Source organism: Amphiprion ocellaris, chromosome 13, assembly GCF_022539595.1.
Source record: "Amphiprion ocellaris isolate individual 3 ecotype Okinawa chromosome 13, ASM2253959v1, whole genome shotgun sequence".
NCBI lineage: Eukaryota > Metazoa > Chordata > Actinopteri > Pomacentridae > Amphiprion > Amphiprion ocellaris.
The window spans coordinates 34,092,592-34,205,206 of record NC_072778.1 but is presented as its reverse complement, the minus strand read 5'-3'; the positions used below and the strand labels follow the sequence as shown (position 1 = coordinate 34,205,206).

The following is a 112,615-nucleotide window of genomic DNA, read 5'->3' as shown; positions in this document are numbered from 1 at the left end:
TAATCTATTCAGATGTTTGAAAGGGGACTGAGAGGACAACTGAGGTAGCTGGAGTGTGAAAGGAGAGCAGAGCAGCGACAAGGACGTGTGATGGATTTTATTTTGCAAGACCCAGTTGAACATTCCCTCCCATATTAGCCTGCTGCATCTTTAAAGACAAATTTCTCAGTTGGTTTTGTGTTAAGTTTTTGCTAATTAATACTAATGGATATCTCTGTAGACGGTCCTCAGTGGCCATAAAAAAAATTGAATTTGATTCATTTTAGTGTGAAATGGTTGCTTTGTCTTGTCAGAAGAGCATTTTAAAGTAATTACAGAGTCATAAATGATTCCCATTAAACAAGCAAGCCTTTAAAGACAGATCTTTCAATCAATTTAAGCGTATGCTCATTAGAAATATGAAAAACTATAAATACTCTGAGGGGAAGTGTGTCTCTGCCGTACAAACACACACACACACAGATTTGTCCTCTAAAGTCCGCTTTCTGTGGGTCCCGGACTGTCCTTGCCTCTGTGAAACCTCCTCAAGCGTGCTACGGGAATGGAACAGCAATTAACTTGACTGACATCATTCAGAGTGATGGCCGAGGTGGCGACAAGACAGGGTGTGTGTGCATGTGTGGGTGAAACTGTGTGCAGCGCTACTATCACCTGCTCCAACACCCCAAACCAGAGTCCTTGCAGTGTCAACGGCACTCTATAAAAACGAAGAATTCATTTCCTTTGCCTTGTTTTGCTTTTGCCCACTGGAGCTTGTGAGATTCTCAAACTGATACTGTCTTTTTAGATTGGCACATCAGAAAAGGGATGTTAGACATGGCAACTTCAGATGATGCTAATGACTGGCCCTGGGGAAATGATTTACTCAGACAGGGAGGGAGAGAAAGAAAGGGGCAAGGAGACAGACAGAGTCTTATGTAAGAATCAAGCAATGACAACTTCAAAAAAAAAAAAAACATGCAAAGGATGCTCTGTAAATATCACAACCAACCAGAAAGTGTCATCAAACTCATACTGGTCTCACATCCATAATGAAGTCCCATCTGATCTCAAGCTGTTTATTTACAGGGAGGCACACCTGAGCATGTGACAGTGGTGTTTTTTCATGTACTTAATGATTTCTGTGCCACCCTCTCTCCTCTCTGGGAATCAAAATGCAATTAAACAGTTTGCAGTCATCTGTATTGCTCTCCATTAAATATGTATTATTCAAAACTTGAAGAGCTATCATAATTGCACTCGAGTCTAATGCATTTTTAATATCTCACACAACACCAAGATAAGCATAATTGAGAGCGAGCGTGTCAGTGACTCCAGCCAAAATGCGTCAGCACAATGACGCGACGACAGACATGGAAGCACTTTGCATGTTGAAAAAAGAAGGTTTCTGGTTTCATTGATGAAACAAATTATTGTGTTACATTTCCTTTCAGATGATTTTGATGAGAAAGATGAAGAAGAAGTAAACACACCGCATCAGGAAATGCACACACAAATCTTGAGATTAGGGGGAATTTCTTTATTTAAGGGTTGAAGAGGGCTAACTTTGTCACAGAGCAAATTCAGAAGCATGTAAACACATATCAGATCCCAGCAAAAGGCAGTTTTACCCAGAAATAGATACACAAGCCTTTGCCAGTGATCGCCCTGCAAATCTTTCAACCTTTTTTTTCCTTTCGACCTTTAGTGTCCATCCTCTGCAGTAATCCCCTTCGTTTCTCTTCCTCATTTACTCTTCGTTTTCTTTCTTATCACTGCTCTCTTCCTCCACCCTCACTCTGTTGACTGTTTGTGCTGCAGGCGGCTGGCAGCGCTGTGTTGCCATTCGTCACTCCAACTGGCTCCAGTGGAGAGGACAGGCCCTCTGACCCCACCACTGGGAAAGGGGCAGGAGAACGAGGGGGAAAGCAGAATCACAGAGGGCTCTTCAGCGAGACATCAGAGCAGAGGAAAATAATTACGAGAGGGAGGGGCACGACAATCCGGGACTCCTTTAATCTTAGCAAAGGTGTTTTTTTGCTTTCTTGACAGGAATTAGATGAGAAAATCAATGCAGCTCTTTTCTTGTCCTTGAACAGTACAAACCTAGAGTGTACACATGACACTGCCATTTTACAGAGGGTTTAATTGGCAGATATGAGAGTTGTATTAATCCTTTCATAAAACTTAAACAAGAAATTCAACTATTCCTGTAGCTTGGTGACTATGCACAAATGACTATAACAACATGAAGACCTACAAAGTGCTAAAATTAAAGAACAGAAATGATCCTTTATAACGATTGGAATAAATACTATGAAAAAGACTCAGTAAGACAAACCTTAGACGTCTGTGAAACTAGAGGAATGAAGACTGTTCTCTCAAAGATATTAGGTGTCTTAATGACGGTGGTGGAGTGCACAGTTTCACATGTTGAGCCAAAATCAAGAAGGTCTTAAGTAGTAAGTGATTTAAGAGGGGAAAGGGGAACAAGGGGGACGCCATGCCCTTTGTTAACGTGCTGAAACTCCCACTGTACTAACGTCCCATTACAGAATAACAAATCACCTGCTGGGTGTGATGATTTCATGGCCTGTTGGAAATGAGTGGTTGGGCACTGATCGGGCACAGTAGAGGGCGCCAATTTCTGCCCCAGTGAAACTTTTGATTCCACAATTAACAACCTACATCTGTATTTTTCAGGTCTTCAGACAATCTGGCATGCAACAGGTGGAATCATGAATGTAAATGAGCAAGAAAAGAGGAAAGAAATCATTCTTTAAGGTTATGGAAGAATGGAAAAGGCAGCATGCTCACTAAAGCAGATAGAAAACAGCCATCAAATTATTCAGTGACTCTCTGTGTCATTATGTTGCCTCACTCATTTAACCGCCTTTTTACTTTTAAACATCACCCGCCTGTAAGAGTGAGGATGAGCAACAAATTATCTTGTCATACACAGAAGCAGAGTAGAAGCAACAGGCCTCCTTATGAGAAGAACAGCCAGTGACAATATTTTTATATTTGTGACTTCCTGTTCCCCTACTAAATCTCACTGCATGTATACTGCTGCCTAAATCTAAATATAAGAGATCATAATCCCTCATAAATGGATGCAGCTTAACCTGTCATACTGAGTCATGGAATGACCTCTGCTGGTGATGGGCCAAAACTGAGATAAGATGACCTTTTGCTAAATTTGGTCGGATCAAATCCACCAGAGAAATGGAGACAGATTTGATGTATTGGCTGCGTAATTGCTCATATCACCCTCATCTCTGGCCTGTAACAAACTGTCGTCAAGGCAGAGTGGAAAACATCACTGAAGCATGTTAAATGAGTAATACGCCAAGACAGTGAACGCTGATCCAATTATACAATGAATAATAAGCTGGGCGCAAATGAGGATGGCGGATGAATAGCGTTCTCAACAGGGGTGATGTCCACTCCAGCCACGCTCTGCAGCTTAGCTGGAGAGAGGTGCTGTCTGGCAGAGATGGCTCTGAATGGAGAACATGCTATTAATGATGCCCCTGCTAATGCTCATGCTGGTAGGATGCCCCATAGGTGAATTGTGATGATGCTAATGCTAATCAGCTAGCTTCTGGGGGGGAACAGATGTGTCTTAACCCTTTACGAGCGCAACAAACTGACAGGCAGAGCAACGATGTGATTACTGACAAATATGCAGGAAAACTTGCAGATAATGTCCCCTCTATTTGGGCTTCAAAGTGATGGCTTCCCTGTGTTTGGTCTGAGTGGAACAGCAACAAGGTTTCTGCAGAAATCAGCCAGTCAAATTTAATGCTTTTTAATGCCATTACAGTGCTAGACTGTAAAAATTTTAATGCCACGACCGTGAACTTAACAAATTACACAGGTTTGTTTTTTGTAAAAGATGATTTATATATGAAAAATGTCCCTATATTTCACTATATCTGAATCCAGAATCCACCCCTGACCACCAACAGGCTGCAGTCATTCTCTGAATTCCACGTTTTCTAGCCATTTTTGCTGGAATTTGCATTTCCCCATTACCCAGCTCTCCTCCTCCTGGTCCAGCCTGCCGGCCACTTTCCAAACATGCAGTTTTTGGCAATTGTACCCAACAAGCCGGAGCAATTATCGCAGTGCTTCAGCATGTTTACGCAGATACACATATCTGACGAATCGCAGTCTATAATTAAATATTATTATATCATTATTGTCGAATATTTTTTTGAAAACTGCAGAAATAATTTTTAATGCCACTGAGAATCAAATGCAATGATTTTTAATGCCATTTAAGGCCTTAATTTTCACAAAATCAATTTAATGACTATTAATGCTTTTTAATGCCCTGCAGAAACCCTGAGCAAACAGCAGACTGTGAGAGGATTTGAGCTGATGACCATGTGATCTGAACCATGTCAGTGCAGCGCTCGTGCTCTTTGTAAAATGTTCAAAACCGTTAAATTATAACCCTGTTTCCACTCCTTTTAAATGGCCGCTCAGCCATTTGCTATTATTGAATGAAAAGGACAAAGAAAGCATGTGACGTGCTCCTTTGGCAAGGGCTGTTTGGGAAACACTATGCACCATTAGAGAGATATTTCACACTGTGGCAATGTGCTGTTCTTGCACATGGTTTCATTTCTCGGCAGAACACCCACATGATGTGGTGATTCATGCAATTTTATTTTTTAAAAATGTCAAATTCTTGCTTCTGTCTCTGGCTGGAGTTACTGTAATATCACATGGCCACACCTCCATCTCTGATAGTCAAAAAATACCCAGCTCTTACTTAGGTTTCTGCTTCTCAGTAAAAGACCTAATGAATACATTTTAATGCTGGTGATTAGATGAATCCTCTGAACCCCAAAACTTCACTGGCAGGTTTAAAAGGCATGTTGTCTTTAAATAAATTGCCAAAAAGATACCATTTATCAGATCCAGAAATGATAAAATCAATTTTGTAAATCCTGTTTGACATGCAGTACCATCAGGAATTTATCAAATCTTATCCATAAGCTTGCTTTACTCTACATGTCTTATTTATAAAGCTGACAAAAATGAATCATTGACACTTAGCAGATTCTGTACATACAAAAAAAATTCAGAGTCATTAATGACTCAGCTGTGACAGTCATGTGTAGACATTTCAGGGACTTTTAGACTGAACTGCAGGCTGTGTTTACACTTAACAGAGAGGAGACAAATACTGTAAGTATCTATACTATCTACTGTTATCATCTTTTTTCACTATTTTAACATCTGTGAGAAAAATGTTGTACATGTTGATTTCAGCTTTTTAAATTTCTGTAAAACAAACAATCAAAAATGTAACTTTTATATTGATTTTTTTCCACTGTTTATGGCATTACAGTTGTGTTATATTGCATAGGACACATTTCTCCATTCTCTCTACTTCAAACCATGATTGTTCTGATTTCATAGAGGTGCAGGACTTTATATTGCAGTGGAAAAATGAGCCCAAAGTCAGTAGAAATGTAACAGGAGCAAAAATTGCTCAGAAACTGCTTGGGGTTCAGAGGATTAACGGAGCACTCCACTAGTTTTACATGTTAAATTCAGTTTACTCGTCAAAAAGAGTACTAGGCAGCCTGTGAAAAAAGCTGTGTAATGTCTTTTGAGCTTCAGTCTGTACAACAACAACAACATCAACAAATAACCTGTGTTCACACTCTGGATGTGGAGTTGCAAAGATGTGGGCATTTACCAAGCAGGAAGTCAACTGAGTTACTGAGTAGAAAGGTGGAAAATAAAATGTAAAAAATCAAGTGCATGTCAAGATATCTCATCCTTGGCTCTGATTTGAATTTTGACTTCTTATAAATTTAGTTTCTTGTGAGTTCCCCAACTCAATAAAAGTGGAATGTTAATCCACTGTCGTACAACAGGTCAGTACACTCTGTCAATAGGTGCTTAACATTATTGCTCCATAATGCACTGAGCAATGTGAGTACCTTACTAAACTAAATAAATGTACCCCATGGTCAAAAAAAAAGTGAAATATGAACGATAGCAAGATCATGTGAATAATTCTCAAACTCAGTTTTGTAGTTTGTTAGTTAAAACTGGTAAACCACCATGTGAATTTCTGTAAATATCAAATTAGAGTAAAATCGCAGATGAGAATGTATTTGGCAGGAATAGAGGAACAGATAGGTCATGGAAGATAAACACAGACTACAACCACTGATGGTGACTCCAGGGAGAATATAGATGCCTGGCATATTTTTGAGGTTCTGCTCTGTGCATCTGAAAAGGGGATTAACAGAGCAGGAGGATAGTACAGAAAAGACCACTCAGCAACAGACATCCCACTCGAGCAATGACACAGTGACAAGCTGAACAAACATCCCCAGCAGAGAGACAGAAAGAACAGGAAGGAGGAGAAGGGGGGAGGCAGATAAGGACGGCAGGATGGAAAGAAAAACTGCTTGAGAGTAAAAGAACAAACTGTGAGCAGATTGTGACAAAGTCTGTGATTAAAAAAAAAAAAAAAAGCCTTGGAGCAGCTGCAGTCCACTCTCTTTGAAGGATAATCTCAGAAGACTTTCTTTGTTCACTGGTGTAAATTTCGGTCATTTGCATCCGCATGTTGGTTATTTGGAGTTACAAGGTACAACGCTGCATGATTAATGGTATTTTCTTACGCTGAATGTATGAGAGACGGTAGAGAGATCATTTTCAGAGTTGACTGGAGCATCAGTCAAGCTTAAAACTCACAATGGAATAAAAATAATCATGATAATTAGCTATGAGACTATGGCTTTATGGTGACAGTTTCATATTTGATTTGAGCCATTTTTTTAAAAAATCATTTGACTGGTGTCTGAAAACACAGATTTCATTCATTTGCAATTTTTATTCCTATAATGAGAGAAACAAAACTAATACCATGCTACTTTAAAATCCATCTGAGATTCACAGTAGGAGTTTTACTAACCCATAATTAAATCTTATGCAAGGAATGAATCATTATATTAGTAATAACAATAAACAGAGGACAGAGGAGAGCCAGGGAAACACAGCCTCACTCAGGTGAACCAGGAATAGAAACACCTCAAACATTTATTGTTGCTGTGCATTCGTGGTGGTGTTTGAGTTCCATAGGAGGGAAGCAGACGGCAGACACAATTTGGTCTATTTCGGGAAGGGACTTGTCAAACAGGAGCACAGCAGGAGCCTCTTTTACCCTCTGGAAAGTTCAGATGGGACCACACGAGCCGACACAAACGTGCTCACAGGCACACAGAGGAGATATACTGAGACGCAGCTGGAGAGGGGTTTTGGGATCCTTCATTTGGTCACAAAACCAAAGACTATTTCACCCCTTTCTCATCACACTCCAACCATCTGAAAAATCAGGCCTTCTCAATAACCTCAGTGAGATTATTGAGAAAGACACTCAGATGCCACAGCCAAATGACAGGTTAATTCTGTTAAAAAGAGGAATTATCAATAACAAATGAGAAGGAGGGACCGCCACTGGAGAAATAAAGCAGATTTGAAAAAGAAAAGCATTAACAATTCACCAGCTGACCAAACGTAGCTGTAACCCGTGCACCCTGCCGTAAGCCAAGTCAGGATTTACTCTGCATGTAACAATATAACAAGACTCCCACAGGGGGGAAAAATGTCCCTCGTGCTCCCTCCTTCAAAGAAGGCAAAGGTTCGGGGTCGACCGCTGAGCAGCCACCAGCAGCTGGTAGGGATTCAACGTGTTGCTCAAGGACACCACAGCAGCATGGAGCTCAGGGGTTTGAACCCAGGTCTCTCTGCTCATTACGCTACCCTGCTGCCATTTATCCTTGACAGCTCAGTGTAAACTTTCAAGGAAAGCTCAGCAGTGTCTGCTTATCTCTTGTAAACTCAAACTCATCCGTGTCTACGCGGAAAATGTTTTCACAAGCATCATCTCAGCTTCTTTTGTTGGGATCCTTTGGTTACGCATGATGGTTATGAACTGCCTGGAATCAGTGACGAGATTTACAAGGGTCAAGCACTTACCTTGTCTATATATATATATATATATATATATATATATATATATATATATATATATATATAGAGAGAGAGAGAGAGAGAGAGAGAGAGAGAGAGAGAGAGAGAGAGAGAGAGAAATAGAACTGTTACTGCATAAAGGTTTGCTGGTAGAAAATTGCCAGGGGTCTAAGTTTATATTTATTTTTCTACTTTCAGTACAGCCGTTTGTGTCTAATGTGACAGCTCACCATTAGAGCTGTTAAACTTTAAACTTCATGCATTAAAACATGACACTCAGTAAGTGCATTTGGCTCAGACACATTTAGCTCCCATAATTTAGGATGCATGAAAACTGCTTTAGTTTTGGGCCACATCAAAGTGAAATTAATGTTATTGGTTGAATATTCTCTGTGATAAACAACAACAGACTAATCAGTTCTGCAGTCTGTGTTCTATTAGCTGTAGTACCAGTGGTGTAAAACCAGGATCGAGCATATGAACCTATTCATGCATTTTCTGCATCACCAATTGAATATATGTGGAATGACACATACATTTTGTGCTACTGCAACTGCACAGCTTCGTTTAATGGCATTACTAAGAAACAGCACAACAGAATATCATCATTAAAAGAATTGGTAAAATGTTGACGCTTGTCACAGCTGATATAAATCCAAAACTCTGAACAGAACCTTCTCCAGAGCAGGTTAGCGGTGCAGCATCAGTTACCAGGTTGATCTAACAGGTTAAAAGAGACACTGAGACTCAACACACCTCACTAATCCATTAATCCTGCCTCATACTACATCCCTCAGGTCTGAAACTATAAGGGAATAAGCCCATGGAAAAACATACAAGCTGAAAGAAATGACTGACATGAGCAAGCAATCATGACATTTGTATTAAAAGGATTGATGTGAACACTGGGGAGAGAGTACTGGAGAGGAAGTGGAGATGGACGGTTTTTCGGAGGACTATGTTAATCCTTTTTAATTGCTGCAACTGGAAGTATGCTCTCCTGCTTACACCACCCACTGTTCATCAATAATTCAATAAGCGACCCTTCAGGGCACCAAGCCTGCTTTGCTGCTTTATATATTTTACAAGACTGAGCAGATTTACCAGTGTTAAATCTGGCAAATATGTACATGCTAAACGAGAGTGGAAAACAAAACAAAGCACATACTGTCAACAGTTCTTTCATGATGTTTTACAGTAAGCAAATCACGGACCAAATTAAGTCTTAACTTCTAGTAAAACCATCAATTCATAAGTAAAACCAGGAGGCTTATCTTTAAATTTTGTGTTTGACAATATGAAACTTATGGAATCAGTGACATATCTTAAATCACATTTTATGTCATAATGTCATTATTTTTTCCTTTGGTTTCAATATCTATTATATTCTCTTCCTATATTTTTTCCCGCTTAATTATATTGTTTTGTTGTAGGGTAATTTGTTTATTAACTGTATGTTTAGAGGCATAATTCTATTTAATTTGATTGTGCCTTAAAAATGATGTCAAATTCTTCTCATTATTATATTTCTTTTATCAGAAAGAATGAATATCTTCACTTCAGATTCCAGCTGCAAATCAGAGACAAAAAGACACTATCCAATTTCCTCAATACCCTCAAACCAAAGTGGAAACTCACATCAAAACAAAGCAAAGAGATGCGACACATCCTCCATATTTACATTGGATATTACATTTCCTTGGATCTGAGCGAGCCGGTTGGCATTTCTATGCATCTGTGTGCATATTTCATGTCAGCTATCGTGTGATTAAGTTACCAGAAAGAGTTGGACGACGAGGCCTCCTTCAGTACAATAGAAGCCGTGGGGGAGATTGATGAGTCATAGCATCTCAGGAGACAGAGCAGACACACAGATCTGTGAGAAGACACGGACAATAGTGAAGGCTACAGATGGCACTGCTTCTGAAGAGGCTCGGACAGGGGGTACAAACCTCCCACAGGGCAATGTATGGATGTCACTGCAAGAAGCTAATTTAGCTGACATTGGTGCGTCCTATCTGGAAGAGTCACTTCAAAGCATATAAAAATGTTGAAGGTAGGGTATTGTGTAGGCTTAGAGACAGTGTACTCTGTGCTGAAGGTACAGCACTATAAACAGCAACAAACTTCACGCTGTTCTTTTGTCTCAGGGGTCAACAGCAATATTAAGCCCAGATGTGTTCGACTCAGTCCTTCAAAAGAGCATCGAGGCTCCACACGGTCACGTCAGGGCACAAGGATGTCGCTTTGTAGGGGATTAGGACAGTTTTCCTACAATAACACCCTGGGAAATATTAATAAAATACACTGTGGATGAGAGAAAGAAGGAGAGTGAGAGAGCAGTAGGGGTTGCATGTGTTTAATACCTTCAACATTGCAACTAATAAAAAACATCCTGGAGTGTGCTGTTTTCATTTCTGTGATGACCTCTTCAGGTTACTACGCTCAAGTGCCCCAGATCTTCACAAATAATCACTCACAACCCAAGAGGAGTTTTGTGTCTCCCAACCTCAAAGCCAAAGCTTTTAGGTGTGTCTTTATGTTTAAATAGGTCACGCTGTTTGGCCAACCTGCTGGAGGGAAATGTCTCTTGAAAACCAGCTGAAAGAACGAAACAAAAGACAGAAACTGCTCGAGGTGGGATTACTCTCAGGACAGGACAAGGTCTGCCTGTGTGTGTGTGTGAGTCTGAGCATGCGTGTTCTAGTGAAGATCAGGTTGCTTTGGTGAGGAATTTGTCAACTTGTGACTGTATCTAAGCCATAGTTTGTGCAGAGCATTCTTTTGCCATTATAATGAGCACACACACTGACTTCACAGCACAGTGATGGCTGACAGTGTGTCTAATTACGGAATGATTGCTGATAGCCTCTTGTCCATTCAGGGGTTTCCCTGGCTCAGAATAGGCCTGCAGTGAGTGACTGCATGACAGTCAGCATGATTGGACTGTGTGGAGTAATGGCAATGAGTCCATGTTATCTGATGTGACAGAAATCTTGACATTTTCTGCTATTTCTGACAGTTTGATAGGAAAAAATCTACTACGCTTGAGTAAACGAAACTCCAATTGATAAAACAGTTTTTCTCTCAATTCTTAGAAGTAGTTTCTGGTGATTTTCCTTTGGCATCGACTTAAACCTCTTTAGGGGGACCCTGAAACCTCTTGTGGAGGACACCAAAGATTCCTCTATATGCAGGAAAGCCCCTGATCTTTCATGCAAAGAAGTGAAATATAAGGACTCGGGATGAAATAGAGACACACGGGCAGAGAATAAAAAGGTATGAAGAGATGTAGAACCTGAAAAATCCAGAGCAAAGATGGAGGACGGATCAGGGGTTGTTTGGGGAAACACACCTGCTCCACAGCTTTGAAGATGAGATGAAAGCAGGGCCTCTACCTTATTATCGCACTTTGAACAAAACACGTCAATGCACGGCCACTATGACGACTAAACATGCAGAAAATTAAGAAAACACATGCAAATAAACAACAATAAAACAATTTGAATAAATATTTCACACAGTTGTAGTATTTAGAAAAAAATGCTGCAAAATTCAGTCAAATGCATGACAAAACACCACATCACCATGACAACAACAAAACTATGTCAGTCATGTTCATCACTTTAAAGGGTCTACTGCATATTTTGTCTTGGCAGCATTTTTTACAAATGACCTTGTGTTGTGCAATGGGTAAAGACATTTTCTAAGGCTGCTTGTTTTTATCTGTTTGCCCTTAAGTGGAAGGGCAAACACTGACCACTTTTCAGACTACTGAGCAGTCTTGGTGGAGTACTGCACCCTCTGAGTGCTATTCTTGTTTTTTCCTATGGCATGACTCTGACCACTTTGTTTTGCCTTAAGCAGATTTAAATAGAATCAAATGAATTCATAAACAATATGTACTCAAATCATGTTCAATGAAATACCAGTCTGACAGGAGTAATTAGACAACTTTATTTGCTTGGCAAATTACTGTGAATATCTTTATCTACCAGAATTAAAGCAAGGACCAGAGAGCTACTTGCTTTCAATCAGGTTATATCACATTCTCAGCATATTTGATGCGACATTGCTTTACAATAATGCATGCACAAAGATTTAAAGGCTTCTTTCCCTGCAGTCCTGAACTGTAGAAATCCCAAATCCCAAAACTCGTGCCATTCACCATCAGCACAATGGAACGACACCTCAGAGTTTCATCTTTTATTCAGCACGTTACTCATGATGAATTAAACAGACATTATCTAAGAGCCCGTGAATTGCAGATTAGATAACATGTAAATCTCTATCTAAGATGATATGTTGTTAACTAAAGTGTTCTGAAATGTCGTTTAAATGCCAAGAATAAGTCTATTAATATGTGAGTAGAGGGGACTGTATGGCCTTGATAATATCAGATCGCAGCAATAGATGGGAAGCTGCTACACCCAGTGGATTTCTGGCTGAACTGCAACACCTCTAGGAACAAGGCGTGTCAGTGATACTACTACTAAAATACCTTTAAAGGATAAGTTTTCAGTTTTTAAAGTCTAAATAAAAATCTGTGATGATGCTACTGTTCAACCACACTGGCCCTGAAGAGATTCCCTCCTAAAACACCTACAATTTAGGAATGCTATTATGCTTTGCAAAAATTGGAAATGGTAGATTCTGTCATTCTGAATAAAATATCTTCCTTAACTTTAATGTTAAGAATCTCTTTATGGCCAGTATGAACATAATGAATGATTACTGCAACCAAAAGCCGTTTTAATGCATATATGCCCATGTGAGAATTGTATTAAGATAGTTGAAAAAAAGGTGACCTTATCCTTTAAGCCTCTATGAGCTCTGTATGACCTCTTGCACTTTTGGCTGAGGATATTATGAAGGTTGCATGAAGTGACCCTCACTGACTGTTCTTCCAGAGAAACCTAGATTAGCTTGATTGGTATTTAAAAAAAATTTCAAGGCACATTTCTACAAACATAGTCTTATTTTGTCAAATCTGAGAATTGATTTTGCCGTGATTTTGACTAATTTTACTTGTTTATTATTACACACTTATATCTAATATAGTATACCTACAAGAGAAGTCCAGTTGATTTTTACTGAAGCTCCTACTATGACCACGACATGGATGACTGAGAGTCTTCACAGACATATTGACTATATTTAATAATTACGAAACATAAATATATTTTCTTTATCAGATGTCAGCTGGGCTGTAGTCACTTCCTCTGCTTAAGTTTCACACAGAAAACATCTGAAACTGGAGGTTGTGGTGGTTATTGAACAATCAAAGCCATTAAGGGCCTCACTATCAGCTTAATGCTGGGTTTAATTTCAAAACGGAGGGGAGCAAATGGACCGTGAAATATGTGCTAATGGTAACAAGCTTTCTCCAAGTTCACAGAAGGAGAGAGGGAGAGCGAGGGAGACAGAGAGACCATAGAAATCCCTGTTCTGTTATCAGTGAGCTTGCACGTATAATTTCACAGAGTTTTGGAGTCAGAATTCTGGGACAAGCACAATTAAACCGGGGACTGCAAACTCAGGGACAGTGTCTCATAATGCTGTGCTACAAAGTTCACAAAGAGAGTTCATTTAAAGTATAAAGCTTAAAACTAACACTCAAACTTTCCCAATGTGAGTTTACAATTAAAACTATCTGAGACATGCTATCTGCCAAAAAAACATTCATTTTTGCAAACATAATTTCACATCTTCAGAGTAAATTTGACTATAAGTATTCATTAAAGACTGCAACACCTCTTAACTTGGGCCACCCAGTTGTATATCTACCCATGAAGAGTGGATTCAACTCATTTCCCTTAATGCATGAGAGCAGTTAACAGTCATACAGTATTATATTATGCTTTCATTTTCCAGTGTAAAGCTCTAAAGCAGATTGGCAAACTGAATTGTTGGCTAATATGTTTTGGTTCACCACGCACAGCTTACTTATTTAGTTTTTTTAAAAATAAAAGCAGAAACTTCATTTACGTTTCAAGTTTTAATAGACTGAAACGAAACCAACAGTGTGATAATTTTAAAAGCTGCTTAATTGTTTAATTTCAATTAAGGGACACCAAGAGATCAACTTATTTAATACACATTAGGCGTTTAAGACCACTACACTGTTTACAGGCTAAAGAGATTTACGGTAGAAACTAATCAGCTTATATAACGAAAAATACAAACAGTCTTTTTCTTTCTTAAGGAGGGTGAACTCAAATCTACTTCTTCAGCAGTAAATCTAGGCGAGAGTACAGGAGCAAGAGAAAAAGTGACCTTTAGCCTTTACAGTTAAAATCCCTCTTTTTTAAAGAAAATATATTTTAAAATGCAACAGCAGGAGAAAGAATAACATGACTAATAATAAAATGAGGGTCACACTGTCGTAGCTTACTGGGTACCCTGAATAGATCATTATTACTAATTAGCAACACTACCAGTGGGTTCTCACAGTGCAGTAAGAGGAAGGAAAGGAAGTTTGTTCGCCACAGAAGTTCAGTAAAGAAGCTTTCTTGGAGAAAACATATTTCAGCTTCAAACTGCTCTGAATATTTCTGAGGAAAAACAAAACTTGCAGAAGGGGAAGAGAACCAGAGAAAGAGAGTCTTCCTGGATGTGGAGTAAGCTACAGGAGGCAGATGGATGACAGAAGCAGATGGGCCGTCAGACACGACTGAAGAACTGAAACACCAGGAAACACCCATTAAAGTCTGTGCATTACTACTGCAGCTGAGCAAGACACGAGTTAGCTCACCAGGTAACTGATACTGCTTTGTATTTTACCTACGCCACAAATAAAGAAAGCAAAATGAGAGTTGTTTGAAAGTGTCAGTTTAATATTATACATGTGAAATATTAACCTTTAAAAATGTAGATATGCATCATGAAAAATATGAATCTAAGTGTTATCACAAATAAATATATGTCCTTTGGGATCATGGCAAACTTGGGAAAACTTCTTCATTTGCAGCCTCTTATTATTCTGACTGGATTATGAAATATCCCTGCATAGTCAAGATTAATGGGTGAAAAATACACTTGAATCATTCAGGAACAAAATGAGCAGAAGACAAATCAAAAGGCTGGTATTTAGGACAATATGTTTGCAGACAACAAAGAAGGATCTTCTGGGTCTTGTATTCTTGGTCCTTCCAGAGTCTCCTGCAAAAAATAGGACTATTTTTAAATTGTTCGTGTATCTCAAGACAAGTAAAGAGCATGAAGCTTCCACTCCTCCTCAGGTCCTTTGCCGACAAGTTTTTCATAAGGTACATGATTTAATGATACACTCTTGTCATTCCTTTTTAAACACACTCTGCACGTCTGCTCCGTCTCAGGAGAGGTGGAACATGCTGTAGCCAACATGTGAAGCATACATGGCCAGATGTGCAGCGGGATGAATGGGGGTGCGGCTGTATGAGCTACCCAGTCCATAGAGTGCTGCTGCTGCTGAACCAGCCTGCATGTTACCGCTGAGGGGTAAACCTAAAGACGAGAAGCCCGGGTAGAACACAGCTTTGGACCCAGCTGCAATTTTCAGTTTCTCTACCTCGGCCTCCTGAAGCCTTTTGGCTTTGGCTCTACGGTTTTGGAACCAGATCTTCACCTGTGTCTCAGACAGTGACAGGGAGGAGGAGAACTCGGCCCGCTCTGCAATGGACAGGTACTGCTTCTGACAGAATTTCCTCTCCAGGGCCATGAGCTGCATCGTGGTGAAGGGAGTGCGAGGCTTACGGTTGGTTTTGTGCTTCCTTAAGGAGCAGACTGCTGGACTGACCTGCCCTGAAGGACATGAGAGAAACATGAGAATAAAAAATTGCATCAACAGGTCATTTATTATATATTGTTCAGATGCTGTAATATCAATACGAATAAATAAGAACTGAAATGATCTGATTACCCCATAAGGCAATTGTGAGAAAATGAATCAACAATATGTTAGGCCCTCTCTGTGTACTGATACTTTACATTTATATACTGTAAACTGATTATTTTTAAACAGTCGATGAACACATTATGCTGGGAAAATTGTGATGTGCAGTTATAATTACTTTTTGTTTTAAGATTATGAATGAAATGATTAATCGGTTAATCTAACGATAATCACATTTAAAGGAATTATTGATATGTTAATGTCACTCAAGCAGAGCAGCCCTAAACAAAATACAGTCAAGAACAAAAGTTTTGCATAATAATGTAAAGATCATGTGTATCAGGGCAATCTTGAATTTCTAATGACTTCTATAACTCTGAATTTTCTATACTGGAATCATTAAAATGCATGTAAAAACAATAATGCATTGGTCTTCTGGAAATATAACAACATCGGCAGGGTCAAAAACGTACCTTAGCTGACATATAAAATACATATTGCTCTTCTACCTACAATAAGTGTAGATCTCATCAAAACTGACTGAACCTGCATGTTCACTTATTTATTAAATTTATGCCTCCTTCTCCTAAACTATCAGTTAGTAACTTGCTTCTAGGTTTTTCATATCTCACATATCAGATCGTTCCCTAAAGAGGCCAAGCAATGACATAAAATGATGGTAATATCCCCAAATTAAGGGTAAAATTGAATTTAAAATGTACTTACGGAGTGGTGTGGACATTTTTATGCAGCTGGATATCCAAGACGGACTTCCTCCTTGTTCCGACAGCTCTGATTTAATAGATAGTAACTGTTGGGAAAACTCATCCAACTTGTGCGCCCCGTAGGCATCCAAATCGTAGCTTCCCTCCTGTTCGTGCGTCGCAGCCAGCGGCCTTCTGTCCGACATCAGAGCCTCGACGCTGAAGGGCAGACGGGACACCTGCGCCGTGCGCTTCTTGTGGCGCGTCGGTTCCACATCCTCGTCTGTGGAAAACTCGTCTTTGGAGTCTCCGCGAGCAGACATGCTTTCCTTTACTTTGGCTCCAAAATCTAATCCCAATTCAGAAAGCTCATAACTTTAAGTCACGGAGCGCAAACATGCATCGTCCAGTCGGAGAGAAGTTCCCAAAGTTGGTGGTGGAAAAGTTTGGCAGGCGCACTGCGGACTTAGAGCCAGGAGCGATGCGTCCTGATTCAAGAGTTGGAGGAAGGCTTGTGATTGGTCGGTGTGTTTGGGGAACTCTGCCACACCCAGACCCAGACAGCAGGTCAGCTACACATCAGCCTCATTTAGCAGTAATTACCAAAGAGAAGATTGGTTGTTGAAAATAGCTCGTAATGTTTTATCATAATTACTGACAGCAACAGTTTTTTTTTCACTCTGCAAACCTTTTTCGGACTTTTAAAGCACAGGAACACAGTCTAGATTGATGTCCCGAATTCAACATATAAGCAATCTGGATAAACCTGAGGCCTCCTACAACACTAATACACATAAATCAATCCCCTGTCCTCTAAACTCTGGCCCATCCAGCAATTAGGCCGGTGGATCGGCCTGGCTGCGTCTCCGAGCATCAGCAGCGCCAGGATGAAAACCATCATCCATCTGAAGGACTGTAATTCTACTCAACAAAAGCTGGCAGAGCTCCTCATTCAAGCCCTAACTGGCAGGACCTGACACACCAATTGTGAGAGTAATCACAATAGTAATCAATAGGAATCATGGTACTTTAAAACTTCAGACATCACCATGCAGCGGCTACACAACCTTCAACGTGAAAGAGTCAGTTTGGAGATTGGATTATGGTTTTGGGCAGGCTTTAAATTGACTGTCATTACATTGTTATTATTAACACCTTGTAATTAGGTCTGTGGAATCCGGTCCTTTTAAGCAGGATTTAACGGTAATGATGGAAAATTGCTACCTTCCTGAGGTGTGTGGCGCCTGCTGCGATTAGCTCCAGTCTCTGCTCTGTCGGCAGAGACAGGGGTGTCTCGTGCCTTTTTGAAGCTCATACCTGTAGGGCTCCAACACATTAGGAAACACGATGAGAGGTACAGCAGGGGCTCTTGCTTTCCTAAACATGGCCTCTAACCACTCGTGGTGAAGCAAGGCAGCTTCCTGAAAGCTGGCCAACAAGTGCACGGATGTTAAAACTGACATGAAAGGATGCTTCATGGAACTCAGGGTGGGATTTAGAGTTCACTCATCCAAAAGCGGACATGCAGAGAAACTGATGCAACATTAATGTGTTTACTGCGTGAAATGTCCTTTGCTCAGCTCCTAGTTTGTCCCTCGGATGTCCACATATACAAAGGCATCCTATGAAGTGACTGAAGCTGTGCTGTCCAGAGCTGCGTGATCAGCCCTCAGTGAGAATGTGCGCTCTCTGTAATCAGCAGGATTACAGTGGCATCAGGGTCTCAACTCCCCAGCACCTCAGCGTCATTAGTCTCCATATGAAGCAAAGTGCTCACACAGCATGAGCTCACTCCCTGTAATAAACACATGCAAATCAATTAAGGCGCCTCTGTTATTTCAGCGTGCTCCCTACTGATTCCCTCCCTACAGGTTTATGGTGCGCACAGACATGTGGGCCTGAGTGTGTAGGCTACATGTTTGAAGTTCAGGGGGATCAAGACTCGCTGGAAACACTTAGCTACAGGCTAATAACAACAATTTCTCTAGAATCCAATTAGCTGGAAAAAAAAGTAGTTCAGGTTGAACAAACAGATAGAGGGGGGTGTATTTGGAAAATAATGATCGACTTGATGCCATATCATCATGTTAGACATAATGTTCCCGAAAATATGGCACATTTTAGCCTTAAATCGACAATCAGCAAAAATGCATCTAAAATAGAACATACAGTATGGCTGCATTTTGCTACTCTGTGCCGAGTACAAAAGAACAAAGAAAGAAGCAATGAATGGGTAAAATACAGTCTTGTTAGGCTTGTTAAAGATCTGTAAAAGCTTAATCTGATGGTCAAGTGGTTATAGTGAGTGCCACGTGGGCATTTTCACCACCGCATGGTCAGCAGAGTCCACTGTTTCATGCCCGTCTAACCAGACCTTAGCTGCATATCCTGTCAATTTCTACTCATCACTGATCACTGTAAAATGCCAAAACCAAAATCTTTAGAGTAATAGTTGTAGTAGATGTGGTTTTGGTTAGAAGCAACAACAGTAGCAGACATCCCATCCAGAGGAGTATGAATTTGCAGCACAGATGTAAGTTATAAGAAGTAGCAGTTCATTTTTTTGTTTTTAGTAGCAGCTGAATGGTCACATTTTAAAGCAGAGTGTGAGATTTTCTAGGAATTTCTTCTGTAAACTGCTGTGTAGAAACAAGGCTGAAGCAGTTGAGGTAACTACTATATGTGACATTCCCTCATTAGTACAGATGGGTACTGAGTAACATACACGCCTCAGGAGGAGAGGATCGATAAGCTCTGATGTTAACCGTTCTACTAATAGTACTTTAGAAAGCTAGAAAAATATTGTGTCGAAGCTTTGACAGAGAGCAACTTATGAGTCTTAAGTGGTTCCATTTTCATGCTTCAATGTGTCTCTCTTTGCAAAGGTGTTGCGATCAAACCCTCCAAATGCTGACCTGAACTGAACATGTCACCTACCGCAATGCAGTTATGTTACTGAGGCATTTCTGTATCATTGTGTCTGGGTGTAGGGAAGTAACAGTGAGGCAACACTGTACGTTTAAACAGTGACTTAAACATACACCATTACTAAAAGAAAATACTTAAACATAGACCTGATGTACACCCTATACCAGAGGTGTCAAACTCATGTTAGTCCAGGGGCCGCAGACAGTCCAATTTGATCTCAAGTGAGCCGGGCTAGTAAAATCATAGCATAATAACCTATAAATAACAAAAACTCCAAATTTTTCCCTTTGTTTTTATGCAAAACAGTAAAATTTGAAAATGTTCACACTAAATGAACTATGATTTTACAAAACATTATGAACAACATAAAATTTCTCAAGAAAAATAAGTTCAATTTCAACATTATGCCTCAGTTTATCATTTACACTTTACTACTCAGAGATCACAGTGTAACTACAAAAGAAACAAAACATTTGGTCACAGGTATCTGGAACTGAACAACACAGTATTTTACTTTATGGTCAAAACAACTTGTCAAGATCTAGAATTTATTTTTAATTTACATTCATTTCCACATCGGTTTAGTAATCCTGACCACCACACTACATAAACTAAATGGGAACTATTAAGGAAGAACGTTAAATTATTCCTCTGCCTTGTAAATGTATAAAATTTATATATAAAAAATACATGAAAGTTGTGGCAGTGCAACAACCAAACTCATTTGTACTGAAGCTGCTGACTGACATTATATTGCACAATGTTCAATGTCTTTAAATATGTTCACAGTAAATAATCATTTTGCCATTTCAGGGACCCACACGGACTAGACCCTCTGGCGGGCCGTTTTTGGCCCGCGGGCCTTATGTTTGACTTCCCTGCCCTATACACTGACTCTATACAATCTTGTTAAAGATAAATAGTTTGCGGAAAAACAATTATTTGAGAAAAAAAATGAATTGACTACACAAGGTGATATCTTGCTAACAACTCAAACTATGCCTTTGAGGGGTAGGTAAGTTGGCTCTGTTAATTTTTCATTTTTATTACATTTTATAGCTTGTAAAAATATCTCGTATTAGTTAAATGTTATGTAGGTGTGTGTAAAAAAAAAAGAAAAAGAAATAAAGTAAGGGAAAGGAGAGAAGTTTTCTGTTTGTTTTTGTTGCTGAACTAATAGTTTGGTTTATGGCACATAGGGATTTTTACATGCTCTCAACCACCAGTGTAAATGAGGCATTGAGGCAAAGCAACAGCAGACCATGAAGTCAATGTCGTCAGCTCACACCAACTGCCTGAGACACCAGTGAACACCGTTTTCTCCTTCACTTTGCTTCACCTGCATTAGTTCTTCTGGCAAGAGTGGAGCATTTACTTTAGATACACACATATTCACAAACTGTACACAGGTGCACACATGATCCAATGCATATTTAGCAACGCAAACAAACATTGTAAATTCTAAATCTGGGCAAATATTTTGAGACATTTCGTTTATAATCTTCACTATCTTTACAGGATGCACATAATAACAAATCACAGGTTATGTACTGAGTACTACTTCGTCTAAAATACCAGTGGTTATATTTTGGACTATGGTCATATGACCTTACTAAACATTAAAAAAAAAAACAAATAAGAAAAATGGTGAAACTCCAGAAGCAAAGGTGTCAAAAATACGCTAGAAAACAGTGCAATGTACTATATACTGTAATGTTCAAAAACTGTATAAACAGTGCAGAAATGGAAAAAATGCATTTTTCAATTCTTAATATACATATTTTTTCTTTTTAATAACAGCAAATATTGGTAAAAACAATATTTTTTACAGATTTGAATTCAGCATAAATTAGTGTAATTTTATTGTCAAATTTAGCAAAAGAACAACATACCATTTGTTAAAACAACAGTAAAGTGTCTTTAAAAAATTATATTCAAAACTGTTTTTTTTTAATTTAAAAAAAAAAAAAAGCTTTTGTACAATGTAGGACTGGGACATATATCAAATAAATTAGATTTTTTTTTTTTTTTTCACACAACACGAAAAATGCCTAGATTGAAAAATCGAGATATGTGCTTCTCTAAAACAACACCAGCGCTAGCAGTAAGAAATCGTTCTCTGGAGTCATGACAGTAAAACCCATAGATCCAAGCCTTGCAGCACGCTTGAGTAATGGCAGCAGCAGGTAGTTATCAAATACTGCACAGCTGCATGCAGTACTGGCCTCTGAATTTAGGATGACAATCCCTTTCCATATCGCTGTGCCATAGACAACACGTAGGTTTTAGTGAAGCTTGCATCTACTTCTGCCATGTCGTTGTTTATAGGACATGTGGCATTGGGTTCAAAGGCATCAAACACACTACTATACATAACAACACACTATTTCACTGTTGACATCACAGGCACATCAAGACCAAGTTGAGACTGAATCAATATTTCATCCGGAGACAGTCACAATAAACAAGTTAGAAAATAAGACAGGCACAATCAAGGACAACTTCAAGATAACTGATGCTTAATGTTGTTCTAAGTACAGGGTAAGCTGGATTACAGCAAACAGCAAAATGAGTTCTTAAAATGTTCTCCCCAAATCTAAGGAGAGGAGTTTATTTGGGGTGCATGTTGGCTTGCATGCCTTCAGATTAGTCGTGTGCTATAAAGCTGACACCCACCCATCCCAAAACTGTTTATTTACTTAAGTGTGGTACAAGCGTGGCGCTGCTTGAGAGCAGAATATACCCTGTAAAGCAGCACTGCAGCTTGACAACGTGCTTTCTCAAGCCTGCAGTGTTCTACATGTTAATGTGTATCACATTAACAGTAACTCAATAATTCAGCACCATAACAGTTAAAATCAATGTGAATCAATGTCTCAATTTGAACTCTTCCAATGATCAACAGAGGAGCTCATGAATTTCAATGGAAGACACTGCAATGAAAATGAATGAGCTACAGGCCTTGTAGCACTATCACACTGAAACTGATGTAACAAATGAATGCTAAACAAAAAAAAGGTTGTTTTTCAAAAGTTTTAAGTAATTCTTCGCAACATGGTTAGTCAATGCAAATATTACAAATACAGAAACCACCACCCCAAATTTATTTTAATCCTACCATCCAAGGGCAAAGGGGGAGTCTCATTCAATTTGAGCAAGTCATGACAGTCTTGGATACTGGGAGTGGTCAAATGCGTTTTTTCATTCAGTCAGTGCCTTCACTACGTTGCCACACTTTGTAGCAAGTCTGTTCATGGCACTGAAACCACAAAAATAAATGAAACAAACATCCCGACTGACAACAAAAAACCCCATCTTACCACAACAAATTACAGCCATCTTATATGCAAATGTACATGCGGTACTGAAACTCAGAGTTTGGTTGCACATCAGACATTTGTCTGACGCATATTTACAGCAAAAAGCAAACCACAAAAAACATTCACTGATATGATCTCGCAAATTTATCATTCAAAATGTATTCCTGAAATGAGCTACAGCTTTTTAAGGTCACAGCTGTGAGTCTGCAGAATATAGCAACAATTGGAAAATATCAGTCATCATGTGACTAAGATCAGAAGTGACAGAAATATTAGAAATGGATAAGTGTGCTGCTGTGTGGTTAAGCTCAACACTGCATATGATTAGCAGTAAAGATGCAACAGTAATTTAATGCCACTGATTTCTTGCCCTTTCATGTGTCAGCGAGGGCTATATGCCTTTACTTTCCAGTCAGACTGTTGGCAGGCACAGGTGATCTTTATTGGCTTGCTAATTAAGCTACTTTAACCTCAATAGACAAAGGGTCCCCCTCCTCACACATCCCTATATAACCCCTGTATTCAACTATAAGTGAAACTATATAGTACATAAGATAACAACATCCCCCCCATCCCCTATCTAATAACCCAACAAAACATTTTTTAGTGTCCATGGAACTGTTTGCGATTTTGTAATTTTATTGTCTTATTTTAGCACAACTCACACAGTTAGTAATATTCTCTTGTCCAAACAGCTGTCTTGTCTTTCTGCCTTTTACTGCACATGGGTCATCTTCTGTTATAGTACATTAAAGTGTACCACCACCAGCTGTCTCTCATCTCTCTACATGACTATCGCATCCCTTTTATTCCTACCAAGTTGTGCTGCATGTTGCTATCACAGTAGAACTCTGCTTTAATGCAACAGTTGCTAACAGCTGTACTATTATTTCATCTTTTTGCAATTGTTTTTGGACACATTTTCTAGTCTACTGATTTCTGACAGCAGGTTTTATTCTTTGGTAACATTTAAACCTGAGATCTATATCTTTTACAGAATTGGACACTTTACCTAGCATATCAACCTTTTATCCAATCCACTGTAAACATGGTAAGTATATCGCTGTGGACATGTAGAAGTGCAGTGCTGAATTAGAAGCAAAACGGATGTGGTCTTTATGTGGTGTTTTTGTGGTCCTCAGCCTAGAACGGCCTGTTTGATGTCACTTGATGATGGAAAATAAGATACACGGTGAAGTCAAAGGAATGTGCAAATCTCTCCAGTGTAGAGACAAGCGTAGAAAATAGCAACAAATCCGACCTCTCTGCCTGTAAGTAGAATATCACATCTGTCACAAAGAAATATCTGCCTTCAAAACGGAACTGAAGTGGAGGAAGCTGCCCGCCATCCACAGCAACAGGAGATGACTCAGCCATTCAACCCCTGGACAAGTCCTTCAAACCTCCAGGAGGTGGATGAGTTGAACTCATGCATGTATCTCGACAACTCAGATTTTCCTGCACTTAAGAGGGCAGGTTGATAAAAGCGTTCAGCAAGGACAGAGAACAACAGGTTCCAGAAAACACAACAATGAGGTCATCTCTTGAAATCCCCGTTGGATAGACTGTGATGAACAAATCACAGTCTGTGGTACCTGTTTCAAAAGAATAGACTGCAGCTCCCAAACCATCGTCTGCAGCCCATGAACCACTACACCAAAATCATGCAACAGGTGAAGGAAATCTCCAAGATAAAGATCGCACTGCACAATGTGGAATAACAACTGGAAGAATAAAAATGAAAAACAAATAAGTTGACTGACTGATTTATATGAAGTGATTTAAAACATGACCTAAATTTGAACCGACTGCAGTTTGACACTTGAGAACAAAAATGTAGAGCTGCAGTGTCACATGGCTGTTGTATCCAAATGCATAAACTTATTATTGCACTAAATACATTGTAAAGTACAGTAAGGTTCAAGCTACAATACATAAGTTTGTAGAGTTTTTGACAAAATAATTATGACTAATCACATAAAGACTGCTCTTGATTACAATACCTGTCCAGTAAGCACAAATTAGCTAAAGCAGCTAGTCTCTCTTTATATATATAATCTATAGTAAAATTCAGTACATAAAATAAACGTCTTTATCTTGTTATCCACATGAAACAGGAGCCGAATGGGAATATATTAAATTGCAATTTTTCACAGATTTTGCAATTTGATTTAAACTGCTTGTTAAAAGACGAGCTTAAATTCACTGTGTAATAAAGAACTGTGACATAACACACCATTCAAAGTTTGACTGTCACATGAGGAGGATGGCATGACTTTACAAAACCAGCGACACAAGTTTCAAACATGGTCAGACACACTCCATGACATACATCCAAAATGTCAGCCTTGTGATTTGTTAACTGTTTCAAATCATTTGCTTTAAAATTCCATAGATTTTTCAGCTATACCTGATTTTTCTCCATTCGCCATGGCATAAAGGAAACTACTGACAGCTTATTCAATCCAAGTAAATCTGTGTTGTAACTGTAAAAGATATTTACAATCTACAGACTATATTTCATTCTGGAATAAGGTGGCAAACTGACTGGTAGATTTTTGTCGAGATCACACTGCTAGTGTGACAAAAACAGAGTTGAGTAAGGGCAACTGAAACAGACAATAATATCTCTATCTGAATTAATTATTATAAAGGTGAGATGAGGTCCATTTATATAAAGTGCAATCTTCTACATGTACGCATTTAAAATAAGCCCATCAACCACATATTTAAAGGAATCATCATACACAGACAACAAATGCTAAGACTGAGTGAGAGAAGAAACGTTTAACCTTCCTGTTTATCATTTGTTTTGTATTTTTGCATTTGTATGTTGTAGCTTACATGATCACGTCTGGTAGACAGCCTGGTTGGTAAATATATCTTCTGTTTTGCTGCAGATGCTGCTGGAGCTAAAAGAGGCACATTAGTTTACACTTGAGCAATTTAAACTTGTAAATGGATGCTGCCTAGTGACTCAGTTACGGCTGATGAAATTCTGTGACAGCATTTGTTTTCCTGCAAATTTCAACACTTTGAACTCTGTCTGGCAGTGGATGTAACAAAATGCTGTTAGGGAGTTAGTTTCTATATGAAAGACATGGGACACCATAATCCCACTGGGGCCTAACAGAGTCATCTGTGATAATTCACTCATATATTTCTTTGATTATTTAGGGATAAAAGAAAACTGAATGCTAATATGCTGTCAAATCACATATATACTATAAACATTTCTCACAATGGTTAATATCAACAGGCATCATTACGACAAAAAGATATATATTATGTTGAACATTTCTCAAGAAAGGCGCATTTTTGTTGGATTCAGATTACTTTATTGGCCATGTCCAGACTTTTTTGTCTAACAGGTCTGAGGACTTTGGCAGATTAAATTATAAATTAACTTATTAAACGGCATTTCATTCAGCGTCACCTGTAGTTTATGACAGAGGTAATGAGAAAATGCTAGAATGCACATATAAATGCACTTAATAATACACAACTGAAGAGTAAAATCAGCCACTAACTGGTGAAAACATTGGACAATCTAGGAGTAATTACTGTCTCAAGCATGTGGAGCACAAAATAGCTTAATGGAGAGTAAAACTGGACTTGGTGCACCTTAACAGCTGTGATAGATGATAAAATGTCAACATTGGGATAACAGCTTGTGCTGCCCCAACAGGCCAAAAAACAACCTAAACATATAGTGCTATTTATATGCTGCATGCAGCTTCAGGAGCTGAATAAACAATCAACGCCTTGGATGAGAATTTCTGCCTCACAACGGCAGAGTACTGATGACCTTCTCAAAAACACAGATTCAGACTTCAAGTGTTTCATACATAACAAATCCAAGGAACAAATCCTGTCAGCTTGCAGGGTGGAGCTATCTGAATCACTATTCTTCTTCCAAATCTGTTTACAGTTCAAACAGATACAACTAAAGTTACTCCAACATTTTAGTATTGTAGTACTTTAACAGCATTTGAGTCCAAGGTGAGCTGACGTGGTGAGAGGCCAGAAATTTGTAGACTTGTGCATCCTAAAAGAAATAATAGTACAGTTACATCTAAGTCATTTTAAGACAGGAAGGGATTATTTTCATGGAAAAAAAAAAACTTTTAAATATGGAACTCTGATAGAGAGAGATGACATTTTAGAGTGTTAATTAAGAACTAGAGAGGGATATTTATCATGTAAATGTGAAACATATTTACCTACCAGATAAAATGTACACACGCACAAATGTATCCGTCCGTAATAAGAGATAAGAAAATCCGGGTAGACTACATATGAAGTGTGTGTTTAGTTGAAGGCTGCTGTTATGAAAGATCGATCTGATCATGCTTAAGACAGTGTGACTTCTTATCAGCAGTGTCAGGTCAACTGAGGGAGTCAGCAGTGGAGAAACATAGCTCACACATTTGCTGACATTAGTGGGTGCTGTTCGTGACAGCCGTTTTCAGTAAGGATGTGGCACAAAAGGTGTTTAAAAAAATGAACCATTCGTCATCATTATCAAAAGTAGAATCACCACTATGATATCTAGCTTCTTAGAAAAAAAAAGAAGCACTGCATTTTACGGATGCAAAAACAGAAGATAGCTTTATATAAACATGAGTTCACAGCTAGGCCTGAACAATACTCAACATACTTTATCACTTCACATTATATTTTATAGCCCAGTGTGTTTTATTGCCCTTCTCTACAACACATCTCCTGCTTCTGCTGACTGCACCATTTGCTGAACAGCTCCTGTACAACAACACCAGCTTGCTTTAAACTGGACAACAGCCTGGGACCTCTGACCACGTAAACAATGTAGCAAACCACCGATCAACATGCTTGGCAGCGCGGTCTGGAGGTATAGCTGCCGCCGCCTGCCAGTCTCCTGAGCAGACCACAGCTCTGATGGCCTGAAGGCCTGTTCAGCTGCTTATCACCACACCAACACTCATTCATCCTCAATGCTATAAAAAAACACACTCAGTGACCTGCCTGTTTACTAGCTTAAAACCACCAGCTCTATTTTCTAAAGAGAACATCAGTCTCAGAACTTGAGGGTTCGTTTCTAAAACAGAGAAAAGCATCTTCAGCTTCCTCTGTTTTACATAATCTGTATCTAGTGTGGCTTGACCTCATATCTCAGTTTATCTAACCTGCTTACAGTTGTATTGCATAAATGGAAGTGCTTAATCATGTTTTCAATCAACGTGTTTTGTTTTTTTGTTGTAGGATCTTCTAGAAAGCCATTAATTTCTGAGGGCATGTTGTCATCAAACTTGCTTTAAATGACAGGCTGCTAGTCCAAGTGAAACATGATAGAATGGATTTCATGGTGTGGTCATTTAGAAGTAATGAGGGGAGTAACGACATTGGTGACTTCAGCTTTACAACGACAACACACTAAAAAGCATTATTAATTAGTCCAGTCAATTTACCACCAACTGAAATGTACTGATACTTTAGGTATTTTATGTAATTACTCAAATATACATTCAAAAACCTTTGTGGCATGCTTGCATTTTAAAGTAAACTTGGACCACGCACCACCTCAATAAATCTGTATATTTTAGCACATACTACACTTGCACAGTTAACACTTCACTGAAATTTTACTGTGAACTCTGATGCAGCTTGCTTGTTGCATTCAGGGCAGGAAAGGGTAGAATAAATGGCCTCCAAATACAGAGGAAATGAAGCTCATCAATCAAAACATTAAGAAAATTGCAGAACAATTTAAATTAAATTGTGCATGGTTTAACATCAATTATTTTACAGTTAAAATAATCACAGCCATATGCTGCCCTCAAGTTGATTGACTCATAAATCCTGTTAAAAAAAACAAACGAAACCTTGGGGGAACAAATTCAGGTCTATACAATTATTTCATATTATTGAATTTGAATTGAGTGAACTTATTAAACAATAATGATAATGGCAGGCCACTTTAATGTGCTATGAAAATTTAAATAAACATAAATAAACATCAAATTCTTTGCTTTTAAAATGTCAAGTTGCAGCAGCTGACAAACTGGAAGCTTTAGACACCATATAACCTGGAATATCTGTTATACTCTGATGACACTCAGCTTCTCAGTCTTGGGTAAATAATTCGTTCTCAGAATCACAGCACAAGCCACTATTTAAAAATGTTAACCATAGTAACAGCTCTTACATTTTCACAGTGAAGAATAGAACATCTACACACATCTTAACAGTAAGGGAGTTGCACCTGCCAAATTATAGCAGTGAAGCAGCAGTTTTTATTAGTTTTCTGATTTCACAATAAAATCAGCTGGTGTTGTGTGACTGGTAAGTGAATTTACACAACAAACAGATACTAAAGGTGATGGTGCCCTCTGCTGGATAGAGTTTAATATGAGTTAACTTGTTGGTCATTAGTGCAACATGCTAAACTGTGAACGGACTAGGTGTGATAAGGAACTATAGTGTTATTATACAGTTAATCTGTATGCAAACTGTTTTGCTGATCACTGTAGTGGATTACATTCACATGTAACCCAAACAACCCTGTATTATTAAAATGTAACATATCAAATATGAATAAAAAAAAAACTTTGGCACAAAGTTTTCAAGATAGACTTGTTTGAAAAAAGAACACTCTTTACTGAAAAAAATGTCAAAGTTTTTTGTTTTCAACAAAGCCATTTCCATGCAGACTGCTTTAATAATCACCAACCTTTGCTTTCTTGCATCACTGGTTTGAACACCCAGTGCTTATAGAACAAAACTTGTCTGCAAAGAAGAACCTCGATGTCGAGAAACACTGATAATGAGTACTGGTCTGCAGTCCATTTCTATCCATCAACACTCAGTTGGACAGCTTGAGGGCAGCCAGTCTCTGTCTGATGAGCTGGTTCTCCTCCAGCATCTTGGAGATGGTCCTAAGAACCGAAAGCTTGGCCTATCCAGGACAAGGAAAACATTCCCAGGAAAATAAAGAAGTGGTAATAAAAGAGTTGGGTCGTCTAGATGGTAGTCAGAGGATACATACAGTGTATCTGTGTGTGCACAGGAAAACATGGAGTAAATTCAGTATTTTTTTCTGAAGTACTTGTTTTAGTAGAAAAAGAACAGGTGTTACTGATAACAATTATAATGATTCTGTTCTATTCAAGTGGCTCTACAAACTGCCAGTGTGCCAAATGGAAGGCATCGATCATACATTTTATGATTTATGTCTGTGCATTTCTGTCTACGTAGCTAAATAGCCAAACTCTTCACTGGATTTAAACATACATGTCGTAATATGTTTTATAAGTATAATATTTTTACATGAGTATGAAATGCATTGTACATGCCATCTACGCATTATGATCTCCACTGTCAAAGTAAAATTTCACCGTAAAGTTAAATTAGATGGTCAGATAGATACACAGAGATGACTGAGGCGATTTAATTTACAGTAGGTCTCATAAAACTGTAGAAATTACATGTTATTGTGTATGATTTTTTGTTTGTAGTAAGTTAAACCCTAAATCATATACAGTTCAACACAATATAACTACAAACGTCTACTTTTTCAGTGTCTTCCCCTGTGACTTTTTGTCAGTACAGATAGTGTATGTGCATCCAGCCTACCTTTTCCTTCTCATTTGTTGCTTCGATGTTGGACCTTTGGGAAAAAGAGAAAACATCTCCAACATCACATGGAGGTGCCTGGTCTCTGATGGTACCTGACAAGAGAAACAACAACAAAAATGTGAATGTGAGGTTTCTCCTGTTTATTCTTTAAATATACTGTATTAGTGCAGGTTATTTAAGCTTGTTTTTTCAGTTTTGTGTAAACTAGGTCAACTTTAACGCTTAAGGTGGACTTTAGGGATAGACTCAATACCAGTTCGATGAAAATAAGGAAATGCAATGTTTTGAACACATCAAAAATTAAACCAAAATGCCTCTAACTTAATAAAAACTTCTCATATTCCGTCATGGCCTTTTACACTGCTGTTTTATGAGGGTGATTTATAGAGCCCTATTGTAGAAAATAAACCCCCCCCCCACCAAAAAAAAAAAAAAACAGAAAAAAAAAACAAAAACAAAAGTCTTATGTTTACTTTTTTAAAAAAAGATCCTAATATGCCAGAATTAGCAAAAAGGCAAATTCTCAGCTGCTGTCCTTTGATCAGGCAGCAAACTAGCCGCCAAAAATACAAGAAAAACACACACCTTTCTATTACTTTACTACCACATGACTCTTCACAGTGATCAATAAACCCTACAGATGAGAACCACTATAGTAACAGGATTTCTGCAGAAATCAGCCAGTCAAATTTAATGATTTTTTAATGCCATTTAAGGCCTTAATTTTCACAAAATCAATTAAATGACTATTAATGTTTTTTAATGGCCTGCAGAAAACCTGAGTAAAGTATATTGTGATTCATTAATTTTGTCTGTCCAAGATAATGTTAAGCTAGTGGTAATTTTGCTAATGCTAGCCGGCTAGCTAGCTAAAGCAGCTAACTAACAGAATAGCTGTTAACCTCGGTTTGCTGTTGTCTTCAGTTTACTTGGCTCCAACATCCAACTTGACGGTGTTTCATCGTCCTTAGTCACCTTCCCAGGCAAAGTACCGCGGCTGAGTTTCGTTAATTTCACTTTCAACAGAGTCTTGTCACATTTATCGTTACCCCGCTTGTTCCCGCACTTCTTCGTACGGGACAACCGAGAGGTGGGTTCGTCCTGCTCCACGGTCTGGTCCCGGTCTGGTCCATTTCTTTGACCGGAGCTCTGCTGTGAGCCACACCGGGGGACATGAAGAGTCTTAACTTTCGGCATGATGTCTCCTCACAAGTTCTACACCTGGCGAAGCACCGACACGGGTTGATTCTGCTCTCTCTGCCTGGTCCGAGTGTCTTTTCGTGCGGTTTGTCCCGGGCTGGTTGCACCGCTTTCGGCCTGCAGGTGGCACTACAGGTGACGCTGTTGGTTAGTTACCAACAATGAAACTCCCGGTGGGCTTTGCGTCTGAGCAGGTATAATATTAACTTTAAAAAAAGGAAAATGTGAAAAGACATATCGACAAAGTTAACTCAAAAACTAATGTGAACGTATGCGTGAAGGTGCCCAAAAATATACGCAGTATATTATTTATGATGCATTTGCTAATTTTCTGAATTTTATACATCAATTTATTCTATAAATATTGTATACTGTTCTATGAGTGCACAGTGAGTTTTGTCTGAAACGGAGGACAAACCCACTAATTCATATAATAATTTCGTACACTGTAAATTCAGACAGTCAGTGCAATTTTCGCTATGTGTTACAGCTGAAAAAATTTCACTTGGAAAAACCGTAACTTTTTTTAAGACTGCAAAAGGCTTCTTGGGACAAAAGACAGTAGGTTTAGGTGAGCAAATAACACTCACTAAAGCCTGAAATAACCCTTCATCTATAAATACCTCTGACCCAGTTTTAACCTACCAGATGTGCCAGAAAGTGTGGTCACAACAAAAGCATCAGGTATACGATTCCCATTTACTAGAAAACCTCCGGTAAATTCCTCTCATTAAATAGTGAAATAAAGGAGTAAAATTCTTGGGAAACAACATCAGCCCGATCTTCTTCCTCACAGCTGTTTTATTCGTTCAACATCTCACATTACAAATACTTCAAATGTATGCATACAGTTACAAACAGTTGGCAGCAAATGAATATATGACATTAGATCTTTGTTTTACTTCAATACTACAAACCAACTATAAAAACTGATGTCTGTATTGTAGCGGAAATTAATCAGGAAGAAAATATAAAAATTGGAACTTACATATAAATGTGAAATGACTTAATAAAAATCAAAATGATATCAGGTAAAAAAAAAAAAAACAAAGTTAATAAATATAACCTTCCCAGCATTCAATTAAAAACTATTGAAATTTTGCAATCAAGTAATACTAACAGACATAATCAATATTCTTTTCATGTGAAAATGTGGAGCACAATACAGCAATTAGAAAAACTAGACACATCAACGAGTTTAACACATCACCCCAAAAAATAGAACAAAAATCTCATCAAAATGATAGTTATACATTTCAATTGAAAATATAGCAAATGCTAAATACATTATCGACCTAGTATATACAACGTTTTCAATCACAGTAGCATGGTAGTAGCAAAATAAGTAAATAAGCACAAAACTAATGTTTAAAAATAAATTCAGGTATAAATTATTTTTTTCTTTGCAGACATCAGCATGAACAATAGGAAACAAAAAATGTGTAAATGACTGCATGGTTTATATGGATTGAATGACTTACACTGCGGAGAACTGTTTCTGGAAAGAATAAGTATTGCACATAATGGCTCAAAGTTAACTTGCAACATTAAATCACATTCAGGTTATGTCCCAAAGCATGCCACATCACAAAGGGGGTCAAGTGATCAAGTCTCCTCACCTAAGTCCTACTGAGTGTCCTCTACATAACAAAACGCATCCCAAGTGTTGTCACCGTGTAGATTGCATAAACATCATGTCTGTGTACAGTAAGGAAGGCAGACTCCATCGTGTAAAGAGAGGCTACAAGAGAGGCGATCTCAAAGAGATAAGGAAAAGAAAGTCAAAAAGGAGATCTAGTGCATTACATTAGGTCCTGCATTATCACTAGCCATGTTATCTCTTATGCATGCCAAGAATAAGTAGAACTTACAGGCAGTCCCAGAAAGAGGGTCTAAATATTCAAACAGCTGATATCCACTCCGGTGATAGAAGGGAAGATTTCACATTGACCAAAGCCAAAACATTTACCCTAATAATAATCTTAATGACTACACCTAGGAGCGAAATATCAGATTATATTTTCAAGACTATCAAAATCAGTTTAGAAAGGTCTTGCCATGCCTTAGGATCCTGTAATTATGTTTATTAGGACAGAGGAGAATCCACATATGACTGGCTAACAATAGCCTCATTTTTTTGTTGTTTTTTTATCTACAGAATCACATCAATGCACCAGACAATTTTCAGGTTTACCAGCACTTAAATATATAAAAGCTAATTGAAAATTATATTATCATTCATTTTTTTTAAATTAAGTTTACCATAAATGCAGATCTCTTAGTAACAAAGGTACAAAATTATTTTTCACCAAGTGAAAAAAATGAGGTATTGCAAAAGGAGTTCTCCCATCTGTGAAAAATGTGCCTAAAATGACTATTGAAAAAAATATTTAGAAAAGTAGTGCATAATAAATGTATATATGTTCATGACAAAATAATCAGCTATAAAACACTGTACAAAAATCAGCAGGCCATGTATAAAATAATATCTTTATCTCTGTGACAGCAAATTCTAGCTACTACCATATCCAACCACAACACTTGTGATAGAAGCTCCAGTCATGGTAGAGCGTGCAGTGGTACACCATGAGGACAGCTCAGGGAGACTGGACTGTGCATTCCCATTAGTTTGTACTACATTAGCATGTTAGCTTCCAGTGCTAATATCCCTGACAATATAAAGTGAGTAAATACTACTGCCAATACCTGAGCCCTGAGGGCTGTGTCTTTATTAGCTGAAACCCACCAACTGAAACTCCAGCCTGCCCTCTGCCATGTGACGAGAGGACACAACATTATCCTGAAAACCCTCAGATCAACGACGGTTTTTAATGATGCGTTTAGGCCAATCTTTGGTTTGCCCCCTTCTGGTTACAAAGTCTCGACGTAAACCAAGACCTAAAAACTCATGCCAACAATCTAAACGCATGTGCCAAACTGAGGGGAGATTTTGTTTTGTGACGTGGCCAGATGCTATACACTGAGCTTCTTGAAAAACTCAATCATCCATTCGAAACCGAGTTCCTCCTCTGTTCAACCCAACCATTTGCACTCAACCTTTGGTAAATGGTACAGTTGTTCTCTAATCCTGCAAGCAAAAAGTAAGAAAATGCACCCTTCTTAAACTCAACGTCCATAGTTAGTATACTGATTTAGGTATGATGAACCTCACTTAAATTTTTATGTTACTCTCGACAACAAATGTAAGCAGCTTTGCCAGCTAACATGAAAAGAAAGTACAGTCAAGTCAAAAAACACCTAAATCCAAATCTAATGCATCCATATGCTCATGCACATTTAAAGTCAAAACGTAAATGGGATTTCACTCTTCTTAGCATTTACTTCTTTTAGAAGGCCCAATTTTAAAAAAAAAAGAAAATAAAAAATAAATTAATCCTTTTTAACTTAAAAGAAAAGTGCATTTATTTTTCATCGTAGCCCATACCCCTTCCCTAACTACCCCTTTCTCTCAGTCCCTCCCCAGTCCTGCGACGTCTCCCTCCCTCGCCCTCTCGCCTTAGTTCCAGCGGAAGGAGATGTGTCGTGGTCGGTCCCCTCCCTCCTTCACCAGCGGCTTGTGGAACTCACGACCGGCTCGGGAGTGGATGGCTGCCCAGCAGTACTCGCAGTAGTACTGCAGACAGGTCACGTTGGCGCAGAAGAAAGGGGCAAACTTCCCTCCACAGCGAGTGCCCTGGCACTCATCACACAGCTGGTCATCCAAGACATATGGCTTCACTTCCACCTGAGAGCAGAGATGAAATGGATGATAGGGAGACAGTTAAAATGGAGAGTGAGGAAAAATTTGAATGTGTGCACAGCAGCATACTGGATAGGTGGAAATGAATATTTAATGAAGATCTGCTTTTCATTTTTAGGATCTTTTAGGAGCTGCTGGCGTCAGATCGACTCACCCGTTTATCAATCTCCCCGTGCTGCAGTTGAACAAATCGGGCACTAATGGCTGCAATGTAGCTTTGCTGATTGGAGAAGGCCACTCGCCCTGCCCCTTTCGGATACTTGAGTTCAGGGTCTGTGTCGATCCCAGCGTAGCACACTCCCCCGTACAGACGATCCATGATCATGGCAAGCTCGACTGGAATAGCGATGGACAACGTAAGTTAATGTGAGCTAACATTGTTCAGTCACAGAAATGCAAAGGTTGTCTTACATACGTACCTGCACGTAAGGGACGAGGGACACCTCCTACAAAAATGGTCTTCCTCGGGTCCAGTGGCTGAGAGCCGTCCATAACAAAGTCACTATCATTTAGGTTCCAGGGCCGAATCTGGACCTACAAAAACCAAGATGAAAGACAGAAAAAAAAAAACAAAACATTAATTTCCTCTCAGTCAGGCTCTACTCTCTTATGACCAAGACACATTTTTGATTGGAAATGAAAGGGACTTGCTGCTTATGTAATATGGATTAACACATTTTTGACTGCTACTGCAAGATGCTGTCTGTGGTGGCAGGATTTTTTTTTTTTTTTTTTTTTAAACCAGAAGTCTTCGGTTTCACTGTATTGTACAGCTAAAGTCACCATTTAGCATTCTGCGCTTTGATTAGATTCACAAATCAAGCCCACTTGTGTGAGTCTAATTTTACCACTTAGTTCAGTCTTAATTGTTGGCTCAGACAGACAACAAGCATGCAGGTTAGCAGTAGAACAAACTAATACACTCACAGGCTTGTCTTTGATGGTGGGGCTGGAGACACACAGGTAAAGCTTGCCATCCTCCTGAATGCAGGCATCAATCAGGGCTTGAACAGAACTCTCATCTTGGAACAGCAGGAATGCATATCCTGGAAATATGGGATATTCAGAACAAAGAGTGTGAACAAAAACCCCCAAAAAACATCACGTCGCTGGCACAAATATACCATTAAACTGGTTTCACTCACCTTTTGGTGGAAAATAGGATTTGCTCTCTGCCTTGTGAGGCCAATCCACAAACAAATGGCCAAATCGACGGAAACTGGCAGTGATTTCATCTGAAAAGGGAGCTCAGTTAGTGAATCACCATCAGAACTAACTACGGTTACAGACACTGAAAGCCAAAGCAGTTGCTTTAAAGCTCAATTAAGGCTCAAGAATTAGAAACATGAAATACATCTTGGAAACATGGCACTACTGTCATGAAATCTGTTTTGAAATATGTATCTTTAATAATTATTAATATACATAATTGTAATGTTGCTTTGTTATCGTCTACAAAAACCGGGGTTAATTAAGAATTCTAGCTCCACATGTTGTCTTTACCTTCGTCTATGTCTGGGGGCAGCCCACCAACAAACACCTTGCGAGAATATCGCTCAACGCGTTCGCCATTGAGGTGGGGGAAACAGTGGGCTGAACCGAGGCCTGCAAGCCCCTGGTCTCCCGACTCATCTTCTCCAAAAGAGCGTTCATCCTCCATGGGGAACAGAGACGAATGGCCTAATGGACAGAATGACCTGGTTGACATGCTGGCTCACCACTATAGAGACTCAAGAGTTCTTACTATATTGTAAGAGAGCAGGGATGTTACAAAAAGCAGGGAATTGGATGGAATGCAAAAAAAAAATTTTTTAAAATGGCAAGAAATACAAAAAGCAGCCATGATAGCCATTTTGGATTACACAGTAAAAGCAAGAGTATTATCACTGCTAGTTCTTGGTAGTCGACCCGTAAAGCCTCATATGCACTGCAGAAGAAGGGTCTTAAACGCTCAAGGCAGAATAATCAGTACAGAGAAAAATCAAGCAGACAGACACAGAGGCAAAACAACAAAGTGATCACATCAGGGGAAACTGCTGCTTACTTAGTAAAATTAAAGAAATCAAGACACAGTAACAAGCTTTACCTCGTCTTCTGCCATAACTTCTCGCTGCATGTAAAACAACACAAGACACTCTTGAAAAGGCTTTGTTGAAAAAGGCACATGATAAAAACTAAATGTAAAAATTACACTATCAAGGCTTGAAATTAATTTTCTGGGTCACCAGCTAAAATGTGAGCAATTTTTAAAGTGACAGGCACCCTTAAATTCCATTTTCCAAAATGCTTTTAATCAAAACACAAAATACCAAAATGCATTAATTTGAATGCAACTAAAACAAAATCAGACTGATGCAAAATTGGTATCAAAACGCCATATACTGTATTAGGGAGAGAACTGAACCCATTCACCAAATAATTTGACCCTTACTTAGGCAAGAAAAACTATCTGAAGCCGCCCTACATTTTCTTGAAACATTGTGTGAATGAGGAGGAAAAAACTGTGATCCGTATCATATAACAGATTCTGAACCTGTCTGGCACCAGTACCATTTTCTTACATACAGAAGCCACCATTTTGTTTACCACAAAGACCAGATTTCCAGTGTAGTAAATAACAAGCAATATGCCTCAAGTCATTTACTGTTTTACCCACTTACTTTATGTGTCAGTCTGGTCATGTCACATCCAGACACTTCAGTTTTGCTTCAAATTTATGTGCTCACCAAAGCAAATACCTATCAGCTACACTGAATGAGACAAAGACAATGCAGATACTGGATCCTGACTTCCACTTTTAGAAATAGCTGCAGTTTTTATACACATATGGCAGGCATTAATTTCAAGCCCTGACCTCAGCTGTACTGCATATTTAAATGCATATCATTTACATACCATTCATAGGTAGAGGACCGTCTCCACCCTGGTGAGAGAAGCTGTAGCGTCCTAAATGACAAAAACAGGAGAGGTCTCAGAACACGATGCCATGACAGGGATTCCCAACTGGACTAGTAATTATATTAATTCCTCTTTCTCATGTAATAATAGCTACCTAACCCACTGGTGTTATGTTGGTTTGAGGCAATACATTCCATTTGTGTGTCTACAGGAAAATGAAAATGACAGTGCAGATATGGGGAAAGTGTGGAGAATTTGGCAGACAAATAAAAAAGTAACTCAAATGTAGTCCCGCTTGTCAGTAATTATAAGTTCAACATGTATCTTAGGGTTATGTCTTATGCCTGAAAACACTGAAGTCCAAGAATGTGTGTTTGACAACTTTTTGCTCGATGACTATGCAAATTATCAGGCTATTTTTGATTACTGAGAAAGTTGGCTTCAAAATTAGGAGACGGAAAACACCCTCATGACAAATGGCAGGTCGACTGCATAAATGATTAAAGATATGTTTCAAAAAAAAGAAGGTACATGCATCAGCAGGCCGGGCTGTGATGTAAAATGGTTCCTTTAGGACTGACAGTAAGAAATCTGAACTGAAATGTTTTATTAATGAGAGAGTTCACTTCAAGCTCAAACGGTCTACTCTGAAAAAAATGCTGCAGGTGATTGTTTTCATTAATTATAGAGAATAAGACAAAAATGGACTGTAATGCAAGACGGCTCTGTAACCAATCTGAATGGGTCTCCCACCTGATTTGATTGCAACGTGTAGAGTTTTACCGCCAATGCAGAAACAATACTTTTGATACTCTGAGATATGCAACGGTTTCTACAACGCTCTTTTTCACAAGACAATTGTTAATCACTAAAACAAAAATGACAAAATTGTCAAGTAAAACAGTCTAAAATTAATTTCTCCTATCAAAGAATTTATCAAGACATGAAATCCCAGCATGTTGATTCCGACTGTTGTGGACACGTTTTGATCAATATGATAAAAGTATTAATGTTCAATATCCAAATAGTCTTTGATTTCATTCAAAATCCCATGATGTTAAAATTAAGAGGTGAACTTACACAGAGAGATACATTTCTACTGTCCAATAATCCAAAATACATTATCCTTTTAAATCTTGGGTGATACTCCCCAGCCCTACTATAGCTGATTGATTCTGTATGTGGCCAAAAGGACAGACAAAAGGGCAACAAAAACAATACTGTCAACAAAAAATGTGCCCATAGAATCTTTTTCAGTGCCAGCATCAATCCTTAGGTGTCATATTTGTAGTCAAAAACTTGCAATGATACCCAGCCCTTCATACACCACAATATCACTAAAGTAAATTAAAATGTGGTGAAGCTCATTAATATTTGTTTTGCTGGTGCCATTAGTATAAAAGTGCACTGCTGCAAGACAAACATCCAACATGTGAAAAAACAAACAAACAAACAAAAAAACACATGTAGTGCAAACGTAAACATTCCCTCAATAAGCAGCACGTTTTTCCAAACCGGATTTCTGCTGGCTACAGAATTACCAGCATTGTGATATAATACCCAATTTCTATTTTGTTGTCAAATACATGCAGCAACTGCTGTATTTATCTACAGCCAGCAGTGAGAAAAACCTATCCCTTCCTCACTATTGTTAGTGTGGGAACCAACCTTTTAAGGAATCCTGCTCAGCCCTCATAATGTCAATCAGAGAGTTCTCCAGAGAGTGCATACTGAAACCATCAAAGGACCGTGTTCTCTCCTGCTGAAAGAGAGGAAGACAACAATTAGCCTCCTCACTTCCTACATCACCATCTACAGCAGCACCAGCTACAAGATCCCCGACATATTTTGTTATGATGCTAATAGCAAATTTAAAAAAAAAAAAAAAAAATAGCAAAGACTATCTTTGTAGAGACAAAGCACAGTAAACAGAAAATGGAATCCAAAGGATGTCACATAAAATTATCTGCATACTCTGCCATCAAATCTCATTTTTCCAATCTTTCTGATACGATTAACAAGGAAGATATGCTACTTAAAGAGCTAAGAAAAAAAAACTAAAATAGAGCCTTTAAAGTGGCCAAACTCTTACCAATGCAAATTATAATCAAATAGCCTAAAGTGAAAATAAATATCATCTTTTTAAAAACAATTTTAAAAACACTGAATAGCTGTCAGTAACACATACCACGTGATACGTAATACATAACGAGTGAGGGTGCATCACTGTGTATAACAAAGAGTTGAGAGTATGCAAAGCTGCAGAAGAGCACAAGACATCTCAAATCAGGACAAGAGGAAGCCCATGTGATCACACCAGCTGATAAGACTGTTCTCCTTTAACCAAATGATCTAGATAAAGGCCTCAGACATAAACACACACAATAAGTTTCAATTCATCCGTTCAGCTGGCTGAATGGCCACATATCCTGTTTTGTTCAATGGCTTATTTGTTGCATTTGAAACAGATGAGCATGTTAAATAAGATTAACATCATTTGCCCCTGGAAAATACAGACATATTTACAATCAGATGTGACCACAGCACAATTCCCTTGCTGTTGTCATGAGAATTAACTGAAGTGAACTTAGTCCTTTCAGGCATCTATTCATTTCCTTAACATCAGCCTGAGTGTTCTTCCCACCTGGAAAGGATAGACGCTGTCATTGCGACTCATGCTGTCGTCCACCCAGCCTTTGTGATTGATGCCAGAACTGTTTCTAGGAAACTTCTGCGAGGGAACCTGGGGAACAGACAGGAAATTTGCAAGTCTCCTAATCACATGTAGTATGCACTTTGTTTCTGCTTTGATTAATTACTATCTGAAATGAGACGGGACAACCTCACGTACCTGGTTGTTGGGGAAAGATTTCTTCAGCGGAGAGATGGAGTTGAGCCCTGTCATCCCTCCACCTACACCCCGGCGGTACTCTCGAACCCCCTGTGTGCCTCCCCAGCCACCATACCCACCTGGGCTCCAAGAAGTGGATGTGGGAGTGGAGGGGCTCTGGTAGCTTCCCCAGGGTGAGGGAGGTTTACTCTGGGCAGGAGCAAGGTGGGGCAGCTGGGTGAATGGTCCAGTGCGATGGGGATGCGGAGGGAAGGAGGGCTGGGGTGGATGAGGGCTAGCTGGGGAACGTCGGTGTTGCTGTGGAACCCCCTGACCGTGGGGGTGGTAGTGCTGGGGATGAGGTGTGGGAGGGTGGTGCTGGGAGACTGGGCCAATCTGTGGGGAGAAACTACCTCCTGCTCCAAAGCCAGGGCCGGCGTGGTGGGAGAAGTTCTGGAACAGTAGTGGAGGTCCATTGGCGTTGGAGCCAGCGGGACCAAAGAACCCTCCAACATCTTCTCCGACCACCGGAGATTGGGTGGATGGGACAGCAGGGGACCAGTTGTTGAAGCTGGTTAGCGAAGATGAGGAGGAGGTGGATTGTGCACAGCTTGTAACCATTCCCAGGCTGTCCTGGTAGTCGAAGCTACTCAGCCCTGGGGACTCCATCCTAAGCTTCTCTTTCCCACCGCTGCTCTCCAAAGAACCCTTCTCCAACGAGCCATCTTCAGGAAGAGCTCCCTCGAGCTCCCCTAGGCCGCCTCCAGCCTCCTGCTGGCCTGGAGATAGGGCCTGAGGCTGGGCCTGGACCTGAGTCTTCTCCTGCATGTCCTGGAGGTCCAAAGCCTTGGACTTGTCTGACTCCAGAATCTCATCTTGCATGTTACTGTGCTGGGCTACGGCGGGGAACAGCCAAGCACTGCCCCCATTGGTGGAGCAGGTGTTGTTTACGAAGGAAGGGGGGCTGGGGGGGTTGGAGGGGTGGTGAGGGTGCTGGGGTTGAAGGTGAGGAGGGATCCTTACAGGGAAAGCAGATTTGTTACCACTGCCGTTCTTCACCAGAACTCCAAACCCGTAGTCCCCCATTTAGGACACCCAGAAAATCTTCAGATCAATTTTGGCTTTCTTTATCCTAAAATGTGGGTTGAGGGGGAAGCAGGGAAGAAAGAGAAAGGGGTGACAAAAAAAACAAAAAAAGCTGTTACACCTTAAGTTGATCCTGCCACGCGCGCGCGCGCACACGCACACACACAAAAACGCAGTGAATGTGCTCGGGCTGCACCCTTGCTGGTCTTGTGATGCAATCAATGAGATTAAATCATTTGCTTGGCTATGGGAGGCCTGGGTGAAACACAACCCTACAGCAGGCGGACAACTACGGAAAACACCCAGCTTTAGGCAGCTAGCAGCCTGGGCTGGTGGAGCTGACGTCTCCAGAGGTCGTTAGGCGGCTAGCAGCGAGCTAACAGCTGCTCCGCCACCTTCCATGTGCCCCATTATTAATCACGTAGATCCGAACAGGCAACAGTTTTAAGCACCTTTACGCATTACAGCGCAAATGTGAACGCTCAAGCGCTGCGGAGGGTTACGGCACGCACACCTACCGAATAATCTTCCATTTCCAGCAATGACCTCCTCATACGCAACCATTTAAATACAGGAAAATGTTGATGACGTCTCCTGTCTGTTCTGAATCTGGGCTAGTTCCCTTCACCGAGCCGCTAGTGCTAGCATAATAGCCGACAGCCGCAGAGCAGTTGGAGCATATTCGCAAAGCAGCTCGGAAGCGATAAACCGATTCAGCGGCCTAAATGTAGCTTAAAATGTTCCTACGCAGCACCGTTAGAAATTCCCAAGTTGGAAATGGTGTGTGGCTCTTTAAACGACCTCGTCTGTTTCGTGTCCTGTATGTTCAATGTCACACAGCCTACCAATCCTTGTCATCATTTCTACATGTCGAAATAAGCCAACGCGGACTCGACGGCCACTCCACGGCGTCGACAAACGCGTCTGTTCGGCGGTGCGTCGGGTACAGTTACCTTCAGTTCGGCGTCATGACCTTATCATTTGGATGTTGCCATAATTTTTTCCCTTTTCTGCATTTCCCAGACAGCCGGTGTAAATGGTCTCCTCTCTCTTCTAGATGACAGCTGGGCCAGTCGGGAGACACTTCCGTCTAGAAGCCCCGCCCCGTCACCAGCAGCCAGCCAATAGAAGGCAGGATTTCCCTCCATCGCCCTGCCCACTTAAACTGAAATCTAATTTGTGATTGGATAATTGCTGCAAAGTCACACCCAACGTGCTCATTCTCAATGAATGGCAGATGCAGTCAGGACGTTCTCCTCCCAAATAAGGATGTCTTGAAATCAATGGGAGGAGTTGTAGGGAAAATACTTTAATGATCCAAGGAAATTTCTGTCTAAACCTTTAACCAAGACTAAAAACTTCGATATTTTTGCAAAAATGCTGTCAGCCAATGGATTTCAAGGCTTATAAAGCTAAAGTCTAGTATTTGCAACCATCTGCTTCAAATGCAGATGAGTTCATTTGGCTAAGCAAATATTTTTTTCCTCCACCTCAGCTTCTAGGCATTCAGTACTGGTGTATGACAGGCCCTGAAAAGCAATGCATTTTATCTAGACAGACGGACAGATGAGTGGAGTGATAGGTGGATTTTGTTGAACTGCTATAACCCGGATCCACAGCAAAGTACTGCATAGCAATCTCATTAAAATAAGCTGCTGCTATTTTCAGAACGTAATCGAGCTTGAGAGCTTGATTCATTTTACTTTGGTGAGATCTGTCCTGTGCTTCGATCATACCGTCATATCATACCTTCACTTAGTAAAACGCAGGATGACAGTCAGTCTCCTTCATCTGTTGTCTACCTGCAAACCAAAGTGTCACTATGCAGAGTCATTAACAACTTACAGGTCGTTTATTCACCAGGAGATGAAAGATTATCCTGCTCAGAAGCATTGCTCTTGCTACCCACAGCATACATTACTCAAGTGGGAGTAAAATTACTTGTGTTCAAAGCTACTCAAGCAACAGAGGCTCATTAGGAGCATGCACACAGTACAGCTTAGCAGCCATTTTAACTCAAAGCAAGCTCAAATAGAATATTCTCATGACTGTGCATTAAACACACTCTTGTGGGATGAGCGTGATAAAATAAATAAAAAAGATAAAAGCAGACCTACTGGTTTTAGAACGCACTCAAGCAAGCAGGAGTGGCTGAAAATCTATTCAGTTTCATTCAGTTTCCACCCAAATCTTTAGAGCATTAGTATTATTTACTTGTTGAGTTTGTCTTGTTAACACAGTGTTCCAGTCCCCCATGGCAGACCCACCCTTCATTTGTATCCTGTAGGAACAGCAGCACACATCACCCCACCCCACTCCCATGTGCTGCAGGGCCTGTCGGGGTGGTTTAACAGCACAACCGTGTCTCTTGAACTTCTGGTTTCTTGTAAAAATTAATAGACAGCTGGTCCAGGTGTTACTGCTTTAACATTATGTGCCAACCGAGTGAGGAAGCTGTGGCATACATGGGATTTGTGTGTCTGAATGTGCGTTTTGCTCTCTGTGCTGCTGTCTGCTTTAAGCCTTTTGAGGCTGTCAAGCATAGTTAGTTGTGTCAGCATTTTTTTCCCTCCCTGAGAGCAACACTCTCTATTCCCTGGCGAGTGTCGGCTGTGCTGCAGAGGTTCCACTCATTTTATGCAGCTAAGCAGGTAGACATGATTATGTGATACACACAGCATTTAGAAGTATTATCGTGCCAGCTTTAGGTCAATGTAGGACATTTGTGTTCTTTAGGAGACAAAAGTGAGGTGCATGCTTTCACCCAAAGTATCTTAAATGATTCATCCATGAAACTTAGGCACCCAGTCATTAATTCATGAGGTCACACTGGAGCACAGGACAGACGTTCACAATGCGCCTGGGGCCGACGAGCTCAGGTTTCTCTGCTCGGAGGCACAGAGTGTCTCTGCTGCTGCTGCTCACATGGGATATTGGCCGCCTCCATATTGATAGAGCTCTGTTGCCATATCAGCCATGTAAGCTGGGTGATTTCTAGTCCAGTCAGCAGCCACATTGTTTCATCAGGAGGTTATCCAGCTCAGACTCCAGGTGTTGCTGTATGAACCTGAGTGTGACACAGCAGAATTTCTCCCTGCAAACTGTGTACCATACAGAGAATGTATCACACCACACTGTGGCCTTGCTTGTCAGCTCCCTGATGAACAATGCTTAGCACACTGTTTGGATAAAAATACTTCACATGCCATACAGACATTTAAAGCTGTATATATGAGTGATAACAATGACAATACATTTCAAAATGAGCTCTGAATATCAAGATATATTTATTGTAAATGGAAGAAGATGAATTCATTTAGATGAATCTCTTTTCGTTTGCTATGTATCAAATAGATAACAGAGAATCTGATTAGAGGGGAGGTCCAGTGGCTTCAAGATAGTGAAAATTCAAGAAGCACAGAATGAGTTATCTTGACTTTTAGTCCCTAATGTGGGTCAAACCAAAAAAATCCAACTTTCCCAAAATGCAACTCAAGGGCATCTTTCATTAAATTCTCCCAGCCTCCTAGATACTGACTTCTTTTACATTCCACAACCCAAGTTTGTAAAGCTTCTATTAAAAACTTGAAGTCTCAAGCCCAAACTGATACAACCCTGAGGACATCATCAGGGCTTTTTGTTTAATACTTTGTAAAGCTCTGTCACAGGCCACAGAGGCTTTTTTCTGCTGTAATACAGAGCTTTGTTTTTAAAGGCTTTGCAGCATTCCTTGTGATGAATAAACAGGTTTTGATGTTTGGAGAGATGCTGTTTTTGTGTTCTTCTTGTACGAGAAAAGAGGACACTGTGGAGCTGCTTTACCTTTACTCAAGTCAGGTTTAAAAGATTTTGCAGATTTAATTTAGAAAACTCAATTCACCCCAATTAAAAAAAAATCAAACACCGACACCTGCTTCCACTCTCTGCTTTGTATGTCAATAGGCGAAGAGATGTCGCCACCCAGTGGTGGTCTAGCATCACTACACACTCAGAGATGGTTTGTGACACTGTCACAGACCATGCAAGGCAGAATCACACTGAACTGCAGAGGTGCTGATATAACAGAAGCTCTGCGGTATGTTATGACATGGCATGTAGCCATCCTTCCTCCTTGTCACACTGTAGACAAACTGGGGGAAAAAAAGGAAAAAACGGAGGGCATAATTTGTGTAACAGACTTCCCTGTATATCCTTCAAATGCTCCTCAGGAGACCGAACTTGTCCCGAGAATGACTTTGAACCTGTCAGACAACAGTTGGAAGTCTACCTTTCAAATTATAGCACTGTCTAAATGTTTGGTGAGGCAACGTACACTGTTGGGACAACTCATAAAAACTGACACCCTCAACCCACCCCCAGCATTGCACACAATCCAGAGTTGCTGACGTAAATGTTTAGGCTTTTCAAAAGGGAGGATATTTCCAGTCCTTGAAACTTTAAACACAGCCCGTATTTCACTGTCAGAAAGGAGGCGGCAAGTCAAACGAGAATGGGGTGTCTTTTAACCTGTGTGTACACCTGAGACGTCAAGGACTTTGCTGCTAACCTGCTTAGATGAACGTTGGATGAATGTTTCACCTCCTTTTTACTCAATAAAAAAAAACTATCTTGAAAGACACAAAATGTACAAAATAGAGACAAAAATACTTTAATGATAACAAGATACATCTGACTTCAGGAGTCCAAAGATACTGATGGAGTCAATATGCCTGATGTCTTACAAGTGAGTTACAAACTTCTAGACGATGTTCTGTATTTTTGAAGCAGTGGAGTCCTTGTGCTTAACAGAAGAAAACAAGTAATGTGGTGATGGAGCTCTAACAATACAGGAAACACGGTTAGTTTTATTTTCCTGTGAACACATACAGAAAAGCCATTCAAGCAACTACATTATTACAAAAAGCCATATCAAACCTAATGACAGAGAGCTTAACAGATTGTCACTTTACACACATACAGTACATTCTCAATAGGATTAGCTTATGTCTTGTGCTGGGATGTCACAGGAATCCCAACTTCCACAACAGAATAAAAAATAAAATAAAAGCCTGAAAGTCTCACTTACAATAGTCTCTAAATGACTGGGAGGAACAACTGTACCTTACTGTAAGTATACCAGAAAAAAACATAATAACGTGAAAACCCTTAATTGAGCCACAAAATCTGAGCATGTTTCATATTCATTTTGCACCGAGCACTCCTCAGCTTGTGGTGCTCATAAACTGCACTTCCACAACTGAAGCATGTGACTGGCCTGAAATGGTCAAAAGCCTGTCTGTGAACTGAAGGAGGAAGAGAAGAAGAAGAGAACAGAGAAGTAAAGACAGAGTGAATCATCACATTCAAAAAAAATAAAAGAAGACGTTGAGCACGTCTCTCTTCTTCTTGCTCCACTCCTCTCTGCTAGTTGCTGGCTCTTGGCTGCGGCCCAGAGGAATTCTCTAGTGGCCTCGGTAAATATAACATTTAGAATAACAGCGCCAGAGCCCCCGTGTGTGGACTTAACCCAGTTCCTGGGTCCTCGCTGTGTTGCCTGCGGCTCCAACGGGTAGAATAACAGGCTTCATGTCTGGCCTAGGGAAGGGACCAGAGAGGAATAAGGGCTAATTTAGAGGGGCCAGAGATCTGGAGGGTTTCTGTCAAGCCTCTTTCCTGCCTCCTGGGACAGAGAGGGAGAAAAAGTAGCATGGCTCCCCTAAAGAAGGGGCTCAATCTGGTCCAAAGGAGCATGTGGGGATGCAGGACTTGCCTTTGATAAGGAAAACCAAGTTGTGAAATATGAAGTTGCCTCTAGTTTAAGGGTGACTACTTTGCTAATGTGGTCTTATTTCTCAAGATGCAGCAGTCGAACACAAACTGACAATCATCCAAAGTGCAAAATCTAAGACTTTTGTGGCTCAACACCATCGCAAAATAGGTCAACATCAAATCTCGCCGTGACACAGTATCATCCATTCACTTAAATCACAGAGAAGCGGTCACTGTGAACATTTAACAAGTTTAGGCACCTTGATGTTTGTGATTTTTTACATTTGATATTCAACATCCTCTCTGATTGCTGCACTTCACTGATGGCTAGATGGAAAACAAAGAGAATGCATTACATTTGACAATTCAGTTGCTATCTGTGAACAAGAGCAATGTCTCCTGAAGCTACACACGACATTGGTCTGTAATGTCTCTGAGACACAGTTTCTGAAGCTCTATAAACATTGAGAGTGATGTGATACTTTTTTTTGCATTAAAATAAGACACATGTCTGAGTATAACTAAAACGTATGAAATATATGGAGTCTGTATAACTGTGTCTGCTATGCTCGTTTCCATTCACCGCCGCCCAGACAGCAGTGCTGGATGACATCAAAGATCAGTCTTGGCTCTCCTTTTTCTAGCTTTGCAAGAGACTTATCAATACATACGAGTGTGTGTTCATATTCATAGTATTACATTTGCATCCTCTTTAGAGTGGATTTTCACTTTAAGAATGCACAAGTTTGTTGGCTTTATGGCCATCATGCACTAAAATTCATATGTGCCAGAACTGGACTTAAAACCTGTACAATTTGTATTTAATCATCAAGTATCTATAGTTATAATACATATTCCCACTTTGAAACAGCAAATGGCGTATGTTACATATCTACAGACCAATGTATGATGGGTGCAATACTGTGAAGAGAACAACAAACGGCACACCATATACTATGTCATCTATAGTATACCAGTATTGCATATTGTAACTATATTTATACATGTTTATATAAATATAGATAAGTATATTTCTATGTACACTTTGATATTTCAACATTGCATAAAGAATAAAATAAATAATACAAATATAATCAAATCTTACAGTAAGTATGATTTGAGAAATGCTATATTAGAGCCAAAATTGTCCTAACAGTTGAAATAATCATGATAATAACAATTGTTATTCAATTTAAAAAATAAAAATTGTGGCCTACAGTCTGGCATAACAGTACAAGCTACACCACAATTACCCTGCAAGTTTACCATGTGGGGCTGCTGGAATGACTGGAGAGGGTGGAATAAGGACAGGAAAGGTCGGGGCTTGTTTCCCTCTGTTCGGTCTGTCTGAGAATTTGTGTGGACAAATGTGTGTCTGTGTGTGAGGATGTGTTATCGTGTAGAGGTGTGCATAAGTCTGCAAATGTGGCTTTTAAATGGTGTAAGGGGTCAAAGGTCAGTAGCATCTCCTGAGCTTTCACCTCCGGATGTCGGTGGCCTTAGGGTCTTCCTGCTCGGCCACCACTCCGACTTCTGGACCGTGGCGCCGGGGTCCCTGACTGCGGTTGCGTTGGTGGCCGTTGAAGCCCAGCTTACCAGCTTTGTCTTTGTCGCCTTGCCGTGGAGGGCGAGGGTGTTCCGGCTCAGGATGGGAAGGCAAGGTGTGGCGGTGGTGTTCGACAGCGGAGCTGGCGGGAGACGGGGCGAGCGAAGAGCAGAGGCTCAGGCTGTCGCACAGAGCCCCCCAGTTCTGCTCGCACTGCAGCCGGACGCTCCTGGTCAGGGCCTCCTTCACCTCCTCTCCACAGCTCAGGAGGATATTCACCAGCTCCACGTATGGACTGGGCAGAGAGAGGCAGATTACTCACATGAATCCTGTGATTTAATGTACAATACATCAAGGTCTGGCAAATGACAGGAATAAATGGGGAGAGGCCAGACCAGTCACTTACCCTTTAGGGAACAGGTCTTGGAAGTGGATCATCTCCACCATGACAGCTACGTTCTCTTTAGCAGCAGAGCACAGGTTGTGTTTGATGTAGCATTCTCTCTGGAGCTGGAACACCATCTCCTTAATGGACACACACTTTCTGCTGATGCAGCTGAACTTGTGCCGTAAACCGTGCGCCATACATTTCAAAGCATCCTTGATGAAGGACTTCCCCTGTGTGCACACAAAGACAAAGACTCTTGAAGCGCTTCGGATTAACGCATCTTGTAAAGAACAAGAAGATACTCTGGATCCATGTGGTGTTGATGTATACATGTACGTGATAGTTTTGGAGACGCCATGTTCTGCTTGTGCTACATGAATGTATACTGATCTTACTAAGAAATGGCAGATGAAATTCTGCATGATTAGTCAAATTGTGCCATTCTTCTGGTGAAGTCTTTTAGATTCGTCTGCCAAGGATGTTAAGTTCCTAGTAAGTGACCCTATAGACATATTAACACACCAGTTGAGTCTGGCTTGGCAGGGCTTCAACCTCAGCTATGTATGAAAAGGGAGCAAACTGGGCTTCTGGCCAGCTGGCTCATGACCCTTGGTCCTAACTGTACACACATCAGTCCACCGAGGGGCAAATGAACTTCCCAAGAAAGAAAAAAGAGATTATTAGATAAGTATATGGATTATCGTATTCATAAAAAAAGATATATTTTGATTTATGCAGAAAAATGACAAGCAGTGAACCGATGAAAAGGAGGAGGAGGAATGTTGCCTCTGGTTATACCATTTTTGCAAACAGACAGAATAGTTTAGTACCTGAGAGTCAAATTTGCCAGCGTTGTGCAGGAACGTCATGCAGATTTCCTGTAGCCCTCGTATCTCGCAGGAGTTGTTCTCAAAGCACTCAAACACACCACAGCCGACATCCCCTGCACTCACCAGGCAGTGCTGGATCTCAGCTGGAAATAGAGAACAGGTTAGGGGAGGGACCTTATCATCTGTTCACAGCAGAGACAGCGCACAGATTGTTACAGACATGTTGGCAGTGAAGACCATACAGCTTGGAGGCACAACTCCACTTCAGCACCGACTGCTGCACGAATCACAAAGCTGATGTAGCGTGTAACTATTTCCACAGACGCAGGCGGTCGTTCGTGTGCTCATGACCCGGAGTCTCAGAGAGAAAACGGATGCTGCGGAGTGGGGGGGAGTGGGGAGACGTCTAATTTCCCAAAGCTGAGGGGGTTCCTGCAGAGGAACACTTGGTGACAGATATTACTGTGTCATTCTGCACCACAATCCATCTGCACTGCCTAGCATTGAGATGGGATGGTGCATTGCAGATACAGCCAAACGCAGGAATTTCAGTCAATGTCTGTTAACTAAATGTGCATCAACAAGTCTCTAAATACTGCATTTGTAGACTCACCGAGATTGCATTCTGAAAATGCAATATTACAGCTGTAACATTAGCTTTGTGGGGAGTGCAACAGCAGCAATGCAGCAGTACATGTCATGTGAATATATGATATCTCCTGTCCAATACATGCTGGCCCTCAGGCGCCTTTTTCCTTTTAACATTAAATACAGGGACAAGACATTTTATTGGGGCAGAAATGCCAAGAAAGCAAGTGAAAGTGTCTTTTTTTTTGGATTATTTTATGACAAGCAGACAACCTGTCACTGTTTCCCTGTGTGACATCCTCTGGAGTGCTTTTAATTTTAAACGAATATGGCAAATTGCAGATTAGGCTGGTAGCCAAGACACCATATAGACTTTCAGTTTGGCTATGAAAACCCCAACTGTTGACCTAAGTAAAACACAATTACACGCGTGATTTGTCTTGGAGCTGATAACTGACGGGCGTGAGAACATTGTCGGAATTGCGCACCAGTTGCGTAAAAGGAGAAGTTTTTTCACCCTCCGTCTTGACCACGGCAAATAAAGGATTAAATGTGATTTATTAGAAACCATGCTTGTCAACAAAAGAGCCTCTGTTTGGGGGGCAGTGGGGGGGGGGGGGGGGGGGGGGGGGAGACGAGCTGCTTGCGGGGGTTTGTGGGCACTGAGTTGAACTTTAGTGCGCAGGAAAAGTGAGCCGCTGTCAGCAGTGCTTGTTTTGGCATCACGGGAATGTGCTTGGATCGTACGAGCTTGGCCGCAACGTGCATTGAATTACACAGTGGTGTTAGCAGGGTCTCTGCTGCGAAACCTGTATTGGAGTTGGTCCCCCATTTTTCAACGTGGAACAGAGATATTCTTTAAACGCAGGTTCACTTGGTGGGATGGCCCGGCTGCGCAAATCTGAATAAACCTGAATAAGTCTGGGAGAATATTCCGTAGTGTTTTGCGCAAATTGCGCGAACCGCACTGGTCTTTTATCCCATCTAAGCGCAATTTCCTCACAGGGTCGCCTCTGTAAATTAAACTTGGCTCACCGCTACACTACTCCACTCATCGCTGCTCCACTAACCTGCTTGAACACATCACCCTACGCTCATTTCGAGAATTCACAGCTCATGGAAAACAGATTTCCCCCCTCCAGATAGCCGGTGAAACAGTTACCTATAACCCGCGCACACACGCTCTGCAGCGCGCCCGCACACCTAGACGTGCTGCCGTATACATTACCTATTACCGTGTGCCGTCCTATTAATAGTTTACTAACATATTGGGTTTCTGTCTGAGAGTATTTACAAAATATCGCCTTTCGCAGTGATCGAAGAGCGTGTGAAAACGTTCAAAAACGAGGGGGAATTTCTCAAATCGCCCAACCGTGTCACCTGCATGGTTTCATTTGTAGCCACACAGAAAGCACGTGTCCGGGACAAACCCCATGGAGATTTGCAACCCAGTCTCTCTCTCTATGTATATATATATTCAAAAAAATCTTATCTCTGTGAACATTTCCTACCTGTGTTCTGCAGGGAGAGGCGTCCTTTCTGGCTCGCAGGCTTCTCCGGGGGACTGTCGTGAATATCAATATTATCCGACACCACTACTTGCTCCAGCACTGACAAAACCAGCAGCGCCACGGCCAGTTTGACCAACATTGCGTCTCCCCAACAGCGCGCTTCTCTATTCCCAGCAAAGATCCGGCAGTGTGTGTGCGTGAAGGTTCACCTTGGATCAGTGATCGGCGCAGCTGCGGCTCGGTATCTTACGGGGCAGCTGTGGGACTGAACGCATGAGCTGGAAGGGATGCTGTCTATATTTCTCAGAGCCCCGGGTGTCAATTTGGATGAAGGAGTTAAGCAGGTGTTGTCGGTCGGGGCTTCACAACCAATCAGAGACGCAGAAATCCACGTCCAAGGTTTTAGGGGAGTGTCCAGTGAAAGTCCCCTTTTTGCCATAAAACTGGCCCTGTAAAGCAATATTCATGAGGAAAGTTGACTTTGACATTTCTGGGTGATCAAGCAGGGTTTTAATAACCAAATCTGGAAAAATGTCAGTAATATAATATCTAATATAACTTCCAATAAGTCTGTTAACAATCCTTCACTGGGTTAACTCATTTGCATACATTGCAAGATAACTTCTTGCTTAAATTTGTTGCAGATGCAGCAGTGAAAAGTCAGTTTTTGCCATAAAACTGGAGCCCTCGTTCAGGATACAGGGCTATCTGTGAGAGCAGGAGGAGGATCAAGAAGTCTGGCAGCAAACTAGAGAAAAGTGTATGATGAAGTAGAAAAAAGCTCAGAGTTAGTGGATCTACAACTGACATCTGTAGCACTGCTTTCACAGAAAATAGACAACTGCACAGGATATTCTTGCAATCAGCGTTCTGCTAATAATCACAATCAAACAACAGGACAATAAACTATTAATATTGTATTGATTTTAACATCAAACTGTAAAAAGAACTGCTTACTTACAAGTGAAGCTCCTATAAATAGAACGCCTTTAACTAAGTTTTTATGGGGAAGTAAATACAAAGAGGCCTGTTACACAATGCCCAGCTTAGTCTGTGACAATGAGGTCTGCTAACCACTACTACAGGGAGTGATCTAAGAATAGAGGACAAACATTGGCAGGGCTGCACATTTGGAGACGCCGGAGGAATCTTTTTCAAGAGCAACACTTGAGGATGCCATGTGGAATAACTGCGAGCTGAATGAGCCCGCGAGAAGGAACATAAAGTCTCTGTCTTTCGAAATGTTTCCAATGACCTAATGGTGTTACTACTCCTCAGGTAAAGGCCTCTACGGGAGCCGGCGGTGCCATGCAACCCCGGCATGCCGCTGCGTCACTCATGTTGCAGCTGTGGACAAGGAATGGCATCATGAAGTGACCATGAGGGTGTGCAGGGTGGGGAGCTGCACTTAGGTCTCAAGCCTGTAGGGGGCCCACTGATACTAATTGTTCCCTCCTAATCTTAATTAGAGCAGCCCAACATCCAAAACTCGCAGGATATCAACAGGCCCAACACAGACACACTAATATATTCACATCCGCAGCTACAGGCAGCTTCCTCCTAACCCAACCTGCATGTTCTCGGATTGTGGGAGCACCTCAGGAGAACTTGTTGACATGATATGCAAACTCCCAAAACCACAGCTGGCGGTTTACTGTTAAAACTCTCAAGGAGCGAAACAAACTTCAGCCACATCACACAACAGAGGAGGTGCTTCAGCGTCTGCGTGCGATGAGCCGAAGGGGGTAAAGGGCCTGACTAAAATCCCAGACCCCCCAAGACAAATACATTACGCCACTGCTCCGGCGCCCCATAAACGAACATGGGGAAATGATTGGTGGTTGTGTGTGTGTGTGTGTGTGTGTGTGTGTGTGTGTGTGTGTGTGTGTGTGTGTGTGAAAGAAAAAAACACAGACGGAGGAAGAAACAAACAGGCCTCTGATTGTGGCCGCCCTGAATTTCATAGATCTGTGACTTTTGAAATCTGTTTATCATAACATTTCATTAAAATTTCATAAAATCCTTTTCATGGGAAGCTCTGGCTCTGTCTGCTGGAAAAACTTGCAGGCTATATTTAGACCATCAATGAAAATTAGCCTAAAGCGGGAATTGGACTCCTGCTCTAACCCTAACCAAAATGATGATCACTTACAGCTCTAAATATAGATAATTATTATCTTGAGATGGCAGTATCTATCGTTTTAATTGAGGTTTTTCAGTCAGCAGAATGAGCTTTTGGAGAAGTCACCACAGCTGAGAAATGGGAGGTATTTTGGCCAGGAGATGATGCAGCACAGCAAACCTCAACATTTCAATATTCCCATTATATTCTTATGTGGAATGTGGTAGGCTTTTACTGTCAGGAATTTATGATGATCTTGTCCTATTTTGTCTTCTACCTCACAAAAAGATGAGTTCAGAAGTAAAGGGTTTCAATTTAAGCACATAAATATGACATGGCATCTCTATAGACGTTGTTCCCATCAAAAAAAAAAATAAATTGAAATGTTCCAGACTCTGTGTCACAAATTGGCCTCAGCTTTGATGAACGGAAATTGCAATACAGCAGTATTTTCAGAGTCCACTGGATTTCCATCAGGAGGGTGTAGCGCACCGTGGCACGCGTCTGGAGATGGGCTTGGTGCGTGTCCAGTTGTGCCTACACCACAAACTGGAATCTCCAGCTCAATTCACGTCTGTTAAAAACTGCCCACGCTGTCCACACACCCTCGATTTGGCCCAATCAGTGTGCTGCAGTGGACCACAGGCTTGTAATAGCGTGTGCGTCACCGCTGCCTACTGATGCTGCGTTCAGGACATATGGGAAAACCTTATTAGACATCCTTTAACCAAGACAGACAACCAGGAGGCATCCAATTCGCTGTTAGAAGTTATTTCACGGGGATTCCTCAGTTGTCTCCTTGACAGCAGAGAATCTATTGAGGTAAACGCAGAAGTGGAGACTGAGCTCATTTCTTTTTTTCTTCTTCTTCAAAGTCTAGTTAAAAGTGCCACCGTAAACCCAACACTGCCGAGCAGAACCAGGTTTAAATTATCCTTTTACAATCATTCACCATGATTTTAACTTAAGTGCCTTGTTGAAAGGTGGAGAAAAAAATGGTTTTCTGAAGTGAAATGCATTTATACTACTTTACTTGAATGCAGCACAAAAGGCCAAGCATTGGCACAGAGAGGAAGAACATTCAGCGGTTTGACGGACCAAATGAATGAGCATCCCAATTTAAAACTTTATTCTCAAGAATTAAGATATTCTCTGAGTACATGTTTTCCACTGCAAATGGCCAGTTACTGTATATGTCGAAGCAAATCAGTAAATTAGACGGGAAAATCTCACTTCAACCTTCGTTTCAGTGACTATTCTGACAGATCACATATTTGTGATTAGCTGCACATCATTCTAGATGTTCAGATTTTTCATTTTGTGAGCAATTTCAGGACTTCTCATTCATGTCGACTCATAAATTGAGTTTACTGGCTGATGCACCACTTTATTTGAAGGCCTCCAGCCTCCAAACACTTGTCATTCACAGCTAGGGTTGCCACCCGTCCCTTAAAATACGGAATCGTCCTTTATTTGACAATAAATTGTTGCGTCCCGTATTGAATGATTACGGGACACAAATTGTTCTGTATTTTCATAAATGCCCCGTACACGTCTGTCACACACTCATCAAAACTGCATAATGAATAAAATAAAACACAGGAAATATTAAGGGCAGCCAATTTCATCTTCGTAGGACCTTTGTAGCGAGGACCCGATGCCAGGTCCAGTGGACAGACTTCAGACGTCTCTGTGTGTCCGGTCCTGTCCGGTCCTGTCTCTGGTTGCCAGGTTACAGACGCTGCTGCACCCACACGTTTAAAAATGTCTACACCTGAAACTCCACCACGTCTAAAGAAGCAAAAACGTTTGCAAATGTACAGACTGGAGTGGGAAGAGTGGAACCACTGGCAATGGATACAAGGCAGACTGTGTTTTCTGTTGCTCATGGACTGGCTGAAGTAAGGCAGCATCAGGAGACAAACATGTAAGAAACATGAGAACAGAGAGAACCCAACCAGCAGGTCACAGTTTATCATCCCCCAGTCATCTCCTGAAGTCCATATGGTGAGAGACATCAGTATCTGGTTGTTAATTTACCAGAGGATGCTTATAATCATGCTGATGTGGTCTGTACTCTACAGTATTTTAGTGACTCAATGCCTAAGTTGTTTAGTTTATTATTATTTTAAATGCTTTTTACTTTTTAATAAACATGTATTTAATAGCCTATATGTAATCAATAAATGTCCTTTCCCTATCTAAAGAAAAACTCACTCAGAACTCTGATATGTTAACAGGACTAAACAACTAAATCAATAAATACATGCATAAACACATAAATAAGTTAACACATTAATTGTGTTAAGATTAGATTTAGATGGGAAAAAATGTATGTAGAGAATTTCTTTGTCCAGTATTCTGCATTCAGTAGTTTATGTTTTTGCAGAATCCAGTATTGCTCACTGGTTGGTCATTTTATTTCATTAGTCTGGTTTCACTGTTTAAAATGATGCCACTTCTGTTCAGACAGAACCTGTGATCATAAAACAATACAAAATTCTTAGTTTCATGTTAATAAAGCACTTAAAGCTTTAAGTATGGCTAAATGCTTTTTTCAAAATTAAATATATCACTCCTTAGGTGGTAGTGGCCCCAAGTTCAGTAAAGTTGGAAAGATATTCACAGATTCAGACTTCCAGCATCAATAACTCATTAGATATAGGTTGTCAAAACATAAACGGTGCCTCTTTCCCATTGTTGCAAGGCAGACAATGTGCTACAAGCCCAGTTTTATCAAAAGTAGCTGTCTTTCAAGCTACAGGAATAACATTGGTGTCTATGAGCAGCCGGCTGTGAACACGCACGGTCTGCAAATTGCAAAACTGCTGCAACAGTAAAGAGAGACACAAATATTCAATAGCTTCTCTCTGATACTCTGTAGTGTCACCAGAATCAACTTCAACTGGCTCTTGTTGACACCAGTGTTATTCCTGCAGCTTGAAAGGCAGCTACTGTTGATCAAACTGGGCTTGTAGTATATTGTCTACCTTACAACGATGGGAAAGAGACATCGTTTATGTTTTGACACCGTATATTTAATGAGTTATTGATGCTGGAAGTCTGAATCTGTGAATATCTTTCCAACTTTACTGAACTGTGGCCCCGAGGAGCTGTGGTGGGCGTCCTTTATTTTCATTTCTGAAAGGTGGCAACCCTATTCACAGCTTGACTGCATCTGTTGCAGCCACTTAAATATCTGCAGAGTTATCACCGCCTGTGATGACAAACATGTAAAGTGTGAGCACGGTTGTGGTCTGCTTCCCGCAAGTGGTTGCGTGACAGCTTGAGAGCTGTCGTTTCTTTATTTTTACTCCTCAGATGTGTTCCATTTCAAAGGTATTAAGAGTATATTTCATGTTTACGTTGCATAAAGGCATTGTCTCCTTTTGGTGACACTGTCCAGAAAATAGACAAGTATGCTTTGATAGCCGTAACGTTCATTCACTCTGACTGCTGTACTGTAAACATACAGAAAGCAGACATGTGTTCTGAGTTGGGACCCCTGGGGCCCTGGCAAGTGACCGTCCAATGAAACCACAACAGAGAGGCCAGGCTGTTGTGTGAGTGTGTGTGTGTGTGTGTGTGTGTATTTGTGTGTGAACTGGGGGGATGCTTCACTGCGAGGGAGGCTTCTGTAACAGCAATTAATGTTACTAGTTTACAGACTCTATATAGCAACTTGACGGGAAGCATGTGGGTTTAGTTTGGTTACAGATTCAGGCTTTGTAGTGGAAAAATGCTGGACAGTAACTCTTGAGTGACCTACAGAGGCTTCGTTTAAAACATTGCAGTGTTCTTTCCACACTTGGTTGTTGTTGTCAACAGGCTGACAGTAAAAATATGGCTGCAGATGATATTCTTGCTTCATTTTAATATGACATTTTCAAATATGATCTTGGCCACATTGTGGTCCTTTATCTGATACGCGTATGATGTGATGTGATTCCTTAAATCAACCTTCCTCCCATCACACTTTTACTCACTGTAGGCTAATTTTTCACTCCAATATAAAGTCCTGTACCTCTATGGAAACTGCACAACCATGACTAGAAGTAGAGGGAGCTCAAATTGTCTTTTGTGCAGTCTGACATGGTTATAATACCACAAATCTCAAAAAAAGAAAAAATTAATCTCTAATATTTTTCTTTTACAAAAATATATTATAACAGGAAGAATGTCATTTCTACATGCTACAAATATGCTACATATGCAACTTGCATTTACTTTTTGTTTATATACCTGTTTTGTGAAAACACAGCCTGCAGTTCAGCCGAGTTTAGCACCACGGAGTAAACTATTTGTTGTTTTTCACAGAATCTATTTAGGGCAAACTTCAATTTTGGAAAAGCATAAATAAAGACATTTTGTTGAAATATGAGGATTTTAAGCTTAGATTTGGAGACTTCTAGCAACCAAACAATATGCCACAAATGAGAAGCTAAATGACTGTATCTGTATCTTTGTTTTTACATTGTCTGCCTCTGATAAATGGTGTAATTAAGGCAAAGGATAAAATGCTTTTCAAACCTGTTGTCAGATTTTGCAATTGAGAGGATTAAGACAAATTCAAGTTGAAATAGTTATATATTTATAATGTTAGCTTGGCTATTCTCTGCCTACAAAGCACCTCTACAGTTATTTAATTACAAAGTTAAATCTTATTTGTATAATTTGTACAAAAAAGTGAGGGTAAAACAGAATGAAGTTTACAAAGGATAATATATAACAATGGTCCTGCTGTGCATGAGAAGTATCCAGCATATTTCCAAAAATATTCAGCTATTGCTTTAAAAGCAAAATACATGCAAATAAGATAAGTGTGAGTTTTTACACTGGGCTACAGCGTATATGCAGCCAGCCAAGTCGATGAGCCACTGGAGCTGTGTGCTGACACATGGCCTCCATTTCACTGACATACTTCTACTCAAGCATGCCAGGTGTTTACTCTCTATAATATCATTATTTGCATGAGAGGGACAGTTCAAAAGGGTGAGCAGTTTCAAATGGTGCTGAATAAAGGCACGGAAACAGAATAATATAAACAATCAAGTGCAAAAAAAAAATCGGAGCAGTAAATCAAAGCTGAGTTTTGGGTCTCACTGTGTGAGCATAACTTATAAAATCACACCAAGGAGAAAGAGCAGCAGCGTTGGGCTGTGAGAAGGAGAAGCTGTGGGATATCAAGTACCAAAGTCTTCGAGGAACCTGAAGAGGATATCTTAGTGTCTAAATTTGGCTCAGTTTATGGCTGTGTGCGTGTGTGCATGTGTGCGTGTGTGTGTGTGTGTGTGTGTGTGTTTCTCTGTGTATAATGATATGATGAGGCGAAAACTCAAATGTTGACTTCTTGGAAGCTTCAGTTAGCACAAACTTTCTTGTTATATCGGGGTGACTATGCATTTCTGGCTTTATTTAAGAGACTTTTATGAGTCTAAGAAGTTGAAAAACTATATCAGCTCATTAAGGTGTGACGTGTTTTCCCTGTGAATGCATACTGCAACAGAAAAGCATGCAATTTTGTAGCAGCAAGCTGCAAAGCCACTCGCTGTCTCTACTATTAATGCACTCTTTGGTGTGTTAACTCACCTGACTCGTGAAAAGAGAGGTTTTACTGGCCCAGCTCAGCAGGCCAGCTCTGGGCTCTGACTCCAACTGGTGTGAAAGCGCCACATCTCAGACCCTCACTTAACTCGCCTCAAACAATGTGCTATTATAGGGTTTGCTCTGTATGGGTTATATTGCAACAGTGCTGGCAGATTACAAAGTGCCCCGTCTCATTACTGTCCATATAAGCCCACAGGCCTCGCCAGGACAAAGGAGTTATTGAGTGATAAGGGGAAAGAGATGGGCTGTAGCTGCCCATGAGAGCCCTCACCTTGGCTGCTCCAACCTCGATGAGGGCAGAGGTGATGTCATCATGGCTAGAGACACAGGGGTCGACCTCTCTGATAGGTGGGCATGCTGGGACAAAAGAGAGCAGCTTGGACACAAAGGCCCCATTTAATGAGAGTGAGACATGAGGCCAGAGTGGACTACGTGGGTGGCACATAGTGTCATAGCTGCTCAAAAGACTGGTGAGCAATTAATCATCTGATTCAAGAACTGGGCAAAGTGCTGAGGCTATTATGTAAGGTCAGTTTTGACATCACCAGCAAAGCAAGGGGAGTCTTTCTGGGTTACACTTGTATCTGATCACAGTGATCCCCCCAAAATTTGCCTTGATCCCATAATATTGGATCCAGGGATGCTATATTTATCATGATGGTCAGGTCCAACAATTGTGCAACATAATATGACACACTTACCCCTCATTAGAGATGAAGGGTCCTTTGTGGCAGCCTGACAATCATTAAAACTTCTCCCCTGGCTTGGCTTGTTTACTCTCTGGTAATTACCAGGTGATTGTGTAGCCTGTGACCCATATTCAGAGTCAGGTCAGCCAAGACATGGGGGATAATTGACAATATTCAGAGAAGTGCACGTAGAGAAAGAGTGTTAGAGTGGATAGTCATTTGTTCCTGCCTCATTAGACTGTGTTAGAAGACAAGCTGGCTGGTGATAGAACAATACTTCTTTCCATTTGAAGACCAAAATGCTGGCTCCGGTGTGTAAATGCATTTGAGATGGTATATGGCAGCAGCATATATCAGTTTGTATATTCATTTATTCACTTGCTGGCAATATGGAAAATAAATGAATAAACTGACTGCGTAATGTATATGCCTTCGAGGTGAGCTCACATTGACCTAATACAGTTTCAGAAGCATTTTTTCCCTCCCTTTTCACCTGTCCAAGTGAGTGCAACACTTGTGCTGGCAGCGTTTGTGCCATGACAGAAAGAAGTGACCGACAGCGCCCCTTAAATAAACACAAAAACTCATCCTCGACTTGAATCATTGGTCACAGTGGTCCACTAAGGTTTCTGTCGTCACCATTCAGCACTTACAACCACACTTTGATGATCTTTTTATGCTTTTCAATGTGTTTATGTTGTGACTACCTCCATAAAGTAACACCGTCCTAAACATTGATGTTAGGCCAACCTGTGAAAAACTAATAGTTTGCATGTCTCCTGCATCACCAAGGCTGGCACACTAAAGCGAATTCTCTCAAATTTCTGTCACAAAAAAACACGGTGAGGTCCAGGCTCCCAGATTTAAATCCAGCTCTGTTCAAAGGTGTCTGAACAAGACAGCAAATCAGCTCAGTTCCTCAAAACAAGAAGTAAACAACTTGATGGAGCTTAAAATACAAGGCCCAAATGAGCGGTTGTAAGAGAAGGCAGGCAGTCACATGACATCATTGACCAACTGTAGGTGAAAGCATGTAGTGGGATGGCGAATGAGTAAAGAAATTCAACAAATTTGGGTGATCGCAGCCAAATGCAAGGTATTTGATTGTACCACATTTTTAAAATAGCAATTGAAAAGAGCAAATTTACTAGTTAAGGTAATAAATATTTTTTATTATAATTAACTTGAATAAACATTGTTGCAAATACTCTTAAAACAGAAGAATATAAAGTTAAGATTACGAAGTTCATACATCAGCATGTAAAGTAACGATAAACAAAGAAATTATTACTATTATCATTATGGTTATAACAAGCATAGTTTCCGGCCACTGCACGAAACTACAGCAATCACAAATGGAGTATTTCACCTCAGAATGAAGCAAGAAATTGAGTTAAACTTGTATTAACCGCCAGCATAATTTCAGGCTTTTAACCAAAGAAATTGTGAACCAGCTGCTAAAAATGGCTAGAAGCGCTATCTCACTGCTGTTGTTTGGTGCCAAAACCTCAGAATAACAATATTTAATTTACATTTCACCAACTTCTCAGCTTGGTTTCATGTGGTCGTTTGGAGTCACTGGTATAATGTAGAAGCAGCAGTCAGATTCTGAAAGAGAAATATCCAAACTTTTATGTGGGTCTTTGATTAGCCAATGCTCCTCAGATAGTTCTTGGACCCTGTGAGACAATGCGTTGGTGAACAATAATAGCCTGGTAGGTAGCTCATTAGAAAAGCGTTGTTTGACATGGCTTGATCGGACTGTATTGTTTTTATTCTGGCGCCCGTGTTTGCAGAAAACAGCATTGGACTGTTATGGCGATAATATAACAGGCTTATATAAGACTACCTGTCTGTAAAGAAAGCATTTTATTGTACTGTTGAGGAGTACCATATGCATTTAGCACTTTTTCTTGTTTGCAAAACAAAAACACCAAGGAAGGAAGCGTTGTCTGATGGTGGTATAAATAAAACACATGATATATTTAGAATAGTTGAGGTTAATTAGCCAGCTCATGAATTAGTGGTTGGGTCCAGATCAAACTAACATGTCACAGATGCTTGTGAACCTCAGTGCCATGAGGTTACAATTGTAGGATGTTTGGGGGTATTTGTTGTTTACGATGTGTGTTCTACAGTTAGGGGTAATTGATTGCTGTGATGGTGGTGTGTTGGAACATGTTGTATTTTTCCGTAAGGCCAGCGGCTGGGAGGGGGTTGGGCCGATGCAGCAGATGAAAAGCCTTCTAGGACCGTCTAACCTTCCCAGGAATTCCCAGAATTCCAGTTCCTAATTATGACATCCGCGGAGCAGAGGCCCAACAACCCCACGCCACCACCGCCACCACCACTGCAGCACCCATTACAAACACAGCCTTGCGTGAACACATGCATGCACGCGCAAACATGTGCACACATTCCAATTACCGCTCTACTGGCAGCATCACAGATGAGACAGAAAGTGACTGAGAAATGGAGGCAGAGGATGGAGAACCTCAGAGCAGAGACAAGATAAGCTAAAGAGGGAACAGGACTTAGTCTATATCAGAGAGCAGCTAAAAGTCTCTACTATTTGCCTTGATGTCTCTGCAGGCATTGTGAAGGTATGGTACGGTGAGTTTATGGCAGCTCCTGGAGGTCTGTGCAATAGGTCTTCTTAAGGGTAATGATTTACATTAGCTAATTTGTAGGTTTAATGTTTTGCACACAAAAAAAATGTGTACTCAGCTTTCAATTTGGCAGGAACAGTATACAACAGAGATGAGAAGACCCCTGTTAAATACCACCTAAATGTCAAATGATAAAATTAAATCACCTTACAGAAACTGCATAACTTCTAAGTTGATCAGTAGGATATTTGATCTTTTGAAAAACTAAGAAAACTGTTCAGATTTACTATATTAAAGATACAGGGAGGAGGTCAGTCCAACAAAAGTCCATACGCTTTCCATTAATAAGATTTAAATTCATATGTCCATGTTTATTTTTGATGACAGACTCAATCCTTGTCCGAATAAAGGATACCAAATTTGCGATACAAACCCCAGGTGTTCTATGGGAACTCTTCGGGATATAAGCAACATACTGTAGTTTTTTTTTAATCTGTACAACTGTTGTGTGATTTTGTCAGTTTGTTTTTGGTCATTATTATGTGGAATATTTCTCTTCTGGGGCTGCACAGTGACTTGGTGGTTAGCACTTTCACCTTGCAGCTAGAAGATCCCCAGTTTGCGTCCCAGCCTTCCTGGGATCTTTCTGCATAAAGTTTGTGTGTTCTCCCTGTGCATGCAAAGGTTTTCTCCGGGTACTCCGATTTACTCCCACAGTCAAAAAACATGCTGAGTTTAATTGGTGACTCTAAATTGTCCAGGGTTTCCCCTGTCTTCGCCCTAAGTCAGCTGGGATAGACTCCAACCCCTGCAACCCTAATGAGGATAAAGCGTTGCGTACATAATGGATGGACGGATGGATTTCTCTTCTGCAGACTAGGAGTCTTCCTGTCAGACAGTACTTTTGTACATCCACAGGAATTCGTGAGACCATCAGTTAATCTCATCTAACCAACACCTTCTGTTTTCATGCAGCCCCACATCATCACACTCCCACCTCCATTCTTCACTATCAGGACTATGTGCTCACTGTGGTACTCCTCGTCATGTTCACACCAAAAAGCTGGACCAAATCTGGGCTCAAAAAAGTGCATTAGTCTCATTTGATCAAAGAACATGCTCTCAATATTCATAAGGCTTCTTTCACGTTTATTCATCTTGTCTTTTTGTGTCAAAGAGCAAGCAAGGGTTTCTTTCTTGGATATAAAGGCTGACATTTTGCATCATGCCTTTCACACAGTCTGAGCGGTCAGAAAATCTGACTTTCACTCATAGCCCCTCTGTGCTTTAGAGCTAGATTGTGCAAGTGGTGCACTGTCAGTGGCAATATTTTGAGAGGTAGGCCACTGAGTCTCTGCTTATCCTTACTATGGCTCATTCTAAACCTCCCGATTATTGCTGCAACTGCTGTGTTTTGACAGTTCCCTGTATCATTTTCCATCTTTGTGAAGAATCACAATCAGATTTTTGCTTCAGCTGGCAATTATTTTCCATGAGGCACCACAATGCAGACATGCAGGCAAGTCAAAAACTGAGAACGTTCTGATGATCACAGGCCGTTTTGCAACCATGTTCATGCAGTTAGACTAAATGAGAATCACAGGTGTGCTCAGTCTGGTTTACATGGTTGCAGGTTTTCAAACTTGTGTATCATAGGCGCATTTTGGTGCACTGCCTATATCTTCATCACCTTAACCTCTTTTTCATTTGGAGTGGTCACCCAAAAATAAATAAGTTCCACTTTTCTTTGAGGTCTATTTTCTGTACTCTTGAGGAAAATACTGTATCTTTACTTGTTGAATGTTTTAAGCAGCTAGTCATTACCTATTCCTGTAACAGCAATCTTCTGCAGTCAAAAATGACACTACAAGAGCAGTGATAGTTATTTCAGCAATAATGTAGCAGCTGGAACACCAGAACAATACACCAGAAGATGTTAAAATGCTCCCTGGGGCTGAATGGAGATGCAGATTCAGATAATGATTCTCGCTGGGCTCATTACCAAGAGAAAAATATACATGTGAATGGTTGATAAGAGCCACTTTAAGAGGGTAAAGTGTTATAATTCCCCCCAAAATATATGCTTTTTAAGTAGCATCTTGCTCCAAATTTTCCCATTTACTTCAACTGGTTAACTGTGTTCTAAGACTGGCTCCATGTGCAGTGTCTTCATTTCACGTGCCAAAAATGCTTTAGGACACAAATTTTTGGGTGAGGCTCATGGGAGGTATCAACTGAACATGGGTGTTTCTGTTTGCTCTTTGCATTTTGTTCCTTGGAGAAGTCTCACTGATTAAGTGCTGCTATTTTGACAATATGTCAGCTCACAGGGAATGAAGATGAATTTATGTGCTTGGCAGTTCTGTTAACAGCACTGCTGACCAACATGTTTCCAACCTCATCCCAATGTCGTCTGAAAAAAAAGGGTCAGAGGACTGCCTATTTTAGTGCTTTTGTCAGACTGGAAAGATGTAATGAATCACTTAAATTAAAACCCATGAAGTGCCTCCTTTTTAAAATTTCTCTCATGAAAAAATCTTTGGTGTAACATCAGTGAGTGTGCATGAATTCTCCACGACAAAAATATACCTATTCCTAAAATGCATATGTATATTTCTTTATTTTTAGGAGTAAGGCCCTCGCCAGACCGCTCTGTGAGTTGCCGTGGGAATAAAAAGGGCTCTTTATTAGAGATGGCACACAGGGGTCCTTCATGAGGCCCACGTGGGCACTTTATAACATCTGACATAAGCATTTGTGAGTGTGGTTACCAAGGCTTGTGGTTCCATCACTGACTCTGCATGGCTGATAGAGTCCAGTCTTATGGGGTTGGAAGGCTTACTCACTCTCTCTCCCCTCTCTGCTGCACTTCACCCAAGAGAAACTAAAGCAGGGAGAGAGAAACAGATAGGATAAAGTAAGAACTACAAGTGGGAGAAACAACAGTAAGGCAAACTCTAGAGGTGTTGGACCAAAATCACACAGGAGCAGTTGGATAAATACCATGAACTGCATATAAAAGTTCTGAGGGGGCTTTTGGATGAAACAAGAAGCTATTAATCTCCCTCAGCCAATGCTATATTAGTCTGTATCAGAGGCGTTGGCTGACTTTATTACTTGTTACACAACACACCTCTAAAACGACTAATATAGGTGCTGATCTTGTGCCCTTATCAGTGGGATGGCAGCTTTTTCAATACCGATCAAAGTGAACTGGACCATCACAAGAATTAGTCATTTCATAGTTTTCTGATCTACATATATCACATATCACATATATGCTTAAGGTTTAGTTTATGAAACTACTTTGTCAATTATATTTAATGTTTAGAAAGATCACAGTGTAAATCCAAGGCTAAGAGCCAAGCAGCTCTCAGAGGCTGAACTGTACTGTGAAGCTGTAAGCTAAATACTATTGTCAAAATGAAAAATGGAAAATTTAATATGTTGGTGTTTAGCAGGTGAAATGTTTACTACTTTCACTATAATAGTTCTAAGTGGAAACCTCCAGAGCTAAAAAATTAAGCCAATTTAGAAAGACCAAAACATGCAGTTCCTCAAACATCCACTTGAGGCTGACTCCAAAAGTGCGTCAATCACTGTAGATGTCCATGTTAAAATGGTCAACTTTACTGCAGAAATAGACATGCTTACAGCCTAGGACAAAAACAGTTTTAGACTGTATAGCTGATTTCCTTGTTTAGGAAAACTGTGGAGGGAATGAAATTGCGTCAAGTAATGCACGCATCTTTGATTGACTGGTGCTGCTCCCCCTTTTTACTGATTTTTGAATTAGCCAGAAGTTAGATGAAATCAGTCAATAGCAAGATCACAATGGCCATAGCGACACCAACAGGTGCTGTCATGGAGAGGTCATCCATCTTTATATACAGCAAATGCTTGCCTAAACACAAAATATGCAGTGGATCACCAAAGTAATTATGGTTCACACATGCTGAAATAGCTGAGTTGAGATTTCACCCTAAAACACAAATGCCAACCTCTCATTAAGGCTAGAAGAAAAGTCAGGAGATCACTAATCCATTGGGGACCTTGATTATCTGTACAAAATGTCTTCCTTCTGGACTAAAGTTGAGGACTAAATTGCCAAGAGACTTATATTGCCTTCTCTAGAGTCCCTCAGCTAGCATGGAGTGGTGTCTTAGTAATGGTGAGAAAAAGATTGTGGAATGATGCTTAAAAAAAAAAAGAAAACTACATGGTTAGGTTAAGTGGATGATCATGGTCATGTTTCAACAAAACAATGTTTACAGTTGGTAGTAAACAAGAGGTGAATTACGGCCACTGGTGTCACTCTAACATCCACCCAGACCTCTACCCTAAGTGGATTTGTGGTACATTAACAACATTATGCTGCTTCCACCTTTGCTTTTGACAGACAACAGTCATAATTCACAAGGTCGTACGAGGTCCTGCTCAGAAAATCATAAACATAGGTCATTTAAGGCATTTGAATAAACAACTAGTGCTCAAGTCTTTTTCTGGTGAGGACGAATCTCCAAATTTAGCTAATGTCGTCCAGGTCAGGAATGTTGGACAACCTGCTACCAGTTAGCTGGCCTTGTCTGAGTGTTTGTGTTTGTCACTGTATGTGTGAACATTGCTGGCATGGGCAAGCATCGGAGCTGAGTGCACAGAGGGGGGTCAGGGGCGTACTTGTAGACCAACTCAGTGAACCCTGGAAGGCCAGTTCATCCTTCATTATTACCTTGTGCTGAAAGATCACAGTAAGAGAGAGGGAATAGGCTGCCTTCAGTTGTTTGTGCACATACAGAACACACTTTTATCCAGCTCACAATCCCTTATCTATCCCTTAAACCCTTACTTTTCCATTGCCTGTGAGCACCTTTTACTGAGTCATTTAATAAATCTGTTCTCTGTGGGGTTGGGTGGTTTTCAAAGCAACAAGGCTAACTTATTTCTTATGTCTGGACTGAGGTTTCTGAAACTTTTTGACCCAGATTTCAGATCACCAAATTCTGTATGTTGTAATTCTGTTTTCAAGAGCAAAGACAAAGTGCCAAATAAATCACTTGGGCATTTGGATGTATTTAAAACTCTGACATTTATGCAGGAGTTTGACAAATCTCCCATGACCCTGTTTGCATATTAAGCAACCACAAATAGCATCTCGATCCCAAGGTTGAGGACACTGGTGTAAACATTTTGAAGCTCTGCTGCTCTTGTGCAACAAGTTGAAATAAACTCGATCCATAAGTACTTAATGCAATGTTGATGTCCTCCTCCGGCATGGACCACTTTTTTGGCTCTGAACTGTCTATCAAGGGAGACCACATAGACATTTTTAAGGTCCACGGAGCCTCAGCGAGGTGCAGCTTAGCTTTCATGACTCTGTGATGGTGGGCGCCACTCATCTTCATGGTTGCGGATTCTAACCTCCAATCTGATGATTATGCTGTCTTGGCCATTCCAGCGTGTACAGTCATACCTGTGGGTTGGGTGGGAGATGCAGACAGCTAGTGAATTGAAGTTGAGCTTTTATGGTGTGAGAAGCAGCCCCAGGTCTAAACGTGGTCTCAGTGGAGTCTGTCACGGTAGGTTTGGTGAGAGGGGCAGACAATGCTCCTCTGGTGCTTCTGTGGTTACAGGCTTCTGTGGTCTGAGCAGATCTCAATTGCAGTATGATTCAAATTAGGTTAAAACTACTGTATATGTCTTTGGGCTAATGCCTTTGGTTAATAGCAAGCCAGTCTATATGTGGGTTATGTCCAGCCGATAACCCAACGTCTGGCTTGTTTGTGAGACCTTAGCTGGATAAAGTTGCTATGTGGGCTATTTGCTGGTTGAATATGCGCCGTTGGTTTGGGCTAGAGGGAGTTGGCCTGAGGAGCTGAGGATGTAGCAGACATGCACAGTGGTGGGAAGTATGTGGTAATTATTGTGTTCAGCACTGCCATCTGTCAACTCTCTCCTTCTAGATATTTACTGGACCCACATTCCTCCTGCTGGGTTGGTGGATTGGATGCACTTTGTACTGCATGTGTGTGTGTGAGTGTGTATGTGAGTGAGTGTGTGTGTGTGTGTATGTGTGCGTGCATGCATGTGTGTGTTGCAAATGCATGCATCTAGTACACAAAGTGGTGCATATGGTATGTACACCAGATTCAAAGCCCTGGGCCATCTTCCATTATCATACCTCATTGTCCAATTCTTCTCCTCCCTCCCTTTCTCTCTCACATAGTTATTTTCTCATGGTTTATATCCCCTCTACAGATTCCGTTTGTCTTTTTGAGTTATTTACATTTTTTAGAGACGCAGTTATTCATTGAATATACAAATATAACTCAGTCTGTTTATATGTTGTGTGTATGTTAGATTGCAAACATTCTCCTTGTAATGATGTGCAAAGCATTAGGTGCATTAGTTGTGCCTGTCTGCAGAGTAAGGCGTACAAACGCTTTTCATTAGAAAAACAAAAGTCCTTTTTGCATCTTTGGTTTATATAGTTACCCACAGCCTTTCCAAGAAACACAAATAAGAAAATGTGCTTAGTCGAGTTTATCTTCTGTGTTGGTTTTAAGTGTACCTGCTATGGTATGTGCTGGCTTTGCCCTCCACAGATTCAAAATGAACAGAGCTCTTGGCTGTGTGAGTGGAAATATATTGAGAGCTTATAGACGTTTGACTTTTCTGTTTGTGCTCTAAAGCTGCTAGAAATTTAATTTGACTTTGCGGGGGGTGATGAATAAATGAATACAGATGAATCAAGGCTTGTGCTTTCCTTCCTCTCTGTCCCTGTGCAGCTCTGTCTCTCTGAGTGTCTATGAAGGGAGCAGTGGTCCTGGTCTCTGGAGGGAGTAGCTGTAGTGACACTGCCTGCAGAGTTAGCACTGATTTGGGGGATTATTATAATCCAGTCAGCTACTGATTCGTTAAGCAAGAGTTGAGGAAACTTGTAAAAGTGTTATGATGCAAAAGAACAGAGAAGTCTGTATATAGGACAAAAGACAGATAGGGACATGCAGTTTGTCCCTATCTGTCTTTTGTGAAGGTTGTGCAAGACAGACGTGCTGCAGATTTCCCCAAACTTCCTCTGCTTCTCCAGAAACCAGAGGTATGTACATGAGCATTTGCTACGGTTTGATTATGGCTTCTTTCTGCTTCACACAGCTCTACCTTCTATCCCCACGCAGGCTGAGGCGTGCACTGATGTCAGAGGAACGACTTGTGTCTGAAAGCTGCTGTTGGCAAGCGACCAGACAGGTCGGTCAGTAAACACAGCACAGGTCCCCTGTAGCGTGTTTGATGTTGCCTGCTGTATATACAGCAGACAAGGTCCAAGCAGTGGTCTTGGCTGTCACAGTGGGACCCTCGAAGGAGTCTGTGTTGTTGTAGGAAGGGTCCCAAGCCACGGCATTAGCTCTTATTCCCCACAGCCACTCATGACAAACCAGCAGGCTTCAGATGTGGCTTTTTCACACACACAAGAGCAGAGTGGTTCAGACTAATATTTTATAGACCTGTAAAAACAGCACCATAAACAGAGGCTTCACTGAGTAACACATGGGGGTCTTGTCCTGTAAAACCACAACTCATCAAGGCAATGATTTTAGTGTATGTGTGTGAAGCCATTAAAATTCTGCCATTATGACGCAGGGTGTTCAACCCTCATCTGTAAAATGAGGTGTGTGATTCTACATATGTGAACTCAGCAGTTTATACGACCTGGCAGTAGGTGCTCCACATACATAGAGTTCAGTGTGGATGTAATCTTTTTAGCACAGCCTAAGTGACGACTTTACTGACATCTCAGCTTTTCCTTTAAGGTCTGCATTTCTCATGGTAATAAACTTTATTTGTTGGCTGTATCTCCCACTGGCTTAACTTTCAAAATCACACTTTACTAAATCAAAAATTCCAGTGAAATTTAGTTCTCTGAAATATTGTATGGCAGAGTGTTCCCAGAATAGGTTGTTCCTAGAAAACTGGGTGCTAATTCTCAGGAATGCATCTGAAACCAAAATGTGGGCCAAATGGTTTCTATGAAAGTCAAACTTGGAAAGAGATTGACACCAAGATTTTTTGGACTGTCTCAACAGGGAGCATTATGGTGGGAAACAGGATGGGGAGGTGCAGAAGGGGTAGGCGGGGTGTCTTGAAATGATCATGTTGCTCACGATTCGGAGACGATTGATCCACAGAGTGAACACTCTTCCTTTTCAACCTTAATGGACTAGATGGTGGGCACTGAGGCCGGCATTGTTTTCAGAGCCACACGCATGCACACGTGCACGCACACACACTGCTGCGCCAAGCCTGAGTGCCACCACACATGAATGGAGATAAATGCAGTGAGTGCCTGAGGTTTCCAACGTGGCTCTGTTATATGAGTAAATGATTAATCCACATAGTTGGACTCTGTCTCCTGTCTGCAGCAGCATACTCCAAGGCCACACAGCTGGTACCAATTTGCGTTCCTCCGCCACATTGTGATCCAACTGCATGTGTAGGAATCATGGCTTATCGCGGCAGTAATTCACTCCTTCCTCCCATGCCAATGCTATTCTTGGCCTTTCTGCCTCTTTATTTTTAGTCATGGCCGCTTCTCTGGGTCATTTAAATGGCCTTGATGTGGTGTGATCATTCAAAGCAATGGACCCTGGGTCCTAAACTGTCATGAATCACCTTTGGGATGCATGCTTCAGAGTAGTCACAACACAAAAACAGCTTCATGCTGCTCTTAAAAGCTGCAGATGTTACCGCTCACCTGACTGTGGCAGAACCGAGAACAGATCTGTGTTTATTAGCTCTTTCGTGTGACTAGTACACATGCGTGGGTGTACATTTACATGTGTTTGATTTTACCCCTCGCTGAATCAGGTTTAAATGGTATCATGCACAAAAAAGATCTGGGCCCGATTAAAGCTTTGGAATGAGAACGCAATTAAAAATAGACAGGACAGTCTCTGATAAATCCTTGTTCGAGCATGTCTACTTTAAAGGCATCTAAGTGGTCCCCCATAGGACATGTATTGTATTTCCAGGCTGCATAAGACCCTGAGGTGACCTCACAATAGGACAGATGGCCCCCAGGCACCTCATTTGATGACCTCATTCACCGGTCAGTGGGAAATGAACTCGTCTCCCCATTCTCTGTGTCTTGGCTCATCCCTAGGTTCCTGAGTAGACTGAGAGCCACAGGGAACATGGAGTGCATCCCAGATTAACATAATGGAGTTAATTGATTGACTAAAGTTCAGTCAGGGGACAGTCCTCGAATGCTCTAACTCCTTTTCTGTTTGTTACTCACTGAGATCCAAGATTACCTCATTCCATTCATGGCTTCATACCTGATTCTGAGCTCTCGGTTCACATCAGATAGCAATGACTGCACCTTTTGTCTTTTTGTTAACTTTTCTTTGTTCTGCTCTCTTATTTCTGTTCATGTGGACACTGAAGGCAAATGGACGGTTAGCTCCAATTTGTGAGATGAATGCAGATGAAACATTTGTAAAGATATTAAAGGAATTATTTGCCATTTTGAGAAATAGGATTTTATGTGTTCTTGCCAAGACTTTGATGATAAAATAGACACCACTCTAATGTATGTATGCTAAATGAAAAGCTGCAGCCAGGAGACAATAAGCTTAGCATAATAATGGACTATTCCTTGTCCATGCACAGTTCTGGGAGTCTTGTCATCATGATGAGCCTGCCAGACAATCTGGGGGAGACTCTACACCTGCTTCTTACTTGTCTTTTTCTAAGAATTGTTAATCAGACTACCCAGAAGTGATTTGGTTTTGGAATAACCAGAAACAAGACAAGTGTCTTCTATAAATACTGTTTGGGCTGGCAGCTTGTGTGGCCTGCCATTGAGATGAACTCCAACCAGTCCACTGTAAGCCGGCCTTCACTTCCTTCAGGTGACAGTGTTTGCCTTCACTCACTCTAACTTTATCTAACAAACTGATTAGAGACTGGTTATTGTTATTATAAAATGCAAAAAAAAAAACTTCACTAAAAAGTTCTGCATTAAAAATCCAACTTAAGGAAAAGTGTATTGGTATTAGCAGTTACATTTAGTACTAAAGAAAAAGTATTGGTTTGGTTTGGTTTGCTCTCCTTGCATTTTCATTAATCCATGATTTTTGCTGAGATATTGGTTCATTTATTGAAATGAAACCATGTGAGAAGTTTGGATGGAAAAATCACTATTTGGTGAGCTGTTAACACCTCATTGACATCTGTAATATGACTCAAACTACACGCTGCTTTTTGGAAGATGTCAGAAGGTAAAACGCCTGGTTTAATCCTTAAAAATATGTTGTATTTTAAAAGCATAAATTAAAAGTTATACTATCTACCATGTAAAATCTTCATTTTTAAACTAACTGTAGCTGTCTAAAGGGGCTGCACAGTGGCTTGGTGATTAGCATGGTCACCTTGCAGCTAGAAGATGCCCGGTTGTTCCGGCCTGGGCCTGGGAGCCTGTAGCCCTGAAGATAGAACAGAACCTGTCCAGGGTGTCCCCTGCCTTCGCCTCAAGTCAGCTGGGATAGACTCCAGTCCCCTGCGACCCTAATGAGGATTAAGCGGTGTATAGATGAAATGGATGGATGGATGGAAGCTGCCAAAAGAATGTAGTGGAGTCAGATGTACAGTATGTCTTGTGAAATGCTGTGGAGGGAAGTTATGAAGCAGTAAAGTGCAAGTACCTCAAAACTGTACATGAGCACAGTAAATGAACTCAGTTGTTTTTCATCACTAGTTAATACCAAATTTCCAGCTAACCTCTGATATTATTGCAAAAACAGTGAACAGCAAACAACACTTTTTACGGTGATTAACTGAAGAGAAGCCTGTGCTCAGTTTTATAGAACTACTCTGAAGTGTTAAATTTCTTCTTACCTTCTTCTAACTCCAAAATGATTTTATTATAGCTGTAAAACATACAGCACAGAACAGCACATACAAGAATGGAACCAGTTCATCTTTCCCTAAAGAAAGATTGATCTTTAGATAGTCAGCATTTGCCAGATTTGTTTGTTTTTACAGAGCCACTGTCATGTACAAACACCACATATTTTTTTTGTGCACACACACAATGGGCAGATATTAGGTGACTTTGACAAAAAATTTATTAGATGAGTATTGCTGACTGTACCCCTAAAAGAAAATATACTGAACAAAAATAAGAACACAGCCTGTAATATTTGAAATTCTAACCATTTTTTTAAACACAGGAGAATAAGTATTTGTTGTTCCAGCATGCAGCATCTCTACAACAGAATGGACATCATTAAACAACTAAGTGCGCACGATACTGGAAGTGATAATTAGCAGATGGAGAGTGGGGTCAAGGAGAAAAAAAATCACGTCAGTTACGAGTCACACATCTACAACACATGGAGTCAATGAGGTTGTTGATGCTCTTGTGGAATGTTGTACCACTCTTTCTGAAGGGGTTGGCAAAGTTAGTGGACATTTTGGGAGACAGGATCACGTTGCTGGACATCCAGAGCATCCCACAGATGTTCAAGAGGTGACATTTCTATTATACACAGGACATGGGTGGACTGGGGCACTTTCAGCTGCTAGATATGCAAACATAAGGACATTCGTCGTCTTGTTGAAAAGCCTAGTGATGGCGGCAAATGTACCAGATAACCATGGATGGGATGGTTTCATCTTAATATTGCTAGGCATTGAGATTGATAAAATGCAAAAATCTTCTGTGTCCACTGGCCAGCCTCTGTGCTAGGTTAACATCCGCACAGCGTTCCCGTGTACAAGACCAAATATGCTGTCTGCTCTCTGCTCTGTACAGCTGAAAATGAGGTTCATCAGTGAAAAGAACCATCCTCCAGCATGCTAGTGTCTAACTAACATGAGTGGTTGCCCACTGAAACCGATTATGACACTATTCTGCCGTTAAATCAAGGCTTTGGTGTGGGCGATGAGATCATAAACCAGCTTCCCTCAGGCGATTCCTCACAGTTTGTTTGTCTACAACAACAACTTCATCAGGAGTGTCCGTCGTGGATTGCAAATGATTTTACAGATGGATGAACTGGATGTGATGATCGTGGGCTTGGGTGGTGGTCTGTAGTCATGTGGTAGGTTGTCTCAAACGATTTTTTAGACAATAAATGATGGAGTGGTGGACATTCCTGCTACGGCCCTAACTGACATGCCAGCATCCAACATGTCAACAGCCTGTTCTGGTCCTTCTTCTTGTCATCTGTGGCATTGTGTCATTTGAATAAAGCTGCATTTTAAGGTTTTCCGCGTTTCTGAACTCTACACATGATCTCATCACACTGCAGTAGGGTATGGATTAAATCAATAGTTGAAAATTTTGTCACCAGTTGAACTTCGCAACACGAAAACTTTGCACATACAACTGGCTAGATTGGACCTTTTCCGAACTACAACAAAAGAAATGAGATCTTTCACTTTTGTTGTATGATTCGGTTCTAATTTTGTCAGTGTAGTAAGTTTTCTCAATCCCAGGTGATTTCAATTTCAACTTTCAAGTTTTCATTTTCAGACTCATTCCAACTAAAAACAACAGCTCATGTGGAAAAAGATATTTTTGTCTTGAAATGAGTTTAATGAAAGACTGCTGAGAGTCATTCAACTCATTACATGAAGAGTCTTTTTAGCATAGCAGACTTCCCAAGCATGCACTGTTAAAGTTAAAGCTCTCTAGACACTCTTTTTGTTTTGAGTTCCATCCCTGACCTTGCACATGTTTTAACATTTTGACAGGAACAGACTCTCATGTTGTCTTTGTGCTGACTCTGGCATGAGCAGCAGCAGCTGTAAGTTCTTCATGTTAAATGAGAATGAACTCTTCAAACTGAGACCATGAACTAAGATAAACCCAATACAACAGGCCGTATTAGTTTTGTTGAAATGGATGTCTGAGTTCAAAGAACGAAGGCCAGTAAACGAACAAACAAGACAAAAGTTTACATATTAGGCCATTTTAAATAAGCTGAATTTGATTTGAAAGTTCAAACAACTATCATAGCACTTAGCAAGAGATTAACAGATCCAAATCAACCAAAAACAACAGGGTGTTTAATCAAGATAAGTTGGTGACTGGTTTAGAGCATTTCTGAAATGGCAAGGACAGTCAAGTACTCATGGTCAGCAGTGGAGAGCATCTAGAAATAACTGTCAGAGTGAAGATTATATACAAAAGATAGACAGAGCTTCTGGAAGTGCAGGACGCCCTGTACAGGCTGCTGTACAAGGCGTCACCTTTGGTTGCAAAAAGAAGTCCAACTGTATAGAAGTCAATGAAAAAATGACGCTACCTCTCACTTGATTTGCTATCTCTGTAAACATTTTCTTTATAGTCTCACTTGACAGTTTTAAGACCTTTTAAATGTGGCATGGAGCTTGTTTTGCAAATTGCAGTCCCATTTAGAGTAAAATAGAAGATACGTCAGACCCACTGTTCGCTTGTTACGTCCGGTTTTAAAAGACCAACTTAGCCAAATGCCAAACTTGGTGCTTCCAGTCAGTAGTCCACAAACCAATGGGTGATGTCACAGTTGCTACGCCCATCTTTTATGTACAGTCTATGTTGCCGTGGCTCCAATTTGCATTTTAAGATTGGCTGCTATTGCCTTGGTGCCAGATACCACAGGGCATCTTTTATAGAGTCCATGCCTCGGCAGGTTGGAGCTGTTTCGGCGGTACACGAAGGACCAACGCATGTTATGCAGAAGCAGTCATAATGTTTTGGCTCATCGGTGTATAAAATGCTGAAAAGCCTTCTGTATTCAAGCTTGGAATAGATTCCCACAATTCTGGAAGCTGAAACCGTGTTTAAAAACCTCAAGTGACAACAGACAGTTGCAGAAACCAAGGTCGCGCGGAATCTTCATGTCTGCTGTCAAAACACTTTTGTTTGAATGGCATGCATGTGGTGCCAAGGCCTCTGCACACATATACATGAAGATATGTGCATATAAGGACTCACACACATATATATGGTCCACCATGATAGTGAATCGATACTTTAAAGATTCTCACGCTGAGAGAGTGTTGTATGGTTGGTGGTAAAAATTAGATTTCACTTTGGCAAGTCACAACCCATTAGCTGTAAGACTGATGTTGATGCTTGAGCTGACTCCAGAACTGTCATTAGGGTAGTTTTATATGGTCTGACCAAGCAGAAGTGCCCGCAGGGGGTATTTAGCTGGCTGCCTCTTGAACCAAGATGCTGTTCATCCTTTATTTTTGTCTTTCTACTGCATTAATGCAGCTCTAAGAGATAAAAGATTGACTAGAAGTTGAGGATAGAGAGGAAGTCTGAGGGGCATAATTGGCGAATGGAATCAGAAATAATAACCAATTCCCAAGGCACGGTCAGTGAGATTTGCCAAATATTGTGGGTGAGAAAGTGAGATACATGGCTTGAGAAATTAATGGAAGCATGAGGGATGAACTGAGGTAACGTCTAATGCCCTCCTGCTTACTGGCTTATGTAGATCAGTGTTCCCTCATTAAAATATCTCCACAGGATGAACCTCGTCCTCGGCTGGGGGAGCAACTACAATCTCTTTAAAGCTTCAAATTAGCTTAATAATGTGTGTGCAAGCATGCAGGAGTGAGTGTTTTTGCAGCTGCAGGGATATGCGTATGGAAAAGTGTCTGCATCACAGTGAGACGAGCTGAAAGAGGGGGTTACTCAAGGTAGCTCCTGTTGTGGCAGATAAGCTGCCACCCGCTATTCAGGGGTTACAATTTGTATCATCAACTGTTAATTACTTCCAGGAAGGAAAATGTTGAATGAGTATTGAATTTGGAAGGTTGGTGCTGATGAGATGCATAGTTGTGAACTGAATATAAAGATTTTAAGCCCATAGATCACTATGTGGACATATGCTAACAGTTTCTGTAGATCTGTCCAAGGCATATTCGCCTCTTGTCCAATGTCAGCTGGGATAGACTCCAGCACCCTGTAGTCTCTACAGGATAAATCAGTTACAGCTAATGGATGAATGGAAGTAATGTATTATCAGGGACTTATAGCCATCAGATGTTCATGTGTAAGTCATCAATGAAAGCTAATGAGTTTGTTAGGTAATAATAATTTCAGTATTTACATAGATCATAAGCAAAGGGTTGCAGTTATCAGATCTTGTGTTGTAAATGTTAATAGGATGTGAGTTGATGGATCTGGCTCAGACACACTGCAGACATTTCAGTGAATGAAAGGGATTTATGTTGCTAAAGTATCTTTCTGGATTATGGAGCTACTTAAAAAGATTCAGTCATGCTAGATAAGGATCAATGTCAGCACAATTTTTCACACTATCATTCCAATTAAATTATTTTATCGCAACCAACAAGAGTTGGATGTGCCTGCTTTCAATCAGCTGGAGAAAGAATGTTTTGTTTAAAAAACATGGAAGTGTGAGGAATCCTTATGAGACTTTTTTGGGGCACAATCTTTGATTGTGGTCTTGTTCACCCTAAAGGAAAGTTCTGGTTTATTTTAACCTGGTGTATGTCCTATTAACATTGTTATTCTGGCTCTATGGATCACACTAACTTTGCACTCTTAACTACAAGCGGATAGAAGTTGCACAAATCAGGGTGTGGTCTGTATTAGGGTGAGTGGCTTGACAGGTCATAGAAAATGAGCGCAGATAAAATTATGTTCGACTTGTTGTATTGGCTTTTACTTCCCGGATGAAGAGCTGATCGTTTAGGTCAGGTGATCTTGGTCCTTTCTTCCACAATGACAATCTTTTTCAAGGCAGTATATTCACTGGTTTAGTTCCACAGCTAAGGATGCTCTCCTCCATAGACACATGAAGATTTTTCAAGTCTGGTATCAACAGTTCCCCTTCTTTGTAGCAATAGTTGTCATGCTCAGTGGGCAGCAGAGCAGTGAGCGCAGGAACACCACCAGTCTCCAGACGTCTTTCTGCATCTGCTTTCATCCTTTTGAGTTTGTTCCTTGTCTATGTACGACTGACCATGAAACTGAAATGACCTGCAGTTGCATTATGGTCCATGAAGTAAACCACTAATGCACTTCGCTGTTCAGTTTCCAGAAAGTCATTCATGTAAACGACATGTGTGGATGAAGATGCCAGTAATTAGGTCAATTGGCAAGTTGTCCTAGAAGGACATCCTTAATGCATTCAGCAGAATGTCTGCTCTAGGCAGCTAATTTATGTGTTTACTTTTGGTCAGACCCAAAAACAAACAAGTAAAATGGTTCATTCTGTAGAAAGGTCAAGCCAGGTGCCCCAATAAATACACTGTTCACGGGCAGTTTTGTGCAACTCCTTGTATCACCATGTTTCTAAAACTGAGGTAAGAAGTGCAAAGCTAGCACAACGTAACGATAGCCACATTAATGGGAAATTCACCAGACTGAAATAACCAAAATTCTTCTTTAATGCATCCATATGGAATCCAGTTGGACTTACTGTAGTTGTCACATAAGTGGGTGATAAGATTTTCTTATTTCTTGACAAGAAAGTAAATATTTCCCAAAATTTAAAACTATTTCGTTAGCCTTACAGCAATCTAGATGCCTTTATGTCAACATATTAACTCTCTATAATGTAAATCTTGTTAGAAAGCACTGCCATGAAGGATTTATGAGTGTGTGTGTATGGACATGTGTGTTCGTACTTGCCCAGATCTCGACATGAGCCACCACATCAGTCAGCAAATCATCCATAAATGACCTAAAACAGACAGAAGCCAAATTAAAATCTAATTTGGGTCTTAAATCAGTGCACCTGTGTCTGACAGGCTTGGGCCTCTCGGGGTATTGTCTGTGAGTGTGTGTTTGAAGGTTTTACATGCTGCCAACACCTCAATTCTTACTGCGTCTGGCCAAACACAACACTGGCACAGCAGCAGCAGAATGGCCAAAGCCAGGGCAGGGGCATCCAACAGGAGATTGCCAAGCCGAAGAAGCAGGAATCAAGTCTATGCAGAAAAAGGTCACACCCTCACCTCTGCCCTACAACCAACGCTGCCTCAACACAGGGCTTGAATGAGAGATTCTCTGTGTAGAAGCCATCAAAACAACAATGCATGCATCAACCTCTCTCTAATAACCCTGGATTTGTGCTCATAGTACTTAATGTAGTCTAATCTTTCAAGAATAAAAAAACATGCTGCGATAGGAACCTTTGCTAAAGGCAGTTCAAATGTAAATCGGGAGAAGCAGAGATTTAAAGATTTAGTGTCTGACTGAGCGTTAGTCAAACTGCAGCACTGAAATCCTTCCTGTATGTTATAATAATGCATTTGTAGACGTCTTCTGGTTGCGCTGTAGCTGTTTAATAACTGTTTTGTGGAAAAAAGCAACACTGATAGATATTGTCAAATCCAGTTTTTCCACCATTCATCACAGGGGTATGGGCTAATTGTGGCGGGTACAGCATATGGAACATTCCACTGAGGGAGGAATGAAGGGGGCAGAAAGATTCAGCATCTCTCCTGTGCTGGACAGAGCCTTCAAACTGTCCTCCATTAAAGCATGTGTTCTGATGAGTGATTCAGTGTGTCTATATTGGGCAGGAACTCGAAACAGTGACATGAAAACGCAGTTGGCAGCAGCTTCACAAATCCCACATCAGGACCCAGTGAAAACCATAATCACCACTTTCATTTTTCAGCCTTGTTTATTTCAGAGGCTGGGGTTACAATTAAGACCATTTGCCTTGCAATTACTGTGTTAAAAATAATAAAACAATTTCGGCCTACCTAAAATACCTGCATTTTGTGTAATGATTCAGGGCGTGCAAATTGAAATTGCAATGTTTGGACATTGTCAGGGATCTGTGTGAAGTTGCCAGAGTGATAGAACTATGTTTATCTGGATGTTTGTCTGCTTCTGGATTGCTAGCTCTTTGTCAGATTGCAGCCAAACCCTGGTCACAATTTCTGCCTGACCTTCGCAGGATAATTTTAGCTGTGTGGATGTATAATGTCATGATTTACTGCAAGGATTAGTTTTTCAACAGCCACAACGTAACTGAGGAACGTCTCCCGAGGCCAGTAAGTAAATTCCCCTGTCAGTAACCGACCCCCGCCCACATGCTCCCCACCACACCACTTACCCTAATTTTCCCAATAAAGTCACACAGCTCGGCCAACGTCTGCCCTCAGGCACTCAGAGGTGCAGCGACTTCGGTCGAAACAACAGAAACCAACATGTGCACAAACCTTTCCATTGTGCTGCCTTCACTTTTCATCCTGCAGTTCGAAACTTTTGTCTCCCCCTTATGGGAGTGGGAGTAACTACAGAAACACTGCTGATGCTTTTGACATGTGTCTCACTGTTGATCTTGTTTTTTCTGACCGTAACTCTTCCTCTAAAAGACATGTTTCTTTTTTATCTGGTGTATCAGAGAGATTTATGGGCACTTTCTAAGTTTACCTGAAATGCTCTTAGTTGCTGTAGCCTAATCCATCAAAATGGCAAACCAATCGCTGCTGGTTAATGTGAAATTCATTGCTACAGGTGTTATTATTATAGCACATTTAAAGCTCTTGTATGGGGATGATTTACCCATCCCTGTGAACTCGCTTAGTTTAAGTCTAATGGAAGTGCATATATACGTAAAAGTACCATACTCTAGCTTTAATGAGCGTAACTTTAAACATCTATTACAAAAAAAAAATACATTGGATTCCTTCTCAGCTAAAGAAAACCACATCTTTGTTTCTCATACAATCCTTCACAACATTTGCCTCGTTTCTGTATTTCTGTCCTGCAGACTCATTGATATATCTCCATATTTGCCCCTGACGCATCTTACTTTAATGTAGCATGTGATCTTTTCCTTACAACTTTCTTGTTTTTAAGGCTTAAATCCATCCAGTCTTGTAAGATTTGTAAGATGTTTGGCTCCGGTGAGCGCCACGGTGTGTGTGCGAGGGCGGCACGGATGTGCATGTCCGTGTTTCATGTGTTTGATCCAGTTGTTGTGGAATCTTATTCAGACTGTGACACATGTGCTGTTGATGAGAAATAGCGAGCCCATAAAAGTTGTGCGTCACGTCCCACGCAATGCGAGCCGTATAGGCACGAGGCCTGGTCGTGCCGTGCAGGGGAGAGCTCGCAGTGCACGGAAAGCTCATGTCTCACACCAAGCTCTGTGCTGCAGGCCCACATGCACTAATTAGACCTGATATACAGCCTGATGCGTGCTGATTGAAAGCAGGCTCATCTAACTCAGGACAGGGTCCTGTTGCACTGCTGTGGATCGCCGGAGGGTGTCATTTTGTTTCCAGTCGCTGGTCTAAGGTCAGTCAGGCAGTCTTCAGACAAATCTCTTTGGTAGTGATATAGAGAGGGGTAAACCGATGCAGATCTATTGGGTATTATGCATTATAACTTATTGACGTTGTAAAAGGATGTGGCGGTTTGCGCTCTCGCAGGGCTCTGTAGCTCGCAACCAGCTGTCCATGTGGCGACAGCTTCAGCTACACACAGAAATGAGTGGCATGCACCAGGCAGCACAGGCCACGGCACCACGCCAACCATGCCAGGCACTCCCTCCAAGCCTCTTGCAGCATGCACCCTGTGTTGGATGTGCTAGACTATAGAGCCTTGCTAGAAAAACACCAAGGCCTCTGCTTTTGCTCTCTAACTGTATCTCTCTTTCTTTTCTAATCTGTTCGTACGGTTTTTGCCTTACTTGACTGAGCATTACATGGAGCAAGACGGCCTGATATCTTGTTTTTCTCCCCCCAGGATTCGGTCTACCCACTCTGTCTCTCATAAAATGGATCACTGGGGAGGGACTGAGATGGCAGGACAATTATCCAAAGAGCTGTTTCCACTGGAACTGCAATCAAGCACCTGGAAAACTCAACCATCCACAATCAGGCTCTTAGCCAAAGCTTTATTATTTTTTATTGAGAAAGTTTACATATTCATTGTTGTCAAGCAGATTCTTATTTAAGGTGTGGATTCCATTAGAAATGTTATATAAAGTCAGATGCAAGGCTCTTTTTTCGCTCCATTTTGCCTGTTGAACAGATTTGCGAGGAGAATGCTCCCAGTGACCTCCAGCAGTTTCATGTTAATTATATACATATAAAAAAAGAAACTGCTGGGACAGTTTAGCAGCTCAGACCAACAACGTGTAGAGAAGAGCCACACTTGTGATTTTACAGCTGGTTTGCAATTGCAGAGTAATTATAGATTAAGAAAACATGACTTGTGTCGATGCAATAATGGCAGCCCAATGACAAATATGCCTTTAGCAGCCCAGCACCTGGTGAAAGGTTGTTTCCAATTGTTAGGTTGAACTGCATGCCAGCTTGAAAAGAACACAGCGGGTACACTGGGTTCATTTTTCCAACATTGGTCTTTGTAATGAACCAAGATTTTTCATTGGGACCTGCCATTTGTATGAAGCTTAAATTATGTTCCAGTAACTTTTTCAATGACCCAGAGGTGATTTGACTTCCTTCAACTCGCACATTATTAGTCAAAATATCACATTTCTACTTGCTTGATGAGGACTGTGTGTTCAAAAGTGTCCAGTGGAGACATTGACTTGTTTGGTGGCACCGTCAACTTAATAGTCCATCGCATATGTTTTTTCATTTCTGATCAGGCCCCAATAAATTGCTTAATAGTTTGGGAGTAAATCTTTGTGGCCAGGTGGATGGTAAATCACCACCACAGGGACAGAAGGTAAAGCTAGCGTGGTAGTTGGATATAAATGACCAAATTACAAAAGTTGACACAAGGCTGCTTAAAGCTATCGACGCCAGCTAAATCTCTGTGTTTTTACAATTTGGTTTCTGTGGTCACACTCCCACCAACACGCACCAGTGGTTCGGAGTTTTATGTCAACCAGTGATGACTTGTTTCCCAAAGCTAGAGAAGGGAGCTATCTTAATGATAAAGATGGAGTAGTTTACAGCCACTAAGAGTATGGCGACCCCTATGGTGAAAATCAGGAAGTATCCAAGAAACATTTCTGATGCTCCAGATAAAAAAAGAAATTTGATGCTCAGATAAAGGATTATAGTCTAAAAAAGATAAACAGCGAAGCATGTGTCGACACTGTCTGAGTAATTACTCTTACTGCCAGAAGGGGGAGACAAACGTTTCGCTCTGCAGGTTGAAAGCACTACTTTGACTTTTGGGAAATGCACGAATTTGTTTTCTTGCTTGGAGTTAGGATTTGTTACCGACGTAGGATAAATGCAGGAGAGATGTATGACAGGAGGTGCTGGTTTGTTCTGTGATTTAGCCACCAGTCGGAACTCCCAACAGTGGCAATGATTCACTTATACAAGTCATTTCAGTTGCGCCAGCTGAGGCCAGTGGTAATAATGAGTTTCAGCACAACCACATGGTGGACGCTGCCTCACCAGCAGCCTCCTCAGACTGTCTGTATGAAGATACACCTTGCTGCTGCAGTGTTTATGCTTTCATTAAACATACTTTTATTTTTGTCTGCACATTTATAGGCAACATATAGCTATTCACCCACAATGCATTTATGAGAAGGTGCAGACGTTTGTTAAATTGACCACAGGTGACTCTGTACATGTTGTCTTACTTCTATGTTCTTTCCTTCCTTCTCTTCTTCATGTCCCGCTCCTGTTCTTCCTCCATCCATTTTCTGTCTCCCACTTAAAGCTGCTTCTCTGCCTCTGTTGACAGCTTTGCTTAGCTAAAAAAAAAAAGAAGCAGAATTACTGAGTAAAAGGGAAAAAGAGAGCAAATAACAGCTCTTAGAATGTTTGGATTGTGAAACCAGAACATTAGTACAAACCATAATGGCTGGCCCAGAGAGCCCAGTGCCTCTCCAGAACTTCACTCTCACAGGCAATGATGTAACGCCAGCCATTTCATATGAAGCATTCGCTTGTTGCGCTCCTCTAAGTCTATTTATACCTTCTTCGTCCACTTAAAATAAAGTTAGGCTGATGCCCTTTAAATAGCCTGTTTGTTTAAGCTGAGGGCATCAGGAGACATCTCTATGGCAGTGATAGCTTACCATAATTCTAGAAAACTTAGAATTGCTTAAAGCCTGCAAAGTAGAAAAAGATGTGAGCGATTTATCGGAAAAACGTTGAAAAGAAGAATGTTTTAATGTAGAAGGGCCGTGCCTGTTTGTGATGATGCTCTGTGCACAGATATCCATAAATGACTCAATTAATGGACATAAAATAGAAATGACTCACCCAACTGGCAGGTACAACCTACTGTGCTGTCCAGGATAGATACTTTTACTACTACAAAGCAGTGTGTGTGCGTGTGTGTGTGTGTGTGTGTGTGAGTGTGCGGCACGTGTGTTTGTGGTGCCAACCAGGCCTCAGTGTATACTATGCAGCAGAATAAACAAGTCTGTCTGTGTTCACAGTCTGTAATTAAAGCCGTATAAAAGTGCACACGCATGCAGCAACAGCACACGTCATGGCCCTGAGCGGCTCTGTTTCCCTCAGCATGGGTTTGACAACAGCTGACCTAAACCACCTATGGCTCCCATCTCTGCACAGACATATAGGAAACATAAAGAACATAGCATGAGAAATGTTGCACGGGCATGGGACTGTGTGGCTTGTGTCGATGGAGCCGAATGCGCTGCACATAGTAAATGCTGTGTAATAACATGCTGGTGCTGACAGTCGCCCTTTGCAGTCTTGCTTCATCAAAGTTGGATTCACAGCGCCCTGTATCATCCACCGCAGGCAGCTTTGATTGTATTGGCTTATTTCAAAGGGTAATCAGACCTCCCAATGGCTCCACCACCGCCTCAGCCATAAAAATAACCTAGACATGAGAGAAGACCACATTGCGCTGAATCTTGCCAAAATTTGGCTCCAACGTAGGCCTACAGTGGCCCATAATCTGCCATGAGGTGAGCTCATAGGAGCAGTCAGCCTCGAGACCTCACAGCTGAAAAATGACAGCTACCTGCGTGGGGATGTTGGATTCCTGCTGTGCTGCAAATTGAACTTTGGGGTTCGATAAATCACATTTTCCTCCCTAATCATGTTGTCAAACTCTGACTGAGCTATTTCACGTGATGGTGGTTACAGTTGCTGCGCTCAGCAAGACTGCTACAAAGATCTATGTGGTCCATGGAATACGTAATATTAAAAAGTTAATGCTGTTGACTGAATATGCTATGTGTTACCATGAGTGTAAGAATGGAATGCTAACATATTGAGTGAGGTGTGTATGTGTGTCAGATAGAGGGGAGGGTGCATGTGTGCATGTATGCACATTATCATGGGTTTGTGTGTGTCTTTGTGTGTCTGTGTGTGCACGCACGTGAGCTCCAGAGATTCTCCATTATAGTTTCTGACCAGATTTTGCCCTCTTGTGGTGCAATTTAGGCAACACTGGTTGTGCTTCACCCTCTAGACAAGTAAAAAGCACCAACTGTAGAATGTTTATGAATGATGATTTTAGATTAAATAAAAGAAAATTTGCTCAGACTAAAAAAATTTGCAGAACTTCATAGAATCAGTTTGCTAAAACCAGGTGAGCAGCTAAGATGAACGTCGGCAGCAGCCATGAATTGAGGGAGGTTTGTTGAGCGGACTGGGCAGAAGTGTATAGCTCCATATATACATGTCCTTGAGTTGCTCCTATTGTGGGATCATACATCTGTTTACAGTCACATTGCGAGGACAAAATCCCTATAAGGAAAACTAATAAAAATGTACTAAGACCTCATTTAAGGTTAGAGTAGAAGTTAGGCAAGTAGTGGGTATGGTTACATGGAGGGTAAGCTTTCAGAAAATCAGTGCAAGTCAGTGTAGCATCCTTTAAAGTAGCAGAAAGACAACTGTTCATAGGTGTGTTTGTGTAGCCAGATATATATGTACATCAGTCACCAAACAGATCCTGTTGGAGCCAGTGATGGACCATAAGTCCCACGCATTTCCCATGCTCACTCACACCAAGCAGCGAGTTCCACCACACTCCTCTCTCTCTCTATCACTCCTCTCCCGTTCTTTCTCTCATTTTCACCCTGTCATGTCCTCTTCTATTCTCCTTCTCATTCTCTCGCTTCCGTCGTCACCGCTACCATTATCATCCCACTTTGTTTTCAGCTGATTTTCAGCCTGACCTCATCTCTGGAGGAGGATAATTACCAAATGGGGACACCATGTTTTAACAGTGATTTTGAGGTCAGCGGCTCGCTCACGTTTGTTGGTCTGTTTTGTTCTCGGGCTGTGAAACTTGCCAATGTTCCTGTTCACCACTGCCCCACCTCCACCTCCACCCTTCCTACTCATTCTTTGACCCTCGTGCATACATCAGTCCATACTGAGGCTGCTTTAGGAGAAATCAGCGTAATCTCTCACTGTCGGAGGAGTTGGCTGGGCACTCTCTGCACACTGCGTCTTGGAACATTGTGTCCATGCAGTGCTAAATGTTAAAGAGTGGTGATTGTGGAGAATGTGGCATGCTTTTGCAGAATGCCAGCCTATTAAGTTCAGCCATGCCAAAGCTATATTTGTGTTCCAAATGCTCTGCTAAATTGCAAAGTACAATGTACTGTACATTTTTTCACACTGAACACAAAACATGGCTTGACTTTTAGCAAAAAAAAAAAAAAAAAAGTGAAATCTAAAAACTATATCCTGCTTCTGTAATCACCTGAGGTGTCCTGTGTTTGTATGTGAGATCAGAGGGACTGCTAAGTGGCCACATACAGGTTTTATTAGTGTGACCTGGTTTGGGGACTGTGCTGAACCAGGTGGTCAGTGGTCCACAAGGCAGAGAGGTAGGGACCCTGAGTGAGTAAAGCACTGAGCTAATGGAGCTGCTGGTATTCCACTCACCTTGAGCATGTAAAACACTATCCCTGTGGAAGCAGCATGAGCGTGGGGGGAAGGGGTCGAACTTTTCTTCCCTGCTTGGACATAGATCACATAACTGGGCCAGCATGGGACTAAGCCTGTCTCAACTGTGAAGGTAAACCTCTTGAAAATCCTTCTCTTAAACATGCTGATCGGTGTTGCAAGTGCATCAAACAAGACGGTCTGTGGCTTAAATGATCACAGAAAAATCATCAGAACACAACAAGGAAAAGTGACCTAATGGAGATGGCCCCTTGAAGCTAACATCCAACATTCATAGCATTTTAATAAAAAACAGCCACATGCCTGAATCCACACCCATTACTACCCATTCATTTCCCAGTAACACCCCGTCACTGCCCCTACGTGTCAGTTTGAAGGAGCAGCATTCAGGGAATGTAACTCATGTTGTACGTGCCTCGAGGTTGCCACAGAAATTAAGCACATAGGTGTAAAGAAATGCCAGTCAGCCTCTCCATGGCTTCTTCAGTCCAGCTCCTGGCAGTGTGCTGGCAAGGCCCGGGCCCAGGAATGCTGTGCCCATCTGTCAACACAGAGCTGCCTTCCCTGGCAGATGCCACAGAAAGGATTTTTGTAACCTGGCCCTGGGTGGATTTCATAACCTGGCCTGGCAGGACTAGGGCTGTGAGATTATGTGGTGGGATAATATGGAGCTGCATGAATCTGTGCATCCACATAAGTGTGTATATCCCATCATGATGGCAAGCAAAAGTTTGCTTCTTGAGCTATAATGCAACATCTACCTGCACTCATCTTTACTGTCCTGCGCTCTCCTCCCCCTCTCATGTCTCCTCCACCACTCCTGATCCGCTCTGATATTTATAATGAATGGTGTTCTCTATGTGGGGCCTGAATATGTGTGGTGGACCCAAGGGAGCACCACCTGAGTGATGATTCTGTCTGTCCAAGTCTCTCTCACTACCTCTCTCTCTCTCTCTGTGTATCACACACACACTCACACACACATGCCTGACCTGCTGGGAACACAGGGTCTCGCTGTATCAGGCCTCTGTGGCAGGGGCAATTAGAAAGGTCCAGACGGAGCACAGGCTCTCTTCTCATACTGTCCCCATTAGAGAGTGAGAGACAGGCAGTGAGGACGGACAGGAAGAGGACACACAATAACAGTCTCTCTCCCACACACACACAGACACACACAATGTCCATATAGTAATCTTATGCCTCCGCGAGCTTACTGCGGTGACTTGGTGTCTCAGTGTGCACACTTACAAGCACTTAAAGTGTGTTATAATTAGCCATTTCTTAAAATTCCTCTGCTCTGTTTCAACCTGTTTCTTACTGAGGGCCCAAGATATGGGTCAAGCCATCATGTGGGTGCCCCTGACGCCCCACCGTCAAATGCTGAAAATAATGGGCCAGAGTTGGACCAAGCGCCGTCCAGCAGAACGTCTCCCAGCCAGGATCTGTGTGCCAGGATGACGACACAATGATCGAAGCTCTAAACGCTGCAGAACCTGCCACACAATTAGAGGTGATGAAAATGGACCTAGAGAAAGTGAATGATGTGTTTATGTGCTTTAGCACAGGAAGCAGCCATGAAGATGCCAAGGACTTGGTGGCCTCCGTGGCAATATATTATGTATGTCACTGCTGAGTGTGTGTGTGTGTGTGTGTGTGTGTGTGTGTGTGTGTGTGTGTGTTTAAGTATCTGTCAGGACCTGATGGGTGGCAGAAGGCTCGTACTCCACCACAGACATGCACAGAGACCAGTGCTCTTTTCCCTTTGTCTCCACATGAATTATCCATTGAGCCAAGTGTGGAAATCAAGCTGTGCCAGCAAGCCTTATTACAATGTTGGTCATTTAGCCTATTAGCAATGCTCTTACCTCATTTCTTGGTCAACTCCAGTTGCATGGAAAACAAAGCAGTCAGCATGTTAAATGGGCTCAGGGAGGGCCGGGCGAATTAAGGGCCATAAAGCAATGGCAGCTGATACAGCACAAGCAGCCTTGCAGTGAGATGCTGCAAACCTCAGGGTGTGATCAGTCCTGGGTCACCCCAGGACTCTGGTATGGAGCGCTCACGATGATGAAAACTAATATTTAAAGAGTGGATGAAGCAGTAGACTGAGTTACACTGTGCATTTACAAATACACACAGCATTAGGGAAATTATATAGCTTCTAATAAGACACTTAAGTATAATTTAGGGATGAAAAAGTACAGTGAACAGATAAGAAAAAACACACTAGAGTGGGTGTGTGCACAAACTTGGCTTGAAAATGGAAAAAAATATCTGTTTTCTTCAATCTGAATATAACTTTAGGATATGAGAAAACATCTAATGATGTTTATTTAATCCACAAGTCAGCATGAGTGCATGAGATGAGGGTATTAATCTTGGTGGGAGAGTCAGTGAAGCACAGTGTGATGCTGCCTCCCTGTGGCTGATTTTCATGCAACAGAACTCATGCAGAGTGATAGCAGCAGGTCAGTGTTGTTTCGCTAGATGAGTGAAAAGTGTCACTATACTAGCTAGACAATAGTTAACAACTGGAGATCAAGAGCAGAGATTAAAACAGGACAAAAGAAATAAAACTTCTTTCTTACAATGGCACCAAAGTGATACAACATCACCTACGAAACTACTTCACATAACTGGACTAATTTAAGAAAGATTTTCACAAGTTTTACAAATAAAAGTTTACTTCTAATCTCCAGTGTATCATAGCAAATAATTCACTTGATGTCAGGAGTGTTATCTCAGATTTTAGCTTAAACTAATTTTTAAAAAAGACTTATTTTGGGGATTTTTAGCCTAAGACGAGGGGGAATCACATGCAGCAAATGGTTCATCCAGCCAGGAATCAAACACATTTAGAACTTTTAGCTGACAGTAGTACAGTTTGAAGTTTGTTTGTCACATACACATTCCATGTTTAGTGAAATGCAATAGATGCAATGTGCTCCTGAGGTTGTGTTGAAAGACTACAGGAAAAAAATACATAGATTGGCCAAAAAAAAAAAGGAAAAAAAAGTGCAGCAGATATAAAGAATTTGTTGAAGACAATGTGTTGGAAAGGTCTTGAGTTTGAGGTTTTTCATCTTGAGGGCTGAAGGAAAGAAGCTTTTTCTGAGCATTTCTGTGTTGAACTGTGCAGAGGCATTTGCAGAAAAATGCAATATTCTGTTGCTGGCGTGGTTTGAATCCAGCACTGTCCTGTTTGCTAGGATTCTTGTCTTTCACAAATCTTCCAACGTTCTGAAAGTGCAGTACTAAACGGCTGGACTCTTACTTTGAAATCCCTTTAGTATGTGCTGTCTGCATGTCAACAGAGCACAATCTGTTCCTTAAAATCTATTCATCGGCTACAACACCGTATCCCACTACTGACCTCAAACATCAGCTGTGAAGGGCCGTAGACAAAACTAAATTAAGCGCAGTGTAAGATCCATCCTCTGGTGTCCCCCGAGAGCCCTAACATCACCTTGAACTCCGCAGAAGATTGTGTGAAGCCTTGCCAAGCCTCTGAACATGACCTGGGGAGTGTGTGTGGGCAGGAGGAGGCAGAGGATGGAGGGGAGATGAAGGGGATGCTGCTCCCGACAAGACAAACGATGCACAGACAGAAGCCACTTGACATTGCTGCCATATTCAGCTAGTTTCCAGCTACGACAACCTGACTCCAGATCAGCGGATGCTTGTGGTTATGCCACTTGATAAAGGAGACAGTGCTGACCCCCGAATGAACTTTGCCACAACAGGACACTAGATTATAATTCTCTTATTAAACAACACTTCTTTAGCATAATGAAGAAAGCAAATGGAATCAAATTGGAGCTTGGGTGTTTTCCTCCAGCTGCCACATGGGGGTATTGTAGCTCAAAAGAGACTAGTGACCGAAGCAAAGATGCGACTCTTAGTAAACCACAGTCATATTCAATTCCATTCAGTTCGATATGGTGAGAAACGTCCAGAGACACAGCATGAGAGTGCAGTTGCCAACATCTGACCTTGGACTGGAAGCAAATTGGACTGTATCACCCCATTAACTGATCCATGTGGGGATGAGGAAGGACACTGGGAAATATAATATGTAATGAACTCTTGAAAAGAAAAAGATGGAAAAACAGGTGGTGATTGGAATTTCCACTGCTGGGCCACACAAGAACTGGGAGGACTGAATCAAATAAATGAGATGAAACTCCCCTCATTTAAGTTTAAATCCACTCATCATTTATGTTAACTTTGAATTTGAAAACTTATTTTGTGTGGCTGATTAGGTTGATTTTAAAATTTAGGACAATTTCTGTGCAGAAAAAAAAAGATATTTAAAAATGTGTAGATTCTTCCATCATTTACTGTATACTCAACAGAATAGTATTTGTGTACAGATTTAATAAAAAAATTAAGATTTTCGCATAGAATGCCCTTATTTTAATTTTTATGTATGTTCAGTAATTTTTTTTGTGAAACCTGAGACAGAAAGCAGCATTTCATTGGTCCACACATTTGCCCTCTATATGAAATTAATAGATTTCTGCTGAACAAAATGTCCTCATAATTATATAAATTTGTCTTTGCACATTTGTTGTGGGATTTTAATTTCAGTTTAACAGTTTTATTGTTGCAGGACCAGGATTCTTCCCTTTGTCTTCATTAAAATTTTCCAATTAACGGAAATTTTTATGTCGAGAAAATAAGACAAATTTGAACAGACTGGAGCGAGATGATGGAAAACAATCTTTCAAAACTCCCCAAAGTTATTAGCAGTAAAAATAGAATGGTTAGAACAGTAATATTTTCTGTTATCTAAATTCTTTGTAGTTGCTCTCTTCAGATGGTCGTAGCCCGACTCTCCTCTAACACATCACTGAAGTTTATAGTATTTACAGATTTCAGGGTCTTACTTTTCATAACTCTGTATCTACTGGTGTGTTCTGAGAGCCTTGCTGACTGATCAAGCTTCCAATTTAAAGACATTATGAAACAGGGTTTTCTTTTAATGTCTGTGGAGGAACTCACTTTTTTCCCCTGAATTTGTAGTTATTGATGTTTTTACATGCATGCACATATTCTGTATATTTAAGTATGGTACTGTTCAAAAGTTTCAGGCACTTCAAAAATTATTGCATGGATTGTTTAATATTGTTTATGTCTCACAAAGTGCAGTAAACAGAAAAAAATTAATAAATCAGTATCAGTTACTGATATTTACAATAGCACCAGTTTGTTACACTTGTGGACAGTTTTTTTAATTTTTATTTTTGTTTTTTGCACGTATGTTTTTCTAGACATGTTGAAGAACCTGCTGCTGGGCCTCTGTAGATTTAGGTTGTCTCACATGTTTCTGTCTCTTCATATAATCACAGACAGACTCTACAATGATGAGCTCAGGGCCCTGTAGGGGATATAACCATCTGTTGCAGGACTCTATGCTCTTTATGTCTTTGGTTGTATGTTTGGATTGTTGCAATGCTGCAGGCTGAATTTGGGACCAATCTGATGTCTCCCTACTGGTAACCTGAACGTGTGAAAAGGCCTAAAACTTGCACTGTACTGTATTTTTGTACACTTGGGATTGTATATGTGTCTCTGTGCAAAGACATATACGCAAAAATGTGTCAAAATGCTCTTGTATATGTGAATTTTATGAAAATATTTACATTCATTGGTTATTCTATCACAATTCTTTTCTAATGTTTTGAACATTTTGTTTTTTATTGAATCAATCACTAGCCATGTATGTATGTGTATATATATATATATATATATATATATATATATATATATATATATATATATATATATACATATATATATATATATATATATATATATATATATATATATATATATATATATATACATACATACATACATACATACATACATACATACATACACACATATACATACATACCTAATATATACATACACATATAGGTGTAGGTGTGTGTGTGTGTGTGTGTGTGTGTGTGTGTGTGTGTGTGTGTGTGTGTGTGTGTGTGTGTGTGTGTGTGTGTGTGTGTGTGTGTGTGTGTGTGTATATATATACACACACACAAATTACTTTGGAATTCAACATTGTATAATAAAATATAGTACAGTCCATAAATCAAACAAGCCAGCAGTACATTAAACAGTTCCAATGACCTGCAGCTGAAGGAGCTAACATACAAATAAACATCCATAATTCAACATTCTTGAGAATCATTTCTTTATAGTTGCCCCTGCAAAGTTTAAATGCAGGAACTGTGATGCTGATAGATCTAGTCTCTCCACCTCTGCAACTCTGTCACATTTTTAACAATGAGGCAAACCAGGTTTGAGGAGAAAGTGACATTCCTAACCCGATTATATCTTAATGATATACCTAAATGGGTCTAATTGTCGCGCATTTAGTGGATCTAAATCACTAAGATGCCTCCAGCACAAATAATACCCTTACCCCCTCTCACATACACATTAGGTGAGACTCCTCACTCCAGCACGCAGCCCTTAAAAATATCCACACGTTCGTGCAGCGGAAGTTTTTAAGCAACCTTATCTGAAGCTTTATCTGAGTTGGAGATGTGCTGCAGAAAGACGGGTCAAAGGGGACCGCAGAGACGAAGCATTAGGGATATGAAACACATGCCAGACCTGTCATGTTCAATTTACAGTTGACACAGTACGTTCGTATCCAGTGGAGCTGATGGTTTGGTGCAGTTTGTCAGGATATGACACATTTCTTTAGATTTTCTTTTTGCAATCATTGACAGCCAACTGGAGAAACGCTGCACTCAAGCAGCGCAGGGGCAGCGAAAATCAATCTTGATCAAAACATTTTCCCATGTCTTCTGTTTCCCCACTGTGCGTTTACTTTATTTCTCCAATTATTACAGCAAGAGCAGGGCCAGTGTTGACTTTCACTGCGTCCGAGAAAGATTTTACGGCCATTCATCAGCTCGCGAGGCGCACAAATAGTCTTTAAAACTATAAACACAATCGCTGGGTCGGAGACAGGGGGACCCATTTACCCCGTGGCTGCGCTAAACGCTGAAGATAAAACAAACGATAATACTGTCTGTCTCCTGTGACCGTCTCCACAGGCATTAATAGCAGGTTTAGTGCCAACGGTGAGAGGGGAAACGCACGGAGGTCATGCGTCATTACGCACAGATGTCTCCATTTCAGTGCTGTCAATTAAACACGTGCGCATTACTCTTCATAAATTATCTATTATTATTATTTATTGATTTACGCTACAAGTTAATACACCTGAATTTGATATTAAATAGATTAAATGTGTCGCATAAAGTTGCCTCAGTAGATAAAGGCACACCTTGAATAAAAAAATAACTCCCTTCAATGGCAAAATGAAATCTCAAGCGCAAAAAAAAAAAAAAAAAAAAAAAAATGGCACAGTTGTATTGCCTAAGAAAAAAAGTGTCACAGATGACACTTATTTAGGATAACCTGGCCCGCAGCGTGGGTGGGAGTGTGTGTGCTCAGATTTGTTGTCATCTGTTATCATGCCCTGATAAGGCAGACAGCGGCTCCAGAATCTCTTGGAGGCAGACAGCAGAGTGTGTCACTCCCGGTTTCAGGTTCCGTGTTCAGGGACCCAACCTGTTGTCTGCTGCCCCTCTTTCTTGACGCTTGTCTGCTCCGTTTCCCCTTTGGATGAGGGGCTGGCAGACACCCCAAACATAACGCACACAAGATCAGACTTTTCAACTCCATGTTAATTCCTCCTCTTTCTGACCTAAAAAAAACAAGTTTGGCTTCTTAGTGGCTGTTATATCATTTTGACGTGCACTATGTTAGATAAATTATTTCTCTTGGTACTTGAGGACGTGTATAAACATCCGAGCAAATGCCGGACTGGAACTGGAAAGGCGCCTGTTCTGCGCGTAATGACTGCAAAACTCTAAACTATGCAACAAGTCACTGAATTTTTAAGCTTTATCTAATAATCCCATTATTTCCAGGGCAATTTATTTTCGGAAGAGAATACCAGCGTAAAGGCTGGTTAAAGTTGAATATATTTGCAGAACATTGAGATAAACGAGTAGGCCCATGCGCAACATCAGGCCTAACATGTACCAGGCATATCTGCGCGTCATTAAATGGGAGTACCACTGGCTCAGCGTCCCTCTGGTTCCTCTCTCACCCCCTTTTCTTCCCTCCTCCCCCTGCGTCACCGACAGGAGAGAGAGGCCAAGAAAAAAGTTTGGAGACAGAGTTGACATTCAAAATGCACACTTCACTCAAGATCAGTCTGGTGTACCAAACTAATACTTAAATCCAGTAAATACTACCAGGAAGGGAAGAGGGTTTGTTGACATCTTTTTTGGTGCCTCCATATGACAGATTAATAGGTTTTTTTTTTTCTTACGTTCTTGGCAATGTTCCCCAGCCCCAGCACGTCCACTCCCTTCTCTGTAAAGGATATATTAAACTTGGAGCAGAGTCATGACGTTATGGTGTCTTCTCTGGACGTTTCTTCTCGCATGGACTGCTGCTCGACGTCCTCCTCCTCCTCCTCCTGCATGCTGGCCCGCCTCAAGCAGGAGCCTCTCCGGGACATGTCGACCACCGCCGCCTCGCTGTTTGGAGAGGACGTCCACAGCTCCAAAGCCGGCAGAAGCAATGCACTCAGTTTTGCTTCGACCTTTTACGGCAAATCCCTCATTGAAATGGATATAAACAAGGATGGGAAAACAGACGCGTTTGAGGGGAAACGAAGGAAAGGTGAGTTGATAACAAAGGGAGATTTAATTTTGAAGGCCTTTACAAAATCAGGCCTACAGGTTCATGCTTTTTGAGTTGCGCAAAAAAGCAGCAAAAAGCAGCTCCACCAAAGCTCTAATGTGGACAAAGGCCGTAACACTGGGATTTTTAAATTTAAGCAAACATTACATTTGCGTGTATAGGCCTGCTGATATTTCTGAAAGATTTTTGAAAAAAAGCTCTTCCAAAAAGTTCAAAAGTTGGCATTAAGTTATAAAATATTTCACGTGTATTATATGTGCGTAAATTGTGCCATTTTCCCCAAAGCGCACATTAAAAACATCACTGGAGGCCAAGGGAGCTGCACCACGTTTGGCATTTATAGGATCCTAGTATTAGTCATCATCTCTAAATATATATATATATATATATATATAGAGAGAGAGAGAGAGAGAGAAATATCTTCTTTGGTGTTAGGAAGTCCAATGTACTTTTAAAAAATACATTTCATTCTTTTTTGGTTTATTCAGAGGACTTCAGTGTTCCTGCCGAGGCTGTGGAGGACTTAAAACCCGACGATCCCGACCGACCCAAGCCCCGGAGACGCAGGAAGCCGCGCGTCCTCTTCTCCCAGGCGCAGGTGTACGAGCTGGAGCGCCGCTTCAAGCAGCAGAGGTACCTGTCCGCCCCAGAGAGAGACCACCTGGCCGGGGTGCTCAAACTGACCCCGACCCAGGTGAAGATCTGGTTCCAGAACAGGAGGTACAAGTGCAAGCGGCAGAGGCAGGACCAGAGCCTGGAGATGGTGTCTCTGCCGCCGCCCAGAAGGGTGTCGGTGCCGGTGCTGGTGCGGGACGGGAAGCCCTGTCTCACGGCAGACGCGGCCACCTACAACCCGTCCTACAGCATGGGCCACATCAACCACTTCACCTACAACAACTACCCGGCCTTCAGCAACTACACCAGCCCCGGATGCAACACGAACTACGCATGCAATTACCCCGCAGCCACAATGCAGACTATGCAGGGATCCTCCAGCAGCGGGAATTACGTGAACTTTGGGGTTGGAGACTTGAATAATGTCCAGAACACTTTCTCCTCCAGTAACGGGGTGTCTTCGTTACACGGCATTAGGACGTGGTAAAGAAGGGACGAAACAAAATCCAATTCTATACTATTAGAAATTCCCTTTAACGGGATTATTTTTTGACTGCATGCATTTTCAAAATTTTGCGGAGTTTGTGTAACTTCTTTTACATTGAATATTTTTGGTAATTAGTTTTTTTTTTTGTTTTCAGCACCAGTTTTTGTCTGAATAGACTCCTACATTTGTGTAATTTGAGAGAAAATAAAATAAAACCAAAAACAAGTTGCAACCACAGTTCTTTAAATGTTATTTTAAATTTTCAAATTGTCATTTGGCCTTTTTTTTAAAATCTAATTTTCTTACCTTTATTTGTTTGAAGAGAACTGTCAAACACTTTCATCTTTAAATTTTTTTTTCCACTGAATGACAATAAGAAAAAAATACAAGTTAAATCTATATATTTAGAATATTATTATTAAAGTTAATTCTAGACAGGCTATTGTTGTTTTTTGCTTTAATGTTTCCTACATGCAACTGACCTCACTGTGTCTGGTTTAGCTCTAGCCTAAATCTTTAAAATACATGAAATAATATTAAAAATAGGTCCACAGTCCAATTTGCAATAATGATCTATAATTATAACCAGACATATAATCCAGTCTCTGGTTCACGCACTAGTAGAAATGGTTATAGGGCGACATAAAGGTGCCTGACGATGTACAACCCTTGCATGGTTTGTGTCTGGATAAAGTGTTCAAGTGGTTATTAGGAAGCTTCCTTCAAAATGCTTAAACAAGGTTAAAAGGTTGTTAAAAGTTTATATTTTTTACAACCTACTGTCAGCCACATGTACTCTCTATACACGCGTTTAAAGCCCGCTGCTGCTGGAACAGAGACGGCTGTCAGCCATGACCTTGACCTCCCCTAAATGTTTTCAACCAGGTTCTGATAAAAAACACGCTAAAACGAACTCTTCTTTAAAAAGAAACAACAAAAAAATCTCATCTTACTTACATTTACTGAATTGTATGTACAAAATTTTACATACAGGTATAATCAGCAAAATTCTAAAATCCACTTTTCTCAGGACTTGGAAATATGGACAAATCTTGATAAAATCTGATCCAAGATATTTATTACAATAATGCATTTCTAAAGATTACTTTCCAAAAAGCTTTTCTGCCTGTTAAGTTATGACTTTGTAAATACAAAAAAATAAAAGGCAAAGTGTAAATGGACTCATGGTGAGCACTGACATTAACTGCTGTATGTAATAGTTAAACTACCTAGAACAAAGCTCTAATGTAAGTTTTGCTACATGAATATGCAGCAAAATATATTCCTATTAGTCATCTGGTTCCTGCTTACACCATACGCTCCTGAGAGTTCAGTCCACTTGTGCAGATAGACACTTGATTGACAGTATCTCGGCGCTAAATGCAAGAATAGTCCAATTTGCTCTACAGAGAGCCAGAGGCCTTGTCTAAGTGTGCAGTTATATGAACAGGCTAGAAACCAGCGCTGCCCAACTGCCACCACTTTACATGAGTAAGAGATGCTTAGACATCTCTCAGGTCACTCCACACATACGCTGTTGTCTGCTATCATATTTTAAACAATACACACTCACAAAAGCACATTTGAAACACCAAATCAGAAGCCTTTGTGTTTATTAATAATCAATACTGACAGCATTTACATATATTAAACAAAACGGCAATGCCAGGCAAAGAAAGGGTAGCAAGGTCATGTAGCTCCTCTGGCCACCCTCTCCTGCATGGTGTTGAAAAGGCAACGTCAGATAACAGCGCCACACAAACCTAAAAATATCCCCCCTAACCCTCCACCCGCACTGGAAAGGGAGAGGGAAACGGGTTGGAATAATCTGCTTTTCCGGGTCTTATCTGAAGAAAGGCAGGGATGCATGCTGTTCTATCTCTGCCAGTGTGAACCCTGCTTCTCCTTTTCTGAGCTTTTCTGCTCTGCTGCAGCCTCAGAGCCAAGCTTAGACATGAGCAGAGATGGAGTAGGACTCATACTTAATAAAGGGTTCTTTTTTTTTTTTTCACTTTGCATGCTGACTGAATAAAACATGAGGACAACTGTAAGTGCACATACACAGTGCGAGTGCCGTCCTGCCAGTGAAACACAAACTGAGTGAGTGCAGTTAGGCCTGAATCGTAAAGCTAGAAAGCATTACAACATCCTATTATTCAAAAATAACACTATAAATTACACCTTACAGTAATTATACAGTACGCTGCCATAAATGGCATTTTCACAAAACGTTTGCACAGTGATTGTTTGTTATTGGATGATGAAAAAAGAAAAAATTGTGGAAAATATGCCTGTAACACAGACGTGTTCAGTCATGTGATTGTTCCCAAAGAGGCACGTCCCTCCTATGGATTCACTTCATTCTCCTATTGAGCAACAACTATTAATAGCATTGTTTACTAATATCATCTAATGACAGATATGCCAATAAAAGTGTTTTTTCTGTGATCATCAGATTATCCTAAAATTATGCTAACAGATTTTTCTGTTATTAAAAAAAACAAACTGCAAAATAGCTCAGTGTGTCATTCGTAAACACAGGGTTTACTGTTCACCTGCACTGAAGTAAAGGACTTCTGACACTGTTTGCACCCTCTTTTCCAGAAGAATGATTTTTTTTTTCTTCAGTGTGACAAATTAAAATGTTATAAATAAGTGAAATGCTGCATGTAGCTATAGCTGTGCAAGTTTACCTTCCTCTTTGCGGACAATATGTCACTCTCAGCAGCATCAACGTTCAGTCAAGTGAGCAGTCCAAATTCCACTGAGCAGACACTCGAGTGTAATATGAGACGCAGCGTTCAGAGTTGTTTAAATCGTTTGCATTGTCTATGGAAAGTACTGTATGTTTTAATGGGAGAGTTCCTCAAAGGTACCTGGTTTACAGGAAGGGGAACAGTCTCTTCTTAAGGATGTAGAGCACTGTGGCGAGGAAGAGAGCCAACGCCAGGAAGATGAGCAGTTTATCAGTCAGCTCCCTCCGGTTGTACTTGGTGATGAGTTTTCTCCCGAGCTGAATGGTCCCCGTCATGGTCTTAAACTCCTCGTTTGTCTCCTGGATTGTTCTCGACGAGGTTGCTTCAGAAACAGGAGAAAACAGTTTTAAACATAAAGCCCTTTATTGGAAGGAGTTCGGGGTTAAACACACACAGACGCATCACTGACATAAAACAGTTTAACCTTAAATAATTTTTTCTCAAAAAAGAAGCACAGAAGCAGCTGCGATTTAATGCTTTTTAAATGTCAAACATGTTCAACAAAGCTTACTAAATATATATAGTCACATAGCTAAAGTATTTAGCTTAAAGGAATTTACTAGGGCTGCATCTATCAGTTATTTTAGTAATCGAGTATTCTATCGATTATTCTGGTGATTAATGGAGTAATTGGGTTCCTAGCTTGACATGTGCATTACAGCATCAAAAGTAGAAGTGAGTGCATTGTGCAAAAGAAATAACTGTCCAGCCAGAACACGGGCGGACATCTAGGGTGTATTGTACATATACAGTAACTAAAACCCCTCAAAACTATGTGAACCTACAAGTATTTAGTTTGTGATGCAGAAATCACATAAATATGTTTTTATGTTTGTTCCATTTAAACTGCTGCTACTGCAGCTCATAGAACACAAATAAGAAAACTGACTAGTTTATTAGTGTTTACTACAGAGAATATTCAATCAGTAGCATCAGTTTCACTTTGATTTGGTCACAAATTAAAGTGATTTCCTTCATTATGAGAGTGTCAGACTTACATGCACTTCAATACAAAATCGTGTTTAAATAAAGTTTGATAATTTTATTGTGCAGCTGCATTAATCGGTAAAATAAATATATTACACACGTTTAATAGTTTTCTACCAGCTTTCCTTTCTTCTTACAAAATTAAAATAATAATTACATAAATTCCAGTCACAGCGTTTTTTTTACCATCATAAATTTTTGTTCCTGATTGTTCTCCATTAAAACCACCTGTTGACTGAAGCAGCTGAACGTCATCGTTTCATTTTGTGCGGAAAATAAGTCAAATGATGCATTAAATTCGCCTGTTCGTGTGACGAGTTTGAAGCAGAAAGTCTGAGTTCACAAAGAAAGTTGAAAATCACCTTCATACCTGTCAACTCTCACTGAGGTTTTGGTTTTTGTGGAGCAGACTTAAACAAAGAAAGCCTGACTAGTAAACTGCTTTCATAGTTCAGTTCTCTGATCTGCTAAATGCAATAAACACTAGAAAATCTGCGCCAGTTAAAATGAAGTATCACGTCAAATTTAAACCCCCAGGATAATTTATTTATTATAAGTCCGGGTCTATATAGGATGAAGTCTGGGTTCGGACTCAGACCGCGGTCCACCAGTTAGTGAGCTGTGGTCTAGTATGTAGTGGATTAAATGAAGTCTCTATTCAGAGAATTTTGCCTCGAGGAATTATAATAATCTAATTATTCAAACAACTCAAGGAATCGTTTCAGCCCTAGAATTTACTCTGCTAGGTGTTTCCTTCACTTACCTAGTGACGTTATGCTCTCCTCGCTCTGCTGAACTTGCTGTGCCATCATCCGGCTGATGTTCATAAGATTTTCTGTAATGTCACTGGTTGTCTGGGCCAGGCCCTCTTTGGTCATCTTCCTGATACAAAAAAAATGTTCAATATTACTCTATAAATGTCCTTGTGCAAAAGTAATTTATTGAATAAAATATAATAACTAGAAAGATACAGTTTTCTTCAAAATCAACTTAATGACTATAAATACTTTTTAATGCCCTGCAGAAACCCTGAATTTTTCTGCACTGACTGAGAGTCATTTTAAAGATCCTTTGAGAGATAATGCTGATGCCTGGCTGTCTCTAAAATTAGGATCCACTGGCAGCTCACCTCTGCCTCACAGCGATATCGGATCCACTAAGAAGGGCTTGCTTTTCCATGTTGTCGATGGACAGTTTGCTGGCCAGGTTGGCTTTCCTCCAGGCTGTCTGGTTACTGCAAAACATATAAAAATGTGCATATATATACATACAAATACATTTTCACCAAGCAGGTTTTAAGCACATTTAAATATAAATTTCTCATGCATTTTTGTACAGGTTCAGGCAGCAATGTTAACACAGAAACACCCAACAATATTTATGAAAGTCAAGGTAGGGGAAATCATTTTCTTCAAAAACGCTTCACCTCGACATCTGTTTTCTGTGTCCCTCAACCAAACTGAGCAAAGCTTGCTTGTCGGACTCTCTGTCCTGCTCCAAAGCCATCTGCTCAAAGTCCTGTCCGGGAAGCAAAACCACACACTATATGTTACATGAGTGATCACAAGAAGAAAAAAAGTGCTTCATATTTGGTGACATCCCAAAACACCTGAATCCTTTGTCTGAGGTTGTGGAAACTCTTTTTCACATCAGCATTCATTTCTGTCAACTTGCTCTGAGGTCCTGTGCACTCAGTAATGTCCTGGTGAGAGAGTGAAAGAAGGACGGTTTTAGGTAGACATCAATCACAATTCAGATCTCTAAACTGTTCAAACAAAATACTAATGAAGCTAAAAGAAAGAGCAGCACAGTCTAATTATAAAGCAAAAAAAGAGCTGTGGGGTTGCAAATCTGAATAACTTTCTAAATTAACTATTTGTAAACTATGTATGCAATCAAGTCAAGTCACAATTATTTATATGGCATATTTAAAACAACATCCATGGGAAAAATAAGACTGGTGCAACAAATTAAAGTTTAAATATTGAAATTAAACTCGACAGAGTGGTGTTAATTTATCCTAGTAATTATAACAGTAAAGATTTAAACATTACAAAATAATGATACAAAACACGTTTGCCTTACCATACTATATATATAGATGTTTCAGCTATGACCGTACGGTATGAATAATTAGGGATAATATTCTAATTTAAAACTTTCATGACACTGCAAAGATCTACATGAAAACCCATTAATTTCAACGATTTCCTGGATCGCTCTGAGCAATATTTGTTTGATTTATGATTAACCTACACAATGTAAGAAAAAAATGAACGTAAAATGCCTGTAGATACTGTTTTGTCAATTAAAAACCACAAACATTCAATTTACAGTGAGGCAAAGCAGCAAATTGTCGCAACTGAGGAACAACAAAAGCCTGCTTAGTCAGGCTTTTCAATATTTTTCGGTTCTGAAATCAAACCGACATTTACTTGGGCTGCAATATTACAAATACGCCTAAAACATACAGTTTAATTAAACAATAACAAGTAGAACTCAGACTTGCTAAACAGTGACGTCATTTACTGTCGCACTGGACTATCGTTAATCAACGTTAAGCTAATGTTCCTGCTCTGACTCATTTTCAGTAGACTTTTGGCATTTCCAACACAAAAAAATTTACTTTAATTTGTCCTTTAAACTGTTGTCTGTCTACTTTGACTAACAGAGACGAGTTAAAGCACTTTTATTCCACCAGTGGAGGCTGCTTCTAGAAACACTCGACGTAGCTCACATGCTAACAGTCAAAAAACACGATTTCTTCACATGACAAGCTCAAACAGCTGCGCGTCCTAACGAAGCACAATAAAGTCTTACCAAATAAATACTCGCACCTGGATGAGAGCCTTGATTTCCAGGTCATATTTGAGTATTTCTTGTTCGCATATTCGGACGTGCACATCAGACGACGCCATATTGCCAACGTAGCCGGCTGAAACTACGGAAAGCAGGAAGCGTTTTTTTTTAACATCGACTGTCGCTTGAACTACACCTCATATATTTTATAAAACTGAAGTTTAGAAAATAAATAGTACATTAACTGAAAAGAAATTTATACAGTCCATTAAAAAAATGGGAAAAAATGCACTGATATAAAGCAAATACTAAATTACTACTTAAGTCATGTTTTGTGGATAAATACATCCAAAAAATAAAAGCATATACTGTTTATATGTCAACAATTTAAAAAAAAAACATCTACGGTAATGTTACTTGCTAGCAGGATTATAGTATTACACCTTCATCAAACTTCACCACAAGTTCAAAGTTTTAAGTGAAAACAATACAAACGTTATGGACCAGTGGAGTTCATTATTAATTTATTTATCAATTAAATGGATAACATCCATCTCTAACATAAACAGACAACAAGATGCTGTCAAACACACCTCACAACAACCATTTAATTAAACATCATCCATATTCACAACAGCATTAAACACAATGTACACAATATATAAACTGGAAAACAAGTGAAGGCTGATTTAATTTAAAGTAAAGCACATCCAGTGACATCTCTTAGTCCTTTGGGAATCATTTTGTACAAGGCACCAGTGTGGCCAATGCTCAGTGATCTGGCAGGGATCTGAGTTTTAAGGCGATTCATGAAGAATGATCTCTGCAGTAGCATCCATTGGTTTGCAGGAGTGTCAGGTCCTCTGCTGCAGAGAGAAACCAAAATAAATGCTGGTTTTTAGAAACAAAGCCAAGCAATAAAGTTAATTAGTTAGAGGCTACATATGGGTACAAGGTGATAGAACAGAATTATATCAAATATAGGAGGTTTACCTGCACAGCCAGGAATCCTGAAGGGGGCAAATTAAGGCCAGTGATACCTCAGGAACCAGATGGTTTCAACGGACAGTGCAGGCCCAAATAGTGGGTTCAGCTGAGCAAGAATTGCTATCAACCAGCTGACAGACAGAAAACATATTAAAATCAAGCATATAAATACAAAAAAATACACTTCAAAACACATCCTTCACAGTTCAGTGCTGTAGCCCATTTCCTATTATCTAATAAACAGAACTCTGATTGAAACCAATGTGTCCCATAGGACCACATCTAGATGTGATGTTTATTCTCAGGAGACGTTTGTGAAATAACATGACTTGGCTGGAACACTACTTTGTCTCTGCTGCCCTCTTTTGCCCACTGGCATGTAACAAAACACTGTCTGTACGCTTGCACCAAATAGAGACCGTAAATAATTGATCACAGAAATAATTAGATGCATGCACACAAATTAGTATGGAACAAACAGGATGGGGAACACACGAACACAAACCACATCAATCAAGCACAAGTCTCATCAATACAAATGGAATCTCTGTGAGTTTTAACCAACTACTCATTTCTGCTGCTGTTGATATCCTGCAGCTCCAGGGTTTCTGCAGAAATCAGCCATTCAAATTTAATGCTTTTTAATACCATTTTAATGCTATACTGTTAAAATTTTAATGCCACAACCGTAAACTCAACAAATTACATGGGTTTGTTTTTTTGTAGAAGATGATTTTTATATGAAAACTGTCCACTCATTTCATTATTTCTGAATCCAGAAACCACCCCTGACCACCAAAGGGCTGCAGTCATTTTCTGAAATCCACCTTTTTGAGCCATTTTTGCTGGAAATTGCATTTCCCCATTTCCCAGCTCTCCTCCACCTGGTCCAGTCTGCCGGCCACTTTAAAAACATGCAGTTTTTGGCAATTGTACCGGACCGGCCGGAACAATTATCACAATGCTTCGGCATATTTATGCAGATGCACATACCTGACGAATCGCAGTCCATAATTACATATTATTATTGTCAAATATTTTTCTTGAATACTGCAGAAAGAATTTTTAATGCCACTGAGAATCAAATTTAATGATTTTAATGCCATTTAAGGCCTTAATTTTCGCAAAATCAACTTAATGAGTATTAATGCTTTTTAATGCCCTGCAGAAACCGTGAGCTCAATGTTACTCCATTGTTTTGTATTATCCACTGTTTTAAAACTTAAATGCTCCAACGAATGTTTATATATATATATATATATATATATATATATATATATATATATATATATATATATATATATATATATAAAACTGTACCTTTTATTATTTAAATACTGTTATCCAAGTTTCTTATTTGTTATTTTCTTAACTAGCTACATTATCAATGAGGCTTCATAATTTCAATATACTCAGACTTGTGTATGTGCATATGTGTGTAATATACTTCTTTTATTATGAGAAATTGGTGTATATCCAGGATGATAATACTCACAAGAGGTAGCAGCAGACTGCAGTTAAAACCAGCATTGTGATGATCACTCTGTGGGAAAAGGAGAACATATTATAAATGGTTTACATCTACTGACTGTATTCATGGCTTTAACCCTCGTGTCGTCCTGCGGGTCAAAATTGACCCGTTTTAAAGTTTGCAAATGTGAAAAAAAAAAAAAAAAATTCACAGTGAAACTTCTGATGTCCACATTTTCAAAATTTTTGGAAAATCTTTGAACATTTTTTGGTGGAAAAAAGAAATGTTAAAAATGTTTCTTAAGAACATTCACAAAAAATCAACCAAAATCATGAAAATTCTGTGGATTTTGGTTGATTTTTTTGTGAATGTTCTTAAAGAAAATATTTGAAGTTTTGCTGATATATATGTAATTACTTTAGATATTTTTAGGATTTTTTGGAAGATTTTTATTCATTTTTTGATAATATTTACAAGAATTTTCTTGCCAAATTTTGGGGATTTTTTTTAAAAATAAAACTTTTAAGGGAAACTTTTAAGGAATTACTGGAATTTTCTTCCTGAAATTTGGAGAATTTTTTTGCAGATTTTTTGGATTTTTTTCAAACAAGAAAACAATATTTTTTGGTTCCCATAAATGAAGACAACACAAGGGTTAAAGCACATCTCCATTTATGCAGCTTGATCTCGTGATGCCAGTGACAAACAGGCAAATAAAGGAAGTTGCGTTCACTTTAGAACATTTTCCAGTACAACCACGAGTACATTTAGTCTAGTAAGTTAATGCAAACACAAAATTACCGTAGACGGAAGTTACAAAAAACAATTTGAAGCTTCTTTACTCTGGAAAAAATAAAATCGAGCTGTCATATTAGCTTAAGTTAGCTAGCTAACTAACTTTTACTAACTAGCAAGTAACGTTAGCTCACGAAGTTTAAACTTCTGTAACTGTCTCAAACATGTTTAAAAGTCGTGTAAAGTCGACTTAATAAAGACACTATACATCTGATTGTGAATAAAGAGAGCAAAGAGGTGGTATTAGAATAAAAACGTAGCATGAAGTTAGCTCAGCTGAATGCTAAAGCGAAGCTAACAAACTCACCCTCTGTTCGGTCCTTTGGGGATAAACCAGGGAACAACTCCGCCAACGATCCCCCAAAACAGGGTCATCACAGAGACGGCGATCGCAAATCCCATCTCCGCCATGGTGGAAGTTTCGCAGAATAACTCAAAGTATAAACTGACAATTTGAGACAAGTTTGTTCCGTTCAGCTACAATTCTCGATCCAAACCCAGAGAAGGAAGGCAGCAGGGATCACATGACTCCACAGAGAGGGAGGGGGAGGACTGCTGTGGCTCAGGGGTGTATTACACATGAACACTGAGGAGGGGAAACGGAACATTTTGGAACAGTAATCGATTTATTTCATGTATTCCGGTGAAATTGTAAGATGAAAATGAGCTAAACTTTATAATAATAATAATAATAATAATAATAATAATAATAATAATAATAATAATAATAATAATAATAATAATAATAATAATAATAATAATAATAATAATAATAATAATTTAATAGTGGACTGGTTCCTGCTGAACTGCCTCCAGATCAATGCAGTGAAAACCAAGGAGCTGGTGGTGGACTTTGGCAGGAAAAAACATTGCTCCTACAGCAGTGAACATCCAGGGAACGGACATTGAGATTGTGGACTCTTACAGGTACCTGGGTGCTTAAACAAGAAACTGGACTGGACTGCTAACACCATTGCACTTTACAAGAAAGGTCAGAACAGACTCCACCTGCTCAGAAAACTGAGGTCCTTCAGGGTGCAGGGAGCACTTGTGAGGACCTTCTATGATTCTGTGGTAGCATCAGCTATCATGTATGGAGTGGTCTGCTGGAGCAGCAGCATCACGGCTGCAGACAGGAAGAGACTAAACAAACTGGTAAAGAAAGCCAGCTCTGTCCTGGGCTTCCCCCTTGATCCTGTGGAGGTGGTGGGAGACAGGAGGATGATGACAAAGCTGTTGTCTATCATGGAGGACACCTCCCACCCCTGCAGGAAACAGTATCATCACTGGGAGCTCCTTCAGTGACAGACTGCTTCACCCACGGTGTCTAAAGGAGAGATACTGAAGGTCCTTCCTTCCATTAGTTCAGTTCACCCACTAACTGTGCAATAAAAATGTGAATGATGATGCTGTGCAATTTCATAGAAATTTTGCTTTAGATATTGTATTTTTTCTTCTAGAAGAAGAAAATATTTATATCTATGCACTGTGTTCATTGTGTGCTGCTCTCTTTTTTATCCAATCTATTCTATTTGCTGCTGTTACACTGTAAATTTCCCTGCTGTGGGATCAATAAAGGTTTAATCTATCTATCTATCTATCTATCTATCTATCTATCTATCTATCTATCTATCTATCTATCTATCTATCTATCTATCTATCTATCTATCTATCTATCTATCTATCTATCTATCTATCTATCTATCTATCTATCTATTTATCTGGACTGTTAACAGAAAACGGCGGTAAAATATGTTGTTGCACTGATGGAGCTGTAAGATGTGAAAAAACAGTGTCAAAGAGATGTTGCACTGGAAAGGGATGCACGAATATGAGCCTTTCTGCATTAATTCAAAGTTAAAATTACTTTATTTAAAGCTAAACATAGAATCCTGGCACCAACAGTGAGATGGACAGTTTAGCAGATGTGTTGAGGCTTAAACCTGTTAGATCACTATGGTAACTCATGCTGCACATCCAACCTGCTCCGGAGAGAGTGATGATTAGACTTTCGGATTAATATCAGCTGTAATAAGTGTTTCCCTTTCATCAGTTCTTTTACTGATGATTGTCTATAAGCAATATGCACAGATTATTTTATGTCTGCAAACCTGTTGATGAGCATGCTACTAATACCACTGAAGGGAGCTGTGCACTTACAGCATCTTGCCATTCAAACCTGCATGTGTTCAGTTGGTGATGCAGAAAATGCATAAATGTGTTTTGATTCTTGGTCTTGATTTGCTGCTAAGTCTGTTGAACAGTGTTGGTACTGAAGCTATCTGAAAACAGATTTAAAGATGGATTAGTCTGTTGGTATTGATTACAGAGAATTTTCAATGAATAGCTTTATTTCACTTAGATTTGACTAAAAAAAACTCACGATATCCTTATTTTTGAACAGTGTGAGACCTAAGTTCACCTCTTCAGTACCAATTTTAACAGCTCTAATGTGCAGCTGTCGTGTTACAAATAAGTAGCTGTAGTAAAATAAATATCTTAACTTGCATGATGAGCACTGCTTTTCACAGTAATACAGTTTTAGATTCATCCTAACTCCATTACAACCATCTGTTGAATGAGGTAGGCAACACATCATTGGTCAGTCTTGTGTAGAAGAGTCACATGACTTGCAAAATACTCCTTTAAAGGTGAGCTGCACAAAATCTGAAGAGGAAATCAGAATCAGCTTTACTACCAAGTAGGTTTTCCCATATGAGAAATTTGATGTGGTGTTTTTGGTGCATAACTGTAAACACAGATAATTAGAAGGATGGAAGATATTAAGAAGGCAAGTGTTGCAAGTCAACACGAAGTCTTATAGGTATTCTGCATATCTTTAGAGTTAAGCCTGGTTTAATAAAGAAAGTTGTCACGATACCCATCTCTGACTCTGACTGGGACTTTTGGTTTTGCCAAACTTGTTTCCACAAAGAAAACCTGGCTATATAAAAAATGCTTCATGGTACAAAATAAAATTAAATAATAATTATAGGTATTCTGCATTGGGGTGGGTTTTCTTTTGGTATTTGTTCATGTAAGAGCCATGATTTGAATTCAGTAAATAATGAACTGTGCTAATGCTAATGAGGTTTTTAATGGTTAGTGTTAAGATGTGTTTATGGCAATGAATCGATAGGTCTAGTCAATATATGAATCTGTTCACCTGTGTGTAAAGAAGAGGGATAAATGAGACACTATTTGTGACAGCCATGAAAGCCACTTTCTCAATAATCACTGTGATTTCTTGGTATCATTTGTGCACATTAAAGCTAAGTTGTTTTTTTATTAATAAAAGTTACCTGCGATGTTTACTTTGGATCGTATTGAGTCTTTTTGTTAGCATTTGTTAACCTCTCAGTGTCTTTAGCTTGTCTCTCGAAGCTGCTACAGTGCTCCTGTGGGAAAACTTTTAATATTACCAGCAAACATATAGACATGATTTACTCCTCTGTCCTTCATAACATTTGAGGGAATAGCACATGAAGTGTACATGTGGCCCCTTTATCAATCAATTACTGAGTTGTTCTCTAAAATGTTAGCATTTCATTCTCAAAGATAAGTATGTTCTTTGGCCATTGACACTTTTGTTTTTGGTTTTCTGTGCTCTGGCATACGTCAACCTGGAGTCCATCAGTTCAATGCTAATATTACATGTTGATATCTTCTGTACATCGGGGCTGACAGATCAGTTTCTGACATCGTTACAACTTCTCAGGATCAAAAGGACAGTAGTCTGAACCATCAGTAACATTTGACCACCATCTAAAATTAATTTCTCTGTAAAGGGCAACTTTGAGCAATCACAAGAAAGCAAATTAAAATTTCACAACTTTCTCAAATGGTTTGCCTAAACCAGCAGTCTTTTAAAATGGATGCATGACAATGTTGTGTATGCTTGGAGTCATTTTTGTTTAACAGATGTGTAACACCTAGATTTCACTTCAGGTGACTAAATGACAAATTATCTTTGTGTTAGGCTACTTCATGTATGGTTGAATTAATACCTATATTTAAATCTCTGTAATGCACAAAAACACAATCTCTTCAAATCTAAAACATGACAAACAAAGTGAGGTCCATTTTATACAGTTTATTGATAGCAAAAGATCATTTTCACTCCTGCATCTTCTCAATGGTCTCCTCCTTGTATTTGCCCTTCTCCTTTCCATCGGCGCGAGACTTGGCCTTGCGCTCCAGGATCTTCTTGCGGTCCTTGTCCAGCTTTAGCCTGGTGATGACCACCTGCAGAAGAAAAAAATGGGATGGTAAACAAATCCTGAAATTTCTCACTGGCAGTGGTACCAA

General features: G+C 40.4%; 7 protein-coding genes and 1 long non-coding RNA gene across 13 annotated transcripts in view; 1 reads left to right on the top strand and 7 right to left on the bottom strand.

Moving 5' to 3' along the window:
* Positions 1 to 14,803: 14,803 nt before the first annotated feature.
* LOC111588072 (homeobox protein MSX-2-like) lies at positions 14,804 to 17,254 on the bottom strand. Its single transcript, XM_023298206.3, has 2 exons — positions 16,589 to 17,254; positions 14,804 to 15,771 (listed from the first exon to the last, which is right to left on the bottom strand). Exons 1-2 carry the CDS (start codon positions 16,887 to 16,889, stop codon positions 15,323 to 15,325), a joined length of 750 nt encoding a protein of 249 aa, XP_023153974.2. The 5' UTR covers positions 16,890 to 17,254; the 3' UTR covers positions 14,804 to 15,322.
* Positions 17,255 to 32,411: 15,157 nt separating this feature from the next.
* On the bottom strand, positions 32,412 to 43,285 carry LOC111588044 (cytoplasmic polyadenylation element-binding protein 4-like). 5 transcript variants are annotated; one of them, XM_023298161.3, is made up of 12 exons: positions 43,156 to 43,285; positions 41,138 to 42,248; positions 40,931 to 41,029; positions 39,955 to 40,048; positions 38,284 to 38,334; positions 37,475 to 37,498; positions 36,892 to 37,068; positions 36,534 to 36,623; positions 36,316 to 36,434; positions 35,808 to 35,922; positions 35,543 to 35,724; positions 32,412 to 35,373 (listed from the first exon to the last, which is right to left on the bottom strand). In XM_023298161.3, the coding sequence occupies exons 2-12, from the start codon at positions 42,200 to 42,202 to the stop codon at positions 35,146 to 35,148; spliced, it is 2,244 nt and encodes a 747-aa protein (XP_023153929.1). In that variant the 5' UTR covers positions 42,203 to 42,248; positions 43,156 to 43,285; the 3' UTR covers positions 32,412 to 35,145. The 5 variants fall into 5 exon arrangements, with proteins under 5 accessions (XP_023153929.1, XP_035798783.1, XP_054872750.1 ...); XM_035942890.2 differs by lacking the exon at positions 43,156 to 43,285 and adding an exon at positions 42,721 to 43,078; XM_055016775.1 differs by lacking the exon at positions 43,156 to 43,285 and adding an exon at positions 42,721 to 43,076 and having other exon boundaries at positions 39,955 to 40,045.
* Positions 43,286 to 46,827: 3,542 nt separating this feature from the next.
* stc2a (stanniocalcin 2a) lies at positions 46,828 to 53,152 on the bottom strand. Its single transcript, XM_035942863.2, has 4 exons — positions 52,814 to 53,152; positions 50,715 to 50,857; positions 49,903 to 50,114; positions 46,828 to 49,791 (listed from the first exon to the last, which is right to left on the bottom strand). The coding sequence occupies exons 1-4, from the start codon at positions 52,950 to 52,952 to the stop codon at positions 49,428 to 49,430; spliced, it is 858 nt and encodes a 285-aa protein (XP_035798756.1). The 5' UTR covers positions 52,953 to 53,152; the 3' UTR covers positions 46,828 to 49,427.
* Positions 53,153 to 61,402: 8,250 nt separating this feature from the next.
* On the bottom strand, positions 61,403 to 88,044 carry LOC118469547 (uncharacterized). The gene is made up of 4 exons (XR_004846441.2): positions 85,623 to 88,044; positions 85,407 to 85,520; positions 80,497 to 80,552; positions 61,403 to 66,724 (listed from the first exon to the last, which is right to left on the bottom strand). It is a non-coding gene; the product is annotated as an uncharacterized LOC118469547 (long non-coding RNA).
* Positions 88,045 to 96,881: 8,837 nt separating this feature from the next.
* Positions 96,882 to 99,682, top strand: nkx2.5 (NK2 homeobox 5). The gene is made up of 2 exons (XM_023298171.3): positions 96,882 to 97,389; positions 97,899 to 99,682. The coding sequence occupies exons 1-2, from the start codon at positions 97,044 to 97,046 to the stop codon at positions 98,510 to 98,512; spliced, it is 960 nt and encodes a 319-aa protein (XP_023153939.1). The 5' UTR covers positions 96,882 to 97,043; the 3' UTR covers positions 98,513 to 99,682.
* Positions 99,683 to 100,108: 426 nt separating this feature from the next.
* Positions 100,109 to 105,227, bottom strand: LOC111588049 (vesicle transport protein SEC20-like). Of its 2 annotated transcripts, none has more exons than XM_023298172.3 (6): positions 105,093 to 105,227; positions 103,865 to 103,957; positions 103,682 to 103,773; positions 103,385 to 103,489; positions 103,019 to 103,137; positions 100,109 to 101,590 (listed from the first exon to the last, which is right to left on the bottom strand). In XM_023298172.3, exons 1-6 carry the CDS (start codon positions 105,171 to 105,173, stop codon positions 101,394 to 101,396), a joined length of 687 nt encoding a protein of 228 aa, XP_023153940.2. In that variant the 5' UTR covers positions 105,174 to 105,227; the 3' UTR covers positions 100,109 to 101,393. The 2 variants fall into 2 exon arrangements, with proteins under 2 accessions (XP_023153940.2, XP_023153941.2); XM_023298173.3 differs by having other exon boundaries at positions 105,076 to 105,187.
* A 334-nt stretch (positions 105,228 to 105,561) lies between these two features.
* Positions 105,562 to 108,830, bottom strand: atp6v0e1 (ATPase H+ transporting V0 subunit e1). Its single transcript, XM_023298192.3, has 4 exons — positions 108,615 to 108,830; positions 107,537 to 107,584; positions 106,048 to 106,172; positions 105,562 to 105,920 (listed from the first exon to the last, which is right to left on the bottom strand). The coding sequence occupies exons 1-3, from the start codon at positions 108,716 to 108,718 to the stop codon at positions 106,079 to 106,081; spliced, it is 246 nt and encodes an 81-aa protein (XP_023153960.1). The 5' UTR covers positions 108,719 to 108,830; the 3' UTR covers positions 105,562 to 105,920; positions 106,048 to 106,078.
* Positions 108,831 to 112,385: 3,555 nt separating this feature from the next.
* Positions 112,386 to 112,615, bottom strand: part of rpl26 (ribosomal protein L26) — a 4,558-nt gene continuing 4,328 nt past the window's right edge. The window contains exon 4 of the mRNA XM_023298156.3: positions 112,386 to 112,552. Coding sequence (XP_023153924.1) covers positions 112,424 to 112,552 — 129 coding nt within the window. The 3' untranslated portion in view covers positions 112,386 to 112,423. The remainder of the gene's footprint in view (positions 112,553 to 112,615) is intronic.

What these genes read in the sequence shown, in the direction of transcription:
- LOC111588072 (XM_023298206.3), bottom strand. Translation starts at nt 16,889, where the DNA reads ATGTCTGCTCGCGGAGACTCCAAAGACGAGTTTTCCACAGACGAGGAT. An exon ending in AAAAATGTCCACACCACTCC is followed by an intron (nt 15,772 to 16,588) that starts GTAAGTACATTT and finishes CATGTCCTTCAG; the next exon opens with GGCAGGTCAGTCCAGCAGTC.
- LOC111588044 (XM_023298161.3), bottom strand. Translation starts at nt 42,202, where the DNA reads ATGGGGGACTACGGGTTTGGAGTTCTGGTGAAGAACGGCAGTGGTAAC. An exon ending in ACAGCGTCTATCCTTTCCAG is followed by an intron (nt 40,049 to 40,930) that starts GTGGGAAGAACA and finishes CCTCTCTTTCAG; the next exon opens with CAGGAGAGAACACGGTCCTT. An exon ending in CCCTCGTCCCTTACGTGCAG is followed by an intron (nt 35,725 to 35,807) that starts GTACGTATGTAA and finishes TCGCTATTCCAG; the next exon opens with TCGAGCTTGCCATGATCATG.
- stc2a (XM_035942863.2), bottom strand. Translation starts at nt 52,952, where the DNA reads ATGTTGGTCAAACTGGCCGTGGCGCTGCTGGTTTTGTCAGTGCTGGAG. An exon ending in CTGGCAAATTTGACTCTCAG is followed by an intron (nt 50,115 to 50,714) that starts GTACTAAACTAT and finishes GTGTGCACACAG; the next exon opens with GGGAAGTCCTTCATCAAGGA. An exon ending in CAAGACCTGTTCCCTAAAGG is followed by an intron (nt 49,792 to 49,902) that starts GTAAGTGACTGG and finishes CTCTCTGCCCAG; the next exon opens with TCCATACGTGGAGCTGGTGA.
- nkx2.5 (XM_023298171.3), top strand. Translation starts at nt 97,044, where the DNA reads ATGTTCCCCAGCCCCAGCACGTCCACTCCCTTCTCTGTAAAGGATATA. An exon ending in TGAGGGGAAACGAAGGAAAG is followed by an intron (nt 97,390 to 97,898) that starts GTGAGTTGATAA and finishes TGGTTTATTCAG; the next exon opens with AGGACTTCAGTGTTCCTGCC.
- LOC111588049 (XM_023298172.3), bottom strand. Translation starts at nt 105,173, where the DNA reads ATGGCGTCGTCTGATGTGCACGTCCGAATATGCGAACAAGAAATACTC. An exon ending in AAATCAAGGCTCTCATCCAG is followed by an intron (nt 103,958 to 105,092) that starts GTGCGAGTATTT and finishes CTCTCTCACCAG; the next exon opens with GACATTACTGAGTGCACAGG. An exon ending in ACCTCAGACAAAGGATTCAG is followed by an intron (nt 103,774 to 103,864) that starts GTGTTTTGGGAT and finishes CTTCCCGGACAG; the next exon opens with GACTTTGAGCAGATGGCTTT.
- atp6v0e1 (XM_023298192.3), bottom strand. Translation starts at nt 108,718, where the DNA reads ATGGCGGAGATGGGATTTGCGATCGCCGTCTCTGTGATGACCCTGTTT. An exon ending in CCCAAAGGACCGAACAGAGG is followed by an intron (nt 107,585 to 108,614) that starts GTGAGTTTGTTA and finishes CTTTTCCCACAG; the next exon opens with AGTGATCATCACAATGCTGG. An exon ending in GCAGTCTGCTGCTACCTCTT is followed by an intron (nt 106,173 to 107,536) that starts GTGAGTATTATC and finishes TCTGTCTGTCAG; the next exon opens with CTGGTTGATAGCAATTCTTG.